We start from the raw sequence: 144,179 nt of genomic DNA on the forward strand, positions 1-144,179 counted from the left end.
TATAGAAAAAGTTACAAGTAGCAAGCATATGACACAAGGAAATGGAAGAGTAACAGCAGTATTGGAGAATGCATGCTTTTTACAATGTGTCTAATAAAAAGGATATTTTTCCAATTCAAATATCCAGTACTGACATGCAAGGTATTTTCTCAAAGTGTCAATCAATCATATTGCTAAGTGCTTAATCAAAAATCATTTCTACTGAAGGGTATGAATGGTAAGATACCTGATTTCAAAACAATTTCTGAAACTCGGTATCTTCCTTTGATTTTCTTTAAAAAAATAAAGGAAATGGGGGTATATAGGAAAGACGAAAAATGAGATATTTCTTATTGCAATCCAGTAATTTTACTCGGTACTTTTGGCTGCATTTAATCTTAATACAACAACAGATGTTTATAGTCCATAAAACCTCTAGCTGGTGTTTCCATGGTCCATATTCTCACTTTTCACTGTAGCATGTTCAAAATCACTCAGGAACGCACTATTCTCAAGCAGTCTATATAATGAAAACAATGTACATGTAACACAAAGTTCATCCAAAATCGTGTTTCTGTCACATATCACACAATGTACAATTATCTAACAAAGACATAAAACAACATAGAAACAAAGTGAAACTGACAGTAAAAATAAAGTTAGGATAGTCTTAATCAGGAACTAATTTCTTCTTCAAGTTTCCAGTAAATCTCAAAATGTATTTAAAAACTAAGGAGCACTTGGTGGCCAGCAACCAAATTACGAAATGAACATATCATTGAGCAGCGGGTATGTCTTGCTGAAGGGATAACAAATGTCTGTAATTCTTAAGTTTGGATAAAGGCAGTGGAATGAATTTAGAAATATGTCCACTTTTCACAATTCACTATAGAATTTTCTTTTCACAGTCCCCATGTTTGTATAAATAGTTCTTCTCTGAAAATAAAACACAGTTAAAACATTTTCTCCCGATGAAATGTGCACACAAATACACCAACTTATCAAAGTAATATAGAGCATGGAAATGCATTCACCTAATTCAAGAATAATTGATAGGTTTGAAGAGTTTTGAAGAGATTTACCGTCAAGCAAATTTAATTGGAGACAAATTAGTCTAATAGAGATATAGACTCTAAGCGCTAAAAATAAAGCCATTATGGTACCCGATGACAAAATAGATGTACACATAGACAACTGATATTTATGGAACATTTTACATTACCAAGCATTCAAATTTTATATTATAAAATTTGACATAACATGCTGCATTTAATTTTGATGAAATAAGCTGCATATTCATGCAAAAATAAGAGGGCACAAATTGTATAAGTACCACAGAATACTTAGTGTATGAGTTTTGAGTAGAATGTTGCCAAATTCAATCAATACCATTATTACCAGTTTTATATACTGACTTCAGTTATATTGAGACAGTATTCAATTTTTTAAATTATGAAAACCTTGGGTTTCTTCTGGCATTTCTTTTAAGACTTCACCAATTTTTGTATCATTACCTTAAAATAGATAAAATTTAACTTATTAACTTAACATCCTTTTCAATAACATTGTAGTACAATGCTTGATGGTAAGAATATTAAGATTTATTTTAAAGATACGTATAATAAGAATCATCCTTCCATCAGCATTGAATCCTGTATATTTCTAATTGTGAAATGCTATGAAACACATATCTCAAGAAAGAATGAATAAATAGCACATTCCCTAAAAAACTACAAGACAAGTTCAACAGAACAAAACAAAACAGAGTACAACAAAGTCGGAGAAGGAACCAAGGGCATTTGCTTACCTTGAATTTTCTTTTTAGACCCTAGTTGTGTTGTATTCAGATTCATGTTTGCTTAGAGACCCAATGAGGCAGAACCTGGAATGTTATGGCTATTTCATTCAACAAAGTAATATTTTCACAAAAAATAAATATGCACACAAATATTTACTTAAAAGCATTCCTAAAAATTCATAAAACTGTGGAAATAATTTTTTTTCCATCAGCATGCAAAAATATTAAATCAACTAAAAGTAGTTTAGGTTTTGAGAATATATATTGAATTGAGGAATTACGTACATTTACAAAATAAACTAAATGCTAGTAAACATGCAAAACAAAACACAGGAAGATTGGGTTTGGGAATTTTAAATAATATTTTTCTCAATTTAAATCTTCTTTCCTCAAGACTTTTATTAATTTTAGGCCTAATAATACAATATAGATAATATTGTCTCCATATTAAAAGAAAAATGTTTCTACTAATCCTCGCTACATTTAAATATCAATGTTTACTGTTTTAGTATACCATGCTATCATATGCAATTTGTAATGTAAGTATTATGTGATATGTGGAAAAAAGTGTTTTAACTTTCATACCAAAAATATAATACATTATATTGCAAAATATGTTATTTTTACATTAAAATTATTCAACATGATGGGTTAACCATCTTGGTAAGGCAATTATTTCCAAATATCATCTCATATCTTAAAATCTATAAATGTTGATTGGAGCAACATTTATGACCACATGGAAGCAAATTAGCCATATAAATTAGAGTCATAATTTTTATAGAAATAAATATTATATCTGTGTAGAAATAAATGAAATCTCTTTGGTCTGTGTGTGCTCACACACATACACATATGTACACAAACGATATTTAGGAAAAGTATGGAGAGCACGGAAAAAGAAGAGGCAAAAGTTGAAATACTATGCTTTAAGTCATTAATAAAAAGAGAAACTGAAAAATGAAGACAAAATAGAACACAATATTCTGGAAGCATTTCAGTCTTCAGGTTATAGTTGTCATCAAAAAATCTATAGATACTGACCGCTGGACGGCTTTATCATGTCGAGACAGCCTGTGACTCGTGGTCGGCACCTCATCAATCTCGTCGATGTCACAGGCATCTGCAGCATCTTGGGAGTAGTTGTGTTTCATGACGAGGATACTTCTTCTGTTCACGGGTGGGATGAGGGGTTTGATGGGCTGTGGGGACATCTCTGTCAAGACAGAAGCATCTCTTGTGCTGAGGTTGCTGCGGCTGCCTTTCGTACTGGACAGTTGTGATCCACAGTGATGGTCATGAATGCATTTGGAAGAGGACCTCCTCAGTTTATGGTAGTTTTCAAAGTCATCGGCCACATCTGCAAAGTCAGCTGTAGCTCCTGTCCCTCTGAGGGTGCATACCTCATAATGAGGAGGTTCCAACACCTCCTGGAAAACTGTCTGGTCAAAGTCCGATTTCCTTTGGACATATTTTTTACGAGGCTGTTTGATCTGCACAATGACAGAAATGATAATAAGGATGATCACAATGCAGGAAGTCACGCCAATGACAGTCCCACTGGTGTTGGTCAGCTGGTCCAGCAGACTGGCTTTCCTCTTTTCTACACGTTGAGGGGAGTGAAAACAACAAACAAAACAAGAAACAACCCACCACGCGTTAATATGGTAGTCAAACGTACGTTGACAACTTTAAATGAAACAGGCTGAGCATAAAATTTTCACTGTCTTAAACATAAACAAGTCTTTAAAAAGAAACAAAATGTTTCACTTTTCACAAGAACCGTATCTTCTAGCCTTAGAAACCGCTCTACCGTTGCACAGCGTCCCTACTTTAAATGTAAATATATGTTTTGAAGAAGGTCTTATAAAACCTTTAGGATGTCATTTGCAAATCAATTGGTAATGGTAAAAACATTTCTCTTTGTATAAGAAACCCCACAAACTCCACTAATGGGAACATGAATATACCTAAATTGTTTTGAATTTATTCCTGATGTGGATAACTGAAGTCTAAGTATTCTGATACCGGAAGGTGATTACACTTTAAGACAGACACTTCAGGGATGTTGGCATGAGGGCTTCTGTGGGTCTTTTCCCATCATGGTAAAAGTTTAAAAATAACATTTGAAGTTTCTGGAAATTGTCTTAAGGGAAGTACATTTATTCAAGAAAATCTACTGAATTTCTTTATGAATAGGGATGGTCTGTGGCCTTTGAGCTCCTCCACCCAGTAGAAGCTATCCCAATAGAAGCTTCTATCCCAGTAGAAGCTCTACCCAGGGTGGTTTCAGGCAACACAAGTCTCCTCTCCCTACAGGCCCCCAGTCTGGAGCTACAGTACCTCCCCAGGAGGGGCAAGCCACCTGCATTTCTCAATGCCCTTTCCACCCCCAGATCCATACTGCAGATGCTAGATTCCAGGCAGGAGTGGCTGGAATGCGGGGTCTCCCCTTCTCCTCCCAGGCCCCACTGGTAGGAAAGGAGGTCTACACCAGGCTCAGCAGGTTGAGAATACAGGGCCCCGGTCACACTGGCTGCAGCTCACTCACAGTGTAGAGCTCCCTGAAGAGACAAGCAGAAGACCAGATGGCCCCTTTCTCCATCCTCACCGAGTGCCTTCTTCATAAAGCAGGGGTGTTCCTCTCAGACAAGTGAACCACTGTCCCTGCCCCACCCTACCATCCAGAGCAGTGGTGCAGAGGTTTTATCCATGGAGAAAGGTGGGCCACCAAGAACCATGGGAACAGACCCACTTTAGGCAAGTAAAACGAATCCCTAACAGTGCTGTATAAGGTTCTTCACAAAATGCTTAATTTCCCATCCATTCCAAAGTGGTTGCTTGGACACAACATGGATCATTGCCCATCTCCTCAAAATAGTTGATACTGGATCGGCTTCTCTTATTGACTCTATGAACCATGGGTACTGTGGCAACGTCTCTCTGCTTCTATCCACAGAGGTCATTTTAATAGAAGATATTGGACATTAAGCATGGAGTGTTATTTGCCCATTTCTTTTCCTTTGAAAACTGGTTAATATTGGATCTGAACAAAAGAGGATATGTGGCACTTTGAACTTAACCAAAACTTGCAACATTCATAACCAAGCCAAGGGATGCTCTCCATGTAAACAAACCTTTGCATACAAGCTAGAGAAGGAAGCCGGAACATTGGAAGCGATTCTCATTGGAAAGGAAGAAGAGCGTTTGGTAGGAAAAATGAAGTCGAGGTAAGTGGCTTTAGGTACCTGAAAGCCCTAATGTTCCTTCGATACACCTTTATCTCTAGAGTATGTGCACAATGTCTGGTAAAGATGGACTGGATAAATGAGAGGTGCAGCCACAGATGAAGGAGCTTCTGATAGGAAACCCTGCTTTGCATGAAAAGCTCCAATGCCCTGCTGCAGGCTCCAAAAAGGAGATTTGCCAATGAACATCAAGTGCTAAGGATAGTCCACTGTGCATTAAGGAATGTGAAAACTTCTGGTTACAGAACAAGTAAAAGCAAAGGAAAAGGCTAACAAATCAATTATAAAACCTACAGGAAGTTCATAAAGCCAATATACAATATATTTTTAAGGCTGTCTGACACATAAACATTGGATAAACTTCTTCCCACACTACAGGTAGAGGGATTTTGCAGATTCCAGGGACGAATGATTACCTTTACAATGATTTTCGTCCCAAGGGTACACACAGTTCTGGAGTCCATTGCAAACCAACGTATTGTTAATACACATGTTACTGTGGCAGAAGAATGTATTGCCTTCGCAGGGAGCTAAAAAGGAGAAGAAAAAGGCAAGAAAAAAGTTTTAACTGATGCTCAGTTGTAAATCACTCACGTTGCAAATCTAAAAACAAAAAGACTAGTGTGATAATATGCCGTCAAATTGAGATAAATGATAAGACTGACATTCCATTCTCAAAAGTGTTGCCATAGTGGTAATTATTCCTTGTTACTAACAGAGCTAGAGTTCTTCTAGATGTGCTCAGCTTATAAAACTGGCACGGGAAGTTTTCCATCATAAAAATGAAGTACATTATCCATATGGGTTCTGCTTCTTTTTTTTATTTAACTTGGTGCATTCATTTAGCAAAACTTAAGTGCCGACCACATGCATAACATTATGCTTTACACTGAAATTCTGTATGTATAAATTTAGTTGTCCTGTGCAAAAAAGGTTTAGTTTAATGGAAATATTGAAATATTTTGGAAAGTATGTGCTTACAAAATACTAATTAAGAAAGTATAATATTATTTAAGCATATGAAAGAAACAAAGAATATCACAGAGATTCAGAACAAGGGAAAATTTATTCTGAACAACATAAGAAAAATGTACATTATTCTCATCAACGTTTAAAATATATACGGTGATGAAATTAGCCTACTTTGCATATATATCACACGTTCTACTAACTTTAGGTACAATGATCCATGCTCTCCAGATTACAATGCACATTTAGGGCATCGGGAGGTAAAATAAGAATTCCAAGAAGTATACAATTTGGCTATAGAAATAAGAGAACTAGTGACAAGTCTAATATAGCAAAGTCTAATGTTAGCTATGACTTCAATATTACAAAAAAAACACTTCTTTCATTGTCAGAGTAATTGGTTATTTATAGTAATGCATCTCTAGAGTAATGCTACACTATGAATTATAGCTTATAGACAGTCCTTTAAGGTAGTTTTTGCTTTTATCTTTGTAATCATCCCACATATCTCATAAAAGGTAATTTTAGCATTGATTTTTTTCAGTTATAGTTTTGTGACCCTTTTAAGGATAGGTATTCTAGAAAAATATATTAGACACAAAACACGTAATTTACAGAGGTTCATCAATCAGTAAAGTTTTATCAATGATCAATATTATCTAAACAGTGCAGTCATGTTATAATTAATTTTCACCTTCAAAACCGCATATTGCAGGGTTGTTTTTTTAAGAAAGTTGTCTTCCTTAAATGTATTTTCCATATTAATGAAAATTGTTAAGAAAATGCTTTGTGTAAGGTAATTTAAAATATTTTAACATTCCTAGGGGAATCATTTAAAAAAAAAGATCAAGTCTTGAAAATCAAAAGTGTGGCAAAGACAAGGGTAACTTGAGCCAAGCATTCCCCTGGCTCTCCAAGCCCTTCCCCCTACCCACTCCCCCAGTCCCAATTCCCAGGAGAGTTTCTTCTTCCTTCTGCTTGGTTTGCCTTTAAGTCCCTGGTTAAAGAATAAAAAAGATGTAATAGTCGTTTTGAAAAACAAAGTATTAAAGAGTAGAAAAGATGCAGATGCAGTAGTCATTTTGAAAAGTATCATGCTGAACATTTTATTGCGCTCCTGCTTTCAACATGGTGTAAAGCTTTTCTAGTGTAAAATGTAATGATCCAATCTATTACTGCAAAAATCTGCTTTTCGGTAAGGAACTAAATTTGAATTTCTGTAGTCAACCATTTTGCAGAACTGATATGGTCTGTTTAGCAGGTAATGAATGTTGTCAAAATGTACACAGAACAAAAAGTAGTTTTCTGCAAATAGATTAGAGCAGCTGCAAATTGCTTTAGTAGAAAATGCAAAAAACGAACACTTACTACCTGATAAATTGCAGTGGTTTTGAAAGTACAGTTAATCCATCAAGTAAAGAATACCTCGAAAAGAGCATAAATATTTATTGACCTTCCAGAATGAGCTGGAAAATTTATTACATTTACTATTAAATAGGATGGGTTTGTTTTTAAATTTTAAATATACAGATAAAAATGGCATTGCATTCTGCAACAGTGAAGTATGTTAGTACTAACAGTACTAACAGTATGTTAGTAAATGCACTAGAGATTTGGCTTCCAAATTCTCCAAATGTAATTTTGTTTCTGTTTCTGCTGCTGTTGCGAAAGTCTTACAAAACACCAATCAATGTGCCAGTATCAGTTATCATTAAATATTGGTGGTTTGACTGGGAATGGAACAGATCATCCAGGACTGTCAATGAATCACATTCCTGACACACTACTTTACATCAAATAATAACGCAAATGTGCCAGTTAATTGAAATCATCCTCCCTTAAAAAAATCACTATTATTCCAAGTACTACTCCATCTTTTCTTCCTTATTTTTGCTACATTTATAGAACTGCTGTGCAAACAATAAATAAACAAAAACAAACAAGGAAATCTTTCAGTGGCTAAGAAACCAATGTATCACAACATACCCCTTGAACAAAAATTAATTTTGTCTCATAGACACCAAAAATAAAATAGATTGGATTCTGAATTTTCTTTATATTGCATATCTGAATATTTCTCTCATATAAATGCAGACACACAATAGTTCAATAAAGATTCTTATTTCTACCTCCTGCTAAAAGCATAAAATTGCACCTTCCTGCCTCCGAAATCAAGCCATGTCCTCACTGCTCCTTCAAGGATGTCTGAGTACATACACTCTGCACATAAGCATTTCCCACTGCTCCCCACACGCTCCTGAGATCTTTGGTTCATTGGCCATACAGTTCCCTCCCTCTCTCTGTCCTGGAATACCCATTCTCCACTCTGCTATGCAAATCATACCAGAACTGTATTATCTTTACAGTTTTAAAATATCATTCCAATCTATCAGAAAATTATCTTTTCCTTAAATCCTATTCTACTTACAATTTTAAAAAGAGTTTAGCACTTTGTATATGCTTATCATCTTTCCCCACAAGTTCTTTGAGGCTAGGGACATGCTTTAAAAAAATTATTTGTAATCTCTTATGTGGCTTAATATCTCTAGGCTTAGAGTAAATAGTCAACAGATATTTTTAATTGATTAATATCACCGAGCAAAAGTTTAGCTCTGGCCAGGCTGCTGACCTGAGTATCCCAGAGAACAGAAGACTCTCACAGGTGTGTTTACTGTGGAGAATGAGCCCTCAAATACAATACAAATTGTGATATTCTCAGAAACTAAATCCCATTCATTTATTTGACTCTCTTACTATTGCTGGAAAGCACATATTCTACCAATTTTTACAGAACTTATTCTACTTAGAAATTCAACATAATTGTCAAAAGCTATTGGCTCTTAAAAACCAGCCCCCTTATTCCCTAAAATTATCTGGAAGAAACTCAAAATTAAGGTTTACCAATAATAAAGGGCAGCCAATAACGTAATCCTCAAAATTTAGAGTAACTCACACAGGCAGTTTCCATGATCAGATGAATCTACTTATTTCTGGGACTAGGTCTTCTGTTGCTTTCAGAATAGCAAACATAGCCTCATATTGATGATAAAAACTAAGTACACAGAAGAAAGTATTAGCATTGCTTTTTGACTCTGAATTATTTAAAAGCATATTTAGACGTAATGACTGCAGCTATTGCAAACTCAGTTCTCTTCAAGGGTTTACTGAACATCACCATTTTATCATCCGGATCTAATGCTAAGTGTTTCTTTTTGAGAAAAGCCAGAAGCGGAATGTAGTGAAATATGCTAGTCAGACAAAAGAATGTCATATGTGTAAGCACAGCATTGTTATTGATTTAAATCATTTGGGTGACATAGAAAATGGATACTTTAACACTGCAGAGTGAGTCTTTCCCCACTTTCTCCTCTTCTCTCATACACTAACACATACGCAATTGTGCAAAGCATCCTTTTTGGACCAGGTTAACTGTCCATGAACTTGAAGCTTAGAGAATGCTTCTCCAGGCACTTCATCCTGGGGTAGAGTCCTGACAACACTACAGAAGGTAGGGCTGCATCTCAGGCTGTAGGGAGTGATAATTCCTAAGGAGAGATCTCGTCTTCCATGAGCACTTACTCAGTTACCACATCTATAAAATAGGGAGACAGATAATGTTTCCCTAAGTGATTTAACTATGCAAAGAATGTAGGACAGTGCTGGCCATATGGACGCAAGCACTGTAGTTGTCATTGTAAGCTGTTCTCAAAGGCAAGTATTGTACAGAGGCTGTGAATTCAAAATGTCTGAGATTGAATCCTGGGTTCACCACTTCTAAGTTGTGTGACCTTGAGCAAATATTCCTTAAATTTTTCCACTTTTTAGTTTACATCTATATAATGGGATAAGTGTAAGGAGATACATGATATAAAAGTTAAGTGATTTATATTCAATTTCCTAATTTGTAAAGTGACGATAGTTATTCACAGACCTCTTGTTAAGACTAAATGAGAATGCAAATTTGAAAGAACAGAGCACAGCCCTTTATGCAGAAGAGCACGAAATAAATGCTGTTTAAAAAGATGAGTTGTACATAGGACTGTTTGTTTTCTCATGTGATAAAACAGCAGATAGTTATTCTTTAGATAGTAAAATATTGTAATAAAATTAATATAATTAAATGGATTATGCTACATAGATCAATAAGATGTTATATTGGGAGTAATATTTAAAATATTTAACAATCATTACTTCATGGGAACTGACCAACCAGAGTTAAAGGGGTGTTGCTGGACATACCACACCAGTGCCTTCCACCCTACCTGTGTGTACCAGTTCTACAACACTCCAGTTTACAGTCACTTTTAAGAAACTGAAAAATAAACGAATGGATAATGAAACATCTTTTTCTCAAAAACGACAGGGGAATGCTTATTTTAATAATTTTCCTACCATATCTTCTTACAAGTCCTTATTCTAGCACACTATGTATTTCACAAAAATTCAACCCCAAGGACTAAGTGGACAACTCCCTTCTATGATTCAAAACGTGGTTTTAAATTAATTCTGATATTACATGAAGTAGCACAATGACAGGTAATACAAACAATTAACTTTACAATTTGCAGAAGGTTCTTATCCTCTTCTCCTAAAAGTCATTATATGAGCTTAGTAATATACTTGAATGTGAAAACAAAGTCAACAATACACCAGAGCCCTTCAGCTTCAAGGTCTTTGATTCTGTGTTACTGTACTATTTACATGTAAAAAGAAAAAAATAGTCTATAACCAGTCTCCATTTTTTATATCCAAATACACAATAAACACACCTTTCTAAGACATGCCCAGGACTTTCCTAAAACTATGACTTCCTGGCTGAGATACTTTAACATCTTGGGGGTATATTTCTTTGCTACACTCAAACCCCATGTAAAATATCATTAAAGTTCAATTCTAAAAAAGAAGCAAAACAGAATCTACACATGTGAAATATCAATACAATAGCAAGGGGAGATTTTAAATGTTTGTACTACTTTATAGGAGGAAGGTTTAGCTATATAAGGTATTTGTGATATTCCATCATTCACAGAATAATAAAACCATCAAGATAACATGCATTTTCTAACACCACACTGTAAAGAGAGATATTCAGGTCCCATCCTGGGAAACCAAGGCAAGCAGTGTGGAAAAGAGACTAGATCTTGGTCTTTTGGTTCCAATGTAAATCCAGGAGTGTTCTGAAGTGTTTAGTGATCCTATGAAACTGAGGCTTGGATAAAAGTGACATTTGTCCTACAATTGTATTAACAGAATTTTCAGTACAGAGAAACACAATACACAGATGCAGATTTTGAAATTATCTAAAGGTCCTTTAAGCCCAATTTTAAAATTCCAATTTAAAATACCTTAAGAGAACAGTTATCTAAATATTTCAAAACAAATTCTTTGGAAACACAAAATTTAACTCAACATTTTGCTCTGGCAAGGAAGATGTGTACTGCAGAGTAGGAAGCCTGGGAAATACAGTGTGTTCCTGTGTGTCACCCTTCTAGTGGTTCTCAGAACCTTGTTTAGAGAAGTCATATGCCAAAAAGCATATGTTTAAACTTGTTTAATCCAAATATCTCCAATTTTATTTGTACACCACTTAATAGACAACACAAAAACAAAATCAAAAACAAAAGCTTGGCAAGTGTTGCCCCAGAGTTCAAAAATTATTATACTGGTAGGATTCTTAATTCTTAAGGGGTCATAGAATAGTATGGAAATTATTGAGGTATAAAGTTGGGTGAAAAATAAGGATACAAATTGTTTCAAATTATAAAGCCTCACATGCAAACAAACATATGAAAAATTTTACTGGAAATACTAAGCTGAAATGTTAGCAATGACTATTTCTAGGATATTTACAAGTTATATTTAATTTTCGTTGGGAAATTTTTTCATATATGCATATACATATGTGTGTATATACACAAACATATACACATACAGTTACTTCTTAGGATTGGGAAAAATCTGATCACTCTTCATGAAAAAAAAAGCCTAATATTAATCCAAACAAGTCTATTTTATCTTTCAAATTTTAACCAGTAAAAGAATAGATTTCACATAATGCTTTATTATTTTTAAAGATACTTAATGAGCTCAATATTTCACTGAATTCATTGTTTTCTTTTGGACGTTTTTTCTAGTTTTAAATCCTCATATGTTCCCATTCACCCCACTAGGTGGGGAGCATTTACCATTCTTCAGTGAAATAGCGTTTCAGTCCTTCAAGATGCTTAAGTCATGATGGCATCTGAGACAAACAGCCTTTATACCTACATATTGCTGATTCTTAAGGAGTAAAAACGTCATCGGGAGACAAACAAACGAATTTTGGGCATATTTTAATTAGGTTAAGGAGGACAAGAGGAAGAAGGGCAACCACACACTCAAAATAAAGGAAATTTTATTTTAAAATATAATAAAGACTCACCAAACATATATTTTATAATGTTAAAGGTCTAATCGTGGATGTATCATCATTTTTCAGTATCATGTCACATGCTTATAAATACTGTTCCAATTCTGTAATTAAAAGCCATGTAATTCATAATTGCTATTTAACGCTACCAGCACTAACGCTCATTCTATTAGAGTCATTTCTTTCCTCACCCATTACCTTTCTTTTCAAGTCCAGAAATACCACTCAGGGAAAATTAACACAAAATGGAAATAAAAACTGTCAGATTTCTCTCTGAAACCTTGATATTTCAAATACCTCTGCCTTCTTGTTAATGAAACTATCACTTGGTAGATCTGTTCAAAGTCAAATTACATCATATTTCATCAAGAAAATTTGGAAATAGAAGTGATGCTCGATCCTATTTTTCTTTAAAAATCATTATACCATTTAAAAACTGCTTGGGGCTTCAGATCAGATGCCCCTGCCATCCCCCGACCCCGTCTCCCAGCCCCCACCCATATCTTGTTTCATTCCACAGGTATTCTCCTTGCTTCTTGCTTCTCTCAAAGTCTTATCTTTTAACCGCTTTAATTTGAGGTTTGTCAAAAGCTCACGCCTCTATGTGCTGGCCTGTGTGAGAATACACCACACACACACACACACACACACACACACACACGTCTTTGAGCTTTCTACTTCTGCTCTTTTTTATTCTTATTTTCCCAATCATAACTTGGAGTGGAAATGGTCACAAAAATGCATGGAGAAACATCAGAACGAGGAAAGAGCTTGGAGAACGTTTACATGTCCGTTCCTTCATTTCCTCTGAGGCCTTTTGGCTGACCCCTGCAGTCAGGCTCCTAGTGATACCAAGCAGGACCCTCTGGGGCTCCTGGGCACAAAAGCCTTTCTGTGTCCCCCATTTCTGGATTACAGGAAATAGGCTTCATTCAGCCTCCATGACATTCCCTGAGTTCCAAGGAGCAGGTTTAAATAGATGTTAATTAGGGAAGAGAGGACCAGTCAAAAGAAACAATAGAGCAGGTTAGGGACAGGATCTCGGTCCCCCCTCAAGGGATATACTTAATATTTCTGAGCGGTTTTACAGATACTGAAATCGCCAGCAGGTGGGAGAAATTAACTGTATGCTGCCCACAAGCATGTAGACCCCCGACTGGATGGAACCAGAAGGTTGATGATGCTGACTCCCCATTACCTCACCACCAACCAATCGGAAGAAAGTCCACGAGCTGATCACACCCTCTTTGAACCATGACTATAAAACTTCTCACTACCCCCTCCAGGTCCAGCCACATTTTAAGAGCATTAGCCCACTGTGGTCCTCTTTGCCTGGCAAAGCAATAAAGTGATTCTTTTCTACTTCACCCAAAACTCTGTCTCTGAGATTTAATTTGGTGTCAGAGTACAGAGGCTGCGTTTGGCTTCATTCTCATGGGCTCACACCTCCGGCTCTGACTCCTATCTGAGACCCAGATTTGTTCGGTGCATCCAAATCCCTAAGTAATATCCCCACTTGGCTTTCTAATTACCACCTCAAATGGAATATGGCTGGATGGGTTCAGATAACGGTGATCACCCTACTCCTCTTCCCTGCCTCAATTCTCCCCTCACACACCCTCCCAACATTAATAAGGGGCATCGCCTCGCTCCAGGCTAAAGGCTCAGGGTCATCACTGAGTCCTCTCTGCCCTGGAACCCACATCAAACTGTCCTGTAGGTCTGTCAGCTCTCTCTCAACTCCAGGCTCTTGGTAACGTCTCCACTGGTACTTCTGAGTTGTCTTTCACCAAATGGTCTCTTACACGGACCCACGGACGCAGTGGCCAGAGAAGCCTTGGATATTTAAGTGTAAATCAGATGGAGTTTCACCCCCTTTTAAAACACTCCAAAACCTTCCCAATAAAGTGAAATCAAATCTCAAACTCCTTAGTACTCCTTTGCTTACCCCAAATCTTTGCCCAACTTACTTCTGAGCACAAGGATTACCCAACACAACCCAGGGCACTCATGCCCACATCCTTCTCCAGCACATTACCCCGTGTTGTGTTTTTCCACAACACTTATTAGGATTTGAGTTCATCTTTTTAAATTAACTCACTTGTATATCATTAGCTTCCTTTAATAAGAATGAGAGGCAAAGGCGTTGTTCTGTACGCTAATTTATCACTGTGCTCAGAACATCAGGTGCCGTATCATAGGTCCTTAATAAATACTTGTTCATGAGACACTGGAACAAAACTTCTTTAAGCAGTAAAACAGATATGCCATATTCTCATTACATTCTAACTATGCTTCTAATTTCTAAGGAATAGCTAAACTTTTCTTCATGAACTTGATGGAAGAAAATATCTAAAACATCAGAGATCCCAATTATGAGTAAGCATCTGCGTCAGCTTTCAAAGACTTCAAAAACTGGATGAAAAAAATGTAGAGCTTGCTGCTAAATACCATTTTTAATGGTGAGATTCTAATTACAGAAAAAGAAAACGTAAAAAAATTTTTTTAATATATTTGGCGATTAGAATTGCCTCCCAAAACAAATGTTTTGTTTTGTTTTTCCCAAAATGAATGGAATAATTTCCCTGCCAACATACTTTAAACATGAAATGGCCCTTTGGCTATGCAATTAGAGGAAATGTCATTTTACTTGAAAAATGCTGACTAGATTTGAGGCCAGAAATAGGTTTGTGCATCTTCTCATCACCTCTTTCATCAGCTTCATATATTTTTTTTGAAAAATCAATATCTGCTTCCAAAACTCTATGTTCCAATGTGACTTAGTTATCAGTCAAAATATCCAGTGTCATTATTAAGCTATAGCTTAATCTTTTTTTCTAATACAAGAAATTCTATTCACAATCTAATCCCACTCACATTTATTAGATCCCCCCAATCTCTATGCTAAAATTGCATATTCCTACTGTTCCAAAAGACACTTTATAATGAAAAAGAAGCATCTTCAGGAGAAAATTATATTCCATAGATAGAGGCCCTTTCATTAGTCACAGAAGGCTAGGACCATGTCACGATCTATCCATTCCATTTGATGCCAAGAAATTATTATACATTTTTATACTATGATTATGTCTGCATTGGGTCAGCTACCCCATGATTTATTCGTTGTGTGCAATTAGACGTGACTCTAGTTACAGTAACTAAGATATTATATTTCTTTGGGGTCTGCACTCTATTATTAGGACTTGGACATGGGGTCCAGGGTTTGTTTCCATAGCTGATGCACACATATATGCAACAGTTGTTAGGGTAGACTCATCGTTTTGTTAAAGGTATTCAGGTATATTTGGTTTCATTATGGAACATGCCAACTCCCCAAAGGAGGACTTGCAGTAAATAAGGATTAAAGCCAAGCATCAACGAGCGCCATAGCCTCAGGCTTGTGATTCTGTTAGTTCAAAGACTAACGATTTGGAATAATAATTTCCTTTCTCCATAGCAAGCATACATTTTTTATTTTCATTGACAGACATAAACTATGTAGCTGTGAAGGCAGAATCAAAGAGATCAATATGTATTATCCCCAAGGATCCTACCAAAAATTACAAGGAATTTGCTACCTTTATTCTTGTCCCAGGATCCCTGGCAGACACTTAACTAAAGACAATGTTGATCTAAAAAGTTCAATGAAAATTCTACAAAACTTTCTAAGTTATTCAACATATAAATATGGTAGCCAAAATTATTTAATATGTTTAGTGTAAAAATTAGTTGAGGAAATTGATTTTAAATTTTAATTATATCACTAAACTATATATCTATATGTATAACTTTTCTTCAGTGATTTGAGTTAAATGACCAAATAATTTAGTATCCAGTAATAAATGTCCATCGAGAATTAACTTCAAATAATAAGATATGTCTGACAGTTTTTTTTTTTTTTTTAATGGTACAATAGGACTCATCTAAACATTTAAAAAGAAAGAGAGAAGGGTGAGTCTCTGGCAGATTACACAATTTTATATCATTTTCCTTTGCTCAAAAGCCTCATTATATTTGAAAGTAAGAAACTACTGACCGTAAAAAGTTTCAGTATACTGTTATCCCATTAACAGACAGAATAGTAGAATCATCTATTGACTATTTGCTCCGTTCTAGACACATATATTTAAAACTTACAGCTGTCCTGTAATGATTCCTCATTTTCTGGAGAATTCACGTTTAATGTTAAGGTGTTACAGGTAGGAAAATGGAAAAATTAGTTGACCAGCACCAAATTCATGCTTTTATACATTTTCTCATCCTATTTCCTATTTTTTAAACAACAAAAATTATTTTTTCAAATGACAGATTTGTGATTTTCTTTCTAAAATATTAACATTAATCGTAAAATCTCCAAACACATGTATACTTTCCAAAAAGTACATATTGATATCTTCATGATACATTCCTTTTTTGTATTTTTCTGTAGTGAAAAGATATTTAATTTTTAAATAATTTCTTTATATAGAAGAATATTTATTCAGCGGTAGGGAGTGAAGGGAACATGTGTTTAGATATACGATTACCATTTGGCATTATGAACCGTTGGTCTTCAAGTCAACTAAGTTATGTTTTCATAATTTCAAACAAGAGTTTGTCAGTTTAATAATAATAAAAAAAATCTAACCTATTGTGTTTAGTTGAATAATGGCTCCCAAGTTTGCCCACACCCTAATTCCTAGAACTTGTGAATGTCACTTTTTATGGCAAAGGGATTTTGCAGATGTGGTAAAGTTAAGGATTTCAAAATGGGGAGATTAGCCTGGATTATCCAGGAGGGGCCTGTGTAATCAAAGGCGTCCTCATGAGAGGAATTTAGAAGCTTGATTTAACAACATAACAAAAAGATAAGATGATACCTTGCTGGCTTTGAAGAAGGAATAGAAGGAAACCAGAGACTGGGATAGGTGAGGGAATGTATTCTTCCCTAGAGCTCCCCTAGAAGGTGGCCTTGTTGACACCATGGTTTCAGCCCAGGGAAACCTATTTCAAATAATACGTTTGTGTGGATTTAGGCACTAAGTTAGTGGTAATCTGTTACAGCAGCAATAGGAAAACTCGTAGCTGATTTCTCAGGGTAATCAGAGACCTGCCCCACTAGGTTCCACAGATGTAGCTATGGCTGCACAATATCAAAATGGGGAAGGAAAGGTCAGAAGTGGGAAAAGGGAGGAAAGAGATCTCTGAGGTTGAAGAGCAAGTTTGGAACCAGGACACCCTTACAATTTGTGAGTCACAATTAGCTGGGAACTGTGTTAAGAGCAACATTTTCTAATTATTTACATAGCTTAAAATATCAGAGCAAACATTTATTCATATCACCTGCTGTGAGAGAAAGGGCTGATGTTACTCTACCTCTGCTGTTCTAAGGACCCTGCAGAAATGTGGGCTTGACCATCAGCATTTGCCATGCAGTAAATCAGCCCTCAGTTAAGTGTGTCTTTAAGGTAAATGGTGGAGAAATTCTATCGTAGGCTGTAGTGACTCTTAAGTCTAAAAGAGTACGTTATGAGACAGAAATGTGGTATCCTCAGCTGTTGCATAATTATCACCCCTCCAACAAAACCTCCAATGATCAATTATTATTTTCTGAAATCATAAATGAATCTTAATTTTCCCAATAAAGAAAATAATGTATAACTTGATATCTTGTAATAACCTACAGTGGAAAATAATCTGATAAAAAATATGTATATATATAACTGAATCACTTTGCTGTACACCTGAAACTAACAAAATATTGTAAATCAAATATATTTAAATTTTAAAAAGAAAAAATGTATATATCTTGTTTTCCTAGATTGAATAAATCCCTTCAGAAACTCGTATAAAATTATATGCATTGCTTTTAAAATGTTTACTAAAACAACAACTTTTTGTTGTAGAAAACTCATAAAATACTGATAATAAGCCTCATCCTAAAAATAATCAGTTAATTGCACTGCCTTCTACACATATGTATTACATATATAATAGATACTGTATATTAAATATTTATCACACATGTTTAAAAGAATATATTTGTAATGTACATGTGTTTTGCTTGCCACTTGTTTTTAGAATTTTATTTTTTAATATAGTTCGTTGTCAGTATCCATCTAACACATCATCGTAGCAGTTACAAGAATATAGGCATGTTTCAAGAGCCATTTAACCAAGCCATTTACGCAATTTCCTTTTTTTAAATGATTCTAAACATTCTCATCACTAGTACCTATTCTTAGATTCATTTTTTAGATTAACAGGTAAGACCCTATTTTTGTTTTTTACCTGTTTTAGAATTTTGATATATAGTGCTAAATTAAGAAAAATTTTACTTTCCTGCCAGCATGCATAAATTTTCATTTCACCACACCATCTCCAAAACTGGGTATTTCATCGTTGCTAATTTTTTAAAACAATTTGATACATGAAAATGATGTCTCATTCTTATTGAAATTTATGTCTTTTTGTTTACTAATATGAATAGGTATTTGTTTCCTATACTAGTAGGCCATTTATGCTTCTCTATGAATTAACTGTTTACTTTATTTGCCCCACTTTCTATTGCTATATAACATTTTCTTATTGTCTTATATAATCTGTATTCTTTTTTTTGTTTATTGTTGCTTATTTATTATTATTTTTTTAAGTATAGTTGACTTACAATATTATATTAGTTATAGGTGTACAACATAGTGATTCAGTGGTTTTATAGATTACACACCATACAATCTGTACTCTTTACAGGATAATAATATTTGCCCACTGCCTATCCTTTATGTTGCTAATTGTCCTCCAGCTCAGCTTTTCCCTTTTATTTAAATTTAATTTAAATTAAATGTAAAAATTTAAATAATAATACAACTTGAATTTTGTATATTTGTATATAGTGATATGTTCCCTTAAACATAGTGTGTTTTATGTCTACTTTATTGAGATATGCCCAAACCTGACACATAGCAATTTCCCCATCATATTTTGTGTATTGTTGATATTTAAATCTATGCCATCTGGTATTTACACTGCTATAAGACATATATAAGTAAATAATTCCTGTATTAATAAAGTGGTCTTAATCTTTTAAAAATACACCAATTCATAATGATGAGGCATGGCGATCTATACTCATAAAATGTTAATTTACATTTAAATCTATGTTGTAATTGGTCACATTGCTCCCTCTAGCACTTACAATTTTCCTTCCTTGCTGAAATACATACAGAATATAATATCTTTTGATCTTAGCATTTACCCCAAACTTGTACATGTGTTTTGCCTAGATTTTTCTAGAGGGAAAATTAAATATTATTGTTGTGAGTTGATTATTATCCACCTTTTTGTGGTGTATTTTCTCAGAGTGTTACTGACCTCTGTGCACTTTTACAGTAATAATCAAATTAAAATCTATATATATATTTTTCCCTCTAGGAGCCATTAAATTTAGTTTATTGAAGTGATATGGTAATTTTACTGGTGCATTACAAAGTGGGGAATTTGCACTACCTAGGACAGAATGCAAATTGGCTATACAAGAGGCAGATGGAAGGCCAAACCGTGTTCCAGACAAGAAAGGATAAGATAATAAAACTGAAGACTGAAATAATAAACAATTATGGTGACAGAAGAGTAAGGATCCTACTAGTATAAACAAATGCTGGAGAAAAAAAAAACTATATACAGGGGGCTTCCCTGGTGGTGCAGTGGTTGAGAATCTGCCTGCCAATGCAGGGGACACAGGTTCGAGCCCTGGTCTGGGAAGACCCCACATGCCACGGAGCAACTAGGCCTGTGAGCCACAACTACTGAGCCTGCACGTCTGGAGCCTGTGCTCTGCAACGAGAGGCCGTGACAGTGAGAGGCCCACGCACCGTGATGAAGAGTGGCCCCCACTCACCGCAACTAGAGAAAGCCCTCGCACAGAAACGAAGACCCAACACACCCAAAAATAAATAAATAAATACATACATACATTAAAAAAAAAAAAACTATACAAGAAGAGAATTTGGCTTCTTAGAATACAGTGTTTTAGTGGGTAATTTACTGAAGTAAATGAGAAAGTGTGTGGCGGGAGGGACAGAGTACCAGATACAAGGGAACGTTTTCTGAAGTGAGTTACACACTTGAATTCAATTTGAATGAGTGCAGCTGCACCTCAAGAGGAGCAACCCTCTTATTCATCTTCATGCCATCAGTGCCTGGGCACTTCCTTGTTTACTGAAGGAACGACAGAATGAATGGAGGAACTCAAAGAAGTATAAAAACGAAAACTTATCAATGACTAGGTAAAACAGTAGTAGTTGCTCAACTTTTAGGGTCAAGCTGATGTTGGAGTGATTGTTTTTCTTATACTGCCTACAATTCTATCTTGTCACGTGTCTTGAACTACCAAATTTAGGAACAGTAATGCATTACTAAATAATAATATATTTAGTAATATATTTAATCAATATATTAAGTAACGTATATAGATTGCATTTGGGTTATCCATTCTATTAAAAATTACCCATCATTACAACAAATATGCTTCAGCTTTCTATTGCTGAGTAACAAATTATTACAAACTTTTTGGGCTTAAAACGAAACCCACTTAATATCTCCAGCTATGCAGGTCAGAAGTCTGGGTTGGGTAAGGTCTCTCTTTATGATCTCACAAGGCTAAATCAAGGAGGCAGCTGTACTGGGTTCTCATCTGGAGCATGGAGGCCTCTTTCAAGCTTATTCAGGCTGTTGGAAGAATTCAGTCTCTTGTGGCTGTAGAACTGAGGTTCCTGCTTTGTTGCTGGCTGCCAACTAGGGGACGTTTTTAGCCCCTAAAGGCCACCATCATTCTCTTGTCACATGGCCCTTTCTGTAATGTGGCAGTGTGTTCCTTTAAGGCCAGCAGGAGTACTGGCTGCAGCTTATAATGTCTCTGACTTCTTCCATCCCTGACCTTTAGAATTTCTTTTAAAAGAGCATAAAGATTATCATTAATATTTGTTGAGTATTGTCAGACCAACCAGGATATCTGGTACACTTCTATATATCAATAACAAACTATCCAAAAGAGATATTAAGAAAACAATCCCATTTATAATTACATCAAAATGAATAAAGTACCTAGGAATGAATTTAACCAAGGAGGTGAAAGACCTGTACTTGGAAAACTAGAAGACACTGGTGAAGGAAATTGAAGATGACACAAATGGAAAGCTACACCATGCTCAAGGATTGAAAGAATTAGTATTGTTAAAATGTCCATCCTACCTAAAGCAATATACAGGTTCAATGCAATTCCTGTCAAAATACCCATGGCAGTTTTCACAGAACTAGAACAAATGATTCTAAAATTTGTATGGAACCACAAAAGACCCCAAATAATTGAAGCACTCTTGAAAAGAAGAATATACCTGGGGGTATCACATTCCCTGACTTCAGACTATACTACAAACTACAGTAATAGAAACAGTATGGCACAAAAACAGACACATAGATCAATGAAACAGAATAGAGAGCCCAGAAATGAACCCATACTTTCATACTTTCCCAAGACTCCAAAGAGTATTGTTTTATTACAGCATCAACTCAAAGCCCAAAATCTCATCCAAATCTCACCAGCTCCAAGTCTGAAATCTCACCATCTAAGTCACCTAAATATTGTGCAGACAAGCCTCCTGGGGGCAGTCCTTGAAGAAGTCTGGACTTCAGTTCCTGAGGTACAGTTTCTCTCCATGTGGACCCATGAAACCAAAGAGACAAGCCACCTTCCCCAAACTCCCAACACAATGCTTAGACAGGCATCAGAAAATAGTTACAGAGATTCTGATTCAAAGGAGAATGAAGAGTAAATAGGAGTCTCTGGTCCACAACAGTCTTGAAATCCAGCAGGGCAAATGCTGGATTTTTCTTGATTATATTTCCAGTTCTAGGACTATGCCTCTGTAGCTGTGGACTTTGCTCTCCAGGCTCTCAGTTCTGCTCCCTGAGTCATCCTTCTTTTCTCATGAAAAGTAACATGTATATGCAGCTGAGTGGTAGTATCAGACTGCTTCAGGCCACTAGAGCTTTAGGGTTCTGATAACTGTTTTCATTTGGTTCTCTCCTTTCCTTTCAGTCCAAGCCAACAGTGCTTCTGCTGAAATAATTTTCTCAAGAGCCTTGTGGGTCTTGCTTGAAATTCACTGGGCTTTGTTCTCTTAATAAATGCCCCACCCATAAATGTATCTGAGAGAATCCTTTTGCTCCCTTGGTTACCACTGTAATGGCTGAGGGTCATTGTCCTTCCCCTCCTGGAGACCCTCTAGCTTGACTTAGAGGATCTATAAGGTTCAAATTTAACCTCTCCTTTGAAGGGCCTTTTAGTTACTAAACACTGAGATCTTTTGATATTTCTGATGGTTGAGCAAAGGTTATACAGTCATATTCAGCCTTTTTTCTCTGCCATATTTTCAGCGTCATTTCTAACTTTTAACATCTTTGCCACCTGGAGAAGCTAGGGCTTTACAAACCATCCAGTCCTAATTCCTTTTAGTTTTATAATTCTTTAGATTCATTTCTCCCCTTCCTCATGTTACTATAAGCAGCAAGAGAAACCAGGCTATACCTCCACCACTTTTCTCAGTAATCTACTTAGTTATAGAGCCAATGTTTGTCACTTACAAGTCTGCCTTCTGACATCCCTGCAGGACACAATTTCGCTACACTTTCTGCCACTACAAAACAAGGATCACCCTTCCTCCAGTTTCTAATAAATACTCCTCACTTCTATCTGAGCCCCACTGGCAGCCCTCCAAGTCCAGGTATATTTTAACCACCTGTCTGAGGCAATTTAGGCTTTTTCTATCATTATTCTCAAAATTCAACCAACCTATGGTCACTGCTTGATCCCAAACCTGCCTCCACCTATTAGGTATTTGTTATAACAGCATCTCACATACAGTACCAAAATCTGCAATAGTTTTCTATTGCTGTATAACAATCACCCCAATTTTAATATCTTAAAATAACACCCAATTTTAATCACACAATTCCAGAAGCCCAAGTACTGGATCCTTTGCTAGATTCTTACAAGGTGAAATCAAGGCATCGGTTGGGGCTGTGGTTTTCATCTGATTCTCAGGGTTGTCTTCCTAGCTTATTCGGGTTGTTGGTAGGATTCAATTCCCTGCAGTTATACAACTGGGGTCCCCATTTACTTGCTGGTCAATGGCTAGGGATGTTCTCAGCTCCTAGATTTCACCCCTGTAACAGGCAGGCAGTTCACAACATACCTGTTTGCTTTCTTCTTCCAGGCCAGCAGTCTTTCTGACTCATGCTTCACCTTATTTTGGGGGGCTCACCTGATGAGGTCAGGTCCACCCAAGACAATCTCCCTTTTGATGAACTCAAAATCAATGGACTAAGACCTTATTTACATCTGCAAAATAACTTTTGCCGTAGAATGTAATTTAATTACAAAATGATATTGTAGGATTCTGCGCCTTCTACAGAATCCTTCAATTCAACTTCTCTTTGAAATTAAATATTACTGCATATATATTTCTTTACTGTAAATAAATCTGTGGTTTAGATTCTATGGCCTTTTGCCATAAAAAAATTGATATGAAACAAAATACATAATCTCATGTTAGTAAATTAATGTAAACATTATTCCCACATCTTTAAAATGAACACTTTTCTTTTCATCTCTTTTTACTTGCATGTCTGTTTTTAACAGAAATATGCTGCCCATTAATCAAACATTAAGTGATTGAAATTTTATCATGGTGTAAATTAAGAGCCGAAGAACAGCTGAAGGTAGAACTTCAGAAGTCACAATGAGATATTACTATTGTATTCATTCATTCTAGTTACTGCAAATTCACGGTGTGTTCAGGAAAAGGCTGGATCAGAAAATCTGGCTTATGACTCAGTGTGAAGAGGTACATTTCACTAATGTCTCCATTATACATATACAATACTTAAATATACAGTTCTATCATAATTGATCATGCATTTTCATGTATAAGTATGCTCAACATTGAAATTACACTAACCATAATCAATTTTAAAAATTTTAGATGATTTTTTAGAGCAAGACCAACGTCTTTATAAAAAGTGATGCAAATGTGTAAAACTCTATTCTTATAGGCAATCTTAAACTGACTCACTAAAATAAAATATAGCATAATTTCAATATCAATGTGAGAATTATTCAAACTATTCCATCTTTATCTCAAGTTGGATTCATTCTTCTTTATCCTCAGCTGTGTTTCTAACCTGATCCTCTCTCATAATTGTTGATTTTTGACCCAAGAAAGCAAATTAGTCACAGTGCTTAATACACTTTCCTCTTCATTTCAGAATATATTTAAAGTTTAAATAAGTCATCTTTCGTAGAGAATACTATCCAAAACTAATACGTAAAAATTTGAGGTCTTTTTTGGGTGCCCATATATGTGTTCATCTCCACAGTATAAATTATTTAAGAGTGGACTGAGCATTCTGAGTAATCTGAGTACAAAATGCCATTTGAAGTATTAAAAAGACTATAATCTAATGAAGTAAGACAGTGCCTATTTGGTGATAACACTGATTGTTTGTTCTCTAGTTGATAGGTTTCAAAGTTGTTCTAAACATTTTTTTAACAGCAGCCAACATCAGTGTGATACCATTAATCAGGGCAGCAATCTCAGGCAGAGCTGAGAAAAGGCTGAGGTGAAGAGTTAGCAAGACAGTAGGGGCAGGAGTATGATATTTATAGGACCTATCTAGGGAAGATGTTATTTCTCATGACACATTTGAAGGTAAATACTTCTCAATTCAGTGATCTTATATTCCTCCCATTATATTAGAGGACAGTTTTCATTGTTGCAAATGTTGGCATTTAATCCAGACTTTTAAAATTCTTCTAAGGTGCCTGTGAAACCTCAAAGTGGGATGACTCATAGTAAGAATTTCTACGCCTCTCTCTTATACACTCATCCTTTCCCTTTACTGTAATTTATTCAGATACAAATGTAAAAATAAAATGAGTTGAAAATATATTCCCACTTGCATCCATTAGTCAGGTCTTACATTCTTGCCTCCGTGCTGTTTTCAAATCATTAAGCATGGTGTTGAGGGTATTCAGGGAAAGTCAGTTAACTTCCCTGGGTCTTTTCTTTTTCTGTTTGAATTCATAAAATGTTTGAGATAGAAATAGATGGCTTCTAAGCTCTTATCTAACGCCTAAAAATATCCTATAGTCCTAATATAAGATGTTTTGACAGATATTAGAATAGTGTTGATTATGCCCTAAGCACTTTTCAACACTGCACTGGGGATATCATCCAATAGACATAGGAACCAAGAAAAATATCAAGGTAGTTTCTCATTATTTGAGTAAGAAAAAGCTGGTCATTGATTCACGTCTCTAACCTTTATTCCATATGTGTGTGTATGTGGAATAAAGATTAGAATCACCCGTTTCTGAATAAAAGAATTGATTGAAGTCTACTCCCTGTTGTTTTGAAACTTTTCATCTCTTATCGGGAATACCTTGATTTCAAAGCAAAAATACTTAGTCTATACCCATATACTCCATCACATGCTGACTTTGATCGTAGGCATGTAATAGTAGAATTCTGCACAGTTTTAGTCAAGGCAGAAAAAAACAAAATATCATAACAAAACTGCATAGGCAACATAACACAGAGGATAAATTTGTTTCAATCAAAGCTTCCTGTAAATTTATGAGATAATCATGGAAACTGCTACGTAATACTCACTCAGATGAGAGTGATCATCCTTCCACTGTGTAGGAACACTAAGTGGCTTTCTTAGGGAGAATACCCTGTTTCTTCTGGATTAGTCACTGAAAGTTCACCCACTTGAATGACTTCCAGATATCATTAAATTACAGAATGAAAACTCTGTCTTTTAGCTCAAAAATATCTCTAATGATAGAACTCACCATTTCTTATATAAGCAGAATTTTAAAGTCTCACAGGTCTTAATCTTCGAGATAAAAGGGACCTTAGACGTTAGCTAGTCTTCCTTTTCCCCTATCCAACCTAGATATTTCCTCTACACCATTCACACCCGATGAGAACCCTTTTCTCATATATCCTTCTGTGGAATATCCTCTGTGGGAACCCATTCAATTTTGGAATATTGCAGCTCCTATGATCTAGACATTTCTTCTTCCTAAGTTACACTCAAATAGTTTCTTATAATTAATTTAACAAACATTAATCTTACCTCTCAAACATTAATCCATATCACCCACCTAAGTCTAAGGTAGTTATCACATTTTGAAAAAAAGAAATCTGTAAGATAAACATTCTTTCTCCTTTGCCCTTTTCCCATGATTCTAGATGCTTCTGCATCCTGGTCAGCCTCTTCTAATTGATGACTCTGCTTCTCAGTAATAACACCCAGAAGAGAACAGGCTATGCAATTTGCATTTTGACCAGTGCAGCTTCCTACAGGAGTATCTTCTTTGAGCTGCTTATTGCATTTTCCTTAATATAAGCCAATACTGCATTAGATATTTTTTTGTCAATTATTTAAAAAATTATTGGCTTATGTTGAGTTTGAATGCAATAAAACCTTAGGAAGCCGAAGGAGTCAGAGTTTCTTTACTTGATATATGAAACATAAGAATACATATTTTAATTTATCCTTACTACATTTTATGGCATAGCTTTGATAAAAATTGTATATTTTTGTGATAGTTTTAAAAACTTGATTATATCAACTAACATATTAACTAGAACTTCCATATGTGTTAAATTAGAAAGTTCTCAATCTGTGATTATCCAAGACAGACAAAAATATTGAATAAGGTACACTCTGTGCCTCACCAAAGGCACAATCGACCAGATATGGTAAAGCAATCATCGGTGAAAACACCAAATGTGCTATCTTATAGCCTGAATTTCTTCAAATTCTAAACAAGAAAGTGATGAGGGTTTTTTGGCCAGATACCTTGCTGAAATAAAGATGTACTCGTTCTAACATTTTGATCAACTCCTGAAATGAAGACATAGATAGCAACATGCTGTTGAAATCTGCAATAATCTTGGGTGGGAGATTTAACATACTCTGTGATGGTATCAAGATTTAGAAAGACCGAGTGACATTCAGTACTTCTGGGGCCCTAGAATTCTCCAACTGGGTACTTAAAGAGCAACTTAAAGCCCAAACTATTTATTTATGATACAAAGTAATCGTTTAATACATTTAACATTTATGAATTGAAAAAACAGTGACTGCTGTGCCTATCACTGAGAAATCCTTGACATTTCAAAAATATTTTGTCTTTTCTGTTTTAAAAAAATGTATAGTTTCAAATGGTAAAGTACTGATTCCTTAAAGCTGAATTTCTTAGGTTTATTTTTCATTTGTATAAATTTATTAAACATGAATTATTCAAAGCTTCTAAAGAACAGTTCAAACATATATCTATTAATATAATTCATTATTTGATAGAACATGATTTTCTAAAATTTCTGTGCTTTGCCCATAACTCTGGGTGTCATCCGTTGAGCCGTTTAAACTATTTTCTGGAACTTTTTCTATTTACTCTCTTCCCAAGGAATTCTCCCTCTTTGTCTACTTTAATAGGAGCTCTGTAGTCACAGACCTATTTGAAATCAATGGGACGGCAAGAGAAGCTTACTAAAGAGAACCTACCAAATATTTCTACGCAGGTTTTTAAGACTTAAACTTCATTGGAAGCTGCTGCCTCAGTTCCATAGCTTGGTAAGAGCTAAACAAAAGACAAACAAACTTCATCATTTCCCAATTGAATAGTGTGAAGTGTCTTAAGCAAGGCTATGATGCATATGCTGATATAGGTAACCAAAAGGTAATACGTAACGCTCCTGTCCCTGGACCAAAGTGAAGGAAGGGGAATCTCAGCGATGTGAACAATTACTGAGGCTCAGCCTGCTGTGCTCAAACTGCATGAAGAAAACACCACCAACAGTTTATGAGATTTCCATCATCTGACACATTTGAAGGATAAACAGTGAAGTGCAGAGATTCTTACGTTCTTGAAAGGATGTGAAGAGCATCTGAAACCGGCTGTTGCGACTGCCCTCGTCCGCCCACATGCGGATGACCCCGAGACCTGTACGGAGCATGACGTCGTTGGCCACGGTGCTGCAGAACTTGGCTTTCAGATCCTCCACGGAGCTGCTTCCGTCATACACCGCCACAAAATTCCTTTTGCATTCATTTGAATTCTGCATCTCATAGTCCAAGAATCGTAAGTAGATCTGTAAAACAACAAAGATAGGATACTTTCCCAGAATGAATACAGGAAAGTAGTTCACTGAGCACCAGAACTTCCCTTCTCTTTCTGTCTCACAAGACAGTCTTGATTGCAATCAATCTTATTATTTTTTCCCTGTGGAAAGTAAAGATGTATGACTCAGATCAACTCGTGTTTAAAATTGTTTTCAAATGTTATTGTCCTTTCTTTAGGTAAATGTACCATTTCCCATAGCTGAGTATTTTTACACAGATGATCCTTATTTCTTCTCATAACTTATCTGGAATCATTTATTAGTTTTCATACTTACACACTGTTTTATTTTAATCAGCACAAATGTGTTTTAAGTATTCCTGATACATTTTTGTTATAGTTCCGTGGCTTCAATTTACTTCCAAAGATGTATGGAAATAAATAATTTGTACAAATATCAAACAAAACCAGAAATGGTTTCAAAAGACAGTCTCTGATTTTACTTTGTTTAGATTATTTCACATAACTATGCTGCTTCATTTTTGAGGTTCAGAATATTTTAAAAAGCACAGCTAATCTATGATCATTCTCACCATAACAGGGTCAAGGTATTTTAAGTCCACATAAATAAAAATTAAATTAACACTTAATGAGTAAAAAGTACCGTATGTATAACCTACTTTATAGATTACTGTTAAATACTCCCAACGACTCTATAAGCTGGCACATTTTATTGTCATGTTCAGGAAATGCAGACTCGGACGGATGGTATAAATTGCAAATTAGACACAAGTTCCTTCAAACTCTCTAGTCCATAATCCTTCCACAATATTATACTGCTTCAGACATACTGTTTTAAGAGCAACAGATATTATTTGACTCTGCACAAATGTGCATTAAAAATCACAAACAATTAATTCAACCAATGATAATATATTATACTGCTTCAGACATACTGTTTTAAGAGCAACAGATATTATTTGACTCTGCACAAATGTGCATTAAAAATCACAAACAATTAATTCAACCAATGATAAATATTTATGTATAATGGACTACTACTCAGCCATTAAAAAGAACAAAACCCTGCCACTTGTGACAACATGGATGGACCTTGAAGGTATTATGTCTACATGAAGTAAGTCAGGTGGAGAAAGACAAATGCTGTGATTTCACACCTATGTGGAATCTATAAAACAAACAAACAAAAATCAAACTCTTAGATAGAAAAAACAGATTAGTTGTTACCAGAGGGGAAGTGAGTTGAGGGTGAGCAAAACAGGTGAAAGGGGTCAACTGTATGGGAATGGATGGTAACTAGACCTGTGGTGGTGACCGCTCTGTAGAGTACACAGGTGGTAAATTATAATGCTGTACACTTGTAACTTATATAATAATAATATTAAAAAAGAATGTTCAGTCCTCCCCCTCCCCAACCACAGTGGCATGATTCTCCCTTTGTGCTAAAGTATTTTGAACATATTTTAAGCTTTAGTTACAGGTTATATGTACCTTTTGCTAAACTGTGAGTTCCTGAAAAGCTGGGGGGGGGGTGTACTTATTTGATTCTTAGTGTTACACCATGTGTTACATATGTTAAGCGCTCACTCCATAAAATTTGCATGAATGCACATGTAATGACCTACTGATTGGAAATTCTGTTTTCTTTATTAACTTCATTTTTTCAGCATCTGTCTCATATTTATTGGGCACCTATACACCAGACTTTGTTTTGAGTGCCATAAATCATGATAATTACATAGAATAATTGACATTTTATTATTTGCAGTAGAAAATGACATGCAATAATTTTCAAAACAAGGTATTTATAACTCTAAACTATGACATAAAAGCATATACGGCATATGTTGCAGACTTATAAGGAATTGAGTGTAAATAAAATGTGAGTCCCATGGCAGGAAATCCTCATATAGCTCTCAGGAGGAACAAAAAGAGAAAAATAGGGGGAAATGGACAAAACTAAGAAACAATGGAAAGCACTGTAGTTTCATTATGCTTTGCATGGTGAGCAGGTTTCCATGTATATGCAATCTGTCACATCTCAGTTGGAAGCTATCCCAAAATTCCCAAATACTTTGATACTGACTTTAAATTAACTGCCATTACTGCAATCTTATAAAACATACAGCCTAAGGAAGCCTGCCTGTTCTTCATTCCTCCGTCATTGCTTTGTTTTATTCTGTGAAAAGTTCAAATATTACTCATGTAGCCCATCTTGGATCCACTCTTCCCAACCAAATGTTACACTCCTCAAAATTATCCAGAAAATTCCAAATTGTCCACCTTAGGAAGGCATATCTGAAAATGTTAAACCTTCCAAGTTTCTACTAACTGGTTTGTTTTTCAAATTTTCACAAGGATTTGTAAAAAGGAACTGGGTCTGTAGTTAGATGACCTTTACCAGGAAGCTGGAGCACAGGAGACAAAATAGCTTGCTCAAGGAAAATAAGTAAATTAATGTAAGTAAATCAATGTGAGAGCCTTAAATAGTATTAAAATCCCAAACTTTTGTTTTAAAGAGCTCTTCATTAGCCCCATCCTGAATAAAAGTAAACAGATTGAAAACGCTATAAAATTATAAAAAGTGTAAATACCTATAAAATCTAGGTATTCTTAGACAATTAAAAAGTTGTTAAATGCAACAAAAATCAAATATATATCTATATTCTCAAATACTATACAATGACTCCAACATAGTTTATTAGACCTCAAAAGAATATGCAATTACAATTGTAAACATACATAGTTACTAACAGGAGAAAACACTGAGTAGGGTAACTGAAAACCTCTCCCCCCAATGTTCTTATAAAGCTATAAAAAGCAAACACCACCCCCACAGAAAGAAAAATAAAGTAATCGTTTGACTAATTCAAGAAAGAAAGATATTTGATCCTGTGACATTTTCAGGTTGAGTGATTCAGTGGCCGAACATGTCTGAACAATTATTTCAGAAACACAACTTAACATACTAACTTAGTATTTGCATCGTGTACTGGCAATAACTTAAGACATTGAGCTAACACATTATTTCACTGAAATCTCTCAACAGTAATACACACTATTGTTATAGCTATTTTAAAATGAAAAAACACACCAAGGTTTAGAAAAGCTAAGTAACTTTCTCAAAGTGACACAGGCCCTTTAGTAATAGATTGGTATTGAACTCAGATATGCCTGACACTTTTCTCCTTAGTATCAAACTTTGCAGCCTTATATAATTTTTTGGAAAATTTTCAAAGACTGATATTCCAGAAAGAATGTTGTAGTCTTGAATAAAAACAAACTCCAACAAAATCTACAAATAAGCAAGCAAAGCAAAACCATTTCTATTTTTCTAAAGGGGCTAAGAAACATACTGACGATTGAGATATGAATAACATTCACAGAAAATAAATGTGTCTCTCTGAAGTAAATGGCTGTCTTAAATTTTCTTTAAAAATAAGATTATCTTTCAGAAGAATACTGCTGTAGTTAGAAAGACAATTTGCATATTCGGCCCATGTTTTCTCATTTGACAGTTCTAGAGAGTGCGAACTTCCACGGGAGGTGAAGAGTTTGCATTCTTATGTGAAGGGCAATGGCTGAAGTCTAAGAACCTTCTGTATTAAAGACTATTCTTATTAGACAGAATACTATTCATAGAGGAAGTGAACGATTACAGTCACTACATTTTATATATTCACTTCTGAAGCATTCAATCATTTAAAAATATTTTTAATAGTTTAAAAAAAGAAATAAAATATTCCAGTGGGTATTAGCTTTACTGGGTACAGAGCTTTTGCTGCAAAAGCCAAATGCCATTAGCCAGAAAAGTGATCAAGTTTTCCCACACTAGCTATAGTATATATCATATAAAAACCCTCCCTACATTAGGATTTAAATGATATCTCATCAGCTGAAACATTGTGCCATAATGTCACTAAGGGGAAGAATGCCATATGACAATGTTTCCACTTAAGGTAGAAAACCACAGAAAGCTCGTCAGTGTCTCTGCTGAAGAAAAGAGAAAGTGATAAACAGAATCATATATAACTCCAGTAAAATAGTCAGATTACAATCTCCTCTCCGTGAATCATTTTGATGCATTCTTCTTTCTAATCAATCACAAAGAGTTTGAGCTGACAAAATGATTTATTGAATAGGACGTGGGAGGCTTCAGAACACATACACAATTTCTAGTAATATCTGTCTTCCAAATCACACTAATGTAGACAGCAGAATCCCTTTCGTATACTTAAAGCAAGTAAATCTAGCTAACGATTTACTAAGTTAATATACTTACAAACGTGTAATACCAACCATTCAACCGGCTCTCTCCTCTCATGTCACAGTGATATGCAAAATACAAACATTGTTTGGCACAATTATTTAAGATTTGCCAGAAAAGTTTTCTCCATGATAAATACAAATTAAATACACCACAGTCTGAGAAACACTAACCACGGTTTCCATATTGCTTTACACTTTGATAAATAAAGCTACATTCTAAAAAGCATGTAGCCCAGGACTTCTGTGATTGCTTTTTATTTGTGGCTGGACTTGCCAGGCCTTATAATTTTAGGTAGGATATCCCATGAATTTAGAAGGTAGCACTTTATTTGGAGGAAAAAACCAGAGCATCATACTATTGAAAAAACACACACCCCACACAACAAACCCAGATACAACCATATTAAAATGATTTTCTGGCATTCACAGACAAGTATCAAAATATTTCAGGTCCATCTGAGTAACCCTCCAAAATCTGATGCTACAAAACTGAGATTTCATTTAAAAACAAAGTTGAACCATAACATTGGTAGTTATCTAGTCAGTTAAGATTTTCGATCTGTTTGCCCAATTTTTATTTTCATTTTGGAGATAATAAGAGCGGACTCAGTCTTTAGAATCCTTAAACTTATCATTGTCATCAATTATTGTTGCTACCCTGCGCCTGTTGCATTGATTTTCTCCTTGATCCCATAACAAATTACCACAAATTGAGCAGCTGTAAACAATGCCCATATATTATCAATAGGTTAGAAGTGTTGGTGAGCTGGACTGTGTTTTTTTGCTAAGGTCATATGAGGCTGAAAACTCAACTTCACTATAAAAGATTGATTTATTGTATTTGTCAAGTTTTTCTGTTTTTTATCCTAATTTTAATCAAGGTATTTTGAATTAAGTAACCTTTAAAATTAATTTGAAGTTTTAAATGATGGGTAATTAATAAAAGCTAGCTTTATTCTCCCAAGACCTTAATCATTAAATTAATTATCTTCATGTATACACTTTGAAAAGTCTTTTGATTCATCTATTTTCTTGTCTAAACAAGTTTGACAATTTCCCCAAATAATGTGGTTTTGTGACATCACACTGGACTTCGAGTCAGGACATGGAGAACTGGCTTCAGCCCTTTTACTAACTAATCAAATATTTAAGCAGTTACTTATCATAGATTCATCAAGTTTTGGTCTTAAAAGGAGTTTAATATTATCTATGCCAAAAAATTACTTGACTTTTTAATTATTATACAAAATCCCTGCCAAACTTTACTTGGATTCCTCCCATGGGATCTCATTTGATCTTTGGGCATCTCCATTATTAAAATAAAAAACAAAAACCTTCTTTATATTGAATATTTCTCTAGATTCAAGCATACAAATAAATTGCAGTACTTGAAAACATGCAGATTAAGCCTTATCCTCTTATTTCTGTCTCCTAACAGTTCTTCAAATGTTTGAAGATTGTCACCATGTCCATTTTTCTAGATATATATACATCAGTTTATTTTTTCCACGAGTTTTAACAGAATGACAGATTTTTCTTGGTACTGGGTATCTAGAGAGAAATAAGTCTCAGCCTTCATGAAATTAACATTGTTACCACGACTGGCTCATCCAAAATTCTTCTCTAGTGGTTCTTTACTGGACCAGATCCAGAACCAGACACCATAACACTCTCCTACTACCCTTGCTCTAGAATCTGTATGAAAACCAAAGCGTTGCTTACAGAGGCATATTTCGACATCCCATCGTTAACCAACTTCTCTCTCCTGACTCAACGTATTCATCTGTTAAAGGAGCACATCAGTAACGGAGTTCCAACTTTCTGGCTCTGGTATTCCAGTTTCTAAGAAATTTGGGTTAATCACATTCTAATTAAAGGCAATCATCTGTATTACAATTCTCAAACAAAGGAAATATCAGATATTGTACTTTCTGTTTGTGAAAAGGCTGAGAAGCAATGATACACTTGATGTAAATTTTAATAGAACCCCAGTAAGCTATTAAGCACTTTCATTGTGTAATATGTTTCCATCACTAGTTATCATTCAAATATTCGCATGAGCCATTTCAGGTTTAACTTGAGCTTTGATAGTCTGTTCTCCGAGGCTGCTAGTAATTCCATATAAATAGAAAGCCCACAAAGGCCATCATCTCCAGTTCTTGCTTTTCTTGACAGTTATTCAAAGCCACTTCCTATCCTCTAACCTTTAATTTAACAGAGAAAGTCTGTCACAATAGAGCCAGCTCTGCAGGCGGCTTTGTCCAGCTCTGCAGGCGGCTTCCCCTTTGGGTCACAGAATGCCAAATTCTGTAACAGGCAGGTATATTGGGTATTGTTGTTCTGCAATTGTACAGAAGATAGTCTATTTACCAGCTGGAAGGAAATGGTTGTGTGTTTGCAATTCCATAGAAACTGTCTCTTTGCCACTGAGGTGACAAAGTTGCTAGTTATGACCATGAGGTTGGACTCAAATACTTCCTGTTGAAAAAAAATCTTTCACTCATAGAGTTTAAGGAAAATAAATAGCACATGTGAACCCACATATTATGTAAGGGAGCATAAGCAACTGCAATCTAGCTCTCACATTATCTTTGTAGTGGGTTGGGTTTTATGTCACCAGTAGCCTTGGATTTTTTTTTTGAAGGAGGAATCACTGTGTCTTTCTTCATAATGCAATTAACTTTATAAAGACTTGTTCAGATGCAAAGAGACCTGCAGTGGCAAAGCTGGAACTTGGACCATGGTCTGAATCTCCATAACCAGAAGTTTGGGGAAAGTGTTCCACACTTCCAAATTATATGCAAACCCCAAAGACATATTCATGGGAAATCAAGTGAAGAAGGACAAAAATATTTCCTGAAATACCAACTCCCTCAGAGATGAGTTTTATTTTTCCCTCATCCTAAATATCCAGCCACCAAATTCTTTCGTATCTAGCTTGAGGTGTTAACACCTCTGTATTTTCTAGACAGGGAAAATCTGTTATTCAAAAATGCAGATCTGATCACATCCCTTTCCTGTTTCACACTCTTCCATGTATCACTAATGCACTCAGGATAAATCTGGGCTCTTTAGGGGGATGGACAGAGCCCTTCGGCTTAACCACTCACCTCCATAGTTCTGCTTTCATTTGACCACATGCAGTTACTTTAATTCCGGAAAAAGCATGCTCTCTTATGATCCTATGACCTTACAGATGTTATTCACTCTACATGGAGTGTCTTTCCCACCTTGTCTACCTGACAGCACCATTTCTCATTAAGATTCAGAGGATGCCCTGCAATGCAATTTGATTCCACCTTTGATTTTCCTCACCAGCTCTATGTGGTCTTTTCCCTCACTCTACTACACCTTACAAATACCTTAATGATCTTGTCATATTCCATGGATTATTTTGATACATAGTTGTCTAAGGATTAAACTGGAAACATGAGGACAGCATAATTTTTCATTTCCTCAGCATAGTGCTCGAGAGTTTATAGCACCACTAAGTCAATTAATTAAATAACAAACTGTTTCAACCTCAATAAATGGGCAACTCCACATCTAATAAATCAGTAAAGCTTGGTTGTAACTATATTCTATAAATGAAGGATGACAATAAAGGGAGAATAAGCAAATAATAGACACTCTAAACCTGTGACAGTTACTGGCACAAAATTACTCATCCCAATATTTCTTAAGATACATCCATAATAGAATGCATAGGGTTGTTCTAAACAAGTGTTTCCAAAACAGTGATCTGAGTCTGAATCTGGCCCACAATATATTTAGTTTAATACACCTAATGTTTCCCACTTTTAAAATTTATCAACAACACTTAAAAATCAAGGTAATTAGGGACTTCCCTGGCAGTCCAGTGGTTAAGACTCCACGCTTCCACTGCAGGGGATGCGCGTTTGATCATGGTCAGGGAACTAAGATCCCACACGTCGCGCAGCATGGCCAAAAAATTTTAAAAAAAATCAAAGTAATCAACATAAAATCTAGATTTGGGGCATATTATGAAGAAAATGGAGGACTTGGTGATGCTGGACCAACATTTTCTCATGATGATCGTCAAGGAGTTTAATAGGTAGTTAAGGACCTGCTGTCCCTTTTTCATGGTCCTGATCACCGCTGTCTGTCCCTCAGCCCTATTGCAGGTTTATTTTATATTCCAGAGACACATGACTTTGTGAGCCCTGGACAATTTCTTCCATAGATATGATTTTAGGTTAAAAGCAAGTAAACTACAGATACTGACAATAAGGACATAAGTTATGCTCAGAACCATAGCTTATATATGACATTTCAATGCATTTTTCAGAGAGGTAGATTTACCCCAGAGTCTCTTATCCAGGTTAGCCAATTAGCTCTTCCACATCCTCTCCATATTAGTTATGACCTTGAAAGTTACATTAAACAGAGGAAGATGATTTGCAATTCAAAACTAAAAGAAAATGATAGCTTATGATTGCACTCTGAAATGAACGAAGCATGTCCAGTTGGTTCAAAGCAGTGCACGCTGGAGACACTTTGCAAGCCAACTGTCAAACCTGCATTTCACCTTAAGACTGACCTTGGATCGTGGAGGTGCTCGGATGTACCACTTGCAATCAACGGCCTCGCTAGCAGAAGCTTTGCCTTCCTTCATAATTTGTATAGACTCCACAATGCCTTCAGGGCCGCCCATCTCAAACTCACACACTAAATAACGAAATGCCAAACAAACATACAAAAATGGAGCTTGAGTAATAAACCGAAAGTATATATCATAGCAGAAAACAAAGGCCTCTGAACAGTATTAAATATCTATTTTACCAACCTGGTAATGGTTTCAAAACTCCAAGGTCCTTAAAGTCAGGATCTTAAAAATTGAGAAAAAGACAATTAGTCTTATTCTGCATTTATGACTTAAAATGAGGTTGAGTAAGATACCATTAAATTATTCCAGAATCTGCCTTATAAAACATACTAGGGGAAATTAAATGATTAAATAAAAAGTGTATGATAATGTTAAGACTGAAATGTTAAATTACATAATGTAATATTATTACTACGGGATTTTTATCAATTAAAAGAAGCCATTTTAAAAAACCTCCCCATGTCATTACTTCATCTAATAACCAAGTAAACATCTTACTCATTTTCTTTATAATCAGACAACAGATGTTTTTGTAAAATGTATCCATAGATAATTCAAGGTTTGAGTAAACTTCCATCTCTTCTAGACACAATTATTTTGTCTGATTTAAAAGATTCAATTTCAACTGAAATACTGGAAACACAAAGTTAAGATGTAAACCCTAGGGTCCTTCTCCCCTGGCTGACTCCATTATCCTGTTTTCATCAAATCTTCTACCATAACTTTTCATCCCATTCTGGTTTTCAAACTACCACTCAGTCTTCTGCTATGTCTACTCAACATCCAGTCTCTCCCCAGTCTTCTCAATCTACTCCAGTCCAGGTAACTGTCCTTCTCTGCTCATTTGTGTGCTTCAGGGAAGCTTGATTTATCATGAGCCTGTAAAACATCTTAATTGTTATAAGCCAAAAATGATAGTCTCATTTCCATTTCCTGGAATTGATTTTGAGGTCGGTATACAGCCAGGGTAACATAAAGGTGAGCCTACTGGAGGGCTTCTGAGAACATTTTCCTTGATAATAAACAGACATAAGGCATACAGTTTTCCCAGCTCAAGTTGTGGTCGTGTTTGTGTTGGCGCCTTTGGGATCATGTGTGGTGGGCAACTTGTGATGTTGACAGATGCTAAGGTAAGAAAATGCTGACTCTTATGATGAGCAGAATAGAACCATCGAGAACCGTGAGTCCTTAAGAATATCCTTGGGGCACTGTACTCACCTCGCCTGGAGTTGCACTTCTCTGGGCTTCCTTCTTGCTCTTTTGAAACAATACACATCCCTATAATCTCAGTTACTTTGAATTGATTTTCTCTTATTTATGGGTGAGGGCATCAGAGGCTATGATTTATCTTGGAGACACATGGTATTCAATATAAAAGATGATTGTGAATTTTAATTACTTTTTGCTACTATGGTATTAGCGATAAATCAAAAATCTTACAAAGTTAGAAATGTTTCATAAGACACTACTCAATAATGATCTAAGGCTGAAATATGAAAGGGTACCACTCTTTCTGGATAGAATTAGTTCTGCATATTAAGACCATGTGTGCGTGTATGTCCGTGTGTACCTAAGTGTGCTTCCTAGTGCATTTGTGTGTGTGAATGCACCAAATCCTTAATCGCAGGGTGATTTTACTAGGGTACTTATCATCACTACAGGGGTTTTTTTTCTACTAAGTAAAGAAAATATTTAATTTTTTTTGTGTTTGTTTTTAAACAGTAATGTGCACTGATCTGTTGAATCTGAAAGTCCTGGATTGGCCCCCCTACAATTTAGTTATATCACCTATTTAGACTCACTTTATTTCAGGACACTAGAATCAAAATACAAATTCAAATTTGTACAAATTCAAATACAAATTTTGAATCAAGATACAAATTCCTTTGTATAACTGTTTTGAAAACAGTTCTTTTGCTTTTTTTTTTTTGGAAAAGAAAGACAGAAAGAAATACCTGTATGCAATATCCATGAAAGAAATAGAAATGAGGACAACATAGTTTATTTGGATCAGGCCTCCTCCTGGCGGAGATTTTTTCCTTCATCTAAATCAATGGATATTTGGTTATTCTTTCAAGAAAAGTATATGTAATACCTACTATGTACAAGAAAAGAACAGTTTTGTATAGAATTACTCAGATTGGCTGTCACGGTTAAGCACTTTTATTGGTATTGAAGAGACCCACCCATCAAGCTTGCCTACCCCAGTTATCAGGATTCATTATTATTTATTATATCCTTTTTACTATTTTTCATAATGGTCATTATTGCTACTCACTATCTCCTTTTTGATGAGAATGCTTCAGCCTTGCATGGCTGTTGCTATGATTCTTGTGAGAATGTAGTTAGTATTCTATTCTCTAGCTTGAAGGCGAAGAGTTGTCATTTTTATAACTCATGCTAGACAACGTTCAGAGAAATTCCAGTTCTGAGAATTGAAAATGTATTTTTGTCATTGTATTAATGGTGAGAGCACTGATTGTTTAAAAAACATCTTTAGGAAAAAATCATTTCTGCAATTCCATTTGAATTAGGCACCAGTAATATTACAATCACAATAACACATGGCCCCTACAAGCTGCAAAATAAACGACAGAAAATAAACGACACAATTTTTAAAAACAGCCTACACTGAATTTAAGAATATTGAGATTGACTTATTGCTTCAGGGTGTCCAGGGCAATGACATAAATTATTATGCAGAAGCACAATGACCTTGGACTTAATAGTCATCTACTACTCTACAGCTCCCCAAATCTATTCTCCACTAAGCAACCTGAATAAACTTTTAGAAATACAAATCAAATCATGAAATGCACCTGGCTTTCCATTGCCCTTAAGTTAAAGCCACAACTCTTTGTAATGGACTATAAAGTCCTGTGTGTTCTTGCCCCAGACCACCTGGGCCAACATACCCTAGACTGCTAATCTCTGCTCTTTCCTCTCAAACCACATGGACCGTTTCTATTTCTACAACATTCTAGGCTGTTCTCATCCTCAGCAATTTGATCTTGCTCTTTTCCCTGTCTTCAGTATCTCTCCCCAGGGCTCTGCACCTGTGAATCTTTCTCATTCTTCAGTTCTCGGCTCAAATATCTCTGAGGAAAGGTCTTCTGGATGACCCTCTCCAAGGCAGCATTGACTCCCACATTCTTTTCTCCCTTCATGGTTTCTTTTATCACAATTCACTATTATTTTGCCAGTTGTTAGCTTTTTATTGACTACCTACTCCCACTAGACTATAAGGAAGTACGCTCTACAATGGCCTTTATGTCTATCCTTCCTCCCTTTATCCAGGACCAAGGACACTGCTTGGACATAGTGCGTGCACAATAAATGTTATTGAATGTTATTGAATTTACATTACACTGACTTGATTTTCTTATATTGTTGACATATGTACAGTGCTTTATACTTACACTTTTCCAATTCAGAGGCTCTCACAGGAAATCTATCAACTTAGGTGCTATATTGAAGACTGACCTCCTATTTACTAAACCTGCATCTTTTTCTCCCTGGCACACAGCTGACTATGTTTCCAGCCTCCCTTGCAACTGAGGATACCATGTCTAATGAAATGTGGACAAAGCATTGAAGTTTACTTGAAGGCTGGGCTCATAAAAACTTCTTGAAAAAATTATCCACTCCCACTTTTGCTCTCCCCTGGTCAACCTCAGAAGGCAGACATTGACGATGTAGAACCCCATCAGCTCCAATTCCTAAATGAATGTGTGGAGCACAGCCTTTTCCTGATTAGGTTAAATGAGCAAGAAGTAAACTTTAATAATGTGAAATTACTGAGGTTTTAGATTGTTTGTTGTTGTTATTACAGCTATTATTCCTCTAACCCAGCGTTGTTCAAGGCTGAAGTTATGGTCAAGGGCCCCTAGGGTCCATGAGACCCTTTCATGAGACCCAAAGGCTAAAGTGTTTCATAATCCTGCTAAAATGACATGTTATCTTTAATTTTCCCCTGCTATAATCCCTGTAACCCCATTTTTGTCTGATATGTTCTAATTTTGAAATCTTGAACTTTGTCTTGAGCCTGCATGGAAGCACAGCTAGAATTAGTACATTTCTCTGTCCTATTTTATAAATACACACACATAGATAAAAGTGTAAGTATTATGAAATTTAACAGTATTTCCCCTGAAATAAAATATATTTATAATATAGGTTTCTTACTGTGAAGGATGGACATTTGTCAGAGATGGAGGAGACTAAACCTCACTTTCTCCATCACCATTACACTGTCTATATCCAAAGTTTGAGAAAAGAATGAAACTGATATTTCAAAGTGGTCTCTTATTTATGGAAAGGAGAAATCTACTCTGAATAAAATGAAAAAGCTTCACATAAGAAATGAAAAGAAGACAAAAACTATCTTTCCTCCAGCTTCATTGATGTCAATAATTTGTCCTATTGTGATTTAGGAAGAAAAATATTTTCTGGTAGTTTTATTGTGACAGTTTGATTGCAACATTATTTTGAGACAAATAATTGTTTGGGAAGTATTGAATATTTTAAATGTAGACGTTAATATGCTCTTTAAAAGCTAAAGCTCTCTCAGTATTGTGTGTCCCTCTCCAGCCACTGTGACAATTTACCTTGTAAGATGCTGCGGTGGCTTTTGCATATCTAGTTTGAAAGCTATAACAGCTAATTTTCAGATTTTAAAGAGTTCATCACATTTATGGTTGAAAAACTCAGTTCTTTTTCTTTAATGATCAACCTCAAAATTATGCCACAACTGAACAAATGCAATAATACCATTCAAAAATGTCTTATTGCATAACAATCAGTTAAATTTTAACATCTCTGAAGCCTGGGAAAGAACAGATTTCATTATACTTTTGTTTTTTATTTAGAGTTTAGTTCATTTTCTTTGGAGTAGATCCTTCACTTCCATGAGTCAGAGAACTCTGTTATTCCAATTTCTTTTTCAGCATCGTTAGATGTTAAACTGTTCAGTTGCGTTGAGAAAGCAAGTCTTCGAATTTTCCTAATAAAGGTCTACAATGAGTCTTTAAATATTTTAAAAAAATAATTTTTTATTTTATGGTGAAATAACACATATTAATATAATAGTTGTAAAAGTATATGAGATAATGTTATATAATTATATAGTTATTACATATAACTTTTGAATAAACAAAATTTTGAATAAACAAAAAATAATATTGCAAAACAAAACAAAATCAAAAGCTAAAAGTCATTTGTTACACTTTTCAAATTAAAAATGACAGTCACTGAAACATGTTACAAAGTAGGTTATTATATTGTGTTGGCTGGAGAAGCACACATAAGACCTGAGAAACTAATAAAACAATGCCTTTAGTCAGCTGCCATTGCTGAATGTCTACTGGTTGAAAAGTAGTTAAAAAAAAAAAAGACAAACCCAGGACACCATTGCTTTCCAACCATATAGTAACTTGCTGATAGAAAGTTTTAGCTTTAAACAAGAAAACAGAGTTAATATCTTTCTACAGAACCTTACTTTTGTCTAACAGATAGACAGATGTACAGACATGGCTAAGCTTGCTTATTTTCCTTGAGTTCGTTCAGTGTCAGCATGGACCAATCATCATAGATCTTCTTTCATGCGAATGCTTGGCAACAAATGCAAGAAGTACTGAAATATCCAAATGTTGGATGACTTTTAAATCTTATGACATACTGAAACATCTGTGTTGACAGTTGCATTGATAGTGCAAAGGCAGTGGTGAATAAAACTGCTGATGCTTTACCCCGAATCAAGACAATGGCACCAAACCTTAGCTATTAGTATTCATTGTATAATTCATCTCCATGCATTCTCGGGGGTAAAAAAACGATTTTACTTTAAAGTCTCCTTGATGAGGCACTCAAAATTGCTAATTTTTAAAAATGTATCATTTTGAATACATATCTTTTCTGCAGTAAGAACACAGTGAATTTGCTGACTTTTCTGCAGGAAGAACATAGTGAATCTTTTGACTTTAAGGAAAACAAATTGAAAATATTTGCTGCCAAAGATAAAATTCCACCTCTGATCAAACAAAAATGTATCCATCACTGTGTATCCGACAGTTCCTCATACTTAAATAATTTTTCAATGTGATTGTTGTTTATGTGAACAAGTATGCTTTTTGACATTGAATAATGAAATATGCTCGTATTTGGAAGAGCAGCATCACCGTGATCCAATAACTGTCATCTAGTGATGTTTGGTGTTAAATAATTATGCATGGGTTAAAAGAGGCATTTGAAGAGCAAAATACATTAATAGATGTTAATGTTAACAGAATACAAAAACTCCATTGATATAGCTTCACATTCCCCATTGCAACTAACCTTTAAGAAACTATCACTTTTTGAGGTTTGCGCTAGTATCCATCTGAAAAGGCTATGAAAACACTCTTCCCTTTTCCACCTACATTTCTCTGTGAGGCTGAATTTTCTTCATATACTTCGACCATAAGAACACATTGCAAAGATGTAATGCAGAGGCACATGTGAGAATCTAGCTGTCCCCTAACAAACTAGACATTAGATTTACAAAAATGTGAAACAATGTAATTCCCCTAATTATTCTTTTAATATTTATTAATAGATATGTTCACTTTAATCAGTTTTTTAAATATGCTTTATGTTAACACATAATTGGTTTTCAGGGTAATTTTTCTATGAATTAATAAATAACTATTTAAAATTTTATCAGTTTAAATGTCTAATATGATAAATATTGAATGATATAGCTAAATAAGCTGAAGCATTTTGAGGTCTTCAGTTTTTTTTAGGAGAAGATAGGGTTTTTGAGACCAAAATATTTCAGAACTTCTGCCTGAATGAGCCCCATCTTTGAATTATGGGTAAATGCCTTCTCCCAACAAAAATCTAACTTACAATTTATTAACTCAGGACTGTGCAATTCATTTATTTTATATTTCAAGGAAGTTTCCACAATGCTAGCCACATTGTAGTTGGACTTTCAGTAAATTACTGTTTATCTGATTAGATTATGACTAAATCAAAATCAGAGGCATCTTCATTTTACAAATGAACAAAACGGGGGTTCAACAACTTTAGAAAAATAAACTTGTTCTGATCCAAAACCTAAACCTAAAACGTTGAACAAATCACTAAGTAGTTCTGAAACATATTTTTCTTAGCTAAAATCAAGGTGCTGGTTTAGGCTTTTTTTTTTTTTTTTTTTTTTTTTTGGCGGTACACGGGCCTCTCGCTGTTGTGGCCTCTCTCGTTATGGAGCACAGGCTCCGGACGCGCAGGCTCAGCGGCCATGGCTCACGGGCCCAGCCGCTCCATGGCATGTGGGATTCCTCCCAGACCGGGGCACGAACCTGTGTCCCCTGCATCGGCAGGCGGACTCTCAACAACTGCGCCACCAGGGAAGCCCCCTAGTTTAGGCTTTTATAGCACAAGTGTGCCATTATACCACAGAGCACAGTAGCATTGCTAGAAGAACAGTTATGGGAAAATGTAATTGCCTGACGTGGCCATGTAACTATACCTGCAAAACCCTCTGATTATAGAAATCAACTTTGATACTTTAATATGTTTGCAATGCACAGCTCAACCACCTGATGGGCTAGTCTTAGAGAAAGATAATCAATATTTTCATCAAATTTCCACCATCTCACACATCCTGAATTATGTCATGAGCTCCTAACGTCTCCACTTCTCATCTCTGCTTACCTTTGAAAGCCTGTAATGTCTGTATGCGTATCTTTATTCAATCAGCTTTTGCAGCAAAACTAACTGTCCACTTCAATGGGTACTTTCCTGTCCTATTTTACCTGCCTTCAGCCCACCACTGTCGACACCTTGCTTCCTAGTCAAGATTGAAAAGCACTGTTTGTGGTTTTGGAAATCAGTTAACTGAATTTAAGATGCTGTTTGAAAAATCGATTGCAAAAAAACAAAAACAAAAACTTGACAGTGCAGTACTAAGATAGTTTGCGTCATCATAGTATTTTACTAATCCAATTTATTTCACTCTTCTCTAGAAGAAACATCTTTCTAGTACAAAGTTCATAGCACAATTATTTTAAGCCTCTTTTAAAGGATTACTGTTACCTATGACAATTACAGCTTCATACTGAGTTTGCCTCCCAAAGGGTCTTTATGTTGGCATAGAGTTTACACACCATGACTTCTTTTTTCTCGTTTAACATAAAATGTATTCATATATGAGTTTTAGAAATCAAACCTTATGAGAATTTTAGGAGGGAAGCTTGCAAGCCCCATAAAATATTATTGACATTTGCATGGCTTGTAGAGATGTATTGCTTCCTTATTTTATTTACTTAGCTGTAATATATTATGTTTCCTCAAGATACTTGTATTCATAATTCTAAATATATTGAGAAAATATATTCTTTCTTATAAAATGAATGCACAGATGCTGGTGCTGGATTTTGCTTGTGTTCATATTAAATAGGCTTTTACAATGTTTGTTCTTGATAGTCACAAGGCAATAGTATTATTCTATGCAGAAAATATGTATTTACTTTACAGAATAGAGAAAAACCTTGGGGGAAGGAGGGAAGAAGAAATCATCAGAAGACCAAAATATATAATAAAGACAATTTTTTAAAAACTAGATCATCCAAAACTGGTGTTTGTATATTTGAATTAGCTGTCATAGAACATATTAAATTGTCTGTTCAAAGGAAACCAGGGAAGTTCTTGATTGATTATTAGCAAACTGCTCCCCTGCCACCAAATTCTCTCAGAATACCCTTATTCATTCATCCAGTAAGTGATACTGAGCTGGATCTCCTGGGCACAAAAGCCTTCTGTGTCCCCCATTTCTGGATTACAGGAAATGGGTTTCATTCAGCCCCCCTGACCTTCCCTGAGTTCCAAGGAGCAGGTCCAAACAGTTGCTAATTAAGGAAGGGAAGGGATGCAGAGATCAGGGAGGAACAGTCAAAGAAAAAATAGTGCAGCCTTGGGGCAGGGTCCTGGTTCCCCCTAAAAAGGGATACACAGATCAATATCTTTGAGCTGTTTTGCAGATACAGAAATCCCTGCCAGGTGGGAGGAGTTAACGGTATGCTGCCCACAAGCCCGTAGACCCCAGACAGTTGGAAGCACAAGGTTGATGATGCTGACTCCCCATTACCTCACCACAAACCAATCAGAACAATGTCCACGAGCTGACCACGCCCTCTTTGAACAATTTCTCTGAAGCTCCTCGCTACCCCCTCCAGGTCGGGACATGCAGTTTGGAGGGCATGAGCCTGCTGTGGCCCCCTTTGCCTGGTAAAGCAATAAACCTCTTCTTTTCTATTTCACCCAAAACTCTGTCTCCAAGATTTAATTCAGTGTCATGGTACAGAGGCCAGATTCAGTTTCATAAGGACTTCCGAAATCATGTGAAACCTCAAATAAATGAGTCCATCTTCTGAACTATCTTCTTCACTAGAACTGATTTAATGGACATTTCTTGCTGGCACAACTGTGGTGCCAGCACTGTTAGTGAGTAAAACACCTCCAGTGTCCTCCTCTCTCTAACCATTACTTCCCATTTACTCCCTTCTCAATACCTATTCATGTTTTTTTGACATGCACAGCAAGTATTTTCTGGTAATCAGGAGGAAGGGTGGAACGTTGACCATAGAAGGGCTTAGGGTAAATATTTTGGCAGGTAGTATGAAACTGGATCTGAGGTTTTATGCCTAGAAGGGCCAGAACAGGAAATTACTTCATGAGAGCAATTTGAGAGTCTGGGAATAACTAATTGTTTTGGAACCTGAGCCAGCACGTGTAGCACATGGCTGCAGAGGAACAGAATCCTCCTGGCTCTGATATGCCAAGAAATGAAAGCAAGGGTGGCACCACAAGTTGTGTGTGCGTGGTGAGGAATGGCATTATCCTACATCAGTATCTTTCATCTCACTTAAGTCACTGTATGCTAAATAATTACATCACTGAAAATGAAAAAATTAAAATATTTTATTAAAATACTACATTTTCTCAATTTTATTTAAAAATATAAATGCAAATATCCTGAAAAAGCCTTATAAGTTACAGCTAAGTAAATATACTACGGACACATAAAGTGGTACAAGCCAAGCAAATTTAGCTTCAAGGCAAGATTTTTTTGTGCTTCCAGTCAATTTGATGAGCCTTAGCCCCTTCTAAATAGAACTGGAACAGCCTCTACCTAGAAACTTTGGGAGTGTCCTCTGTTGGTGCCCCTGGCAAGGACACTAGAGTTTTCATGCCAGGCACTAGCAGTGCCCATGGGCAAGTAGAGCCATAATGGGACTAGAATAAAAGAGCAAATGCAAAAAGCCAGGAGCTGGCCATGGCAATCAATTGGTGTGGGAGCACGCAGGAGGGTCCTCCTGAATAAACCCCGGAGAAGCCCATGGAATGACTTGAACAGACTGAGTTTCTGCCAGTCTGGACAAGGTGCTGAAGTTACCTTGTTGTGTCTTTAAGTGTAAGTGTGTTCTTATTTTTAAGTCACAACTCTCATCTCCTTTCACCACGGTCAGTATCTTTGAGTTCTAGCTATCCTTCTGCTCTTCAAATCCCAAAACCCGGCCACACACTTTTATATAAAAGCCATGAGCAATGCGTGGTGATGTGGAAAGATTGAGATTAGAAGGGCACAAAATGATATGCAGGTCAAATAATTTAAAAAATGGAAAACTATAATGATATTCTCTTAAACAAAATGGACTTAAAAGAAAAACCAAAATATAAAATCAAAAGGTAGGGTAAATATTAATTTCATCAAGAAGAATTCACCAGAAAATTTGATGATGTTGAACTTGTATTATGTAACAACAATAAGGCTTCTTTCTAAGAGATTAGGATAAAAATATCAACTGGGCTTGGTACAAAGCAGAGGACTCACAAAACGTCAACTAGATAATGGATAGGATACAGATTTCCTAAAGTATAAAGTGATGTGTAAATATAAGTTATCTTATCCATGTATAGTTCAGAATTTTAGCTCCTGGGTGAAAAATGGATGAAAAATACCTGAAATATTATTTTTATATACCTAAAATATTATTGTGGTTCTAAAACCATTATTTACAAATTAAATACCATTCCTGTATCTTCACTGTATATTCTTCACACTGCAATTATTTCTATTGGAAAGTATTTAACTTTGGGAAGTTCATCTCACTATCTCAAATGCCTGAGATCAGCTGGAGAATTTCTGCAGAAAAGTCATAACATAATTCTTACTGAATTTTTATAAACATCCAAATAATGCTGGATACCTGGTAAATTTCCAGATATCCATTTTCCCCTTAATATATAACAACATAGACTAGGTACAAAAAGCCCTTGTATGTCAATTTAGCTCAAAAATTATATCAAAATTTTAGATAACAGTAAAATTGAGCTGATCTAAATATGTATGAAGCCATGTAAGAAAGCAGTGTGTCTAATATCACAATTGGCAATTTCAGAGGTCTACTCCTAGGTGTATGCAACTATCTGGAAACTGAAATGATGATCACTTTTTTGCCTTCTCCACTAGCAAGTAACATGGCCCATTTTAAGTCTAGGGGAATTAAACAGTTACAAAAAGTTCATAACCTTTCCATCTCCATTTCTCACGTCTCTTTTCATCCCCCTGGTACACATGTCCCCCATATCACAGTGATTCTGCAGGTTTCAATGAGTGTCTGAAACCAGTGTTTTTAATGAGTATTTCACTTGAGAATACAGGTGATCAGAGTTGGGTACCTAGTTTTGAACCACTTGTTAAGAAAGTTAGACTAGAGCTTCCTAAACCCCTCCATCTCTGAGAAAGAGTTATTTCTCAAAAGTGTAACCTCCATCTTGGGGAGAATTATAGATGCTAGAGCCCCAGGCAGAGCTGGACTCTCAGTGTCCATTCAGCCCCCAAATCTATCATTTCCTAAAGATTGTAAGAATCAAGTTCATTTTCAGCCTATATCAAGCACAATTTGAAGTGTTCATTGAAATATGTCTTAGAATTTTTAATAATGCTATACTGATATTTCTTTCCACTGGTATTTAAAAAATGTTTGTGTAATTGTGAAAATAGTGTTGCATTATAAAAATTGACAGTTTTTTGGCCTTTAGACTACAGTTTAAGACCCAGCTCTTTATTGAGACAGTTGCTAAATCTGCATTCCCTTTGCTAATTTTTCTTTCAAGTATAAGAGCACCTAAAGTTATTTCATTAGGAGGTGTGAAAATAATCCATGGTTTTTCCAAAGTAATGGTCTATAGCAATATAAATCAATATCATAAATTTTAGGTTGGAAGGAGAGAATTAGGTCTCTCCTGTTTAGTCAGAGAGTACGATTGATGAGATCCCATTAGCTTTATTCCCTTAGACTTTTCATTTTATCAATCATTAGCCTTCTCATGATTCTCTGAACTTAAAACTTCAAAAACAAAATTAACTTGACTCTTTCACACTGTTCTTTCATCAGCAAGATACCAAGAGCTTTCAATTTTTTTGTAAAATCTCTCACTACCAACCTCCTTTTCTAGTCTGCTATGATCTCTGTCCCAACCCTTATCACCTTAGCCCTAAGGCTTAGGGCATCAGAATCTCAACCAGTCTCTGCCTTAGTCCCTCCTTTATCCAGTGCTTTGGATATAATTTTTGAGTTGAACTGATGTAAAATGCAGAAGTAAGCCCACCCATATGTGGTCAAATGATTTTTGACAAGAGTGCCAAGACATTTGAAGGCAAAAGGACCATCTTTTCAACAAACAGTGCTGGGAAAACTGTATATCCACATGCAAAATAATACAGTCTGACCCTTAACCTAACAACATATACAAAAATCAACTCAAAACGGATCAAAGACCTAATGTAAGACCTGAAATTAGCAGTGTATAGTACTCGTCAGAACAAACTGCCCACAATGAGTTAATCTGAAGAAAATCACTCCTGCTATAATTAATTCCCATTATTTGTTATAAACTTTATGGCCCAGGAGAACTTGAATTTAGAGGTGGACCAGCAGGTGAGGAGAATAAAATGAGAGTGGGCTAAGGATCCACTTAACACGTGGCCAACACCAGGAGGTCCTACACCACGGCGTATGAAGTAAATGTAGGTTTATCACTCTGAGAAGCCCCACTTCTCCCACAGAGCCCTAGAATTCCCATTCTACAATACCAGGAATCACCAGGAATGCCACCCATTGAGACTTATCAAGACTTCCTCCTCTGGGAGACCCGTGCATAGCTAAGTCACTGCTGGCCACTTGGTTACCACAGCACAGGGACAAATGAAAGGGACTTGGAAAAAATTCAAAGAAAGTACAAAAAAGAAAAACAAATGAGCACGGGAAGATTTCTTTAAGATATACCAAAAGAAGGTTCGAGAAAAGTTTGAGGAAAATGATGAAGATGAAGGGATGTCTTGCCAAAGTCAGTGGCAAAAGGAACAGCATACAGATAATAAATATATTCTTCTTTAACAATTATCAGGATATAAGAACTAGAACATGTCCCTGGAAAATAAGAGGCAGGAATATAGTTGGAGAATTTACCAATGTTCAATAATAAGAAATTCAGGAAGTGTGTAGATAAAACCATGAAAATATATTGTAAAGAAATTACTAACAAGATTGAAAATACCTGCAGGGACTAGTTATCAAAAAGAGCCCGACATTTTTGAAAAACAACCAAATCGATTTAGAAAAGAAAATCACAATAACTGAAATTAAGAACCCCATAAACAGACTTACTATGAACTACCCAATGGAGAAACGCACAGAGAAACCCACACGGCCAGTGAGGAGTGAGCCTTGTTAAGAGCTGTGTGGATGAGCTAGTGCATCCTCACCCAGCCGAGCCTTGAGATAACTGCGGTTATCTTGCACACAGACCTGTCGATTTTTTTTTTTTTTGTCTTAAATAATATGAGTCTTCGGTTGCCATAGAGTGGAAAACATGTAGAAGCTTCTCGTGTAGTTCTTCCTCAAAATAAGAATATATGGTTTTGCTTTCAGAACAAAATATTCCCTTTACCATTATAAGACTATTCTTTAGGAAAGAAGACTTTAAGTAGCCTAGTGTTCTCAGATTTTATAATTAAACACGAGGCATTAAAATAAATAAATAAATACACACACACACACACACACACACATACAAACACACACATGCATGAGGCATTTTTTTCATCCTAGAGGATCCATTGCTTATTGAGACATGATTGACTTGATAAAAATATATATTACAGTGTTACTATCTATATTACAATATTTCTTTGGGAAAATTTTATACCACAAAATATTATGCTAATTATAACTTTATAAAAAGAGTTTCTCATGTATCTATTAGTCAAATAAAACCAACAAGTAATACATTCTCTTGAAACTCCCATGATAGTCATTGCAATTTTATTATGTGTATAACTTTCCAATATTAACAGCACAGGAAAATTAAAATAAGCTAAAAATATAAAAATGGAAGGACAGTTATGTATGTACACATAGTCTATTCCTATGCAGGTAATCTTACCCTAGAGTCCACACTCTTCCCTGCTACGGGGTTAAAGTGCCCTTCTAAGACTTAATATAATGGAACTGCAAGGAGAAAGGTGTAGGGCTGGAATGGGACATGGGGCTCATGCTCACCTAGGTTACATACTGGACCTTCACCTGCTGGCTTCCTGTTAGTTTTCTAAATTGTCCCAATGTCCTATAAATTGAAGAGCAAAGAAGCTGATTAATTTACTCCCCTGCTGGGGTCTGATGAGTGAGGGACGTTCCCGAGACACCTGGGTGACCACAGATACCTAATCCCAGATCCAGCAAGGGAAGATTCTATGAGGAGAGCAGCAGAGGTCTTGTACAATCTCTGACTTCTCACAGCTAGAGGAGAATGCGTGGGTAGCTCACAGACACAGAGGGGATATCAGAAGTTGGGTGGGAGCTTGACTGGGGCTCAAGTCTCACGAGGCCAGAGGGGGCGGGGAGAGATGGGCCCCAGAGGGATAGCTGCTCACGGGGCAGGCAGGTGGACCAGGTAAGAGAGTCAGCCCATGTGGGCTCGTGATGCCAGGTAGTTGCAGACTGACCAGTGGGCCACGTAGGAGAGTGAGCACTGGCACAACCAAAGCCACAGATCAGACTGCAAGGATGGCAGCTACAGTGCCCTGACACCAGCAACAAAACACCAACAGTGTCAGGAACACGGCCCCTCTTGTGTCTCCTTGCAGGACTTGGGAAGTGGAGCAGAGAGCAAGAGCCAGTTGCCGAGGAGGCATCAAAAGAATTGAGGTGAAGCTTGACTATGACTTTAAAAAAAGAGACAATTTATTGGATAAGATTAAGTTGTTTACTGCCAAGCAAAACTATGAGCTCAGAGTCAAGAACAGAAATTTAGTTATGAAATACAGTGACACTTTTCTATCCCCGAGTTTTGCGCATCTTTTAAGTGTAAAATAGATAATAATTGTGCTACTATTATCAAAACAACATGGGTTGTCATAGGAATAAAAGCTGAAGACTTAACTCTTGGCACACACTGTTCTCTAAGCTTTTAAAAAAAGAAATTATTAAAACTGCATAAACAATCAAACTTCTGGGAAAACAAGAAAAACAAAAGCAGCAGTAGCAATAAATACTTCAACTGCCCTCCTTCCTGCTCCCCCCCAAAAAAAGATATTCAAAGAAATCTTATTTTCCACAATAAGATTTATTGGAATACATTCACGCCCACTCTTGTATGCATTGTCTGGGACTACTTTCCCCCCACAATGGCAGAGCCGAGTAAATGCCACAGAAGCTGTGTAGACCCCAAATATTTACTTTCTAGCCCTTTACTAAAGGGCATCTTGGCAATGGAAGGACTCTGATGGAAAAGAAAAACTGCGTGTGGCTGTGTGGAGGAATGACTTTGACTCTATTTTTAAGAGATCACGTTGGCTGCCATGTGGAAAATATTCTGTTGGGAATAGGGCTTGACTTTATTATACAATCTTATGTCTGTATCACAGCATTTTATTCTATGGCAATAATGTATACTCATCCAAAACTCCTAAAGGAGTAGATACGTATTTTAAGAGTAGGTAGAGTTTTTTTGGTTTGTTTTAATCTCAGTAAACATAGTTCTCAAAATTCCTAATATTTAGTGGGTACTCATGAAACAACTGTTAAAGAAGTAATGCACTCACATTACGTACTGGGTCTTGTCTGAAGGTAATTTTATTTCTAATTATATTTTCATGGTGTTCTATTCTTAGTATGTTTCTCTTCTCATAAAATTTTTCTGAGCCTCAATCTTAGAATTATGATCTCAAATTGAACTTAAAATTATCTGGCTCTGTATACTTGGTACAGATGAATTAGGTGTCCCCTTTGAACAATGGGACGTTGTCATGAGGACATCATTGCATGAAAATAGTTCCCAAATATTCATTTCATTTCTTGAGACTAGAAAAGTGACTTAAAGTACCATAAGAGAGATTTGGATTAAATATAAAATTACATCTTGCTTTTAGAATAATAGAACAAGAAAAGTTGTCACATATTCTTGAGAAAGTTCCAATAAATTAAGAAATCTCCAGCCATGAACTCTTAAGCTAATAATGGTGGATGTGGAAAGTGATCAGAAATCAGTGGCTTTCTTTTCATTAATGCCTCTCTATCTATCTTTTTATATTCCTTAATTTTCTATCTTCCTGTATGTGTGTATGTATATTTTAATTAAGTTCAGGTGTGTTTCTTATAAGTATTATATAGCTGACATTTTCCTTAATCTAACCTACTTCTCAGTTTTTTTTTAAAATTGGTGAATTTACTCTGTTTATATTTATATTGATTAGTAATATATGTGGGTTTATTTTTGCCACCAAATTTTGTGTTTTCTTAAACCTCCTTTTTCTTCACATTCCCTTTCTCCAATCTTCCTGCCTTCCATTTGCTTTCTGTATTCCCTTCTAATTCTTTGCTGGCTTGGAAACCATAGACAGTATTTCTATGTACCTAGTGGCTGTTCTCAAATTTTCAAGTTACCTGCTTCATGGTAAACTTCCAATATTCGTAAAGGCTCAGAAGTGGGTTTGCAGAATTTTATATTTAGTCTATTTTTTCTTGATGGTCAATATATTCATAGTAAAATAACTGTTTGAAAATGACTCTGAGGACTTCTGTTTCTTGTCATATTAATTGAGTAGAAGTTCTGAGAAGCACCACACTCATACACCCACACTATTCCCCAAGGATAGTCCCATGACAATCACACTCATGGAGGTCTCACTGGTCCACTAGCCACAGGATGACTCTCAGGCTCAAACAATCCTACAAGCCTGAGCTGAGCCCTTGCTGCACCGACGGAGCCTGGGTTGAAGTGATCTGCAGTAGCTGAGAGACAAACACCTGGAATCCAGGGCAAGTAGACAGGCCCATAGGAGAAGGGAATTTGGGGAATAGAAGTTCAAACATAAATTGTTCTGAATGTTTGAGCATGCTGTAAAGGAGGGTTTTGCTGGTGCGTGATTCCTATATAGACACTTCTATGGGAGGTTTGAACTTTGGAAACCAACACTTTCGAGGGTGCTGAAGTGATACTGGTCAGGTGTTACCATTTGCTACTGGCAGAAAAAAAAATCAGAAGCAGAAAAAGTCATCTTAAGACGAAAGTTTCCGTAAATTAGTCCACACATGGCAATAGATTAAAAGAGAATATAAAAAGCTCACAAAAGGAGAAGGGTCATCATTCTACATGGCAGCCAGCAGAAACAACATACAATAGATCTTAGAGTTTGGAATCATCAAATACAGAGCATACTTTCTGTAGATATATATGTGATGATTTGAAAAGAGACATTTGCAAAAAGAAGTATACAATAAGAAATTATTGAAAAAGAAAACAAAGAGATTGAAAATGGAATTTCTATATATAAATTTGTTGAAGAACACAATTGAAAATTGTCAATATCTTAAAAAATAATAGCTAAACATTTTTCAGAGCAAATGAAACTATGAAGCTGCTGATCTAGAAGGTATAATATCTTCCAGGAAAATAAATAAATAAAAGGAAATCCATGTAGACACGTGGCAGTAGAATCGCTAAACGGAAGATGAAGATAAAACCTTGAAGGAGCAGAAAGAAAGGCCATGTCAATTAAAGGCAATGACAGTTAGAGTGATGGCAGACATTTCAATAGCAAAAACACAAGCCAAGAGACCGTCAAATAATATCTAGTAAGAGCTGGCAGAAAATACCTGTCAACCTAGAATTGTCAGTCAGCCAAAGGATCTTTCAAGGATGAAGGGGAAATAAAGACATTTAGACAGCAAGTAAACATGGGAAGATTTTTACCTCCAAGAGACTGGTTCTAAAGGAAATTTTGAGGTTGTAATTCCCAAAGAAAAATGATCCGAGAACAGGAAAGGTCAGAAAACAAAGGAAATGGTAACAAGGAACGCTCCACATTTTCTGATCACAATACAACTTAAATTAGAAGTTAATAACAAAAATAAATTAACTTCATTTAGAAATGGAAAACCACAATCATTGCAAAAAAAGAATGGACCAAGGAAGAAATTTTAAAAGACTTAGATCCGAATGGCAGTGAAAGAGATTAGATAAGACCTATATAGGAGGAAAGTTATACCATGCACCATGGTCATGAAATACAAGACTCAACATATTAAAAATGCTGGCTTTCCTCGAGCTGATCTACAGACCAACCAAAATCCCAACAGTGATCTTTTTTGGTGGAATGTGACAAGCTGATTCTCAGTTTCTTTGATGGAAGAATAAAGATGCAGAAATATCCAAGACACTCCGACTAGTTATTAAATCTTATTATAATACAATTTATTATTATTATTATTATTGTATTTTCACAGTCCTAGCACATTCCTGACACACCTGACATTATTCAAACCTGTGAGATTTAAATGCATATTTTAACATCCAGCTTCTACTTTAGCTGTTAAAGTAAATCTATGTTTGTTTTACTCTAACATATGTTTACTTTTAACAATTCAAGCAAATGATTTCCTCCTTTGCCAAAAGGAAGACTGAAAAATAAATGGAATAATAAGGGCAGAAAAACCCTAGGGAACAAAACGATGTTTGGCCAGCTTCTCTGAAAATGAGGGAGCACACATACTGTTCTTTAGTCAGAAGCGTAAGGTAGCCCTCCTCTTGGTGTACCATTCTGTCACATTTGTGGAGCTCTAAAGACAACATGCCCATGTGTAGGGATGAGCACTGCCTTATAGTTTGGGGCTAAAATGCATTACCCCAGGATTGAGCCAGGCAGGTTAAGATACATCTGAATATACTTGGAGTGTATCCACAGATGGGAAAGTTAACCTCACCCCAAGAAAAGAGAGACTCCTGGTTGTACAAATAAAGAAGAAGGGGCGATTTGGAAGAGTTCATAGTGTACGTCTCTGAGATGGTCTCAGTCCAGTCCCCAGAGCTACATATGTGGCTGAAATCAAAGAGGAAGTACTGAAATATCTATTGCTTTATCATCCTATCGTATGGCGTATATAAGTCATCCACAGATTTGGGGAAGCAGCAGCATGGGTGAGGAAGCAGCCTCCACATGAGTTAGGAACAGCAGGGCTATATTGGCTCGGGCTTGAGAGAGTGGGAACAGTGCTGCTGAAATTGGCAAAAGCTGTGGCATCTGCGTCCACATGTTCAGCACCATGGACAGTATCCAAACACCAGAAACTGAGGCTGGCATCTAGGTGTGAACTTCAGCAAAGTCGGTAACACCACATATGTCTTCAGAAAACCATTGTCATATCACTTATATTGGGCACTGAAAGGGAATGGGATATCTAAAGAAGGATCCCAAGGAAGAAGTAGAAAAAGGACCCAAAAAACAAAGGCCATAGGGGCTGTTGCTTGGCTTGAGATGCCTCAATGAGCAGATATAATAAAGAAGACTGCCAGAATTCTGGGGGAGCAGACTTCGTTTGGAGGGTAGGATGGGCAGGAAGGAGGTGGATTTCAACAGGTAGAAGCAAGGCATAAGAAAAACCTGTCTTAAGGCTCATTCCTAGTGAAGCCAAGTCTTGCATAAAGAAGAAACAAAAGATGAACTTTAACCGCCCCCTTCCTTAATGCTGTCTTGTGCCTCAGATTCAAACACCTACTCTTTCTTCATCCTCCCGTCACATTATTCCTTTCACAGACTAGGTTCCTGAAGATTATCCTACACTTATAAACGCTGGTTGCCCAGATTTATTCACTGCTTAATCCTCTGCAGTCTGAATTCTACCTTAACCACTCAGGAAAATTGTATTTGATAGAAATATCAATTACTTCTTCTAATGCAAAAAATTAGATTGATAATTGTATTCCATCGTATACATCACAAACGAGCTTACTTGAAAAGGTCTCTTTCCCTTGGTTTCTGGTACCCCCACTCCACCACTTGAAGCTCTGACACTAGTTAGCCACCCATCAGAGTACTTATTTTAGGTGTCTCAAACAGCAACATGTCTGTTTTCTTGCCAACACACCTACTCAAATGTTTTCTTTATCTTTCTTGATATTTTTTTGCTGAGAAATATGATCTACACCCATGATTTCCACTACCACCCCCATGTCAATGACTAACACAATTGATTCCACTGATCAGATCTCTCCTATAACTTAAAATTCCATTCAACAAGTGGTGCTATGACAACGAATTAAAAATGGTTTATTTCTGCATAGAATTACAGTCTGGTGCATCAGATAATTAAAAAAAAACACACTGGGTTACTTCACTTCTGTATTTCAAAGATACCTCAAACCAAAGATGTTCCCATGTAACTCACTGTCTTTTCTTCTAACATATAATCAGAGAACATATGCTATAAATTTTAACATCTCCATAACTCTTGAAGCTATCCATCTCTGGTGCTGCCTCTAGAACTCATGTTAATTCACCTGGACATCTTTTACAGCTTCCTGATTCATAAACAAGTCCACCTTCTCCCAATTTACTTTCTATCTATCTTGTGATCCAACAATATTTCTGTGTTTCAACTATGATCATCTCCATACATAAAATCTTTTGGTGGTTTCTACTGTTTCAAGACTAAACTCAAATATGTTAGCATAGCAAATACTGACTTTCATCTTGGATAACTTTTCCAAACACATCATTCATTATACTTTTGTGCACAGCCTTTTTTTTCAACCAAGCCAAATCGCTTGCAGTTTTTCTTTTTCTTTTTGCTTCTTTGTTTGTTTTGAAGGAAAAGCAATCGCAATATTTCTGTCTTTGGTCATTGTGGCCCAAGAGTCTGGAAGGCCTGTTCTACCTTCCTCCTAGGGCTTCCTCTTCTAAGTGCTTCAAGATAGGATTTGGATTTACCCCTTGAGAATGTTTCTCTGTTGCCTAGCCTCACCTGAGTTCAGGCAGCTCTCTACCATAAACCATATGTTATCTTTATTATGACATATATCACATTGTACCTTCTATCTCCTAAGGTAGGATATGAGCAGTATGAGTTTCATTTATTTGTTACCTCCAGTGCCTAGCACATGAATAAATAACTGATAGAAGAACTAGTTGTTGTCTTTAGAATTCCTGCTAGCTCTACCATGTGCTTACTCTTAAATTTTAGTGCAACATAAAATGTTTTGTAATTCTTAGAAAATAAAATACAAATGTAGTCCCTGAACTTTACTTACAAAAATATTTCATAACATCCTACATATTTCAGTAGGACTCAAAATATTTTTAGGAAAACCATTATTGCTTGCAATAGTTAATAAGTCTCAGGTTTGAAATTAGAGTAGTTTGCATCACTCTCATAAAGATCAAATTTCTTTCCGGGAAATATAAACACTTCGGATTTTATTTACTTACATTTATTCTTTAGGAAGAGCCACTTCTAAATTATATTGCATACGAATTAAGAAAGAACCAAGTCATCTTCTTTAGGCTTTTATTAACCCATATACTGCAGGGCTTATAATTCTGTCTCTTGAGCTCATAGGTAACATCTGGCAGTTGATGTTTATAATCTCTGTTACACAACATCTTCTGGTTTATTAGCATGATCCAAGGGATTGATATGTGACTAGACTAGCCTAATACACTCCACTGGCTGCCCTCATGTTTATATAGGCTGCTAGTAATGAATAGAATGAATATCATTTATTATAATTCAGCTTTCTGTCTAAAATTTTATAGTTTCGGTGTTTATATGTATATTTTACTTATATAGGAGTGTAATAAAGAGCTGTTTTTAATAATGGTATATTTTTACTAGCAAGTGATACTATTTTATTCAACTTTTTAATGTGTGGTTTATTATGCCGATAACTTGAAACAAACAAAATGAGCAAAAGTTAGAAATACTTTTGGACGGTTTGAACATTGTTCATTTGAAATGTGTTATTAATTTAAAGATTTTAAAAGTACTTATTGTGCTTTCTTTCTGCTGGTCATCAACCTATAATCATTATGTATACATTGATTCCAAAAGAACCATGGTAGGCACTGAATAAGATACAGAATCAGATCAAGGGAAGTAAAACCTACCTAGAAATATTTAACATATCAACATGAAACTTACAGAATAACACACAACAATAAAAAATAACTACCGCCAAATCTGGGGATATAGTCTAAGAAGGGTATGCTATACGAATTTAAAGAAAAGTCAGCAAGGTTAGGGAGAAACATTTTATGAAAGAAGAACATTATCTCTCAACAGGGTAAAATGCAGGGAGAGCTGTACTTTTAATAATTAATGGTGAGTAATTTAACAAGAACATGGCAAAGGGTGATAAAGAGCTTTTCAGAGAAAACAAAAAGTTACTACCTTATCACTTCCCTTCCCTAGTTTTTTTCTCTTTGATGGCCCTGACAACCAGCAAGTAGATTTTGATATGTAAAATTAAAAGGGAAAAATAAGACAAAACAATCATTTAATTAAAGAATTCATTCAGTCAAAACAGGGAATTTGCAGGTTGCATTTAGCATATGACTAAAAGTGTCCACTGGAAATTTTTTTCCTGCCCTGGAGACAGATCTAACCATGTTTCTTGCTCAAATGTTCACCAAAGATTCAAGTGTTTATGTGTAATCTAGAGAAAAATAATAAATGCAGTAAATGCTTATTAAGCAATCTATCCATATAGTGTACCCAAAACTCGGCATGCCTTATATTTTAAATAGTCTCAGTAACCCAATGAGTTCGGTGTTGCCGTTCCCACTTTATAGGTGAGAGATCTGAAGGGCACCAAAGGCCAAACGATTACAGAGTGATGGAGTGGGATTTTAACCAAACTCTCCAAAGTGAATTACTTCCCTTTGAACCACAGGTTATATTTTGCTGTAGCAAAATCTTTAGAACAGCAGTTAAAAGGATCTGTAACTTTATGCAGGATCTCTAGCACTTAATGTAAACCATTCCCACAGAAATACAGTCTATACTAGACAATATAACACAGAAAAAAATATTTGGACCCCAGCTCCAATTCCACTTTTAAGTTATATGACATTTAAAAAAGTTAATCAACTATTCTAAACAATATTAATTTCTTTATGAGAAACACAGAAGTAATGAAAATAATTTAGTTGTCAATTTCATAACATTTTTATTCAAATCATAATGAGGTTGGAGCTAGAGAAAATTCATGTCTTGTAATTCATTAATTTATTTCTGTATTTATTTTGGGTCTTGAAATCATCTCCAAATCTCTCATTGTTTGGAGAAATAAAATACTATCTTGAATTTTTATTGGCACATTGTTTGGGCAAAAATTTGTTAAATATATGATAATTCCCCGGCACTGGTGATTTTTTAAATCCTAGGGCACAATTTCTGTGCTGAAGAGCTCACCGTATGCTAGTCAGGGAGGATGGAGTGACTACTAAGATTGTAATAGAAAGACCATGAACGTCAGAGTAGGGATACGCATGAGAGGTACCTCACAGAGGAGGGTGGTCTTCATCTGACATTTGCTGGGTGGAGGAGCCATCTAGATGGACAGCGTTTTCAGTGGCACAGTGACGCATTGGGTGCTCTGAGTGTGGTTCAAGATGCTTTAGATTAGAGTTCTGAGCACTGGAGCATCTAGATATCAGACTAGAGAAGCAAGATCACAAAATACCCTGTGTGTCCTGCTAAAGAGTTTAGATTTTATTCTGGAGGCAAAGAGCCACCAATAAAGGAGATTAATTAGGCCAGTATCATGAGCAGCTGTGAATTTTAGAAAGCCCACTCTAGTAGATGTTTGGGTATTACGGGAGGGACAATTCTGAAGTAGGAACACAAGTTAAAACACTGTTGTAGCAACTCAGATAAGAAATCAGGAGGGCCTGAAATCAGTGCTGAGGTAGGAAGGTATGGCAAAGATTCAATAAATAATTAGAAAGCATTTCTGAAGCATGTGGAGGTTAAATAAGAGGGAAGAATGGTGAAGAACTGCACAGCTTGTTGTTTGGAGGACAATGGACTGGTGACACCATTATCCCAAACATGAAATACGAAAGGAAAACATAATTTTCTGGGAAGGAAATATTGATATGCTTGAATTTGAAGAGGACACTGGGACATGCAAGTAAAAATAGGAGTGGGTTGAGAAATAAATGGTTGAGAAAAAGGAAATACTCGAAGCATATTCTTCCATATGTTGATACTATGGCTAATGTTTGGAACACAAGTATGACTCACAGTTACTTCCTTAGGAATCTCACAGTTCAGTGAGAGAAAAATTACGTAAATAGTTAATTACAATGCAATGTGAAAGAGCAATAAGAGAGGGATATACATAGGGTCATCCCTAGGTATCCATGGAGGATTGGTTCCAGGACTTGTAATTAATTTATCATTTAAAATGTTATTTAAAATCTATAACCAGATGTTTAATATCTTTAAGATGAAGATGTGTACTTGTCTGGATCATCAGTGGATCTCAGTGCCCAGTACAGTGGAAACTGACTCAGAACAAGTACACAATACATACTTGATTACTAAGTGCCATACATAAATGAACGAGTTGAGAAAGACATTCTAGGCAGGAGAAACGTGCAGAAGCACAGAAGAGTGTAATTGCAAATAGTTTTTTTGTGAATGGAGGACTTGAGTCACAAAGAATGGTGGAGGAAACCTGGACAGACATCAGATTGTTAAGGCCCATGAATGTCATGATAAGAAATGGTATACTAAGCTGCTGAATGGTTTTAATCAGGAGATGGCTACAATTAGAATTCTCTCATATAACTCTGGCAAGAGTGGGTTAGAAAGACGGGGGAAATGTGTCTGAATAAAAGGACACAGAATATTACACTTGGCCAGATGAGGCATACTGAGGGCCAGAACAAACATAATGTGAGTGGGAATGGAGAAGATGAAAAGCATAGGAGAACTTTTAAGATATAGATTCATAGGAACTTGGTGAGTGATGAGAACTTAGGGAGTAGGAAAAAGAAAATGAAATAGGGTTCATATAATTTGGATTTGAATTTCTGGGTGAACCATGGTACTCTTGAATAAGAACAAATAGAAAACAGGAAAAGACATAAGCTTGGGAGAATTTTCAGTGTGTGGTGTTCATTTGGAGTGTGGAATTAATAAGTTCAAGTTAGAACATCATAAATATAAGAGCTAGTGTACATCTGGGGGATTCCTAGGAAGTAGCTCTCTACGGAATTGGATTTCCAGAGAAAGTGCAGTAAGGTAAATGAAGGAATATCCATGGCTTGAGTTTAAGATTAAATAATCTTTGCATTAGTCAGCAAAGTAAAAATTGTCAAAATATTGTCCTTCCTTACTGTGAAGATATCTGTGACTGCATTTAGTTTATCAACTTAATTTTCTTAGGAAGTACTGCATAGGAGTTAAAAAACAAGAGTTAGGGTCACACTGCATGGGATTTTAATTTTTCTACTGAAACTTGTAAAATGGGTGAGGCTGGGCAAGTTTTTAAACTTTTCTAAGCCTCTGTTTTCTTCCTTCTAATATAGGAAAATAGTTACATGCTGAACAAATTTACTAGGTTTATGTCTATGGACTTCAAAGAGGAATAATCTTACTTTATTTTACTTCCATCTACAGGCTTTGACTGATGTAGAAATTTCTTTCCCTGTCAGTGAATGAGAGCTTGAGAGGGTCCTATAGCTTTTTAATTTCTAAGATATTTCTTCTTATGATCATGAAGACTCACTTTCCGATATTTCAGCTTCTCAAAATCCAATAGCTGCACATCATCAAAGCATCCTCCCTCCCCCATCTCCATCCTAACAGGTGTCTCTATGTGAACCCTGTGGAGGGAAAGGGGAGACCGGTTGGTCTTTCTTCTTCCAGTTCTCATGAGCCTCTCATCTTCTGCAACTACCTGGTTGGGGAAGAGGTTAAAGGAAATGGAGCAGAAGTTTGTATGTTTAGCTGATGAAATTTGTAGTTAGTTATCTCTTGATTGTTGATGAATGGCTGAGGGTAGTTCTCATGCACAGGTCACAGTTAGGTGAGCAGGCTGGACCCTTCTTCCCTCACTCATTCTCTTTGCCTGACATCTTGAGACAATTGATGTGGCACCTCTAGGTTTTACTTCTGATAGTCCAGCTGGCTGGGCAGTGACCAATGGCCCACAGGAAATGCACTCTCTAAAATGAGAGGGTGCAGCCTTGACCTACTCCTCCCTCATACTTCTGGGGCCATCAGGCTGCTCTACCCTATAGACTCTAGCCTATGACTAGCTTCCAGTAAGACGCAGGCACCATGCTTTTGCTCACGTTCCCTTCCACACTCCTGGGCACAGACATTCCCCTAGGGTCTCACTCTCTCCTGCACTGCTCCAGTACATCTGGGTGGGGTGCTCCATTTCTTGCAGGAGCCAGCAATTTCTAAGTCTGTTTTTCTTAGAGAATCCCTCACCAGGATAAAAATTCTCCTATTCTAAGACTCTGTGAATTTTCAGCTTTCTATTTAATAAAGGCTGCTGGGGAGTTGGTGGTAAAATGTGAAGCACAATCTTGGTCACTTACACTTGACATGGATGTATCTAACAGTTGTCTCTAGAGTTTTAGGATTTTTTTCAACATATATTTATCAACTGTAAGGTTTTGACTAAAATTTCCAAGTAACAGGAAAATTACATCCTGTTATAGTCATAATAATGTTTAAGTTTTTAGGGGTGATGTGGAGGTTAAAGGAAATAATGCATAAAGAACCTAAGCAGACATCGCCTGTTACATATTTTCTCTACTGTTCAACTAAACATAGACAACCACATGTCCTTTAACAAATTTAAAATTCTTTTACTCTAACGTCCAAAAAAAGTAAATAAAATAAATGATCATTTTCTTAAAGCAGAGCTATTGTTAAGAATTAAATAACAGCAAGGGGAAGTTATGCTGAATATACGAAGTAAAGAATCTGAACCTGTTGTCCCCCAACTTGAATAAAAAGAATATAGAAGAGTTAGAAAGAGTGGGTATGATCATTACCCTGAAAACCTAATCTTCAAGACGATGGTATTAAGAGGTAGGGGTTTTGGGAGGTGATTAGGTCATTAGGGCAGAGCCCTTATGAATGGGGTTAGTGCCCTTTAAAAGGACCCCAGAGAGATGCCTTCCCCCTTCCCCTTTCCACCTCCTAAGGACACAGCAAGGATGTGCTGTTTATGAACAAGGAAGTTGTCTCTCACTGTACGCTGAATCTACCAGTGCCTTGATCTTGGACTTGCAACTTCCAGAACTGTGAGAAATAAATGTCTGTTGTTTATAAGCCACTCAGTCTATGATATTTTGTTACAGCAGCCCAAACCGACTAAGACATGCTCCAAAGTTCAAATTGCTCATCTATAAAACAGGGGAACATGGAAAACAACACAAATTTGCTTTGAAAAATCAAGTGATCATTGTTTCTAAAACCAGTTTTAACGAGATAGTGAATGATTCTACAATTTTAGCATGTTAGAGCTCCAACAGTACTGGATGACAGCGAGTTCTACACACCCTTTTTATGAATGAGCAAATAGAAACCTAAAGGGATGAAGGACTTGCCCAAGGTCACATGGTCCCGTTCTGAATCCAGGGTCATCTAACACGATGCTGTGTTTAAGTGCCTTGAAGGTGAAATAACTTTCTCTTGGTTTGGTAGAACACCCCAAATGCCTTTAAAATGCCTAGTTCTTTTAATTCTTGTCACAGAAAAGTATAGACTCTCCCTAAGATATACAGACAGTGTACATAGAGAGATCCTATCCACATTGAAAGAATAGAAAAGAGGGAAAAGACTAATTTTTGTCTGAGGCTCTAATAGTCAAGCAAGAAAAGTTTTTATTAAGTTACGCCTGTTTTTAATTCAGGCTTAGCCCTTTATATGTACTACAATTACATTCGTCTGTTAGTCTCCTGCCCCCGGAAGACAGGAACAGTCTCTGTGTCTGTATTTCCAGTGCCTACACATAGCAGGTGCTCGGTGAACATGCGGTTAATGAACGCATGGAGTCCAGGGGTAAGGATTCTGCATTGCTCTCACAGTCAGAAGCTGTTTCTATCTCTCCATACTCTGTCCCATTGCCTAGAAGTATAATCTCCATGTTTCATTCTTTCGAGACCAGCATATTTTTTCAGTCCTTGTAAGTCACCATTTAAAATGCAGATTGCTCTGGCTGGGGTGAATAAAATTCCTCATCAGATAATATTCCTCATCAGTAGAGATTGGTTTATAGGGCCATTCTCCAGCCAGGACACTAACTCAGAATAAATATCTACATGAAAGAGACAGCAAATAAGATTCTAAGGTGAACACTGAAAACAGATGAGGGGAAGGAAACATTGTAAGAAGTAGGAAAGTACAAAAATGGAAGATATGAATGGGCTGCACACAATTCCCCATCTCCACTTTAGCCTAGATCAATGTGACTTTTATTCCCACAGGAAGCCAGAATAACTCTGAAGTATGAATCTTTGGTTTAGTAACATCCAATTACTACATGTAGCAGTTATTGGCCCTACATCTAGAAGCCATCGTACATCTTATCAGAGTGCTAATTAAAAGCGAACAAACATCCCAACAAACAAACGTTGCATGCCAAACATTTCATATTTCAAGGATTATTCTTTCAGTGATACAAGCAATAGGCACATAATTATTGAAGATGATGTATAAAGATCTCAGAAAGTCTGTTAGTGGCCTAGAGAAATTTTCCACAAATATACATTATATAACTCCATAAAAAAAACTGAGCTTGCTCCAGCAGCACGTTCAGGGGTAAAGGAAAAAAAAAAGGAGATTTTTGGAAATCATGCTCTGGGATTTAACAAATAATCTAGGTATAAGATTATGGCTAATGTAAGTTTAAGGGAAGGTAAAATTTCTACTGAGATCAGTGTTTGTTCTAGGGATTCAAGGTAGAATGATTGACAGGAGAAATGACCACAGCAGGAGACTAATGAAAAGCTTGGTAGTCACTAAGTAGAGCAGATGAATGGTGACTAGCATAATAATTGAATATAAAGCCATTAGCTACCTTTTGTAAAGTGCTCACTAACCCTTATAGTCCTGGGCACCATACTAAATATCTTCCAAAGGAGGGAGCCCCTTCCTCACCACTACCAGCAGCATAAATTTGGGGAAGAGTTCTTGGCAGTCTTCTCTTTTGGTGACAGCTCTTCTAGCTGGTGCTTGGTCATCAAGGAGCTGGAGAAGAAGGATTTGGGAGCCCAAGGTTGAAGCCAGGCTTATGGAAAGACTGAGAAGCATTTGAGTTTAGGGGAGGAAGAGAATATTTATTTGGAGGGAAAGAGTTTAGGGGAGGAAGAGAATATTTATTTGGAGGGAAAGCAAATATTTAAAATAAATACTTAAAAATGTGCTTTATTGATATTTGAAATAATTGCCTAACCCAGCTCCACAAGAAACCTTCATTAAAATCTGCACTATGGATCCATGACCTTGTTATTATATTTGTGGTTCTAGTATAGTGGGACAAAATGTTTTCTAACCATCCGTAAACAGGCCCAGGGTGGGAGAAGATGGTGCAAAGGATCCTACTAAACAGGTTACACACATTATGACCTTATTTAATCCTTGCAAAACTGGATCAAACAGTCAATGTAACAATCACTTGGCAGATGGCAAATGAGATCAGAAAGGTTGATTGTTATGTTTTAGTTAATAGCTGGACAGTATCCTAAGTGCAGCTTGACTAAGGCTCACCTTACTTCCCAAATCTGTGTCCTTTTGGCCACTATGTTGCCAGAGTTCCCAGATGCAAAGTCTTAGCTTCAGCCTGGCTGACTCCAAAGCTGTGTTCTTTTTACTGTGTCGCATGGCACTCTCACCTGTCACCACCAACTAAAACAAGGGGTTGTATCATGTTGACATTCATGGTCAAGAAAGTGTGGTGGAAATATATTAAGTTATTTCTGAAATTTAGTGAACAGGTAAGCTGATACTATTTTTTAACTAAAACAAAATGCATCCTGAAAAGGTTTGTAAGAGGGTGGGAAGATATGTTCATTATACTTGCAACTTTTCTTTAAGTTTGAAATTGTTTAAAAATTAGTTTTTAAAACAAGGACACAGACATATAAAGTAGTACACCTATGGGGGGAATATTCAAAATGAAGTAGTCCATTATTATTTCAGCATCTGAAATTGTTATTCACCTTTTTAAAACTAGTTGACAACATATATCGAATGAGCTAATTATTTTCTATGGCAAGTACATATTATAATGTACTTCACAAATATAAATATCAGTTGTATGGGTTTAAAGTTGACTCATAAGATATAAATTATGTCATATTATTTTTATTATTGGTTACTAATATTGATGATTTATATGATGATGAAGCCAATGATAATAGTAATATATTGTAATTATGGTTTTAAAAATCCAAGGAAAAATTTTTTTTTGCTTAATTATTACAGGGACAAATGTTGCTGTTGTCTGAAAGATGGTAAAGTATACAGAAAGGATAAATTCTAGGATCACTGAAAACACCTCAATGCCCCACAGTAAAATCACAAAGGGTGAAAAATGGTCAATATTTTTGAGAAGTTTAGCCCTGAAGCAAATAGACATTTGTTGACAGCGGGGCATAATACCTAAATATATACATTTCTTGTGTTCAAATCTCAGCTTTGCTAGGGAGATGACCTTGAGCACAATATTTAAACATTTTAAATATTTCTTTTCAAAAATTCAAAACAAAAATGGCAATGATATAATACCTCATAGGTGGGCTATAAAAATCAAATGAGATAATGCTTAGAACAACCCCTGGCATATAATAAGAACTCAACAATTCATTAGTTTTATTAAGATGAATATCTTATAAGCAGATTGTAGAAAGCAAGAATCACTGCCCAATCATACTATTATTTCATTTAAATTAATTTTGAATGACTGCATTTATCACGTATTTTTCTGCTGGACAATTTCATTAAGAAAATTGGGAGATGTTTTATCTAATAAACAATCCAAATACTTTTGATAAGAAAGTAATTATTTTTTATAAATATGTAGGATATATTTAATTTTTATTTTCGAAAATTATTTCCCCTTTCGTATCCCTACCATCTTAATTGTAGCCAAGAGTGAATATCATTTCTGTTTTACAATATCATAGCTTGCAGTTGCAATTAGCATAAATCCAATAGAATCAAGCAACAGATAAAGTAGTAAATACTGTCTGAATGACAAGGAAATAATGAATAGATAAAAGTAGCTCTTTTCTTTTCTCCCTCCCACCCTTGGCCCATTCATTAAATTAAACAAAATGTATTTCTTCAAATCTTGTGGGACACTTGAAATCATCCTGATAATTGAGATATTATGTATTCAAAAGTAAGTATAAATAAATGACATCATTCCTAAAAGGGAGTAGGGCAAAGCCATACAGAAAGAAAATGAAAATATTATTAAATGATCTGTCATTTAATATGCAGTACAGCTCACATCTACCCTTGCCCCTTTCAAAATATCCCAGGGCAGCTCATCTTTTGTAACCAGTCTCATGGAAGTAGGTTTCTCCATAATTCAAGAAAAGGTCTCTAATCATTGGAAGACTCCAAGCATGAGACAGAAGAAATATTCTTCCCTTATTTCAAAAAACAAAATGCATTGCTGAAGTTCACCTATACTCAAAGAAAAACTGATGCCAATTGATTACCAGCTAAAATTGTCCAAAAAGAAGAAGCTAAGACCAAATAAAATGTAAAATTCCAAAATGTATAATTTTGTATTCTAATTTACTTAGACAAGAGTATTAGCTCAAACTCATATAATGTTCTATTTTAATTTTTGGATGTCATAATTAGCTGGGGTTTTGTGTTTAGTCCTCTAATTAGCTCACTTCTTAACCTTTCCTGGATGCTCTTCCGTGTGTCAGCTCTAAATTGCTAACAGCCTTTGCAATGTGCCCACAAAGATACCACACTGGTATTTCTCTTTTGACATCTTTAAAAACAAACATAGCATTTTCTGTCCTTTTATTCTCCAACAGAAGTTATGACATAATCACCAAATCATTAAGGATGGAAACTTCAGTCATTTCTACTTTTCTTTCTCAACATGCACATCTAATGGGTCACTAAATCTCACTGATTCCAAATGTTTTCTTTCACTACATTGCTGCACATGCTACTCTCATCTTGGTTCTTACAGTTTCTTACCTGCATTGTTTTAATTGTTTATCTTTGTTTCCTGTGCTTCTATTCTCTCTTGACTCAATCCATCCTCCACATTCTGATAAATCACAGGCCTGCAGTAAAGGTCTCAAAAATTGCAATTTAATTTCAAATATTAGTATATTTTCCACTTCACCTAAAATTATGTATGTATCATTACCATGGCTTACAAAACCATTCATTATCAGAATCAGTCTCACCTCAACTTCTCTCCTTTCAAAGCCACACATCTACTTTCCAAATGGTCTTGACTACCTGCTGTACATTTTACCAACTGCTCCATACCTGGTATCTCACTTGTTCTACCTTCTTTGGTTACTTAACTCCAGTCATTCATTCATTAACTCATTTAGATATTCATTCATATAAATTTCAGTAAATAGCAGCTAATGCTAGACACTGAAGAGGCTCTAGAAATGTTAAAGGTATAAACCAAAGCTCACTCCCCTTGAGAAGTTTGGTATGACATGTTATAATGCATGTCACAAGGGCATGATGGAGCTATGGCTGGGTGAGCACAGGAGGACACATGATCCATCCAGAGGATGCAGTGAGGGGTGTGCAGGCAAATCCCACTGAGGTACACATCTCACGCCACATCTGGTGATGCCTCCGCTTATCCTTTAGGTGTCAGCACTCTGTGCACTTGCCATGGCACTCACTATATTGGGTATAAGTATTAATGTCCTCAAATACACGATAAGTTCCTCAAGAGTAGATTCTGCATCTCAATCATTTTCATGTCTCAGCATTTAGTGTACAGCCTGGACCAATTATGAGTCAATAATCTTTTACTTGTTGTTGAATGAATCTATGAAATAATGAATCAGAGGCTTAGATGTGATCTCAGGGAATATCATGTTACATGGGAAGTAATGTTAACATTTTGACTCTATCGTTAGGTAGCAAAATCCATAATGATAATGTGTCAAATGCTGGTCTCATGAGGAAACTGAAACTCTAAGACGTTAGGGAAACTGCTGTTGCCACAAGTCACATAATGAGAAGGTTTCCAAGCCAAAACTTAGACAATCTAGCACTATGGCCCATATTTGACCATGTTTAATAAAAATATTTATATATATATATATATGTATACATATATATGTACACATACATATAATATGGAACTATTAGAAAACCATGAAACTGAGAAAAATAGGTTTATGCAGAAATGAAAAACTGAAGACCCATACAGGTAGACTATAACAAAGATTTAACATAGTGCCTATCTGCTCTGAAAGGAACTGAGCATTCTCCTGTACATTTCAAAGGAAATACCAAAACTAAACTCTTTTCAGTTAAATATGTATTGTAAATTATGGCCTCAAATTATTAATTTTTTCCCTGATGAGGAAAGATAGGTTACATTGAAAATAACTTGAAAACATGAGGAACTTTTCTAGAACATGGGTACCTCACAGGCATAAAAGAACAGTCCATCCATAGATAATGAGAAAACATACCAAATCACACCCTTAGAACCAATTTGCCTTAAGTTAACAAAAAGTTGGGCTTTATTGTGGATTACTTTATGATCTAAAACGGAGCATGTAAGTTGTTGTTAGAAGAAAAACTGATATCCAATTCAAGCTAGATGTGAAAAGTTTAGCCCAAAGAACATAAATACCAACACTGACATTTTGAACAGGAAACTGAACACCCTATTTATTCATATAAACACTACATTTCTCCTATATCAAGGGCTCATAAATAGTTAAGATGGAAATGATATCTGAATTTTTTTCTAGAAAATGTGGGAGCAGACCCCCAAAATGGGGCTGGCAGAGTCAGGAGGCATAATGTAGAACCTAGGGACTCAGCAGCCTGTGAATAGAAGGTGGTAAGCAGTAGGTAGAAGCTAGTGGGAGACACATTGCCTATGAGTTGTCAAGGAAAGAGGTATGTAGCCACTGCTCAGGGTACCGAGAGGAGATGAGAAGGAATGGGTGGCCACAGAAGCACAAGAAGAGCCAAGAGGATAACAAGTGAAATGGACAGAATGGAAATGATACAAATGGTAAAACAGTTGTCAACAAAAAATAAGCATGGTTGTATTATTTTTAAATGATAATCTTCTTTTAATTTAGAACTGAGATGTAAGTATTATTTGAAAATGCTTATTAAAGGAAAGTAATTTACACATGAAAATAGCTAAGAATAATTTTTTCACCAGTTAAACAATTATCTACGACAGCAGATCTCTGCAAGCCTGGTTCATTTTCATGCCCATGGAAACCCTCTATTTCAGACTTTACCTACCATTCCCATACAACCCCCCTCTCTGCTTTCCTAGTTCATCAGCACAGCCACTGACCATTCTACAAATTCTACTTTGTTTGCCTGCCAAATCCGCTAAAGGAAATACACTTTCCTTTCAGACTGAACCAGCAAGCATAATAGAGTCTGGGAATGTTTTAAGGTAGTACTGATCTCTGTATCTCATTTGTCTTTGAATCATTTAGAGAAATTCCTTGGGGCTTTGAAGTGCAAATTTCAGAAGAAAAGTTCCAAGGGAATAGAACCGTCTTCTGACTTGGGTTATGATCAATAGACAACAGAATATAAGTGACATATGTATGACTAATATGTCCTTCTGCTTAAAAAAAGTCAAGTTTAGTTCTTTTGTGGCACTTGCCTTGCTGATTGTGAATAGTCCTACTATATTATAATCACTCTGTAATTCTTGTGGTAGTCTGGTTGAAGTGAGGTGTCTGAAATTAGTTGGAAAGGGAAAATGCCATAAGGATGTACTGAAGCAGAATTTCAAGCAAGTCAGCATAGCTGTGGAATGGTGGGAAGCTAGCCAAGTGAGCAAGCAAGAACAGACAGCATAGCTCTTTTGAAGCAAAGGCATCAGGCAGCTATGCCATGAAGAGGCAGAGGTTTAAAGAGTGCCAGGTTTTACAAATAGCTATTATTGCCACAAACAAAAATACCACCATCCCATGCACATCTTTGGAAAGAATCACAAGTTGCTATTTTGTTGGGGTTTCTGCCATATTTATACATAAAGATGGCATTTACATAAAATCAAAAGATATGTATATATATAGACAGAGAAAGAGATACATACATACATATAGAAAGAGTATCAATTTATGTATAGGAAAGTCCAGCTGAGAGTATTGGATATTTTATATCTGGAACAAAACTATTTTAAAATTTTGAACTGATAGACTCAAATTGTTAAACTCTCTGTCTCAATGGTGAATTCTTACATCATTTGTTGACTTTTTACATCACTTCTCGTATCTTAACACATATTTGAAACATTACTTACTTGTTATGTTAATTTCCTTTTGCTCCTATAACAAATCATCACAAGTTTATCAAAACAACACAAATATATTATCTTACAGTCCTGTATGTCAAATCTGAAATGGGTCTTGCTGAGTTAAAATCAAGGTGTCCGTAAGTGTTGTGCCTTTTCTGGAGGCCCCAGGAGAGCATCCGTTCCTTGTCTTTCCAGCTTCTAGAGGCTGCCCACCTTCCTTGGCTCATGGGACCTTTCATCTTCAAAGCCAACAATGGCCATATGAGTATTGGTCACATTACATCACTCCAACACTGACTTTTTGGCCTCCCTCTTCCACATAGAAGGACTTTTGTGAATACCTTGGGCTCTCACAGATAATCCAAAGCTGTTGTCTTAAAGTAAGTTGATTAGCATCCTTAATCCAATGTACTATCTTCAATTCCCATTGTCATGTAGCCAAATATATTCACAGATTCCAGGGATTAGATCATAGACATTTTTTTGAAGGGGGAAGGGCATTAGTCTGTCTACTACACATGATTTTTCTCTTCTTATAGAAATTGAACTCATTGTAGGGAGGATAATGTCTTGTACATACTGTATTTTTACAGTATTAGCATAGTAAGTCAATAAATATTTGTTGAATACATGTAAGTGGCATATACAGCCTAGTGAAAATTAAGTTATTCTGTGAATTCACTTTAAGACCAGTTACATGAGCTATACTTAAATAGCTATAATGGCATACAAATTATAAAATATAAAAAAACGTTTTTGGTCAAGAAACTAACACTGTGGGTTGTTTTCCTGATAATTGTTTGATTTATTTTGCACAGAAAGAAAATAATAAGCCTCAAACTATCAGCAAATTATTGTGAAAAAATGTTAAAAAAGAAAAGCCTAGATTATAATATTTTCTTAGGCAAAATACATAGGATGTTATTATTTGAAAAACATACTTCTTGAATATGTAATAATAAGTTAAATGTTAGCGTTTTCTAGGAGAATATTTTACCAAAAAGCCTGATAACTATGGACACCTAGAAAAAACATGAGAATGCAGGATGGAGATAGAACATATGCATTATTTCTTCATTTCGTTTCTTGAATGTTTCTTTGGCTCAAACGATACCATTTCTCTTTAGGACAATTTTAGTGAAGGGTGGACGCTGGTCCTTGGATGTTGGCACAACTGTGTGCTTGGGTCCAGAGGTGATGTTATGATTGATCAATGCGTGATCAGGGCTAGTCCGTAAGACCCCCTTGTGGCAATTAGTAAATGGTACCCATTTCTGGATATGGGTCTGCTCCTGGGCATCTGAATGTGAAAGGAATCAGCCCTTCTCTCTCCCTCAACCTAGTGTCCTTAACCATGGCAGCTGTATGCAGCAGCCCTGGGGAGAGGGGTGGTGTTGGTGACTGGAAGCAAGTGGCCACAGAAGAAGTCAGAGAGACACGTGTGTTAGGAAGCAGGAATAATTGTAGGAGATCGAGGAGAAAGAAATTAGTTTTTCCCTTGAGTACTCAGCACGTAAGTCACAGGTTCCAAGTCATGAGAGCATTCTACATACAACTGACCAGGTCACTAACAGCAGATATTTGAGAACAGGAAATGAATCATACACTTCCAGCTCAGGAGGACTGAAAAGGCAGATTTTTATAATAGAGGTAGAGGGAAGGAAGACAAATCATTGCCTTTTTCATCACTGTGAATTAATAGGCATTTCAGGCAACATGGGAAAGGTGAATTTTAAAATTCATACACCAGTAATGGTGAAATATGGGTGATACAGTATCATCCCTTAATTAAATTTCTTAATAGAACTAAACTGAAAGCGCTTGCAATATGTGATGTAATTAAAGTCATGATCTCTACCCTTTGTAGAAGGTGTATCAGCACAGTGGTTATATAACTGATAAACAAGCAGTAACTTAACTTCTACACAGAGTTCATGAACCTGGGTAACACATTTTCTCTAGATCATTGGCTCCTTTATCTTTAAAATAAAAAGGCTGAATGAGATGAACTTCAAGGTCTCTTTCAGATCAAAAGAAAATACACACCTACAATGGAAATATACCTGAGATTCCACGTGGTCCAGTTTCAAATGTACCATATTCAAAAACATGCAGTCCAACAATTAACCACTAAATAAATATAAACACACCTGAACACTCTGCTCCACCTTTCCATGAAACAACAAGCTAAGGAAGGCATTCTTTCCATACAGGAAACTTCTTTAAAAATCTTCCTTCTCCTTTGCCACTGCTTTCAATATTCTCTGTACAGATGGGAGCTAATCCTGGAAATTTTCTCTCCCACTCTCAACATCTCTCCTGAACACCCACCTAGACCAAACAGCATTCTCTCTCTCCCTTCCTCTCTCTCTCTCTCTCTCTCTCTCTTTCTCTTTCTCTATTCCTCAGCCCTCCCCTTGAGCCCTCTTTTCTACACATCAGATCAACCAAGTCACAGGCTGGGCAGAAGAGAGTAAGGATAGATAGATGAAATTGCCCTCACACGAATATCTTTGGTAACTATTACACGTTGATAATTTTGTCTCTACCGTGACTCTCAAGTTTTAATTTCATTTCTTGAAAAATAAGCCTCAACGAGAAATGTGAATTTGTTTCATACATTTTCCATTTGACAGCCTTTAGAATATTTTGGGTCTACAGTGTAAATATAATAGAAAGACAATACGATACTATCTGACCTAAATGTATTCAACCTTTTATTTCTATGTTAAAAATAAAGTAATCAGATAAAGTCCTTAATTTAACATTAACCTCTTTTACTTCTTTCATCTTTTAGTGCAAAATTCAAATTAAAGTTTAGTTGTTGAAAAACTGATATTGATAGATAGGTGAAATATTTATTTTCTTTCTCACCAAAGCATATATCTGAACTCTGATATTCTAGACAAGAAAATTTAGGAATTTTCAACATGGTTAATACTCACACATGCATTCACATTTCAGACAGAAAGAGGAAAAGCACTGCATTAGATAATTGAAGTAACATCGAGTCCATGACAATATTTTACCTAAATAATATATTTCATTTAATATGCATGGAAATCTTTTTAAAACACTCAATTTAAATCACTGTACTGCACTGTATCCTTTCCTTTGCCTTTGAAGTCAATCAGCGTGGAGTTTCTCAGGAGGCTAGGAGTTGGGCAGAACGTCCCTACAACACCTCGGGCTGCTCAGATGAAAGGCGCTAAGTACAAAGATCCTCATAATTTCAACATAGTTAACAACTCCACTCACTCCCAAGCCAATACCTAACACGACCTCACCTATTTGGTACTTTGAGGCATAATCCTTAAATTAAATTTCTCCAGTAGGGTGTGTGTAACCTTGTTTCATAAAACTAGTTCAGAAAAAAATAACATCAAAAGAGGAAGGTTCCAAAAACATCACATTCTAGGTCTGTAAAGAGGAGAAAATCTCTCCATTAGGAAGGAAAGTACAAGACTAACAAGAGATATTTATTCCTACAGAGATTGAAAGGATTACTTTCCCCAAGAGTAGAACATCCTGGATGTTCTTCTTTCTTAATGTCTAATAAAGTCCTTGATAATGCCTCTGGACTGGGGATACAGCGAATACAGTTACATGTTTTCTCCTTAGTTCATATTTTCAAGTAACAAAGAAAATTGAGGCATGGGGGCAGCTGGATGCAGGGAAGAGTAAATCTCTACCTAAAAGGCATTCTCAGTGTAAGTAAAAAAAATTAAAAATGTAGATTGTGGAGAAATGGGATTCCCTCTTCTAAACTTCCATTCAAATTTAAAAATTCATTAAAAAATACATTTTAAATTCTAATAACAATTCCTTTAATAATTACCAACTATGGTATGTTCTCTTTTTTTATTTATCTTAAATACTTTTGTTTACATTAGTAGTAACAAAAACAATGTTGTATCCTTTTCAAAAATTTAAGCATTACTGATAATGTTGATAGAAGTTCACTATATCTCTCTCTTGGTCCCTTCAGTTCCTTCTCATCCACCAACATCATCTAAGGTAATCATCGTTATGAGTTTGGTGAATGTTATTCCAGTATTATTAAGGTAATTTCATTATAAAATATTTTCTCATGATTCATTTTTCTGTAATACATTTGGTTTAAATGTTTTTCAGAAAACATTATTAAGATGAGAAAACAATATCAGTCTATTGCAATGAACACTTCTATATGTTTTCTCGTTAAATTGTCTGTGGGTTATCAAATTTTCCATCATGTAACTTTTAACATTTTCAGTGATTCTGACATTTCTCTTCATGGAAGTAGGAGAGTGTATGTTGAGGAGACCTCACAACACAACTGTGCTTGCACAGGAAGAAGAGAGGTTTACCCAACTGGCATCACCCGGAGGCTCCCACCAGTGTTCTGGGCTCCTTGGCCCTTTTTCAAACCTCACACTGTCCTTCATTTCTGCAAGCCCTGGGGGTTTGACAGGCTGACTTCTCTCTGACTGTTGCTCAGTCTCACAATCCTTCTTGTGCATGCTAGACTATACTCCTAGGTGATCATCATTGCGCTGTAGACCCAGGTAATGGCTCAGTATCTACCAACAACCACATCCATAACATAAAACCTGCCGAGTCATCAAAATGTGTCAGAAGATGGAAAACCCCTTTAAGTGTGTATCTGTGGCATCTTCTCTGGCTCTGCCTTCCTGCCTTCCAAGTCCACACATGACCTCCAGTTGGCTAGTTCTCACCGACCACCAGTTCAGAAGTAGCTCCTAGGAACACAGGAGCTAGGGATTAAAAGGCTATGTTTTAAAGTTGACTAGGAAAGGAAGTCAAAGATATTCAGATATTAAGAGATAGAAACAAGTTTTGAGATAAGAGTTGACACAAATTAGTGTCCCAGTCAGGCGTGGCCGAAGCTGAAGGCTGGACAGGGGTACTGACCCATGGCAATTTGGGACCTAGAGCATCATTGGGAAAAATGGTCCATGTTATAAAGATGAATCATCATGTACCTTCGCTGGATGCTATTAAACATGCTTCAATATTTGGATTTCACACTCACTGTACAATGTTCTGATTATAATCTGGATGCCCGTGTATGGTCGCTTACAAGAAACACTGAGCTGTGTGATTCTAAGAATTCTTGCTAAAAATGTATGTATGTTTATATGTGTGTACATATATGTATGTGTACATGTATATATGTATATTCATATGTATATATATTTGTGTACATTCACATGTATGTATATATGTATATTTAGCTTGGTTAATGTGATTCATTCCTAAGAGTGGGTACATTCTCACTGTGCTGACATCAAGTTTCTGGGACTGTAAATTAAGATCCAGATCCCAGATTATGGTAAATTCTCAAAAATAATAAAGACCACCCAGCCTTCCTACTGCTATTTCTGCTCTAACATATTTTATGACAGCTATCAGATATAACTATAACCCTCATGTGGAGACTTAGGCCCACTTAAACCTAATAAGGAAAAGTGACATCGTGTAGGTATTAGTTTTTCATATCCATCCCAAACAATCAGGGAAAGAGAAGTTGTAATTTAAAAAATCTGGGACACTTGCTCTCCCAATAAACTATGCCAAGCCTCCTTTACTTTTAAAGAACACGTGATCAAATTAATACAATAATAGCTATCAACAGTTGAGATCTTATAGGAAGTGAAGAAATCCATAAATATGCATGGGTCGATAATCAAACAATCTTCAATCTTGTGAGTAATCAATATTCTCCCTACTTTACAAATAAAAATATTGAAGCATAGAGCATGAAGGATCATGTCCAGAGTTTACAGCAAGCGAGAAATAAGAAATCTAGAATTGGAAGCCCAATCTGCTTCCAAAACCAGTGTTCCTCACAGCTGTACTGGACTCCAGTTCTCGGGTGACTTGGTGGGAAGATCTCTCCTCCAATGTGCATCCCACTCTGGGGCCCTCGAGATTTCAGCAATGCTTTATCACGTAAATGATTAAGTTGACTTGAGGAACTCTCTCGACTCCCACAGGTCACTGCTTGAAGCATACCACCAAGTAAAAATGAAGCCCAAATTAAACTAAAGCCTGCCTGACTCCTTGTCCCCTAAACGCTGTCTAAATGATCACTAATCCCTGCCCCCTTCCTCCTACATTAACTAAGTGGCTTCCTCAATATTGCCTCTTTCTGGAATGAGCTGTAGATTACTGTGCCACTCAGGCAATGTCCTTGGGCCATAGCATGTCAACTTGTGCAGCCATGGAAGTTTTACACAACTCCTTTTTATGGTCCTATTTTCCCCTCAGATGCCAAGTGGACGTTTCCCGGCACACTTCACTCAAGTTTATCTGAGTGACAGCAGAAGCCTCAGTCTATCCTTAACTCATTCTTAATTACATGGAATCATCTCCTCACATTCCCTTCCGATTCAGATGTTCCTGGTAATAAAATCTTCTCCTTCTACAGATGAAGCAAAGTGGATCTAAAGAAGCAAGGAGCAAAGAACAATTCTCAGGTACAAAGAAGATTTGGAAAACCTAGGATATCAGATTGAACGCCACCATTTATGTATCTCAGGTAGAGCTAGAAACGTGGATAGAATTGCTTAAGTGGATAAAGTATGTTAGTTGACCCTACATTTCTAATGAAACTACAGTTTTAGATCCTCACATTGTTCCCATGATCACCAGTCTCAAGGTGAAAATATAACTTACAAAAGCCTAGATCATACCATGTGCCATTATTTTTAGGTCCTAGTTATACTCAAAATTAGCAGTTAAGAAAAAAAAAATATATATATATATATTTCCATTGAAAACTCTAGCACTAATAAAGTAATCTCAGTGCTTACACCTTTCTGGAACACATTGAATTAGCCTGATGGCCACATGTGAAATACCCATGACTTCTGTGAACAATCCAATATTAGCAAAGCATAATAAAAACCACAATCTCTTAGAAATATTATAAAAACATTCCTAATGTTTAAGGCTAAGGCATATGGTAGGGTTAATATCTTACTTATTTTAATTATTATATTATTAAACCATAATATCACAATAAAAGTCATCATTAATCTTATATTAATTATTTCAACAATGTTAGTGCTTGAACTGAGCATCATAACCCTGCTCTGATGTTACCTCTGTAACATGGAATGGAAACTTGAACAAATTTTACATATATTCCAATTTAATTTATTGCCTTTTATAACCTGAGTAAAACAATATGTACAAAATTAAAAAAATGTAATTTTAAATAAATAATGTCATTTATGTAAGTTGAGTCACTTTTCCATTAAAAAAAGTGACTTCATCAAATCTCAAATTGCTTCAGCCTGATGTTCTTGCAGTTTAAAAATATAACCAATTTTTATTGTATTAAATGATAACTCATCATAAAGTGAGCCAGTCAACATCACAGACCCTTTTTAATATCAACAGGTTAAAAGGAAAATTGACATAGACTAGATAATTATATAATAACAGCTAATGGGTGCCAGACCTTGCAAATGGGTATTTGGCTGCTATGGGGCTCACTTTTCCTTTTATCACAACTCTTAGTAATTTGCATTTCTAAAAAGAGATTAGACTGACTGCTTTATACTAAGACCCATTTGCTTTAAAAATTATAATTTTCAAAAAAAAGAAAAAAAAATTATAATTTTCAGAACAAATGAATTTTTTATTCGAGTTCTCCAAAGATCATTTTGATGGATACATTTTACAATATTGCAATTGCCTTTTCAAGTTTATTGGGATTCCATGCATAATTAGTTTCTCTATTACAGACGGCCTCTCAAATTACACGTTTCAGCATAATGGAAGTCCAACTAATTAACTGTGTTGCTGATGACCATGTAGACCCCTGAGTCACTATGCTGTACCTCTAGTGTAGGCTAAATTTTAAAGAAAAATTATTTTCCTTTCAGAATTAATGAAATGAAAAGAGAAAGTATTGTAGGTTTGGTTTTAAATAGAACTGGGAAACTCTTTGGAAATTATAAAGTCGTCTTATAAAAGTTCTTAGAGTATGAAGATAGAAAAACAAGGAAGAAAAAGATATAGGGAAAAAAACAAGCCCCCACTTACCAGGTGTGAAATTGTATCGAGCTGAAAATCCCATAGATTCCAGCTCTCCATCAGCAAAGAATTTAATCCATAGAAATCTTCCACTGGATTTTATTACAGGTGGATTCTGTTGTCCACAAAAACGTCCAATTATTGGAGAAAATCCAAAAGGTCCATCTCGAACTTCAATATGATCAAATTTGCACTCCCAAGAAGGTTCAATAGAGTACTTTTCATCAAAATAAAGTTCAATGCACTGTCTTGGGGCAGCTGGAAAAAAAAAAAAAGAAAGATTATGTCTAGAAGGTCCTTTTTAAATCCGTAGTTTGGTTTCTCTGATTCTACTTCAGATTTTATCTGTATAACTCCTATCAAATTTTGACTGTGATATGCATAGAAACACTAAGCAACTTTGTTATTCTTAGCATCCTAAGAGATAATACTTCCATAATAATGTCTAAGAGATGATTCTTAAAACTGATGATGTTGCACAAAATATTACCTGATATAAAATGACCACTTCAATATCTAATACAGAATGAACAAATCACAGTAGTTTTGTGAAAACCTGCTGACTCAGGTTTAAAAAGTAGAGAGGCATCTCTCTGTCACTTTTCCCACATCTTCAGGAGAATCCAGTTTTAAGGTCAGAAACTTGAAAACTGTTCAGCATAGAGTTAAACCATTCAAATAGTCCCAATTAGATGTGTTGATTAGATTGAAATGTGTGTGGAGGGATATTAAGAGTAATTTTCCTAGAACACAAATATTATCATGTCATTCTCAGGTTTAAACTTATTCAGCAACTCTCTATCAGCTATAGGAAAATGATCAATTCACTTGACATATAGGTTTCTTAGAAGTATCCAACAACTCACCCTGCCAGGGTCTTTTCACCTCACATACAGCCTAAGTTCAGGCCACTCCAGGCATATCATGTTTTCTAAGACAGCATGCTATTTTAGGCTTTCGTGTGTTTTCCCACTTTCTTGAGTACATATATACCTCCAATCCAACTCCTGTTTTTGTGGGAAAATCTTGCTTAAAAAAAAAATCTCCTCTCTACATCTACTTACTAAAGACAGAACCCATATCTATTCACCTTCTTTTTTCAGCATTCAAGCACAATACTCGTCATAGAGAATTTCTCAAAAAAAAAAAAAAAACAAATCTTTGTTGGGTGAATTATAAATGAACTTATCTTTATAAATGTGTTTACAGCTCTTTAAATAATCATGGAAGAGCCTGATAGGGTGAGCAGCTCCTTAAACCTCCACATGGATGCATTTGCTAGTGCCCTTCCATTCTTCACTTGTCATGGTCAAAACTGTTCAAAATTCTGGCATTCCAGGCTGATATTCAGCCAGAGTACCCCCAGAATAGCCATTACAGTTGTTGAAATATCCACACAGTTATCCTAGTTAGTAAACTGCTGTCTTGAGTCCTTCAGTTGCTTTCCAGCCACTTGATCCTCTTTAAAGACCAATCCCCTCCAGAAACTTGAATGTTAAGTCCTGGCACGGCAGGGCCTGCTTCCCACGTGGTCAGCAATCATTCTGAATGACTACTGTCCCCTCCACACCAGTGCTTAAATATATATTGAATATCTCCCTTGAATGGCTTTAAAACTAAAGCCTTGCATGCCTGGGTATCAAAATGTATATAGAGTTGAGATACATGATTACTTGAAAATCAGAGACTTACAAAAAAATATGATCCAGATATTCTCTGGCTTTTCCTTCACAGTCCGTGGTGACTTTCTCCTTACTCTGCCTTCCCTTACATGTCATTTTCCAGAAATCTATTCAATGTCTTCTTTCCTCTCTTTCTAGACCAGGGCTCTGGATGCCACTAGCATCCCAATGGAAAGAGATTATAATATAATAATATCTGCAGCTCCATCTAAGCCCAATTAAATCAGAATTCCTGGAGGCAGACCCAAGCATCTGTATTTTCCAAAAGAGCTAAAGTGCTCCAAATACACTTTGGGTAATTTTATTCATACTAGCAGCCTCAACAGCAATTACTATATTTATCACCTATAAATATATATTTTTATCCCAGAACTATCCACTGAACTAAAGATCACACATCCAATCTCTTCATGAAACATCTCCATAAACACCAAATGGAACACATTATTTTTCCTTTAACACCCCCTTTCTCCACCTCTATTCCTTATCTGACATGGCAATTCCATGTAACACATCACCAAGCCAAAACTTTAGAATAGCCCTGAGATTGCCTATTCTCTCATCCCTACATCCAGTCACGCAAGACTCGGTTTCCCAAATACCTCTCATTTGTTCTCTTGATTCCACCATCAATGTCACTTCTGTAGTTCAGGCTTCTCCTATGGTTTAATCCGTCTCTCACAATAGTTTCAGCTTATGTTCTCTTCCTCCAGTTTCTTCATCGAAATCTCACCTTATGATTTTTCTCGAGTTATTTCAATGGCACTCGCTTGTCTATAACATAAAGTCCAAACTTGCCTGGGTGCAAGATGGATGCCAAGTTCTCCTTTATCTGAGGCCACCTGCCCTTCAGACTCCTCACTTGCTGCTCTGCAGACACCCTATGATACTACACGTGTGTAACCAACCTCACCGCGTCTCTGAACCTCTGCACATGCTATTCTACACAGAGGAAGACTATCTCCTGAATGTTCTTTAAAACTGAATGTAAGCATCTCTTCCTCCTTATAGACTTCTTGTCTTTCTCCTTATTCCAAAACTGCCCATCTCAGGGCCACTTTAGATTGTTTACTGAAAAAAGCTTAGTCCCCAGACCACATCGTAAGTTCCATAAGGCAAGTACCATGTCTATTTTGTTCAATACTCTCTAAACAAGAGTGGTTCAGCAAATATTTGTTAAATGAATGTATGAATGGAAAAAAAGATAAGTATGAAGTATCTCAAGATGGGTATAGAAGTATGATTAACAGTGACAGGAGATTCTATTTATTTCCCAACTTTAAGTTTTGTCCTTGACATGACTACGAATGAATGCAAATATGTGCATGATATTAGAATCAAATGTTAGCAATGCATTTAAATTATCAATAAGAATAAGCATGAAAGCACGATTAACATGCAAAGATTTTCTTCTGAATTACAAGAGAATTAGTTGATGTTATTCTTTTTAATAATTTGTAGTTTTGAAATACTGTTGCTTCAAAACACAAATTATGTTATATGAAGTTAAGCAAGACATTTAACCCTTCTGTGCCTCAGTTTCCTTATATGTACAGTAGGGACAACATAAATACCAAATTTCTATGATTAGATATTTATGTATATGTATATATATGTATACATACACAAGTCGTCCCTAGGTACCTGCAGGCAGCAGGGGAGAGGGGAGGCGGATGATTCCAGGACCCTCCTTGGACACCAAAATCCAAGGATGCTCAAGTCTCAAGTCCCTTACTTGGCCCTCTGTATTTATATCTGTGGGTTTTCACATCCTCAAATTCAATCAGCCGAGGATCTTAAACTAGTACTACCCGATACAATTATACAGTATATGTATTACTACATATAACAGATATGTAATATTAACTTGATAGAAAGAACAGCTAATTTTAACCCAGAATTTCCACATTTCAGTCTCCTTTTCTATCTATCATAAGAGGAAGAAAAACTGCCAGAGCTCAGTTTCTCAGCTTTATGCTTTTATTATCAGAGCTTATTCCTTTCTCTTCTTCTTGTAATATGGTGTATCTTTGCTAAAAGTTCAACTTGAAGCATGACAAGAAGAGAGGAAAGATCTTGGTCCAGAAATTACAAAAAGAATCATTTCTAAATGAAATTCTTTAAATCAGTTAACCAGGACATCTTTTAATTTGAAAGATCTATCAAATTAACATGTCCCTTGTTTATAAGTAAACATTGAGCATAAATACCATCTTTGTTAAGGTAACTGTGTGTGTGTGTGTGTGTGTGTGTGTGTGTGTGTGTTGGGGAAACACAAGGGTTGGGGAGGTTGAAAGTTTTGGGCTATTAAGTACTAACACATAATATTGAAAACTTCTGTCACTGGATGAAATGTTCATGTATCAGTATCGTCCTTAATAGAGACGTGTCTACAAGGGTAATGGAAATGGAAAATGTTCAAAGAGAACTGAATCCCTTTTTCAGCACTTTTTTTCCTTCAAGCTGGGGAAAAAATGATGAAAAGAAGCATCATCATTTGGAATCCTGACTTTGGCATGAAAGTACAAAAATATCACTTGTGAGCACAAACTAAGGCAACTGCTATTCAGATGGACGTTTGGAAAATATGATCATAGATGTACTTCCGACGAGAATGTTTTTTGTGCTTCATATTATTTAAGAGAAAAATAACAAATGTATGGGTTATTCTACTAATTATTCAGCCAAAAAATACTAGTTGCCAAAACTGTTACACATTAGGTACTATTATGCCAACCATGCATCCATTACATTAATGTAGAATTCCAAATCAATTACATGAACTGCGAAATAAACTGTTGTTGATTTCTTTTTATTTCCCAGAATTTACCTGTTTATAAACCATTACTAATAATTTCAATAATTAGCTGGACCCCAGAATTTACAGCTATTTGATTCACTCAGAGATATTTATGTATATGGTCTCCAAAACCAATTTTTGTAATGTCTATATGCATATTGTCCACCCAAAGCTCAGTGGTGGCCAGACTTGGCTGAATGTTTTCTCCAGCTCTGGCACTGGCTTCCTCACCTTCTATGATGTAGATGCACTCCCGGTCAGGGGGGTACTTGCTGGGATAGTTCGGAGAGGTGAAGACACCTCCGTCTGCATGTTTTGTCCAACTTCCACACTGCACAGACTTCGTTTCTGAGGTGCTTTGCTTTTCTGGAAAAAAAAATGTTTTTTAAAGCATTAGCCAGTTTTTTATAAAACTAAAAATAGGACATTCTTACAATATCCATTAGTAAATTAACTTCTAAATGTTGTCTTAGTCAAAACCAATCAATTATACACACTATAAAATGCTCAGATATTCTGGAATATTAAGAATGTGGGGAAAATAGGAAAATGCAAGTGATTGGAGGTCTTCCACTTGCATTTTTCCAAAGAAACACACCTGTTCCTTGCTTGGTTGCCCCAGACAAATGGAGGATGATTAAACTTGCTACAACTGAAACAAAAAAAGAAAAATTAGAAAGCTTAATGTACACCAAAATGATCAAATTCTATAACAACATAACAATTTAAAGATAAAATGATATCGAAGAAGATTACTTTATCACTTTTAACTGTTCCGAGTAGACTCAGAACTTGCAAAAACTGATGAAATGTACAAATTTGTACGGATAAAATGTACAAATCAGGACAACTTAGGAATCTCCTCAGGAAGTAATGCCAGTTAGGAATGGCTGAGACCCAAACTCCTAAGGCAAATGCAGACTTCATGACTAAAGAGTCAATATTGTCACCTACTCATGTCCCATTACAGCAGGATTTCAAGAGTATGTCTGAGCTGCTCTTTGTGTATGACCTTGCTAGCATCTCTAAAGGAAGAAAGAGGGACAGCAGGTAAAAGGATGAAAAGGAAAAGTTGTGTTTTCATCAGCCATGTTATTGTGTTTTAGAAAATAAATACTTAGGCAAAATCCTATGGCAGGTCGGGGAGGGGAACAGAAGAAAATCAGACTAATGTGGATTGAAGGCATTAAGCAGCATAATTAAAAATGTTTCTTATAAACTGATGAACTACCAAGTAACCCCAGTCCTCAACATTTTCTAAGCTCTGAAATTAATCTCTTCTAGCCTTAACTTTGATTTACTATTTAATATTATCCAGAAATATTTTATAATTTTGAGAAAGGTTATTTCTATAAGCATTTTATTGAGTCAGTTTTTCCAGTATCAGAAAGAGCCTCTGATCTGTAACTTAACAGTAAATCTACGAAGACCACTGAAACTTGCCCTTCTGTTTTACTTCCATATCCTTGATTTACTTAATATTTTTGCAAAGCCTAAAACTGAGAAAAGTATGAAAGTCATCTAGTGTTCATAATGTCTGATTTTTCATTCTCTATTTCTGTTTTTATTATTGACTTTTTGCTCGATTACCTAAAAGCCCTAAGTTCCATTAGGTGTATAATCATACGTCCACTTTAAAACGCATTTGGAAAAGGGAAGGTATAATTCACAATGCTTTCCTTAACTAAAGGTCACTACAGGATCTTACAAATTTATGCTTAAAGATTATTCCAGGAAAAGTATGTGGGCCTTGCTATTAGTATTTGAGAAATGATGTCAATTATTGTACTTTGTACTCTAGCCTGGCTCTCTGCTTTTAGATTAAAATATCAGTCGTTGCTATTGTCTGTGTTCAAGCAGGAAAACAAAAGTCTTACTTTAACTTGCCGTGTTTCTACACCTACACACACGCACGCGCACACACCCGGGTGTACAGCCATCAGTATCAAGCTGGAGTTTGGGTGTTTTCACTCTGCTTTTCCTGTTCTGCTGGCATCACATCGTGGAGCGTGTGCTGTGATTAACACAGCGGCAAAGCCGGTCCTTTGACTGCGTGGCATAGCCACCCTAATCCTTGCTTTATACTGTGAGATTTCCACCATACATTTTCTTACACTGCCGTTTACTCGATGACTTCTGACACTATTTTCCTCCAATCCCCCCCCCGCCCCAATTGCACGCGCACCCCACACTCGTGAAGCAACACTAGAGGGCTATCTACTCTCCGGCAGAGTTGAGGTTGGCCCTCGCCCTCCCCTCGGGGGGCTGCGTTCAGGTGAACCACAAACTACCCACGGGGGTGGGCAGGCGGGCCGGCCGAGCTCCAGAAGCCCCCGAAAGGAACTATCAGGCCAGCTCTCTCCCTCCTTCCACAGGCCACCTCGCTCTTGCGCACGTGCCCACCCCCGAACTACTCGCCATGCTCTGCCCCGGGACGTTCCTGCCCACGGAAACGCTGTTTTCCGCGGCAGATTCTGCGATCCAGTGACCACCGCCTTGTGCAGCCCGCACGCCGGTTCTATGATGCTGCGATACAGAAAGTTTACATCTGCCCCAGACTCGCGGGGCCTGCGCGGTCCGCCGGGAGCGCGGCGGTGGCCGGGCTTTCCCTGCGCGTTCGGCCACGAGGGAGGGCAGGCGGGGAGGACGGCACCCGGAGAGCCTCGGCGCGGCGGGAAAGGTACTCACTGTGAAACAAACTGCGTCCATAGATCATGTCTGTTCGTTACACCCGAGGCTCCGATCTCCACTAATTCCATTTAGAGACAGGGAGACTTCCAGTGGTCGGGGAGAGGTGGGAGTCGAGAGGTGTTTTGGATACGCAAACCGAGAGCAAATGAAGGCGGGGGGCGGGGGAGAGAGAGGGGAGAAGGAGATCGGAGCCCACACGGCAGCAAGATCCGGACCCGTGCGTCCTCCGCCCCGGGCTCGCGCTCGCCCTCTCAGCGCCGCGAGGCCAGCAGCATCCTCGCCGTGACGCGCGCCTCACACCCGGGCGCCGGGCGCCACCATCAGCGCCGCCGGCGACAGCACCCTCCTCCTTTGCATCACCGCCGCCGCCGCAGCCGTCAGGAGGGCGCGCGGGCAGTCGGCGCGCGGGCGAGCCCTGGGGCGTCCCGAGCCGGAGCCGGGCGGCGGGCGCGGCGAGAGGAGGGGGGCCCAGTCCGGACCGACGGCAGCCACGGAGCGGACGGCTGCGGCTGTGGGGCTCGCTCAGTCCCCGGTTTCATACGCCACGAGCAGCAGGTCGGAGCAGCCTCCGCGGGAGGATGTCCAGCAGCCCTCCTCTCTCCAGCCCTTGGGGATCTTCCGCTGAGGCATTGAAGACCGGAGGAAGGGGTCCGTCATCGGCTCGCCGGGCTGCGCGCCACCTCTGCGATCTCGCGGAACGAGGAGCGGGGGGGTGGGCGTCTGGGAGGAGGGCCGGAGGGTGGTGGAGGGGAACCGAGGTGGCAAAGGGGGGCGGGGACGGGAGGGCGATGGTTGTGGGGGAGCGGGAAAATGACAGAGTTACCAGGTGGGCGCCTGAGTCATCGCCTGGGGCTGCGCGGTCCTCCGGGAAGCCCGGGGCCGGCGTGAAATCGGGCCGCTCCGCGCGGCCGGCGCCCCCGGGGCTGGTGCGCAGCGGAATGGGGCGGCGACGGCGGCAGCAGCAAGGACAGCACAGCAGCTCCGATCCCGGGGGGGGGGAGGGGGACGGGGGGAGGACCAGGCTGGGATCCGTCACTCGGCCAGCCTGGGCCGAGGGGGCCAGAAGCGCGCCGGCAAATCCGAAGCTGCATCCTCGTGCCGGATAAAAGGCGTGCAAGGGGGAGGGGCCGCCATGTGAAAATCCCTTTCGGGGTTCAAATGTTCACTTTTTAACGATTAGAATTTTCGGCCGATCTGTCCCCCACCCCTCATATTCGATCTGTCTAGAAGAAATGGGTTCTGACTCCCTTCGGGGGTGAAGGCTTTGCCATTTACTCTGGTCTCGGGCTGGGAGACGAGGCAGGGGCGCGCCGGAGGCAAAGGCAGCCTTAAAAGTTTCGCGTTTTATCACCTGGCCTGTTGCGGAGGTCGCCCGCAACAAACTGCTCCTGCAAAGACACGGGCTTCTAGCAATTTTCCTTCACCCTCCCCAAAATATTTAAAACCCTCAAGGCAAACACAGATCACTTCCTACCCCACCCCTTCATGGACAGACGCGCGCGCGCGCAGCGCGTTCAACTCGGAGAGAAAGAGGAAATTAAAAAAAAAAAAAAAAAGAAAAGAAAAGAAAGAAAGAAAGAAAAAAGAGTTGCTAGGCAAACAGCTCCGAAAAAAACCCAGTTTGTAAAATGCAAATAAATGAATATGAAAAACAGTAAACCCGGGGCGGCCCGAGGAGCGCGCGGAGCGGGGAGTCCCCCCTGGGCGCTGCAGCGCCACCTCCTACCCTCCCGGCTGCGTCCCGCCCTCCAGCCGCTGCAGACTCCGCCCGCGCCCACCGGCCGCTAGCCGCACCTCCGGGCCACGCAGAGGCCGGCGACCCCCGGCCCCCGCCTCGGCGGCGCGGGACCCCAGGGAAGCTCAGCCGCAGGCCCCGCGCCTCCCACTACGCAGACCGGACTGGGACTCCTGTTGGGGATGATGGCGGTGAGGAGGTGGGCGTAGGGAGAATTAAAGGAGGTAGAAAGCGGAGAGGCGCTTTGCTGCGAAGACTAGGGTCACCTCAAAAGGCAGAAGAGAGAGGCAAGGGCCGGGAGAGTGGCCCGGAGACTGGTGGCCGCCGGGCTGCTGCCGCCGCCGGGCTCCCGGCCTGACCTCCACCTTCTAGCACCTGCTGCTGCGGCTCGGGGCAGCCCGCGTGGGCGCGTGCGTGCGCGCGGGGGCGGGTGAACGCTCGCTGCTGTCCTGCCCTCATTTTCCCAGCAGAGCCGCTGGGAGAGGGTAGAGGTCTACAGACCAATAATTTGCAATGAGGTCACCCCCAGGGCCGGGGGGAATCCCCGAGCCCTGGAAGCAACCTGGAAGACTCCTTCCATCAAGCTTTTGGCCCTTTGATTCCCGGAAGCTGCAGGCCCTCGACGGTGGGGTAAAGTGATCAAATACAGAAGGGCGCGCGCGTGCTTGCGTGCGGGCGTGCGTGTGTGTTTCCGTCCATTTAATGGAAAGTGGGTAGATGGGGCAGGATGGAATGGAGAGCTAGAGCGAGAGAAGGAGAACGCCAGACCGCCAGACCGCCAGACCAAGAGAAAAAGGGAGGGGAGATTGGGAGAGAGAGAGAGAGACGCAGAGATAGAGAGAGCACAGAGACGGAGAGAGACTGCGCGCCCGCGGAACGCCAACTCCATCTGAACTTGGTGCCTGCAAGGGGAGCTACAGGCTTGAGAAAGGAGCAAGGGGTGAGCTGAAGGATGAAGAGCCCGGAGGGGCGTCTCAGAAAATCCGGGTGTACCTGCCCACGTATGTACTTGTAAAAGGATCAAAGGGGGAAAATAGCAGAAGGTCCCGAGGGAGTTGTGTGACCCACGTGCGATTCTTGTGCCAGCGTGGGGGTTTTGTGTGTGTGTGTTAGGGCGGGGGAATGAGTGGATGGGAGTGGAGTTGAAAAAGAGTGGCTAGTGCACGGTTAGAGCGGTTAGTAGATGGTGAATAGATGACAAAGGAAACAGGTCACCGATGGGGGAGGGAGGGTCATTGAAAACTGGTCAGTGACGCAAGTTGGTAGTAGAATGTTGAGGTGTTTAAGAATGGATAGTAATTATTTTTTGCATCCAAAAATCTTATTTACAAAAACAATTTTTTGGAAAAAAATATCCTTCAATGAAACAGTGGCAACGTTAACATTTTTCTTAAGGGAAACCACTGTATTTCTCAATAGCAATTTGAAGGTAGAAGAAGGGAAAGTTGGTCGTTGCTAAATCCGTCCACTCAAGTATGTCTAACATTTTTTCCCTTCTCTTTGCTTTCCCAGGACACAGGTCGTTGTAATGTAGCCAAGAAAGTGACCACTGAAATATTCCTAGACCAATGGGTGGTCCTTGCATCTGAAGGGGGATCCAGGAAATTCAGGAAGGAAATCCCAGGGGGAAAAAAAGAGGGGCACCCAAACCTTTTGTCCATGTCTTTATTCCTCCCATATCCCGTTGGCCAGCATGTCTGTATTTGAGATCAAATTCTCATAAATAGGGGCCTGCCTCCTGGGCTGTGCCTGGGGCTGAAGGGTTGCACTTCTGCTCAAACCTCAGTGCTGATGGAATGAGAGTGCACATCCCAGACCTGGTCCATGACAGAGGCTCTCAGGTCCTCTATTCACTTCTTCACTCACCAAGAGACAGAGTCAGAAAGATGCTAAGACTTTTCCTCTGCTCCCCTAATCCTTCCAGGTTATGGCTGCAACTTTTTCCTTGAAGAGTCCATTCATTTTCCTACACATACACATGCACAAGGACTTTTAACCATCCACCACATCCTGCTTGCTTGGCAAACTCTTCTCATTTTTGAGTTCTAAACTACTGCTTGCTGAGAAATGCTGCCTCCCTGACGGAGACCCACGAGTTTTTACTTTCTGAGAAAAGCTGACATATGGGAAAAGTTCAGCTTCTCCAAGGGAAGGTTTTGCACACATATGGCCAAATTTCAAGATGTGATTTTGTTGAAAGAGAGAGCTTATAAACTGCTAGCTTTTATAAGTTCAATGTGCTGTCCTAGAAGAGGGTGCTTTGTCACATTTCTCCAAAGTTAGCATTGCAGTAGAGACTACTTATAGGATATAAGGCAGAATTAATGTCTCTTGAACCCAATTTATACTATAACTGGTTTCCTTTGAGCCTGCACCCTATAACAATGAGTGATAAGGAGGATTTCCAAAACCCTATAAAGAATCGGTGTAGGACACTTGCTCTTCTGATTCAAAAGTAAGTAGTATTTAGCTACATACATGTAGTTCTCTATAGAAAATAATAAAGCTCCAGGCCCACTAGGGATCTTTCATTAATTCATCTGCAGTATTGACATCTTCATGGGTTTTTTTAATAGCTAAAATAAGTGACGTTACCAAAAAAAAATGACCAAAATCAATAATGTTTCTGATACATTCTGTATTATATTAGTTTCTTGAAAATTTCCTACCATATTTTAATCAACATAGTTCTGAGCTGTAAAGTTCTGTTTCTTCCATTTTATTAACTCAATATACAAGTCATAATATTAGTTTATCAAAAACACCTGATAAATAATTGCCGCCAAATAATGGAATTTCTTTGGAAAATTATCTGCAATATTCTAGTATGAAACTGGTTTTAAGCAGTATTGATGAAGCCATTTCCTTTCAGTCTGTAAATGTATCCTGACAGAGTAGAAAATTTTCATAAAATAGAAGACAGATACAACCTTTGAAATCTCACATTTAAACCAGACAGGATATGTTATGAAAATGAATAGGGAATATAAATTATGATTCTCTTCCCAGTACGAATATATTGTATTATATCAGGTCAGATTATGAGAACCGAGTTAATATCTGAGTTAAAATCACAGAGGACTAAGTTAAAATTATCTTAGTTTGTAATTGAAAAGCACAGCATAGTTCTGTTTGTCCAAAAGTTATAAGCTGATGCTTTTGACTAATGTATTTTATTCAATCCAATTCTGGATAATTCTTGCTTCACTTAAAAATCCTCAGTGGACCACAGTTTACTGACATTCCTAAATGTCAGCAGCCCTTTTAATCCGAATGAGCAATTGATAATTCAGTACAATCTCCTCCATCCTCAACTACTCTGAGATACTATGTAGGGAATATCTGCTCCACTTTACCATTCCATCTGCACTAACATATAGTTTTCATCTCTGTCAACAATTTTATAATACCAGTTTTGACTGTTTAGGACATAATAGAGTGGTGATTTTCTGGTCTCTGTGTGCATGTGAGTGAGCAATCCTCAGTCTTATCCTGTCTTATAATTTTACAAATGAAGAAAATGAGACCAAAAGAAGTGCAGAGATTTCCCCAATGCTGCTTTATTTGTAACATAATAACTGATGGAATCCTAGATCTTCTAACTCACAGGGGGAAGAAAAGTAGGAAAAAAAGCTTGCTACTCAATTTGGATTCTTTTCACCTGAGTTCAAAGGAAAGCCTTAATTTCTTCTGCTTTTTTTCACTACTCACATCCAGCCAGAGTGTGCATGCCTCCAGAGCCACTGCTGAATGTAATAAGTGCATCCATGGGCCTTAGCTTTAAAAAAATCCAAAAAGCAATTAAAGAAAATAGCAAGTCCATTGTAAGAAAAAGCTCAGGGAGCAGAAATTTCTTGGGACATAGAAGGTAAAAATGGAGAATGGCAGAGTTTTTTGTGTTGTTATAGTCTTACTGGAATAAATGAGTAATTATACACACAGACACACACACAACATAAGGAGACAGAAGGTGGGTAGACATTGCATATATCCAAAACTGAATAATAACCATATGACTTGTTAGAAGAAATTGCAATTCTTTAATAAGATTTTTACAATATTTAAATGTGAGGCATAGAAGTTAAGAACACTGGAATCAGTAATGTCTTTTTAGAATGCCAGGTCTGTAAATTAGAAGATATATAAAATCACTTAAACTTTATTAGCCTACTTGCTCTTATCTTTAAAACAGAAATAATATATAGAGTTATTGAATAATTAAATGGAATGACAGATAAAGCACTGAACACAGTGTCAGGCACGCATAAATAATTATGCCAGTTTTTATTAACACAGTGATCAAAAACACCTATTTTTGTGTCTTGCAGATGGAAACAATTCCATAAAAACCTAGGTACCTGGATAATATTTATACCTACACCTATATCTATACATGTACCTATACCTATTTTTACATCTATATCTATATATTTATCTATAGCTATAGCTGTAGGATAGCTATATCATCAAGCTCTATATACTTTTATAGCTTAATATAAAAATACTTATAGATATCTAAGCTGAGAAAGTTTGGCATATATCACAGCCAAGCAAAATAACTAATGCAAATAATGTGAGAAACTCTTAAGAAAACAGAAGATAGTTGTGTCCTGAGTTGGGAAACCTGGAGCCTGCAGCAGAGATAGAGAAGACTAGGGGCTGTGAGTGGGGTTTGCTGAGAGAGCTTTATAGTAATGTCACAACTCTCCCTTTCATTGCTCTGGATGCTTCTGCCAATACACTTTTCTTAAAAGCTTTGTGGGTTTCCTATAGATCTTACTGGGGTCTCCTCCATAAGATAAAAATTACATTAATAAATCTCTTTGAGAGATTTCCTTCTCTGCTTTGGGCTAAGGGTTAGGGGCTGTGGAATAATGCCTTTTAAGATCATTAGTTGCCCTATTGTCTAGTTGAGAGAATCTACAATGTACATGTAAGATTCTTGAGACCTTTTCTTCTAGCTGAATTATTAATCAAGATTCTTACAGTGGTAACTTTGATTTGAACTTATCCTGAAGTCCTGTTTTACTGGCTATGTCCTGGTTTTAACTTTTATTTTGAAGTCGTTTCTTAATTGTGAGTGTATTTTGCTATCTGCAAAGTCTGAGGATGACAAAAAGTTTTATTTTTTGAATTTAGCAGGTTCAGACTCCTTTATGTTTTCTCTAAATTCTGCTTGAAATGTCAACAGTTCCATCATTAGCTTTTCTCTCTCTAGGTGTGTCTTATCATACACAGCTAAAATAAGCCTATTGGCATTTTCTTAGTAAAGCTCAGATTGATCACATCATTAGGTATGTTTTCTATTTTCTAAATTAAAGAAGGTGGCAGTTTTGTTAAACTTTCCACCACTGTACAATGCATGTCAACTTTTCTCCTGCCTCTGGTAACAATTTCTGCATTATCTTCTCAGCTCCCACTAAATCTCCTTAAAAACCTTTAGGCTTCCAACTTCTGCTCAGTCCCAAAGCCAATGACACTTGATTTAGCCTCATTTTCTTTTTTTAACACCTGCATCTTCTCACTTCCAGCTACTAATTCTATTCCAGTTATATATTGCTGTGTAACATACTGCTCCAAGACCTTGCCTTACAACAAACCATCAAGAAGATTGTGGAAGGATGGCTTGTTTCTGCTCCATGTGGTACCAGCTGATGTGGCTAGAACTGAGCATCAACTTCCAAAATAACTTCTTTACTCCCATATGTGATGCCTTGGTGCCCCTTTTTCTCTCTTTCATTCTTCCACTCTCCAGCAATGATGCTTCCTTCCCCAGTGTTTTCCGCATGGGCTGGGCTTCTCACAACATGGTAGTATCAGGTTATTTGCACATCTTACAGTGGTTTCTGACTTATGAGGAACAGGGAATAGAAGCTGCTAGGCCAGTGAAACTGTCCTCTTCAACTAGTGCATGATCATTTCTGTCATATTCTGCTGAACAAAGCAATCACAGGGTCCACTCAGATTCAAGGGAAGAGAGAAGTAGAATTTACCTCCTATTGGCAAAGTGACATGGTCACATTGAAGAAGAACATGAGGGACTGGAGAGACTGTGGAGCCTATCTTCAGAATATATGATCTCTCATACATGCCCCATTGCTATCTCTGGGCTGGAAAGCATAAATGTGACTGTAAGGCTGAGTGCAGTATAAAGGAACATCACGGGACTCCCCTGGCAGTCCAGTGGTTAGGACTCCACGCTTCCATTGCAGGGGTCCCGGGTTCGATCGCTGGTTAGGGAACTAATACCCCACAAGCTGAGCAATGCGACCACAAAAACAAAAACAAAAAAACTAAAGGGAGACCAGGGGTGTGGCCACTGTGGGGCAAAAGATGTCCCAGTCAGGTATGTACACTGAGATGGTAATTTTTATATTAAGCAAATAGAATCAAAGCAAAATAAATATCATGAGAAAAAAGTTGTCATATATTTATAGAAAAAAAAGAAATATGACAAGTTGATATAATGTTCCTCACCATATATACAGCTAAAATTTAGCCTGATTAACATTCTGTAAAAAAGAACAAATGAAAAAATAGTGAATTATATGAAATAATAATTGCAGTTTAAGATTTTTAACACAATCCTCTCAGAAACTGACTGCTTAAATATATTTAAAATTAGCAAATGTTGGGAACATATGAACATAAGTTCAATTTATTTGATGTAAGCAGAAATTTAATTCAATGTAACAAACAAAATGAGTTTATTACTCATTTTAAACTCTTATTAAGCATTTATTAAAAACAAATACATCATATGCAAAAAACAAACCTGGTAAATTCAAAAGATAAACATACAGAACTAATATCAGAATACAGTAATATATCCTCCTGAAGGCATTATTCTTCTTGCTATAACACATCATCTAAGCATTCTTTAAAATTGGGTATGCTAAAAATATCTTTCTTTTCACTGTTGAATTTAAGTAATAGGTTACATGCTTTTAAATTTCAGTTTCAAAGTGTTTTTTCTTTAACACTAACAATATAGCTCTATTGACTTTTTTTGTGCCCCATGTTTCTTTTCAGAAGATTGTTGTCAATGTAATTCTTATTTTCTGAGATCTGTGTTTGTTTCTGTTGATCTGCATTGGTTGTTTTCTTTTTTCCTTTCTTCATAATCTTTTAGAAATTTCTTTTGCATTTGATTTTATTAAATTTTATTATTGTTATTCTAGCTGCTTATTTTTTCTCCAAAATATTATGTTCAGTATTCATATGTGTTTTTGGTTCGAGGTCCTATAACATTCTTTGTTATTATTAACATGAAATATTTCTTCCCATTTTTTATTATCTTACCCGTCTTTCATTCTGAGATGTGTGCATAATCTTACATCTGTTCATATCCAAGAATTTTTTTTCCTGATACCTTCTGGGAAAGTACTTCAATGTTGACAGTTTCAATCAACTCATTTAACATTTTAACAATGATTACTGTTATGCCCAATATTTCTAATATATTCTCCTTGTGTGTCAGTTTTTAATTACTATAAAATAAACCAACTCAAAACTTAATGGCTAAAAACAATAATCCATTTATTAGCTCATGATTTTGTGGGTCAACAATTAGCTGGGTTCAGTTGGGTAGATTTCCTGCTGGTCTGACCTCAGGTCATTCATTCAGGAGTAGTCACTTGGTGGCTAAATTAGTGTGTGATGTACTAAGATTGTCTCATTGCAGATGCCTTGCATCCTTTCAGAGTGCTTACCCAGCAACTGTGAAGTTTTTCATTATTCCCTTGGGACTAGAAACTGTCTCGATATGATGCTTATGTAAAGAAAGAACAAAAATTTAAGTCTTAGCTTGTTCTTCTACACCTGAAATTACGTGATGGGACTTTGCAGTGTATCTTGGGTCAGAAAAACTGTAATGTTTCCCTCTTGATTTAGCCATTCCCTATACCTTGCTCCATCTCATAATAGCCCCATCCCAAGTATTACTCTTGTCCAGAGCATCTGGCTTCTTTTGTAATTGCTCAACCCAAGAAGGATTGGATATGGAGTATACTGAAGGATGACAAGCAACTATACACTGTGGAAATTTGGGATAGAAAACAGAATAGGGTGCCTTGGCATATGCCATATGGCTACTATCTCTATATTAAAGTCAGGCTGGGGTAGGGAAGTGGGACCCTGAGACCTGTGATGGAGATACCATGGTGGCTGTGCTTGGGAACTTTGAACATTCAGATTTCCCTAAATCTTCTGGGTCAGCGCAGGTGTCTCATCTACAATTGCTCAAGAAAAGCAGCCTCCCCTTGTCTCAAATCCATGTAATTCCCTACTCCAAGGCAAAGGCCGTACAGAATGATGCTTGCCCTCTCAAGATCCAACCTCACCTGCTATGAGGTTCAAGACCAAATACTAGGTTCAAATCTCAGCGTGGCTTAACTAGGGAAGTCCTGTCTCCATTTTGAGATGAAAGAGATTATTAGCAGAAACTGAGAATGGTTCTTGAGGATGCTACATGCCCTCAAAAGCAGCATCTCCAGCTGATCCATTGTAAGCCATTGTTTTCTTAACGCTTCAAAGAAATATTCCAGTGATTTATTAGTAGCTATTAGTGCTTGCTTTAGATGTCCTTGTCAAGTCGTTAAATTCTGAGTTATAGGAAAGTTCCCCCATGTCAAAAATGTCTTATTGGTATTTACATTTTGTCCCCAGCATGGCACCTGCTCATTGATTCCCAGGCCCTACTAATAATTCTGTTCCCTTCAAAACACTAACAGAATTTCTGCCACTGGGACATGGTGATCCTTGAGCCCAGTCATCAGTCGAGAATCAGCTAATGGCATTTAGGAAGTGAGTTTTAAATCGTAAGTGGTTATGTATATTCAATTTAGAAAATAATTGTCTTCCTGTATTTGAGCAAATGTTAGAGCTTGCGGTTAGATTGAGTTTAGAAATAAGAAACTAGAGCTCATCATATTTTTGTGCATTGAGTACACACTCTGTTAGATTTATATCCATTTAGTATTTTCTTTTGCTCCACAAAACAATTTTATTTCCAAGTTTGAATGAGGTGTTCCCCACGATATTCATATAGCTACCATGAAGATTCCACCTGAAACCTCAACTCTAAAAATGGGAAAAATATTTGTAATAGATGCTACAGCTGCAGAAGCCTACAATATATATTAGGAATGATTCCAAATAATTGAGAGGGGTAATCAAACTAATGCCAAATGTATTATTTGTGTAAATTTGTGGTCATGACAATCATCTTGGTGAGTAGACATTTATCTTTTTTGTTTGTTTTTGGAGTTTCTCCCATATTAGTTTTCAGATGACAAAATCCTCCAGGGAGGAACAAAGCTCTTATATAAAGCCTCTTCTTTTTGAGTGTTTGCTTTCCTTTTCAAGAAGGTTCGGTATTGAATAAACAGAGTAGATTTGCCAGGGAGTGAGAGAAGAAGGTCAGACTGATTCATGAAGAGCCAATGTGCTGTCCTAAAATAACACTCCTTACACAGCCACAGGATATGCTTTGCACATCCAAGGCCAACTTACCTAGGTAATAATACTAATAGTATAGATTACTTGCAAAAATAATAATTATAATTTTGATTCCCCAAAATGGGAAAAAAGTGCTTAATAAATGAAAATATATTAGATAGATAGTAGATCGATAGATAAGAAGTGAATATTTATACATATGTTAGAATGTAATATCTTATCTATCTAGAATTTACTTTCAAGTACCAGCTTGTCTATCTTTGGAAGTGAGGATTTGCATTTCCTTAGGTAATCAGGACATTATTTTAAAGATGAAACATATAGTTCTTGTTACCTTTAGCAGTAAGGATTTTTTAAATAATTTATTCTTAGTATATACCTTTGACTCATTTTTAAAATTTTAGGCACATAACTTAGGATTCATAACTACATACATATGGATAGAGGTGCTTGAAAAGAAAATCTGCTCTTCTGGAATACTGAATATAAAATTAAAGCCCATTACTGTAAGCAGAATTTGGATAAAACAAATGAAATATGGAACATAGTTTTTAAAGAGATTATTAAAATATAACAAGTTTGCAGTTTCCTTAAACAGTATAAAATATAAAAATATATTACTCCACTCCTGCCTCCAGGGTAGAGGGTGCTTTAGGGTCGTCCAACTAATACATTAAATTTTACGGCCAAAGTGACTGATCAGTGATGAACACTTCAGCAAATCAAGCAAATGATACTATGACACTGTTTCTGTCAAGTATTCAGAGAGTCCATTGGTACAGGGATCTGCACATAATAGGAGCCAAATGGATGTTTCCTTTAGGGCTTTAATAATATGGCTAAATGGTCTGTTGAGTATTACTGAACCTACTGGACTACTCAGTAATGATAATTTTTTGCTTATATACTATATATATTTATGTTAAACAGGATGATATACTATATATATTATGTATATGGTACATATGTAATATAAGATAACACAGGTGTACTTGGAAAGAAGCATGCAGCGTTCAGGGTTGGGCAGCTGCCAGAAAGGAAAAAGTGAGCCTGGGGATGATTAGGACCCACAGGGAAAAAAGCCAATAGAGAGAAAAGCAGAACAGAAACAAATTGTTCCAAATAATTTGAGCTTCTGGATTAAACTGTGCCTAAAGTACTACTCCTGGGTTTTTCGGTTTTATGAGTCAATAAGTTCAGTTTTGCAAAAGTCAGCGTGCATTGATTTATTGTCATTTGCACAGGAAAAGAGTCCTAATTGATATAATATGATTTAAAGTAATTTTGTCTGACAAAATCTTATTCCAGTCAGATTGACAGCAGGTGGTAGCACAAAGCCCAAACTCTTTAGGTTTTGTCCTATCAGGAGTAGAATTTGAAAATGGAGAATATAGGTCATCAGCTGACCATTGGTTGTGTGGTATATCCAACCAAAACAAACCCAGTTTTTCTGGGTTTGAATTGATTGAACTTTGTTTTTTAAATTGTGGTTTAAAACAACCCCACATAATATGAAATCTACTCTTTTAACAAATTTGTATGTATACAGTAGAGTGTTGTTATTTATATGGACATTGTTGTAGAGTAGGTCTCTAGAACTTTTTCATCTTGTGTGACTGAGACTCTATACCATTGAACAGCAACTCCCATTTCTGCACCCTCCCAGCCCCCGGGAACCACAGTTCTACTCTCTGCTTCTGTGAGATTGACTACCATAGACATATTATGTAAATGGAATTATGCACTATGTCCTTCTTTGTTTAACATAATATCCTCAAGCTTCATCTATGTAGTCATATATGGCATGATTAGTTTTTTTTGAGGCAGACTAATATTCCATTGTATTTATAAACCACATTTTCTTTATCCATTTATCCACTGATGGGCATTTAGGTTGCTTCCACCTCTTAGCTATTGTGGATAATGCAGCAGTGAATATGGGAGTCCAGGTACCTCTGTGAGATTGTGATTTTAGTTCTTTTGGATAAATACCCAGGAGTGGGATTGCTGAATCATATGGTAGTTCACTTTTTAATTTTTTGAGGAAACACCCCACTGTTTTCTATAGAGGCTGCACCATTTTACATTCCCATCAATGGTGCATAAGTGTTCCAATTTCTCCACATCCTGACCAACACCTGTGTTATTTTCTGTTGTTGTTTTTTTGTTAGTGGCCACCCTAACAGGTATGAGGTGATATCTGATTGTGGTTTTGATTTACATTTCCCTGATGATTAGTAATGTTGAGCATCTGTACACGTATCTATTTACCATTTGTATGTATTCTTTTGAGAAATATCTATTCACGTCCTTTGCCCATTTTAAAATTGGATTATTTGGGGGGGTTTCTATTGAATTGTAGGAGCTCCTTATATATTGGGGATATTAGCTCCTTATTAGATATACGGCTTGCAAATATTTTCTCCTATTCCGTAGGTTTGTCTTTCGCTCTGTTGATTGTTTCCTTTACTGTGCAGAAGCTTTTTTGTTGGATGTAGTCCCACTTGCCTATTTTTGCTTTTGATGCTTGAGCTTTTTACTCATACAGAAACAGCTAAGTGTGGCAATTATGGAAACAGTATATCTTTTCCTTCAATTGTGTATATTTATTTGTTTATTTGTATTTAGTAATTATTAGGAACCATGCACTCTTCTAAGCAATTTACATATATTTACTCATACAAAGATGATAACCCTATGAGGTATGTGCATTTTATCTCTTTTTTCCAGGTAGAAAAACTTGGACACACTGAGACTGAATGATATACCAAGGAGTAGATTCAAACACAGAAAGTTTTGCTGTAGAATCCACATATTTGAACATTTTATCGTGTTGCCTCCCCACTATGTTATCATTTGTTTAATTGAAAACATAAACTGCATTAATATGTGAATGAATTCAAGGTTAAATGAATAAACAGAAAATTGACATGATAGTAGAATATGACTTAAATATAATGTTTATCTGTTAAATTAATAAAATTACTATAACCACCATTTAGAAAAATTTTAAGAGTTAGACCCAACTTTGGAAAATTAAATTAACCAAAATATTCTTTAGATAAATACAAAAGAAATTATATAATTTGCTTATTTTAAGGAATAAAACATCATCACTATGTTTTAGTTGGTTATTGATAAATAACTGCTTTGTTTTATAGGAAAAGCCAATAGTGAGTTATAAGATGATATCATCCATTATTTTTTTATTATGATGTCAGCCTAGAGGCAAATCCACAGCAATTATGAGCATTATCATATAAATCTTTATAACTGAAGATGTATAAAGAGATGATTTCATGGCCACTTTGACCATAAGGGAGCAAGCTCATGGTTAAAGTTAATATCTGAAGATGGCGGTATGGAGTATTGAAAGAAATGTGTTGTTGATGAAATCATTGGGTGTTTGAAATTACCTCCAGAATTGTCAGTAAGTGAATAATACATGCTATTATTGTTTTATTTTTCAATAAGATATGCAATAATTTTTCTCCAATACACATTGAAATTTAGCTTCTGATTATACAGCTTTTAAAATTGTGTATAGATTTGTCTGAATTGGAATTTAACATTTATGATGAAAAAAATTCCAGTAATATTGGGGCCTTGAACAAGTACCCTGTGACGTTCACACAAAAAATGGATTAGTTATTAGGAAAGTAAAACATCAAATGCATAACTTGCAGCTAGTAATGCCAGAAGGCATGTCATACTTCATCCCATCCCCTTTTTCCTAAATCAGTTTCAAGAATTATCAAATAGAAAAAATATTGTTTTGCATTAAGTCATTGCTACAAGTTGTGTAATGCATAGACTTGCTGGGAGAGGAACCAGGTGCCTGGAGAAACAGCAGGTGGAGGAGAAGGAGGTGATACCCACCAGTCAAGACTAAAACAGGGGCTTCCCTGGTGGTGCAGTGGTTGAGAGTCCGCCTGCCAATGCAGGGGACATGGGTTCATGCCCCGGTCCGGGAAGATCCCACATGCCACGGAGCGGCTGGGCCCGTGAGCCATGGCTGCTGAGCCTGTGCATCCGGAGCCTGTGCTCCAGGACAGGAGAGGCCACAACATTGAGAGGGCCGCATACCGCAAAAACAAAAAGCACCTATGACAGTCACCAATTGGACTTTATGTGAGTAATAATTAAACTTCTGCTCTGCTTTTGTGATATAGCAGTTAGCATTACCTTAATAGAAAGTCTCAAAATACATTAATTAAATTGAAGAAATGAAAGCAAACAAACCAGTAGTATCTTGTCCAGTTAAGTCAAAGTAGCACACTTTTAGGCTCAGGATCTACACTTCTGGTCTTCCCTTTGACCTAGGTCAAGCCATGACCTATGCCAAGTTGTGTTCCCCTTTTCCTGTAAAATACCCTGTTTCACCAGAATACCAGATCAAGAGGACTGCCATGAAGCCTCCAAGTCTAAAATATATGGTTCTGTTCTTTCCACAGTAGTTTGAGCAACAAGAAACAAAGCTCTTTACCCTAAAATTTAAGATTTTATGAGCATCAAAAGTTTTCTTATGCAAATTCATAAATATTAACCTATGCTTCTAAATGTGCAATATCCAAGCTGACTTCAAGACATTTTATTTCCTTAGGTTTTGTCATAGATGTGATTCACATGCAAAGAAGCCTGCTTTCAACTCGGGATGATGTTCATACATAATTATTGTCAACACCCTTGAAAATAATTTGTAGGACCTCAAAGAGAAGTGCAGATGACACACCTTGACCACATAATTTTCCTAATGACGCACTTTTTTATCCTTTCTTTTTAAGAACTGGGGTAGGGTGTTGTTGCATTGTAATTTAATACTGTAGAGATTATTTTTGTCTTTTTGAACTGAGGAAAATAAAATTAATAAATCCTAGGATATACATGCCAGCTTTTTATGACCTTTTCCTTTTTCAGGTAAGTGCCATGAGAACAGCCTGTTGAACTGGGTCTGAGCTGGGTACAAACACAGAGCTGCCCTATGGACTGAGCTACAGCCTTGAGGCTGCAGGTGTGCAGGAATTAGACTGCAGCCGATCTGAGTCCTGAGAATACAGTCCTGTTAATAGACTAAACAAGAACGTGAGACTTTTTCCTTTGTTGTGTCAGCCAGATGAAGACTTAACTTGGAAAGAAAAACATTTTATCCTATCGATATCCATTCCTTTTTAAATGTTCTCTTTATTTTGACCAAACCCAAACCTCTTTGATTAAGATAAGCTCCACAAGCAGCTCTATTTCCTATTATATAATTCTAATTAAATGCAGTTAATTGAAAAACCTAACCAAGTTTTTATTTGGCAGATTTTATGACCAGAGCATTTTAATTAAGTAGAATTTCCAAGGGATATTGATAATAGTATTTGGTTTTAAATTGAGAACAAATCTCTTTAGCTCAAGAGAATGAAAGGAGTAAATAGAGACCACTCTTCTTTGTTCGTTAAAAACCAATCATGTTATCTAGGAAGCAGCCGCATAGCATAGGGAGATCAGCTAGGTGGCTTGTGACCACCTAGAGGGGTGGGATAGGGAGTGTGGGAGGGAGGGAGACATAAGAGGGAAGAGATATGGGGATATATGTATATGTATAACTGATTCACTTTGTTATAAAGCATAAACTAACACACCATTGTAAAGCAATTATACTCCAATAAAGATGTTAAAAAAAAAAATCATGTTGGGCTTCCCTGGTGGCACAGTGGTTGAGAGTCCGCCTGCCAATGCAGGGGACACGGGTTCGTGCCCCGGTCTGGGAAGATCCCACATGCTGCGGAGCGGCTGGGCCCGTGAGCCATGGCCGCTGAGCCTGTGTGTCCGGAGCCTGTGCTCCGCAACGGGAGAGGCCACAGCGGTGAGAGGCCCGCGTACCGCAAAAAAATAATTAAAAAAAACAATCATGTTGAAGCCGTTCATAGGACTTTTCAGTGTGACAGATGACTGGTACGTTTAAGGAATTAGCCACTAGAGCAGGGAGGCAACTTCAGGCAGGCATAGGTAGTAGATGGTTTATGAAGAGTTGCGTGATTCAGTTATTCAACAAAAGCTTTCGTTGCTGCAAATGCACTCACCTTGTCCTGAAAGTGCAGAGGCAGAATGGAAATCAAAAAGTTCAAGATAAAAAATTCTTAGCAGTTGGCATTTGGGGCAAGGGGTTTCTTTACATTTGTTTGCTCTTTTTTATACATGCCTGTCTAATTGAAGAATTAATTACAATCAACAGACAACCTGCAACGTGTTAGTTGTTTTCTTGAAAAGCTCAACATTCTCTCTGCAGATGCAGTTTCATTCATTCTCACAACATTCGATCCTATTCATTTCCCATCTTTGTTAGGGGGATGTCAAATGTCAAATGTACTTATCTGTCATCCTTGCATTCTCAAGGCAGAAAGTAAGGACTGAAAAGATAAGTGACTTAATCATGATACACAGAATCCGATGATAAAGGGGGAGTGGAGAACATTTAGTCTGAGAGATCTGAGATACGGGAAGAGGGAAAGAGAGAGCCACCATTCAAAGGGCTTCCTTCCAGGGTTCACTGTTTCAAAGACACAATAAGTCTCCACTGATGTAGAAATTATAAATTGTATTCTAATTTTCAAGCATTGATATGGAAAAACAAATGGCTGCCTTAGAGTACTGTGAATAAAAATGATAATGCATAATTGTAATAATGTAACAAAACCAACTAAACTAAAAATTATTTTATTTCTCTCCCTTTCCTTTAGTTTTTTTTTGGTAAGAATCCCTAAAATATTAAGCACTATTATTCATAGTTATATCAAAAAATTCCTGCTCATTTCATGTTTGATATAGTGGGGCCTGATAGTAAAATAAGAACTGTATTTATATGATGGTATATTTAGTGAACATTATAGTCTACCAGAATATTATAAAGTTATCCTTTAACATATTACAAAGAAGAGAGGATTTTTGAGCCTCATGCTGTAACTATGGCAACAGTATAGGCTTAAAACAACAGCAAACATTGTTGGAATATGAAGCAAATCTATCTCATAGTCTTTATCTCCAAACATAATAGCTACTTTATAATTCTCTGAGCATTTGTCAAAAAAGCTACTGTATAAATATTGATAACTAAATTCAATAATCTCCTTGCATTTATAGCATATGGCACATGGGGCACTGACATGCATTCATGAAGATTATCATTTAAACTTTGACAGGGACCAAAAATTATTGAAATTGATATAGTTAAATATTTTGAAATGTATCAAGTATATGTAACAACCACTTCCCTGAAAAGAAGTTTAGTTCTAAATACATTTATTCTGTCTATTGAGAAGACTTTTAGTAGCCTACAGGATGGGCTTCTAATTAAATCACTTATGTCTACATAGTTCTGAAGGGATTGAACACTTAAAAGGATAAGGTAGTATAGTTTGAGGTTGGGGAGCTTGATTCCTCCAGCTCTGTTTTTCTTTCTCAAGATTGCTTTGGCTATTCAGGGTCTTTTGTGTTTCCACACGAATTGTAAAAATTTTTGTTCTAATTCTATGAAGAATGCCATTGGTAATTTGATAGGGATTGCATTGACTCTGTAGATTGTTTTGGGTAGTATAGTTATTTTCACAATATTGATTCTTCCAGTCCAAGAACGTGATTCTTCCAGTCCATCTGTTTTTGTCATCTTTGATTTCTTTCATCAGTGTTTTATAGTTTTCTGAGTACAAGTCTTAGGTAAGTTTATTCTTAAGTATATTTTATTCCTTTTGTTGCCATGGTAAATGGAGAGCTTGTTAAAACACAGACTTCTGGACCCCTCCCCAGAGATTCTGACTCAGTAGGTTTGGGTTGGGGCCCAAGAATTTATATTTCTAACAAGTCCCAGGTGATGCTGATGCTGCCGGTCCAGAGACCTCACTTTGAGAACACTGATGGATTCCATGCTGGCCCAGAGACTCTCTTCTGCTTTTAGAAAGTTTGAACTTTGAAGTTTTCATTTCTGTTATTGTTTTTACCTAGGGTTACCTGGTAGGTGTGAAAAAAGAAAAAAGATAAGGTCTCTGGGAACTATTTCCATTCTCTGAGGATTTGCCCGCCTCCATCTGCCACAGGGTGGGGTTGAAGGAACAATCGTAGACAAAGTTTTCCACTGTTGAAAAGCAACAATTACTTCTTTTAAAATTACAATATAAAGGGAATTAAACAGCTCTGTCACATTGATAGTGGCTTGTAGAGTGTACTTAACTCTCATGAGGAGTTTTAAATAATTAGCGTTATTGAGTCACTCGGTTAGCTCTTCCTGCATAACCTGTTTTCATCTGAATTTGGAATACTACTCTGGCAGCTTGCCAGGCCATAGACATATAGCTCTTAAAAATCTCAGAAGATACATTGCCAAGTACTTTTTATTTCACAACAGTTGAACTTAAGTGAACATGAAAAGGAGAACAAATCTCTTGGGTCTTTTCTTTCTAAAAAAATTATTTGGTGAAATATCTCATCTGCAGACACATGTCATTTCTAAGAATCAGAAAAGTTCATCAAGATGTGTCCTGTAAAGATACAGATGTCCACAACATTTTGTAATCTAAAAACATTATAAGTTAATTTCTCATACCCTGTATATTAAGAATTTAATCAGTAACTCATGAGTAGTTTATTTTTTCCTAATACCCTCCGGGTGGTTATTTGTGACCTTCTCTTGGATGGGGCCAAATTGAAGGTTATCTCATTTTCCTTCCATGTGATGGGAAGGAGGAAAGACGAATAAAATTTCTAGATTTTGGAGGGAAAACAGATCCTTTCACTAAGTGCTTGAGCATCATCCTCTCACATTTAAATTGGATCTTATGTTTCTCACCTCAAGTTTAAATAGTTATAAAGGATGTATTTTGCAATATTGGAAATATTGACATATGAACTACAACTATTTTCTCTCACTTAAATATATACCATAGATTATAGACACCAATGTCACTCAATACTCACCATAGTCCTTTTAAAAATACAGAAAAATTTCTTCTTTAACAGTTGTGAATTTTACATTGCGGCATTTTCCTTTTTGAATTTCTAATTGCATATTACCTTCCCTCCAGTGTCCCATCCTAAAATAATATGCTTTAATTTTGAAAATATTTTACTAAACACATATATATGTAGATATATATGTATTTGTTTGTATACTACACACACATATATAAATATATATATAAATATATATATATAAATATATATATATATATATAAATATATATATATATATATATATATATATATATATATAACTTAAAATGTTCCCGTGACACTAAATTGTCAAATTTTTTCTTCTTAATTGGAGTAGCATAATTATTATTGGTAAACAGATAATCAAAACAATATAAATATATGATACTTTTGTAAATTGCATAAGAAGCAAAATGTTATTGGAAATGTACCTTTTAATGAGACAGAAGGGTTATATGTGTATCTTGATTAAAGAGTTTTTTGACACCTCAGAGAGGCTTTCTCCTTTGGACAATGGCCATAGTAAGACTCAGGAGACAGACTGTCTGGTGCCAGTATTATTAGCTGTGTGATTGGAGGAAGTTAATTAACATCTCTGGGCTTCAACTTCCTTTTCTACAATATGGAAATAGTAATATTACCTATCTCACAAGGCTCTTACGAATACTACGTGAGTTAATTTAAGAAAAGTACTTAGAACAATGCCTAGTATATATTATAGGTGATACATATTTTACCTATTATTTTGATTAATGTCATTTTGAAACTTCTACCTGGTTCAAGCCCCATCCTTATCCTCTTCACTGGGCTAATAACAACTCTTACTAATATTCTGTCTTAAAGTTAATTTTCTTTAGGAAACATTCTCTTATTTATATCTTCTGAAGCCTGTATTGTCCATTCCACAGCATTGATCACAGCTTTGTAATGGCATGATTCAAAAGTGCTTTCTTTTATAGGCGCTGTGTCTTGAGAACTCTTGCATCTCCTTTACCTAAAGGTAGAAGACCCTCAATGTAAATTATTTTCCATGTATTTAAGTGATATGTATGTAATCCACTAAGAACACTTGATAAGGAGGAATTTCCACCCTTCTTCTGGAAGTGTAGAAACCCATCATTTATGCCTTGTTCTACAACAGCTACTGAGAAGTTTGGTTTATGACATTAAACAATAGTCAAAGCAGATCCATGGGAGGACAGCTTTTTATTTAATTGGGCCAAGTCAAGCTCTTGCTTATTTTTCACTATCATCGTTGTTTTACTCAATGCCTAGCAAAAAAATTGATAGCATATCATGGGAAAATAGCATTTTATTCATATTATAAGCAGTAGGAATAACGTACAGTGAAGTGCCACAACCTCTAACTGATGTTCACTGGATACCTGTTAAAATTGGTTTATGAGGGCTTCAAATTGGAAACAATAGTAGTAAAGATTCTACTTCCCATACAAAGCACCTCCATGTTAGTCAAATATAAAGGCATGATGTAAATTTTCTACATAGAGTAGAAAATAAAGAATAGGATGAGAAATGATATTAATTTTATTGATTTCAAATTTTTTCATTGACAATCACTGAAACTGACAAATTAAACTTTTCCTAGTAATATCAGTTTAGATTATTTAAGAGCTAATTCAGCACAATACTACAGTATTTCATTTTAAAGTTGATAAGGCACTTATTCTGAAAGCTATGATTTCAGGGGTATTATCATGAGTGTAGTTCAGAATGGACTAGCTTGTGCATTTCTTTCTTTCTTTTTTTTTGCCAATTTTAAATACAGTTTTCTTTAAGACATTGCATTTTCCACTTACAATGTAGTGCTTGTAAAGTGCAATGCTATTTTCTTTCCCTGTGCACACATTCCATGCTCAAGTATCAAGAATGCCCAGTTTACTATAGCAGCTCAACTTTAAAACTGCCGTGGAATTTGCTACAAATTTGGGTCCTTCAATGTTTTATGGAACAAAGTGCATATATTTCTTAAACCTCCAGTGCCTCTTGTAGTCCTCATTTTGTCAACTTGTTTCTCCAGGATTCTATAACCTTTTCCATGTTTACATGAACTTTCATGGCTATTTATTTTCGTTTTTTCAAGATCCTTTTTATTTTGTAAGGTATGATCACACTCGAGATGCTTTAAAGGCATCACTAGTATTCATTTTTATTCAGAGGACAGTAAATAATACTTCGCTGTTGACAGCATCACCAACTTATTTATTTTAAACCTCTGCTCTTTTTGGTCCTCAGGTATTTCACATGTTAATTACAGATTTAAAATTCAACAAACCGGGCTTCCCTGGTGGCGCAGTGGTTGAGAGTCCGCCTGCCGATGCAGGGGACGTGGGTTCGTGCCCCGGTCCGGGAATATCCCACATGCCGCGGAGCGGCTGGGCCCGTGAGCCATGGCCGCTGAGCCTGCGCGTCCGGAGCCTGTGCTCTGCAACGGGAGAGGCCACAACAGTGAGAGGCCTGCGTACCGCAAAAAAAAAAAAAAAAAAAAAAAAAAAAAAAAAAATCAACAAACCCATGAGAGTGTAATTGTAAACTCATAAGGATGCTGTGACAGGCGTGAGTAAATCGTTCCTGTCTTTAGTCGTCACTTTTAATTGATGACGACTTAATCATGTAAACAGCATGTTAATATCTTCCACTGTGATTTTTCATGTCAGATGCTCTTTTTAATTCTGTTTTTCTTTTAACCTTGGATATTTTGGGGCTGTTTTATTAGGCGCAAACATATTTAGACTTTTTATATATTCCCAATATATTGATTTTTTCATATTATGAAATGTTTCTATCTCAGTAATCTTTTCTTAAAGAACACTGAGTCTGGTGGGGTTTTTTTTGTATATTGTTCCCAGCTTTCTTTTGTTTCATACTTGCAACATATATCTTTTGCAATATTTTTATTTTCACCCTCTATCTGTAGCTTTATATTTAAAGGATATGTCTTATAAGAAGCTTATAGTAGATTTATTGTAAGATCTAATTTGATAAGGTTAGAGTTTTAATTGGATAATTTTACTCATTTATCTAATGTCATTACAGGTATATATGCATAAATCTACCATCTTCTCTTCACTTTTTTGTCCCAACTCTTTATACTCCTTTATTTCTTTTCTCCTATTTTTCAAATAACCAAATTTTATTGTATTTCATTTTCTTCCTCTATTATATATTATTTTACTAATTTTTAGGGTTTGATATGGAAATTATAAAATCCATCATTAACATTAAAATCCAAATAGTAGACTTTTAACACTTAGTCATTGCAAGGACCCTAAAACAATTTAACTCTTGGTTTATTCTCTAACCAACTCCTATTTTTTCGTGCAATTGTTGTCAATTATTTTACTGTTCTATACATTCATATACCCAAGACTTTATCATTAATGTTTTATTCAATCAATAGCCATTTAGATGTATCCACATATTTACTTGCTGTGGGCTCTGTATTCCTTGTGGCACATCCATGTCTCCATCTGGGATCATTTTCCTTCTGTCTGAAGAGTCCTCTAATTATTTCCTTTCATGCAGACCTGCTGTTCACTAATCTTCTAAATTTTCATTTATCTGAAAATGTACTCATTTGCCTTTCTTTTTTTGAGGACATTTTTGCTATGTATAGAATTCTGGATCAGTATTATGTTTGGTTTTTTACTTTGAAGGTAATTATTCATTTTCTTAAACCTTCTATCTTTTCTTGTTGAGAAGTCCATGCTTCTCTGGATGCTTTTAAGATTCTTTATCTTAAATTTTAAGTTTTGCTGTGATATGCTTGTGTGGCGTTCTTTATATTTACCCTGTTTGGGGTTATAGAGTACTGTGAATATTTTTGGGTTTTTTTTTTTCATATTTGGGGGTGAGAGGGATTTCGTCCAATGCGTCTTCAAATACGCTTTTATCCCATTTTTTTCCTCCCTCCTCTTTTCTCAGATTTCGATCACAGTTGTTTCAAGACCTTTTCTTTATATTCTATTTGTATCTTCCATGTGTGTCTGTATATTTCATGTTTTTATCTCCGTGCCTTTATGTGTATATTTTCTTCTAGCCTATTTCTAGCTTACCGTTCCTCTATCCATGTGTGTATAAACTAGTGTTAAAACCATTTATTGTCTTGTTTCAATTTTTATATTTTTTCACAATTTCTCTTGATTACTTCTTGTAGTGTTTTATTTTTCCTTAATATTCTATATTACTCATGGTTATTTTAAAGTTCTTATTGGTGAATTGCAATATTGTCCTGTCCCACGTGTCTATTTCTACACTTATTTTTATCTCTTGATTTTCATCATTTCTTTTCCTTCTTATGCATTATTATTTCTGATTGAATAATGAGCTGTGTCTGAAAAATTATAAAGATAATTTAAGAATCTAGATGACTTTATTTTCCCCAAGAGAGGAATTATACTTCCAGCAATGGAGTTAAGATGAGGTCAGATAATTTTGAACCAAGTAAGGACTGACGTACTGGAACCTGGCTTTGAGTTTTTTTTATAACTGGCTTACCAGGTTTGCTTTTATTCTTACATTGTGGGCATTATTGGGTCCAATAAAAAATCCTGGTGTGCTTACCTAGGTACATGCTCCTTGGAGAATCCTGAACTCAATCATTTTTCACTCCCACTACAGCTCCTTGAAACCACTGAAAGCTCTACTTAGTGTCAGCTGCTCCTTAAAATGGGCAAATGCATCAATTGCAAAAGTATTGCCAAAGACCAAAGACAGGACTCACGTCCCTGGGCCTCCCTTTCCTCTAAAACGGTGGACCTTAATGTCAGTGCTGCTTTGGTTGCTCTGATGCATTTCAACAGATTCTTAAGATCACTTTTACAGATCTTCTAGTTGTTATTGGTGTGAAGGCTGGTCTTCTAGAGCCAGATGTAAAATTTTTAAATATTTATTTTATAAAATAATCTAAAATAGGTCAATTAGCCACTATTCTCAGTCTTTTCTAGTTTACTATGTATAATAATCTGACTTTTGCATTAGAATGTATAAGCAAGTAATAATATGAAACAAATCCAGTGTTGTATTAAGTCCCCATCTGACTAGCAACTTTTAGAAGTCTTGAGTAGGATTTTGATCAGTATTCCCAGGGAAATCATTGGCTCTCAACTGCTGAATACTGATTAACGCAGAAGGATGCCAAAGACTTTAAATATTGTATTCAGTTAGTGTTAGGAAAACAGAAATTTATAATCATTTCCAAAACAATTTATCCCAAATCATATAATGTATGTTAGTCTGGCAATCTTTTATAGACCATTATACAATGTAAATTAGATGTTATGTAAAGAAATATGAGAAAATAAAAACAACTTCTTTTCATGAAATCAAATAAATGAGAATGATTATATTCTTTATTGAAATTGTAGGCACATAAGGACAAGTTAAGAATTTAGAAAACCTGAATTTACTAAGCATATTTCTTTTGGGTGATTGCTTTAATTATAAATTATTCTCCTTATTAAAAGAAAAGTCATTTATATATGTAAGATTGCTTGGTACATGTAAGTGATTACTTAAGTATTACTAATTACTTGAAGTGAATATGAAGAAGAGGATACTTAAATTATTGTCTTTTTTACAATAAATGGCTAATATTTATTCAGTGTTTCCAATGTGTTACACAATGTGTTATTTATGGGAAAGCACTTCATGGAACAATGAGGTCAAGTCCCTAATTTTACAAGTATGTAGACAGATGCTCACAAATACTATCTGATTTTAAAGGGTGTTGATATTTATTTTTGATAGAAGCAAGATTTAATTCCAGTTCTTAGGAATACTAAATATTTTTTCTCTCCCTTGACTAGGCTCTACTGAATTTAAGTGTGTTGATAATCATTACTAATAAATTATTAATCAAAAGTGAAGATAGTACAATATTCATTTCACTAAATGAAGAAATTCTACTTGGTAATTTTTTTCTTAATGGATAGGATGTTGATGTTTAATCTAGATCCTTATAAGACACTGTTTGGATAATGCTTATCAAAGCAAACTAGATACTCACGGATAAACAAGGCAAAGCTCCTGACCTGGAGGAACTCAGAGACTGATGGAGAGACAGCTCACATGGCAAGGAGCGGGAAGGCTATTAGGTGCTGATACAGTGTTTGGCACAGGTGGTAAATGAGAGCGGAAAGCAACGATTCTTCAAGGTCGAGCTCAACTTCCACTTCATTCTCAAAAGCTTCCCCGAGTCTCACAGGGAATTTCTTTCTCTCTTTCAATTTTTACTGTACTTATAGATTGTAGCATATATTCGGTTCTGATGAGATGTTTTGAGTAATGTAGTTTGCCTCTGTGCTTGGCTTATCTTCTACAGAGATTCCAGTTCAGCATGAGCTGAGAGCTTCTTTATAGTTCCTTGTATCTCCAGAAGTTCCTTATGCATGTAGGTGGGGTCCAGTAGCCATTTCTTACTGATCTCTATGTGTTCTTGATGACAGTTATAATCACTCCTTTCACTAAATAGGCTCCTATACATTTGAAAGGCTAATCTGCCAAAAACCAATATAAATAGCATGATATATAAAAAGACAATATATGTATAACTGAATCACTTTGCTGTACACCTGAAACTAACACAATGTTGTAAATCAACTATACTTCAATAAAAATTTTAAAACAAAAACAAACAAAAAAGATATATGTGGCTTAAGGTCAGAGTAATTACACTGTGATTAACCCTCCTGTCTAGATTCAAGACAATTGTGAAAATCTCTGAACGGAGCCTGGCATTTGAATAAGCTTTTGTGGTATAATTATGCTTAAGTAAATATTTTATGTAAGTTTGCAGCAGAGGAACTATATTTATTCATGGGTCTATGATAAAAATTAAAATTAACTATCATTTGATAAATAAAAATTTAACATGAATCATATATTAACTACATTCTGAATTCTTTTTGGTAAATTATGGCATTTGGGGAACAAAATACTTAATAGCAGCTCCTGATACTAGTTAATTTCAGTAATGGTGGTAACTTATAACTAGTTGTACCTATGGGAAGAATTTCTAAAAGAATCAAAAAGGGCATCTGGGTTTCTGGAAATGCAGCCTCAATGAGCATGATGGTTCTTAAACTACTATCTCCCAGCTTCAAATTCATCCTGGCATATTTTGCTTTGTTAGGCAAGAGCTTGCTTCTACAAACCACATTACTCCTTTGACAGATACACGGAACCCTTCTCTGAGCTCCTGAGTGAGGGTCCTGATGAGATGGGGCTCTCCTCAGACATCTGCATCCCAACTCAAAGGCCCATATTTCAAATGTCTAAATTCTAATACTCTCACTTCCTGCCCTTTATTCGTTCAACCTTTTAAGAAGTAGCTGCTTCTGGCACTGCCCCATGGTATCTGAATTGCTTTTTTGCCTGCTCAGATTTCAAAACCTAGCTAATGATTATATGTATGTTAAATTCTTCCCAAATTCTGTTAAAACAACTGGTGTGGCTTCAGTGTCCTAACTGGACCCTAACTGATACATCTAAACAAACATCTTATAGATGGACTTAGTGTATGGTACTTGGGCTATATTGAATAGCTTTGGTGGTTGCCAAGAATGTGGTTCCACGACAAGGAAGTCAACACTAGGGTCACTCAGACGCGGGTTCAAATCCTCTTTCTTCCTGCCAACAGACCTTGGGAAGATTATCTGACTTCTTGTTCCTTTCATGTGTAACTATAACAAGTGTGTTTAATGATAACCAGATAGCAGATTAGTGCAATAAGCACATGTACCTGAAAGCTCTGTGCACACAATACTTGACAAATAGTAGGCTGTCCAGTCATCCCTTCTGCAACTGGAAATTACTACTTCCTGAAGTTGTAATCTATGTATTGTCCTGTGTTACTTCTACAAGCAGTTCTAATCCCTCTGTGCTAATAATTTACAGATGTACGCTTGAACCCATGTAGAAGCCCAAGCACACCTCACGAGACCGTTCACTTCTGTGTTGCATAGCCTTTAGGAATGTTGCCATAATCTTATTGTACTGTGAACATTTAATGTATTTCTTTCACCCACTGTGAGGTCCTTGCGGGCAGAGCCATGTGTCATTGGTGTATCTGCCATTTGTAATCAGACTTTATCACATTGGTTAACAACCACCCTAAATTAGCTGATGCCTCCAGGCCTTAAATTAAAAGCAGACACTTGACTGTGATGCGCCAGTTTAACTTGATGCCATACTTTCCGTTTGAAATGATAGTTTGGTTAATTTGAGCTCCTGGCTTGTTGTTCAGACTCTTTTGTGCCTTGGGCCTCTGCCCTGTCTTTACCAGGTTGGTACAAGCCCTTTATAGTCTCTTGGGCCAAGGACATTCCTCCAACTTGTCCAGCAAGTTTCAGGGAATAAAAGGTAATGTTAAATGTGGATTTCATGGTGTTCCTCCTTTAACAGTCACTATATGCACCCGATACTTGAGGAGTGACACGTTATGCTTTACCTCCAGCTTGTGGAGTGTCTACAGACATAATTTGGAATTCTCCTTAAACTCAGAGGTTTTTCAAGCATGAGAGGTTCTCAGACTGTTCTTCACCTTTAGTCAATTTCCAGAACGCTAAGTTGTTGCTATCAATTAACATACAAGTAGGCAAAACTGTATGGAATTTTTTTTTCATATCAATGCCCAGGAGATCAGCCACTGCAGAGGACACACTGAGCAACTGTGTAGATTGGATAACTCGTTGAGTGGAAGTCAGCCAACTTCCAAACTCACCCACCTCTCTACTTCCACAAATGTTCATCCTCAGAGCACCATGGTGTCAGGGATGGAGCCCGGGTACGAGCCCAGCAACACGGTCCCCTCAGCCACTATGCAGAAGTTTCAGTTGACACTGAACCACGCACAGGGAGGTCTCCCTGTATGGGTTAAATATTTTTAAAATATTGTATCTATTTAAGGTACACCTTTGATAAATTTCCATGGAACTTTATAATTAAATGATTTTTTTAATGAGCCGAAAAGTTAAAACTGGCAAATATCATGCCTTTTATGTATTTGTCTGACGTTGCATTGTCCATATATCCATGTTGTGTGCTTCCTCTTAGATTGTAAGATTCTGGATAGCCTAGATTAATTTGGCTTTTAAAAGAAATAATCTTTCAATGAGCACTTGACAAATTATTTTCTATGGCGACTTTTCTAAAATCAAAATACAGCCACTTCTGGCATGTGATTCATAGTCTGCTTGGTAAGACTGAATCTTCATGCTAGCTCATCCTAGAGTAAACATCAGAAAATCAAAACCTTTCTGTGTCTGTAAACATCAGTCTAACAACCAAAGCAATTTGTGTATCATCAAATATGTCTTTGGCTAACTGCATGTGTATTACTGGAGAGATAAGATAAAGTTGAACAACATAAAAGTGAAGAGCAGCAGAAAAATGAGTCCTGTGAGTGACAAGGCAACACAGAGAGGGCATACGGTAGGCTGGGAAGTGAGCTAAACATTTCTGTTATTCAGGAGTGGGACCAGCCTAAAGGTAGGTAAGAGATATAGCAGAGAATATTGAAGGAAACGCTAGATGTGAAGAGGCGATATGGGAACCATTTGCAGGTCACAGTTCACTAATAAGATATCCATTCATTCAACTAATGTGCATTGACCATCTTCTGTGGAGGAAATAGTGGATGGATTGGGCAAATTATTACAGGTGAGTTCAGCCTGTTTGGTACCTGTTGGCAGAGGTCCTAAGAGTCTGAATTCCCTCTTGTATATCTTAAATTGTAGTTACAAATAGCAGTTAATTGTCAAAACAACCCCCATTGTTGACTGCTGCTATGATTTCCATTTCTAAAAAATTGCTTTGAGTTATGCTTTGAAGCCATGAAAGTTGAGCCTTATATTTGGTGCAACTCTCGTGATGAATTTGATAAGAAAATTCAGTTAAACATTATAGATTTCAAATACTCATTTTCCACAGTTGTAAATGTATGTTTTATTAAAGAATGAGTTCATTCTAAATGATTATTTTACCATAAAATGTGTAATTAATTATTTTATTGATACAACAAATTTCTATTATGTACCTAGTGTATACATCATAAATCATTGCTTTATCTAGGCAGTCTACAAAAAAAATAAAACTTTAAAATATTATTTATTGGCATACAACTTTGAACACCTAAAGGTTTATCCTGGAAAATCTATAGACTTTTAAAATGGGGAAAAATAATCACCTAGCTTAATATAACATATATTTAATATATATACTTTTTCTACTTATTTATCTGTTTTAAAAGAGATTTAAATAAAATTTTGTGCTTATCCATTCAGAAAAAATTCCAACCAGGAAAAAAACATGTGATCTTAATGAACTTTAATATCCTATTTAAAATATACTTGCTAATCATTAATGCGAATAATGAAGATACATAGAATGGTATGCTTTGTTAATAATAAATTATTTTGCAAATAATATCTTAGACCCCAAAATAATTTATGGAATTATATGATTTTAGCATTGCAAGAGACCTTTGGCTTTGTCTTTTGTTTGTTTTTGTTTTTGTTTTTATCCAGCTATATCTAGGTTAAGTGTTTGGGCATTATTTGAAAGATTATAAAACTAGATTTTTTTAATGTTACCATTTCAGCAGTATTGTATATTTTCTGGAAACATATACTTCCCAAATTTGTTTAAAAAAATCAAGATATGAGTGTAGAGGCAACACATGCCATATATGATGTTCTACTTGAACCCAGGCACAGAGTAACCCACAGGTTGCTCTCTCTGAGTGGGGCGCAGAGGAAGAGAAGCCTCTGCAGCAAGTTCAGGCTGCTCTGCCCTTCAGCAGTGCCAAGGTCACTCCAAGTGTCTTCGGCCAATAGGGCCATTGTGCAGAGCCTCTGGCAATTGCCAGTACCAGAATCACTGCACACACTTCTCAGATTCTGGAGCATCTGTGCCCTCTTCTGCAGATAATTTTCCTTTCTGAGAAACTGCATTTGGCCTTGTAGAAAGTGAATACTTAACCATGGGCTATCAGGTGACCACGTGAGCTGAGCATCCATAATAAACTAGCTGTTGTCTGACCCACATACTCATATGGTTGGGTGTGTACAGAAACACTCTACCATCAAATAGAAAAGTTTGTAAGACACTGAGCTCAGATAGGTTGGAAGGTAAAAGTAAGTAGTAAGAACAGGTGACCCAGAGTCCTTCAACCAACCACTGTTGCATCACCTCCTCTCTCTCAATCCAAGCCTGCAGCCACCTGTGGTGTCTTTACCACTAACTTAATAAGAAACAAACTTGAGCCTGATTTACAGATGGGTCTCCCTGATATACTGGCACCACTTGAATATAGAAGGTTACAACACTGCCAAACCATTCAGGGGGACCCTGGAGGAGAGTGGTGAAGGAAAATCTTCCCAGTGGGAAGAATTTGAGCAGTATGTTTGATTGTCCACTAATACTGAAGTGGGAGGTGGATGGAAGCACTGATTTTATTAGTTCATAAGCCATTACTAATGATTTGACTTGCAAGGAATAAGATTAGACTATTGGTGACAGGCAAGTTGGGGGAAGAAATATGTGGCTGGAACTTTCAGAATGGGAACGGAGTGTGAAAATATTTCTGTTATCTGTGAGCTCTCACCAAAGAGGCATCAACTGGAGAAGAGACTCTTAAAAATCAGGAGGACAAAATAATACCCTCTGGGGGTGTAAGTCAGCCTCTTTCCACAGTCATCCAGTGCTTGCTCAGTGTGTCCATGGATACTGTGGCCACGGTGGCACGGGTGGAGGCCATTCATGGACTTTCCCCCCAACAAGACTGATCTGGCTACTGCTGGGTGCCTTATCTGTCCCCTCTATGAAACCATTCTCCAGGTAGACTAGCCTGACACCTGGTGACAGATAGAATACACTGGTCATTTTTCACCATGGGGAGGGCCACAATTTTCTTCACCGGATTAGACACATATTCTGGATATAGATTCCCCACCACACCGTGCATGATGTTTTTGCTGGCACCATGATCTGTGGACTCAAAAAAGCTGGATCCACCACCACGGCATTCCACACAACACTGTGTTGACTCACGTAATTTATTTCACACGGAAAAAAATGCATCTTTAGAGCTGTACTGTTTCAGTTTGAATCCCAGTGAAGACCTGAATAAAATAAGTAAGAAAATAAAAACCTGTGAAGGTCCAGGAGATAAAATTTCCAGACAGAGAGATAAGCAAGTTCAAAGAATGAGATTGACGTGTTCAAACACAAACTAAAATGGGAGCCATTGGGTCTGGAGTGGACTGAGTACAAGTGGTTTAGAAATGAGTTTAGAATGGAAGATAGGAGCTAAATCATGTAGAGATTTTTAGATCATCATAAGGTGTGTGGATTTTATTATTCCAAGTACTTACATGTTTTTGTTTTGTTCTGTTTTGTTTACGCTAACCCTATAGCTCTTTCTGTGCCCGCATCCTTTCATGGGATAAAAATTTCCAATTATTTCCCCCAAAAAACAATATAATGGCTGATTACCCTCCAGGGAGATCATATTCTAATTGTCATCATGTAATTCTACACATACAGTTCTTCTCCTCTGTAGTTATGAGAAGATACTCTGCCCTTGCGTTCCCTAAAGAAAACAAAATTTAAAATAGCATAATGCTCACTAAGTTGGAGGCATAAGCTCATAAGAGAAAAGAGAGTAAACATTTCTTAAATCTCTAGTCCTAAGCTTCCAGATAGAAGAGGTATATGGGGTTTTCTAATATTTCACTCATTTTTACATTTCTTTTGAGACAATACAGTTGGTGGTAAATTATTTAAAGGAATATAGCTACATTATGCATGGATTCCACGGTTCAGTCAAACATCAAATAAGTGTTGGAATTTACAGCAGTACTCAAAATCTTGCAAATATCTGCATTCTGAGTAACAGTGGGAGCAGCAACTCCAATTGGGCACATAAACTCCCATATCTCTCCAAACAGGTTTGTTGATGCTAAAGAGTATTTGACATGTATAAAGAGCACTTCTCTGGTGGTTACTATTTGGTAGGTCTTTTCTGAGTGTTTTACCTTTATTACCATTGATTCCTCACAACAAACTAATGTGGCCATTATGATTATGATCTTCTTCGCATAGATGGGGAAACTGAGGCACAAAGATGTTAAGTAACTAACCCAAAGCCACACAGATTACAAGTGGATGATTCAGATCTCTTTGATTTCTCCAAATCCAGCAAAGAGAATGAAGACTTACCCTTGATTGTTTTCAAGTACAGCTTTGATGTTTAAAAAAATAAGCATGAGTAGTGACAGATGGCTTTAGAATTTTAATGTTTTGGTGACTTTATTGAAAACATAATTCAGCCTAATGAAGGTGTGAGAAGCAGCATGGTTGAAAGAGAACTGGTCAGAGAATCTTATTCAGGAGAATTTACTTCGAAAAACACCACTGATTGCTTTTTTTAACGGAAAAGGTCACTGACTGGTTATCTTCAGGAAATTATTACTCCTCATTTTCTTCTCTCAGAAAATAAAGTGCACTCCTTACTCATGAACCAACAGTCATCTTTTATGGTGTTTTCTTTTTTGTTTTTGTCATTTGAGTTTTGCTTGCTTTCCCTGTTTTTTGTCAGGTTGACATTTAAGCTTTAGTATAAAGATAACTGAAATGTAATGCTAATCTATGCATTTCACAGGATTTAACCTTGGAGAATGCTATGAATGTTAACCATTAATTCATCAATTAATTGCAATCAATTTACAGATTATGGCATGACCGGATACTCCTGTGAGGATGAACTAAGCTGGGGTGGTCGGTGATACAGAGGACTAAATAGTCCTGGCCAGCAAGGCCCAGTAGTTAGGGTGCCTTGGATTCTTCTATTTCCTTTCTGAGCTCATCCCCTTAGAACTTTACTTTATGCTGCCTTTGTGCTGCCCACGTGCAATTGCTCTAACATTAGAACCTACCCATTTTTTGTTTTGTTTTGGCTGTGCCACGTGGCATGTGATCTTAGTTCCCTGGCCAGTGATCGAACTCGCGCCCCTTGCAGTGCAAGCGTGGAGTCTTAACCACTGGACCTCCAGGGAAGTCCCCAACCTACCCTTCTGATAACACAGAACTTACTGCTTTATTCCCCACCTCCCCGCTTTGCAAATCTCCTATACAAAGGTGCCCTAAAGATACACTTCCTCTTAGACGGTACAATGCAGTGACAGCAGGACATGACAGCGAGATGGACATTATTGACTTTCAGACAAAACTCCTTGGGGAAATAACTTGAGTATATCAATGTTGTAAGAATCCTTTAAAATAAGGTTTGTAGGTAGACATCAGTAAACATAGCTAAACTTCCTGGAAATAGATGTTAGCATAGACCAGTTAGAGCAAGTTAGTAATTCACCACTAAACAAGGAATCCACAGACCTGAATGTCTTCTAGGTTCTACCTCTTGTTTGTATGATCTTGGGCAAGTCATGTAAGTCCTCTAAAAATCATTTTCTTTATTTACAAAAAGTATCGCTTTCCCTGCTAATTTCCCCAGTTTCTTTTAGAGATTAAAATATATTTTAAACTATTTCAAAAACAAGAGAGTTCTATCATGTATGATTTAAAAGCAAGTAAAAATTTTTGTGTTTTAATATAAAACAATTATTTGCACCAATGACATTAATAGCTGGAGATTTAACATTAACACAACTGAAATTTTGCAAAGTCCAAGAGAGTTTAATCAAGTAATTCCTAGGGCAGGAACCCGTCAAATTAAGTATGTTAGCTGGAATAATATTGAATTAGAATAAGTAAATTGCTTAAAGAAAATGAATTCTTAAAAATGTTAGATCAATGAGTTACCCCCCTTTCCAGCCCTGTTATAATAGTTAGCTATTCTTATACCACCCTAAAAACCCTCACACTCTCTACCCCATCACCACAATTTTTTGTTTTACTTATTGATGATAATGTATTAAATCTGCTAGTAGATACATATGCAACACAAATATATTTTGAAGTCTTCATGGCATTTTAGATGTAAGCAGCCTAAAATACTAGGACATAAAAATGGTCCTGGAAGATATATAGAAAGAAGCGAGTTTGACTTTTACAAAAAAAGCACAAGGGTATCAGCACTCTTCCAAGTTTTGTTAAGTCCCTCTGAAGTAGATCAGTCTAGCCCTGCTTGTTCATAAAACCTTAGAAGGTGAATTTAGAAGGAGGAGCTTAGTCCTTTGGTGTGCATTAATCTTGGCTGAAGCTGAGGAAAGACATGAACCCAATGTGTTCTTTCCTAAAATAATAACATATATTTAACACAACAGCAAGGACAGAAATTTGAACCCTTTCACTGACCACGATTTAACATTAAAACTTTTACAACAGAAAATCATATTTAACAATATCTTAATAATTCCATTAACAAGAGTACAGTGTTTGTCAAATTGTGGATCTCCAGTCCTCCATCCCAGGACTACTACCTGAGTTGTGTGTTCGAGAATTAAGGTCCTGAACCCCACCCTCAGAACTTCTGACCCAGTAGGTCTGAAGTGTTGTTCTAGGCATCTGCAGTTTAACAATGCTCCTAGTACCTTTCATGCAATGCAATTTAAGAACTATTGACTGCTCTGCTATCTTCAAACATGGATCCAAGTAATAAAATTCAAATACCAGCTCTGCCATACAAACGGCAGAACCTTAGGAAATATGCTTGACTTCCTTAGATTTCAATTTATTCACTGGGAAAATGAAAGAGGATATCTTATTCACAGGACTGTAGTGATGTTTACATGTGTAATGCCTGTAAAGCCTTGGTCTTATTGCCTGCTAGATATTGTGTACTCAATAAGTATAGCCATTATTATTATTAATTCTATTTTTGTATTGTCAATTAAAGTATTAGATAAAATCAATTTACTCCTTGGGAAAACAATTAAAATATAATGCAATAGCTTCCAGTGCAAAACTCTTTGGAAAATGCCGAAGTAAAATTGCCATTGTTTCTACTGTAATTTTGCAAAGTTCCATTAATGACACAATATATGCACAACTGAGTGTTAAAATGCAGAAAACATGTGTTTATTGTTTAATTTTTAAGTTTTCAAAAAAATTATATGTCCCTTAAAATATTCTTATAAAAATTATGTATGCTTCTTTTTAATATTTTCCATATTGACTTTTGGTTCAATAATAATTTTTTCAACACTGATTACTCATCACAGCAGACAAATAATTCATCCATAGTAGGTAGAATGTTGGATTTGTGTATACAGACCCTTATATCCCTATGCTTAATTGAGGATACAATCATACAACATTTTCCTGGTTTCCATTGACATTAAAAGCACAGTAATCTACACAGGTTATCAGTGGCATAATAATGAAATAATATACGGAAGTTCTTTAAAATGTTAAGTGAGTCAAATCAGTGTAAGGTGTTATTATCTCTTCTGCTGTTATTATCACTTGTACTATTAACAGTCATGGCAGCTACATAATGCCCTTTGAGTGGGAGACAGTAATAATACCACTGTCATTATTAAGAGCCCACTTTGAGCCCAGTTCACCACTAAATACTTTATATGCATTATGACATTTAATGTTCTCAAGGACTGAACGAGGTTAGTCACATGCCTATTTTTAAGTGAAGAACCCAAAATCTAGAGTGTTTAAGTAATGTTTCCAAATGGCAGAGCAGTGGCAAAGTTGGGCAGGGACCTCATCTTCCTCTTCCCTCCTGTCATATCTGCAGGGGCCTAACCAAGCTCTGACACACGGAAGGAGCTCAATAATAAAGGAACACAGTTCGGGGTAAGGTTTTTCCACCGTCTCCAGGCACCTCTTATCTGCAGTCTACCAAAGACCTTTGGTGTTAGGGTCCTCCAGAGAAACACAGCCAACATGATGTAATATACATAGCTGACCCTCAAACAACACAGGTTTGAACTGTGGGTCCCCACTTATATGTGGAAGTTTTCTCAATAGTAAACACTACAGTACTACGCAATCCAACATTGGGTGAACCAAAGACTGCGGAACCTTGGATACTGAGGGTGGACATAAATTACATGTGGAGTTTTGACTGTGTGGAGGGTCTGCTGTATACACAAAGAGAGAGATTTCTTTCAAGGAATTGGTTCACATGACTGTGGAGGTTGGCAAGTCCAAAATCTGCAGGGTGGGTAGGCTGCAGACCTAGCAGTTCAAGCTGAAGGCCACCCACTGGAAGAATTCCCTCTTCTTTAGGAGAGGTCAACTGATTGGATAAAGTCCACTACATTTTAGAGGGTTATCAGCTTTACACAAAGCTGACAGATTAAATGTTAATCTCATCTAAAATATAACCTTCACTGAAATATCTGAACTAAGGTTTGACAAAATTATCTGAGCATGGCGACTGAGCCAAACAGATATATAACATTAACCATCACCATCACACCCTGGCAGCAAATCCATCAGATCAGAGCAACATCTTTCAATCATAACCTTACCTGCAGCAAGCCACTTGCTTTTGGGTTGAGTTTTGTATGGCAATGATACACTTTCCAAAATCTAACCACTTCTCTCCACCTCAATTGCCACCATCATCGTTCAATTCCCCCCAAACCTCTTCTTCCTGCTTCTACTAGTGCTCCTGTAAATACAAAGTCAGTTATGACATTTCTCTACTTAAAAGTCATGCATTAATTTCCCATTTCACCCAGTGAAAATCCAAAATCCTTACAAAGACCACCCAGCTCTGTGTGATCTGTTCCCCGATCCATGTTTGCTCTCTTTGCCCCTATGTCCCGCTTTCTCACTTTATTCCAGCCTTCTGGGCTTCCACACTGTCCCCAGCTCCCAGATTTTGCCCTATACTCATGCACTGGCTACTTCTCTGCCTAAAACACTCACACCCCAGATATTCACATGCCTGATTCCTTCACCTTTATGAATGCTTGTTCTGATGGCACCCTCTTAATGAGCCCTACCCCAGCCATGTCTTTAAAAACCACAATGCATCCTTGTCTCTATTAGCTTTTTTTTTTTGTGGCTGTTTAACAAATTACCACAAACTTAGCAGCTTAAAACAACACCCATTTATTATCCCACAGTTTTGTAGGTCAGAAGTCCAGATGGGCTCAACAGCGCTCTCCCTTAGAGTCTCACAAGGCAAATCAAGGTGGGTCTCCTTTTAGGAGGCAGCAAGTAGAGTGAAATCTCTCATGGATTCTTCTGCATATGGGAGCCAATGGAATCTACAGATTCAATGCAATCCCTATCAAACTACCAATGCATTTTTCACAGAACTAGAACAAAAACGTTCACAATTTGTATGGAAACACAAAAGACTCCTAATAGCCAAAGCAATCGTGAGAAAGAAAAACGGAGCTGGAGGAATCAGGCTCCCAGACTTCAGACTATACTATAAAGCTACAGTAATCAAGACAGTATGCTACTGGGACAAAAACAGAACTCTAGATTAATGGAACAGGATAGAAAGCCCAGAGATAAACCCATGCACATATGGTCACCTTTTTTCTGCTAAAGGAGACAAGACTATACATTGGAGAAAAGGCAGCCTCTTCAATAAGTGGTGCTGGGAAAACTGGACAGCTACATGTAAAAGAATTAAATTAGAACACTCCCTAACACCATACACAAAAATAAACTCAAAATGGATTAAAGACCTAAATGTAAGGCCAGACACTATAAAACTCTTAGAGGAAAACATAGGCAGAACACGCTATGACATAAGTCACAGCAAGATCCTTTTTGACCCACCTCCTAGAGAAATGGAAATAAAAACAAAGATAAACAAATGGGAACTAATGAAAGTTCAAAGCTTTTGCACAGCAAAGGAAACCATTAACAAGATGAAAAGAGAATACTCAGAACGGGAGGAAATATTTGCAATTGAAGCAATTGACAAAGGATTAATCTCCAAAATTTACAAGCAGCTCATGCAGCTCAATATCAAAAAAACAAACAACTCAATCCAAAAATGGACAGAAGACCTAAATAGACATTTCTCCAAAGAAGATATACAGATTGCCAACAAACACATGAAAGGATGCTCAACATCACTAATCATTAGAGAAATGCAAATCAAAATTACAATGAGGTATCACCTCACACCAGTCAGAATGGCCATCATCAAAAAATCTACAAACAATAAATGCTGGAGAGGGTGTGGAGAAAAGGGGAACCTCTTGCACTGTTGGTGGGAATGTAAATTGATACAGCCACTGTGGAGAACAGTATGGAGGTTCCCTAAAAAACTAAAAATAGAACTACCATACGACCCAGCAACCCCACTACTGGGCATATACCCTGAGAAAACCATAATTCAAAAAGAGTCATGTACCACAATGTTCCTTGCAGCTCTATTTACAATAGTCAGGACATGGAAGCAACCTAAGTGCCCATCGACAGATGAATGGATAAAGAAGACGTGGCACGTATATACAATTGAATATTACTCAGCCATGTAAAGAAACGAAATTGAATTATTTGTAGGAAGGTGGATGGACCTAGAGTCTGTCATACAGAGTGAAGTAAGTCAGAAAGAGAAAAACAATACCATATGCTAGCACATATATATGGAATCTGAAAAAACAAGAAACCAAACAAAAAAAATCATCATTCTGAAGAACTTAAGGGCAGGACAGGAATAAAGACACAGACATAGAGGACATGAGGACACGGGGAGGGGGGAAGGGTAAGCTGGGATGAAGTGAGAGAGTGGCATGGACATATATACACTACCAAATGTACAATAGTGGGAAGCAGCCACATTGCACAGAGAGATCAGCTTGGTGCTTTGTGACCACCTAGAGGCGTGGTATATGGAGGGTGGGTGGGAGATGCAAGAGGGAGGAGATATGGGTATGTATTTTTATAGCTGATTCACTTTGTTATAAAGCAGAAACTAACACACCATTGTAAAGCAATTATACTCCAATAAAGATGTGAAAAAAAAAAAAACAAATACTACTACTACTACAAAAAAAAAAAAAAAAAAAAAAAGCTCTCTGAATAGACTCCCATGTTAGTGTCAGCTGCAATTTGGTATGAAAGGCCGACCTCTTTTCTGGATTGCATAGTACCTCCTACAGTGGAAAAACACTCAGCTGTAAGGAATAGAAATTTGGTCTTATTAAATGACTTCCTGGGGGCTCCCATTTGCTTATGACAGTGAGCACATTTTATGGTTCAGCGATGTGAAAACTTGCATTCTGTTTTTCCTGTAGCCACATTTAATGTTGTTTAAAAAGGAGGTTTTCTACTATGTAATTTTATTTTACAGATTCACTGAAAATGAGTAGAAATAAACTCTGGCATTTGATAAAATAATTCGATTTTTCTTTTTCCTACATATAAAATATGCTCATATGTTATGCTATGTTATATTTGTAAAATACACATTGTATGCTATAGTAATGTGAAAAAAATTATGTTTATCATCTCCTGCTGACATGTTTATTCTTTTATACAGTGAAAGGCTAAATAGCTGTGCACTTATGTAGTGACTCTTACGGTGATATTTTTGTCATATCAGCATTACCGTTGCTTAATCTCCTTTTACTGTCTTTGTTGGACTTTACATACATGCTGAGAAACTCACATGGGCATATTATCTACCCAAAGTGATTTGGATATACCAGTCTGTGACAATCTTTGGCACTGCTTAAAGCAGTGTTGAGATATCTTTGGAGATTTCCTTCTGATCATCAGTTCACTTAGCTATGTCTTATTAGACCATGTTGCTGTTCTTCGCTATTTCAGGGATATTTATATGTTTTATATATTATTTGCACATTTACACAACTACTGTAAATGGTAGTCAAAATATTTTTAATATTAATTCTGAAAGAGTACATAATTTGAAATGTTTCATCAATCATGAAAGACGAATTAATTTATAAGCAGTATAGGGAAAGTAGCATGTTTAATTGACAATACACATAGCCTAAAATTACCCATTTTCTAAACATGTTGAATGACAAGGTTTCTATTTAGTACTTATGCATGGTTTAGCACAGATTAAACCAAAGCTACTTAAATAAGTAAGAGAAAAGTAAACTTTGGGACTTCCCTGGCAGCGCATTTGTTAAGAATCCGCCTGCCAATGCAGGGGACACGAGTTTGAGCCCTGGCCCGGGAAGATCCCACATGCCTCCGAGCAGCTAGCCCGTGTGCCATAACTACTGAGCCTGTGCTATGGAGCCCACAAGCCACAACTACTGAGCACGCGTGCCACAACTACTGAAGCCCACGCACCTAGAGCCCGTGCTCCACAACAAGAGAAGCCACAGCAATGAGAAGCCCACACAGCGCAAAAAAGACCCAATGCAGCCAAAAATAAAAATAAGTAAATAAATAAAATAAAATAAATTTATTAAAAAACAAGGAAACTTTTCTTCAAAATAAATTTCATAACTAAACAGTGAGATAACATAAAATTTAGGGGATAATTAAAATGTTTATGACTCAACCGTAATGATCTCTGTTTAAGATGGCTGTGACTGTTTGTGATAATCATCCATCACTACTTTGAAGTTCAGAGCTATAGATTCCATTCCATTGAGTTAGCAGATTTGTAAACCTTCTATGCCCAAACCAACTATTTTTCTTCAGAGCTAAGCTACTCAATAGAATGATTGACTATGAATATAGAAATAAACAAAGACCACTCAAATGAGATGAAGCAGAGCCCGTGTACTCAGAGTTTGCTATAGCAAGGGGATCAGCCACCATTACGATTAGCAGAGACCCAAAGGCAGGTGGGGCAGTGGGAAAGCTTCATAGTGAAGACTTAAGGAAGTGTTAAAGTCAGTGCTGATCAGAGTTTCTTGGCATGGGGAAGCAAGAAGCAGGTTGAGTAGAAGCAGCGTATCTTGTGTTGGGTTTGGGAGCATAGCTGGCTTTCCTGACTTGGAAGCTGGGTGAAAGATAAGGAAGCTGGCATTGACCAAAACCTGACTATTCTGGGTTAATTACTGAAGAAGTTGTGGCTGGGATTTCTGGACTAACTGCTACTGATTGTGGGTCAGAATTCTACTATCATGTACGGTCTGGTCAACGTCCATTTGTATATTCAGTCTCTCACAGATGCCATAACTATTCAACCAATATTGATTTTATGCCTAAAATATGCAGCACTTTTCCCCTCAAAATAATGTATCTCTTTTCTTTTTTAAGACAGCTTGTCTTGAAGTATTCTTGGCATCTCTTCTCAATAGTCTGAGTGTATTAAATATGGTCTACTGCTGCCAGTGATTTGTAAATAATGAATTGTTCTTCCTAAATTGGTCGTGGGTAAAGTTATTCTCTGGTTTAGATATCTTTCTCTAACACTGCTTAAAAATGTTCTTTAATCACTAAATGTATAAAGTATTTTCAGAGGTTTGGTTTTAAGCTTTCAGCTGATCTTCCCAGAAAACCCTTAAAAAAAGTCCTCATCCAAAGAAAAATATTTTTTTAAAATATCACTTGGAACTTCTTCCACAATCTTTTATTTTCCCCAAAATGGGGATTGATGCTGTGGGAGGAAAGAGAGTCAAAGACACAGTAGACACATTAATTTAGCAGAAGTGATAACTTGTGTTTATATGACTTATTATTCAAACTTGGTTGGTTAACCACAAGAGTGTAGAATATCCATGAGCTTGAATTTCAGACTGACTTTGCTACTTGTGATTCTTTTGCTCTCATTACATGTCTTGTTTTGAGAGTAAGTTCTGCTACAGTCTATTAACCTATGGCAATCAACTGGGAAAGGAGCATGTGACGAAGATATAAAGCTCCAGCTGCTTTAAAAAAGATATTTGAAACAAAACTGTAAAGTTTTGTGGTTGTTTCTTAACTGCTGTTTTGCTTATGAAACTGGTTTTGCTGGTATGCACAGGGAACATTTTATAAAGATGATACAATAGTTGATTACAATGAAGCTAAGTAGAATTATGCTTAGGGTTATCTAGAGGGAGTCAACAATTGAATTGAGGAATAACCATTCAGATTAATGACACTTTCTGTTGCATCAATGCAACTTACAGCAAACCGAGTTTACCATAAGGTTAGAATACAGACTCATCATCAGAATGACTAATATGCCTCATGACACATGAGCAAGAAACGAGCTAATCGTAGAATCAACAGAAGGCTGAAATGTATTCTTTATCCCTGGACGTTATAAAAAGTTTCCAAAATTCCGAAGCTTTGTTTGTAAACAGAAAATACCTGGTTGATTTTTCTAAAGTTAAGTATCAGATATTTGAATTAAGATTGAGGGTAAGTTAGTGAAAAAGTATAACATTTTCTATTCTTTACAAGAAAATAAGACTTGTTTTAAACCAGAAATATCAGTTTCATGGACAAGATTTTACACTCCCAAATAAAAAAATAAATAACATTTTTGTCAGTTGCTTCAACTGCATATTGATGTCTCCCATTGAAATGCAGGGAATTTCCATATTATTGTTAATCTCAGACAGGAATAAAATTTTTTTCATTTTTTTTTTATTAAAAAAAACTTTGGATGAATTGCATGTTTTTCTATTAAAATTATATAGAGTAAACATCTTCTAAGTGTATATTTCTTGTGTATAAATGTAGCTCATATAGTTTTATCCAAGATAATTGTAGTGCCCAGATAATTCACAATACTAGGTAATTAAAATCCTTTTGTATTTGGATCTGCAAAGCATGTTTCTATAGAATTGAAGAAGAATGCTGATATATTTTCAACCAAATAAATTCACATTTTACCCATTTTTTTCCAGTTATAAAAAGGAAGTTCATACTCAAATTTTGATAAACTAAATTTTTTTTTCCTTTTTCCCCGCTCCACTTCTGGCTTTCCCTTTTGTCACACTACCAATAAATTATTAAAATATCCATTAACATTCTCATTGTACAAAATCTGTGAAATGAGGTTCAATTCAGAAACTAGTTTGTCTGTGTGATGGAAATGTTATACAGACCATTTCATGTGCTAATATCCTAATTTATTATTTTATATCTAATGAATGTAAAGCAGATATCAGTATATTTTAGTCCTTGTTTATCAATTTTACTCTAGGAAAAAAAAACTATAATATAAGTATGCTTAACATCACAAAAATCATTTCTTATCAGACTACTGCAAAATTCTAATTGGGAAAAAAAAAAAACCCTAAATTCTCTTAAAGTTCCTCACAGACTGAAGCACATGTGAAACTAGTGTAATGACATAAGTACACAGAAAACAACCGAATGATATATCTTAAAAAGATTTTGTTAGAAGACCTGCTTGAATATCTGAACAAACACTTTATTTCAGAACAACTTTTATGCTCTTTTTAGCAAACTGTAGATACAGGATATTCAATTAAAATGGGTCAGCCAATTAGCCAAGTAAATAATAACCAAAAGGTCAGAATTCTGCAAGAATCCCCCCATATATAACGTGAGTATTAAAAAGTTGAAACTACAAGATACTGAAAAATGGAAGATATTTAAAAAGAAAAACAGCAACAAGAAAAAAATCACAAAAACAACAGTGTATGAATTTAGATGAACCGCTGATGAATTTGGACTATAAACTGTCATTTAAAAAATAGGAAGAAGAAACAATGGTCCTTGGATTCAACAAGTAGTTAAATGAAAAAAATCTCTGTGCTTCCCTTATTTTTTATCTGGGATAATTGTTTTAATTAATAATCAAATAATCAAACCAAAATGAAAAATGTATATAGAAATTGCAGTCTAAAGTAATATAAGGAGATATCAAGAGTATAGTCAACTTCGGCAAATGGGTTTAACGTCTTAGATTTAGACTAATTATATGTCATGGTGGCAAGCAAAATTGAAGATTTAATTAGATCCACCAGTATATTTCCAAATTTTTGAAGAATAGTAGATTTGCTCGTAGACTGGAAACAAATTATCTCCCAAGTATTAAGAGGGAGAAAAAAGATTCCTGCAAATATAAGTTGATGCCAAATTATGGAAAGTTTCTAGAACTTATCAGGCAGTGTGAGAATATTTTAACAATGTTTACTAGTTAATAATGACTGTTACTAGTTATTATTATTAGTTATTTGAGAGAGAAAAAAGGGAGTTGAAGCAATTAAATTTCTTTATAAACATGCTAATGACCACACTGACAAATACACTAAAAATACCAAAGTAACTTAAATATATGAAGTATACACGTGTATAGGTATATATGTATTGATATATAGAGAGATATATATATATAGAGAGAGATATGTATATATAGAGAGATATAGAGAGATATGTATAAAGAGAGATATATGTCTATAGAGAGATATATGTATATAGAGAGATATGACAAAAGTAGAACTAATTGATTACTGAAGGTATAATAAATAGAGGAGTGTACTTTCTAGGTCATCACATCAGAACCTCTCTATTCTCATCTCAGGGGAGAACAAATTCTAAACTACTGATGTCATGAAAAGACTTTATGCTTTGCAGTAAAGTAGAAAAGACTTGAATTGGGATTTTCAGTCTGCCACTTACTGAGACTTCCTAGAAACATATCTTAAATTCTGTGAACTTACCATCTGTAAATTGTAGTTAATACTGGAGTTGCTGTGTGGTTAAAACGTAGGCATTGGGAATATGCCTGGCACATAGAAAAGCAAGGCTTGGAACAAGTGTCCAGCTGGAATGCCCGCGGATTTGTCTTCAGTCGAGTTTTATTTCATATTTTCTTTGATATCTTAGATCAAGGTATAGTAGTATTAGAATTTTAGAACTTAAAATATCAATATCATATAGATGATTGGATTATAAAAATTCACATGGTAGAAAGCTTGAGTGAAAGACTAATGTAATGGATGACAGGCAGACTCAAGATTTGGGAAGGGAGTCTTGGGAAGGCCACCTTTGGAGAATAAAATTATAGGCTCCATGGAAAATCTCAGAGTTTGAGAGTTTTAAGAAACCATAGAGTTTATCTATTTATTCTAAAATCTCTTCTTCTACTGGTGAGGAAGGAAAATTCAGGGAGGAAAGACTAAATAGAATTTAATATGAAATATAATATGGAAGAACTTTTACTTCTACACTTATGCTAAGGGGCATGGATTACTAAATCATAAAAAAGTGTTGTCAGGTGGCTGGTACGTGTTATATGAGATCAACTTTTTGATGTGATTTGTTGAAACATTGACTGGAAAATTGTTGAAACATTGACTGGAAAATTCTCCCTTTCTAAAAATGCATATATTTCTACTCATTGTCCCTATAGAGAGGAAACTCATAATTCAATTGATAAGGATTATTCCAGATATTCCAGTTATTTATATATATATATATATAAATCCACTAGAGGGCTAATACAGTAAGCTATCAACTAGTAACATCATTTTGTCAAAGAGTACAAGCCCTAAGAACAGTTAAGAACAAGGAACTTTAAAAAATGAAATATATACCAGGTAAATTTTGATGTTGGGAATAGAGACAGAATAATTTTAAAACATCAGATAGTAATAGAGCATCGACTGTCTCACATATTTTTTCTTTCCTCTATGAGGAAAGAAAAAGCTGGAGAAAAATCTCAGTTGGGGGTTAGTATTATGACTATAAAATGACATCCATACCTTTGTGCATATTCTAGGACTTATATTTACTATTCAATAAATGTGTGCAGATGTGGTCACTGAAATGGAAAGTAGAAACTCGAACACTTGAAGAATTCCAAAGTTGTGAGAAGAAAATTACAAAGCTCTGTCCATTACAATTCTCCCATCCATACCAATATGGATCTTGACATTCTCTACATTGCAGCTTCTAAGGCAACTGGACAAAATTATCCAGATATGATTGTCAGATTAATTTACATCTTCCCATTTCCAGCTTCTATACCAAACCTTTTATAAATGTGGACTCAATTGTTTTCTACACGTTCTGTTCTTTGGTCATTTTCATAAAGTACCACTTTAAACAGCCCCTTTGGGGATTTGAACAGAAATCTGAAATGAGTGGAAAGTGCCTGACTACTGTAGTCAACTCTATTTCACAAAGTGAGTAAAGTGAGGAAACTATCCATAGAAAATGTCATTTTCAGACACCTTAGTGATGGGTATGCTATGGTTTTTAATAGCAAGTAGCACAGAGTCTCGCCTTATATCCTCAGGTTATGCTTAGGGCAGATCTGAGGCCATGTTACTCTTCCATCTAAAGACACGTAAATTCCATAATGAGCAGTTGATTATTTCACAGTTATCTTGTCAATATCTCTAGAATCTCTAATCTGTAGGAAGTCTTCAACTCAGAAACTCCCAGAGAACAGTTATCCTTCCTAAAGACTAGCAGCTCTGCCTGCTAGTTCTCTCTTTTATGTTATTTTGTTTTGTAAAAATTCAGAGTAATTTCTTTGCTCCCTAGATGGCAGCCATTGTGCTTTCAAATAGACCAAGGTATTTATTACCCCTTGGTCCCCTTCTACTTTCTAGAATCAGGCATACTTTAGTATTAAAAAACTAGCAAAAAAAGCAGGCTTTTCACTTGATTTTAAAATGAATAGACTCTATTTACTCATTTATTCAACAAATATTTTTGTCCCAAGCAAAGTACTTCTCTTTATATGTAACATCAAAAGAAATCTTTGAACATTTCCTCTAGCTTGTAGTGTATTGAATAAAGCTTACAATGAAGAAAAGTACATAATATTTAGAGGTATGTAGTTTCATAGCATTCAACTTCCTTATTTAAAATAAACTACTTCAAACATGGCAGGGCTCTAACTAAAGTGCTGTAAGAATGGTTGTAAGAATGGTGGCCCATGAGTAAATGATGAGTGTGTTGTGGTGACTATAATCTTGTTTCCTGAATAGCATGCTTATATCACACATTTTATAGTCATTTCTTCTCTTTGACTCTATAGCCACTGAGCAAATAGAAGCTGGATCATGAAAACCTATAACTTTAATAAATCCAACTAGTAATTCCCTTGTCAAGCATGCTTTCTGACAGTGGATAGATGGGACAAGGTGGAGAAAACTGCTGGAAGCATTTCACTTGTATGCAGGAGATGCCGTTGGCTGTGATCAGCTAGGTAAGGACAGAAATGATTACACTTCTCAAAGCAGGCATTGAATATCTCCTATACACCAGGCGTTTTGAAGAAATTGTGCCATAACTCTTTTTAAAAGTGCCAAAATGCAGATAATTATTTCTTTTAAAATATTGTTTGGCCCATATATATCTATTCCACTCTTGGAAGTTTATTTTCATCTCTGCTATAGAACAGCAGTAATGTTTATGAAATTTCATTGACAGAGAACATTATATGGACCTCAGTAAATAAACTATACAATTAAAAGCACTGACGCATAACATGCTTTGTATTTTGTTTTATTTTGGCTATAAATGAATCTCAACCAGACAGAATACATTTATAGCCTATAAAGGCACAAGATAAAGTAAATTGTGGAAAAGGTTAAGCCATTAAGGGAGCTTTTTATCCAATGTAAAATATGCTGAAACCTACACTTACTGTATACTTTGATCAATTTTAGGAGAGAAATAATGAATTTCTTCAAAGTTTTTCAGTACAACTTCTGAACAAAAGATGTAACAAATAATGGCATATTTCTTATGTTTAATGTAAATTAAAAACCCTAGAAATGTAACTTAACCTGTGTATTTGTGTATATTTATTTTCAGATGCCACTGCAAAAAGTAAGCAAGCATTATAGAGGTGAAAAGTGGTGTCAGACAGGATAGTTCCTCCTCCATAAGAATATAGAACTTTCTTCAGTGAAGTGCAGTTTAGCCTGTGATTATGGCAGCTTGTACTGCAGACACCCCCCACCATGGCTCTCATTCTGGTCTGACTGCAGACTCTACATGTCCATCCAGTTCCCGCTAGGACATCTTCGTGAACTTCAAATGAGATTTCCTTAACCATGAGCCACTTTCCCCTTCCTGTTTCTTTTGGAATTGCCTTCAGAATTCTTCATTTCTTCCTCCCCAAGATTCAGTTATCAAACAATGTCCAAGAAAGTCAGTATTTCTCAATCTAGTGATTAAACACTGTTCCTGGGCCTGTTTCTGTTCCCTAAATGTACCTCTTCCAGAGATTCTCAGAGGATACACTCCCTCAAAATTGCCTCTTTTAAGAAGCATTTGATTCTCACTTCTAAGACATCACTACTTAACTGTATTTTTCTTTTCTTCTTCGGAAAATAATATACTACAATTTTGAAATCCCTGAAGATAGTGTGTAGCAAACTAACAACAAAAGAATATAAATTAACAAAATAAAAGGAACAATACTCCCTAAAACAAAACACATTAAAAATTGCAATAATTGTCCCTAAACTGAGCATTACTTTATAATACAAGGTGTTTTGTTGTCAACTGATGTCTAAAAAAGTCTCCCAAACTTGCTGCTTTGAATAACAACAACGTATTGTCTCTCAGCTCTGAAGATCCACCAGGCATTTCTTCTGCTTTGCTTGGTATGGACTACAACACTACAGAAGGACCAAAGTTACCTCCTCAGATGCCTGGAAGCTGATGCTGGCTGTTGGGTGGTAATCTGCAGGAAGTGTCTCTGCTCAGCTGCTCTATCCTGTGCTCTGCACAATGAGGAAATTGGGTTCTAAGAAGGAGCTTTCCAAGAGTCAGGAACTACATTCTGCCAATCCTCATAAGCCTTGGGATCCAGAATCTTTGAAAGCCACTTCTGCAGTACTCTATTTGTCAAAGCAAACACAGGGCCAGTACACAGGAGGGGGAGATCTCCATCTTTGAAGAGGGAACAGCATGTATATGCAGAAGGAAGCAAATTGTGGCCACCATGTTGGAGACTGTCTACCACAGAGAGGCTGAGAAACACAATTTCCCACATAACCCCTCTGAGAAAGTATAGTCTTTCCCCCTCTGACATATTTTATAGTCTAAATTATCCTACAGTTTCCTTCAGAATCAAACAAAAACTTTCTTCCAAGGAACTCTGACTCATGGAATGTGGTTAATTCCTCTCATGCCTGACAAAGCAACGTCTCTCCTTTGGTTTCAGTAAGTAAAACCTACCCAAGAAATACATTTCGTTGGGCTATTAAAATATCATCATGCTACAGAATATAAAGCAAATACAGCATGTGCTGATTCTCTTGTCATCAGAATGCCTCATTATGTCTTTCTCTTAATGAGGACCTTATTTGTGAGATTGCTGAGCTGTGAAATTCATTCTAATTAATTTTGGAATGTTAATTGGTTTTAAATATTCTGTACTTATAACAAGAAGAATACAGTTCTTTATTTGGCATAGTCAACTCCATGTTGTAAGTGATTTATAGTTAATATGTTAACTGACCATGCCTATAAATATGGAGGCATCCAAAATTAAAATGACAATACAGATATTTGAGAAACTGGATTTTATACCAAATTAAGCTTTAATGGGAAAAAAACTATTTTTTTCTATTATTTCTATTTTTTCAAAATTAAAAATGAATCTACATACATATGGTAAAATCTTTTTGAGCAAATTTCTATTAAAGGTTGTTTCTATTAAAGGTGGTTAAATCATTAATGCTTACATACTTTGAAATATTCGTTTAAATGTCAGGTCTATCATCTCTCTCTCTCTCTCTCTCCATAGAGTTTTTTCTGTGACCATGTATCATGGGGCCTCTTAGTGATAAGCTCTTAGTTGTTATTAAACCCAATATTCTCTTATTCATGGACATTTAGACTTTCCTGATCAGGATTCAATCACCACTTTTTCTCCCCAGCATCATAATACCAACACACTCAGCTGACATCAGGCATAATCATAACTTGAGAAAATACAAACACAAACAAGCACACATAGGTGAACAATGACTAATATTTATGATAGACACTGTGTGCAATATTAAAACAAATTATCATTTTATTGATGAAAGCATAAGCACACCGTAGCCTGGCGAAAATAGTGAGGACTCAGTATATCCACGTAGTTCTCGATCTTTCTCTCTTCAATGGCTGAGAAAAACATGGAATTCAGGTGAATAGATTTTATGTATCAATTATTTTGAGTTATTAAAATATAGATAGAATGCCCTACATCTTCAGAATGGGAAGCAAGCACATTCATATCTCTTTATAATATTCAAATAATGTTTCATGTCCTCTGTATGCCCAGAGTAAGCAGAAAGTTCACATTTTCTTCCTCAATGTCTTTCCAAACAACTGCACTGAGTTGTCCAAAAAATGGGGGACTTGCTCAGTCCAAAGGGACAAGGCATAATGTAAAACAAGAGCAATGCTTTAGTCCATTTTGGCTGCTGTAACAAAATACCATAGACTGGGTGGCTTATAAATGACAGAAATTTACTTCTCACACTTCTGGAGGCTGGAAGGCCAAGAGCAGGGTTTCAGTGTCATCAGGTTCTCGTGAAAGTCCACTTGCAGTGATCTTATTGCTGTGTCCTCACATGGGAAAAGGGCTAGAGAGCTCTGTGAGGTCCCTTTTATTGTTTTTTTAACAATTTTTAAAAATTAAAATGTAGTTAATTTACAATGTTCTGTTAGTTTCAGGTGTACAATAAAGTGTTTGTCTGTAACCACCTTGGAACTGATTTGTAGTTTTATTGTCTCTTTAAATTCCAGATACTGAATAAGACTTAGCTTTTAAATATTCATAATATACAACAAAGCTTTTAAATATTCATAATATACAACAAAGTAAACCATATAACAGATTTTCTTATAAACTCAATGGGAATAAACAGAAACAGTTTCCGCAGAAATTTGAAAATAGGAAATCTTTGTCACACTAAAACATGCTCAACTTTATGCATGAAAACTATTCTCTTTATAGCCAACATGCATTTCACCTTACAGTGAAGAAACTTTACCAGTATCTTCTTCTAATCCAAGGAGTAAACATTTGTTATATTTATTTAAAATACTGTTATCTTCCTATCCAGATCAATACAAAATTCATTTGAAGTGGAAAGGGAAATTGTTGAAATGCACACAACGGGTGCTTAGCTATCAGAGTTGACATGATTCTGTTGACAATTTTTATAAATAAAGGTGGTCCTTTAATCATTTCATTAAAAATACAGAAATGAATCAAAATATATTATGAGGTCATGACACAATTTATGATAGAGAGATTCTACATTTTTCACTTCTTGACATATATATATGACTAGGCATTTCTAAATTTGAGACATGAATTTCTGCTTTAATTATTTAAAAGTAAACAAAGTACTATCAGCATACATTCAATGAAGTTTCCAAAGCAAAGAATTATGGTGAATTATATATCAACATTTTATTTTAAATAGATTCATTTAAACGTCATTGAAGACATTTTTAAGATTATTATTTTCTACCCGAAAGTTCATTTGTTGAAATAAATAGAAAACCCATGTTTGCAAAATCACTCTGAGTGAAAAACTGAAAAATAGAGATATTCTTCTATATTAAAATAATTGCTGTTTTGCATTTTTTGGTCTCCTGCTTTTGGTTAAATATCTCAGACTCGAACACTTTTATTCCATTTTCCTTAAATTTTCAAGTTTAGTCAATATTTTTAGAAAATTAACTGTGCTATCCTCCATATAAAGCCTTAAATTGATTCAGGGCCAAGTTACTTTCTTGCATGGAGAAATTGGAAGAGCTGTAATTCAACAAAATGAAAAACAGCTGTAGAGCAAAAATAATTTTTCTTTTTCCGTGTGAATTCTCAAAGTTCTTTTTAACTTAAGACTTTGGCACCTGTGACAATGGAACTACCATGGTGACAGTATCGATTGCTATGCCTTTCATATTGTAAGTGCGGTTTATTGAGAGATTTAGATGAAAGGGTTGTGATTATTTCAGAGCTTGGTTGTGAAAGAGGAGTAGCTCATTGAGTACCAATCATTCAGTCTCATGGCAAAAGATAAAGAGGGCAGAATTAGGAAAGCAGGGTCTTAATGATAAGCATCATTTAATGTGCAATTCTTCCTAAGTTAGTCTGGAGTCTCTGAGTATTTTGATTACTTGAGTTTTCTGTGATTTAATCATTGAACTGTTTTGCTTGGTAGATTTTTGCTTTACATTAATCTATGAAAAAGAGACTGCTGGTTCTGAAAAATAATGGGGCTCTGAATATGATGTGAGATGAAAAAATTTGCTGGCAGTTTAAATCAGAAGTCATATAAACTATATGTAATATTTTTAAAAAGGTATAGGAGGCTTACACAGAAAAAAGAATTGCTCTCAAGAAAATCATACAAATTTAAATACAAAATAGAAGGGTTATATTTATCAACCAAATTTATTGTATTTCCTAAAGTATATTAAGGCATCATTATTGATAACTGAAAATTAAAAGAAGAGATAATATTTGTGATATGTATCAATATATGTCTAAACCTGTTTATAATGGAAAAGAACCATACAAAATATTCTATCTAATTAGTTTAAGAAATAATGTTGAAAATTAAAAATTTAGAATGATTTAGAATGTATTTAGAATGATTCTGGCAGGTCAGAAGCCATATTGACTAGTGATAGTTTAGATAGAAAACTAAAATATATAACCATCGTTTCTTTCTAGGTCTATGCTTATAAATCCTGTCAATGAAAAAATGACACAATGAACAGACTCTCCTAAGTTACCATCAACTTCTTGAATATTCCATTTAGGAAAATCTCTAATAGTAATACCCCATGTTTATCCTGTTTTATGCTCTGAAGTTTCAAGAGACTTCATACATAATCTTATGGTAATTGGCATCAATATTTTAGAAGTAGCAAGCATTATTATTATTTTTATTTTCATTTTTACTACAACTACAGTTTTTGGGAGGGTATAATATATGAAAGTTTGAAAAACTAATTACACAACACCTGTCATGATTCAGGTTAAGGATTAACTCTGTTATCTGGATTCAATGTCATAAATACAAGAAGAAGCGTTTTCCTACCTATATCTAAGAACTTTGCTTCTTTCTTCATCTGAATTAGCAGAGAATGTTAAAATGCAAGTAAAAAGTTCATGTTAGGAGTTTTCAGTATTTCAACCAGGGTAAAAGGAAGCATTTCTGGGACCCAATGTTCTCTAATATGCTTTGAAATAATTGATAATAGAATAAGTCATATTAACAATGCATGCTTCCATATAGAATCCCAAGGATAGTCTAAATAGGACAATCATGCAGTTTTTCTTTTTTAACTCTGTGTAGCAATTGGCCAAAATTAACTTAAAGGAATCACTTTTTCTGCACATACACACCCTCTTGGATGGAATCTTAACTACCATATTTGTCCTAACATCAGTAGCTATGTTCCCTTCACGTTAGCTGTAGCATAACAGTAAAGATAAACAATAGATTCCTCAGGAAAATACATGTTTTCTCAAATGGCTTAAATGAATATTCAACATTTATTCTATGAATATTTATAGATAACATTTCATATGACAACAATCTTGTTCTTGCAATGCAAACGCTCCATGTAGCTTTGTCACTATTTGGAAAAATATGATACATTTATTCTCTGATTAGAAAATATATTATTCTTCAGTAATCCCAGGGAGCATGCTTCTACATCAGAGCTAAATTGATTTATCCAAATTTTCTCTGAGGACAGATGGAAAAATAACCATGTCTGAGGTTAAGCAATAGCTACCTCACTCTAGACAGCAAAATGAGAATAAAGGACAGGAACATCAAAGGCGTTGGTCCAGCAGAGGATTCAAGAGCAACTATTTGAACACTCTAGGGTTAGGGTTAGGGAAAAATGTCAGGACATTTTTCTATTTACTATATAAGAAAGAATACATATTGAAACTATTTTAATGTAGCCACTTACTGTGTTTCTAGTAAGAAATTAATGTAACCAGTCCATATGGTAGAACTGTATTATTATTTCATACAGCTTTGTTCTAGCTTAGTTAGTGGCTTCAGCAAAATACATTCCTTTGGAAGGTTTTAAGAATCTATTTAAGAAAGTAATATATAGGGGTTTTTTTTGTTTGTTTGTTTGTTTTCAGTCTGTATTCTTCAAATAACATTTTAAGGCTTCATTAATTGGTCATTAAGACAGATAAGCTCCACCATTTTTCCCAATTCTTTCTAACACTGCTTGAATTCTAACAAAACAAATCTATATGTTTGCTGGGTTATATAGCATCTCAAATTGCTAATTTTGTTATTTTTACTAGTTCACATGACCTTTAAAACATTAAGAATGAGTCAGCACATATTAACAAATTCTGCCAACAAATTCTAATCTTGTAATGTAAAACATATTCTATACCCTGCAAAGTCATTGGTATATTTGAAGATAATTTTCTTAGCCTGGATTCCTAGAAAATAGCCTGAGACAAGACTTTTTACTAATACTTTACTGGGATGCACAACCACAGGGTAGCCAGAGGGAGAGAAATGAGGCCAGGAAAGTTGGGAAGCAAATGCAGGGTCATATGTCACCATGTTGGTCCCTAGTTCGTGAGGCACTACAG

The 144,179-nt window shown here is 36.4% G+C and overlaps 1 protein-coding gene across 3 annotated transcripts; it reads right to left on the reverse strand.

Annotated features, from left to right (window-relative positions):
• Positions 1–1,800: 1,800 nt before the first annotated feature.
• Positions 1,801–88,615, reverse strand: NETO1 (neuropilin and tolloid like 1; the record flags this gene model as incomplete). 3 transcript variants are annotated; one of them, XM_081253365.1, is made up of 10 exons in its annotated part: positions 1,801–1,861; positions 2,822–3,380; positions 5,442–5,555; positions 28,380–28,608; positions 37,429–37,556; positions 37,675–37,716; positions 81,427–81,675; positions 86,131–86,265; positions 86,498–86,551; positions 88,588–88,615. In XM_081253365.1, 10 exons carry the CDS (start codon positions 88,613–88,615, stop codon positions 1,801–1,803), a joined length of 1,599 nt encoding a protein of 532 aa, XP_081109491.1. The 3 variants fall into 3 exon arrangements, with proteins under 3 accessions (XP_081109491.1, XP_081109490.1, XP_081109492.1); XM_081253364.1 differs by having other exon boundaries at positions 37,429–37,595; XM_081253366.1 differs by lacking the exons at positions 37,429–37,556; positions 37,675–37,716; positions 86,131–86,265; positions 86,498–86,551; positions 88,588–88,615 and having other exon boundaries at positions 81,427–82,087.
• Between the last annotated feature and the right edge of the window lie 55,564 nt (positions 88,616–144,179).

This window comes from Mesoplodon bidens (assembly GCF_964165515.1).
Source record: "Mesoplodon bidens genome assembly, chromosome: 13".
Classification (NCBI taxonomy): domain Eukaryota; kingdom Metazoa; phylum Chordata; class Mammalia; order Artiodactyla; family Ziphiidae; genus Mesoplodon; species Mesoplodon bidens.